The sequence below is a fragment of the Lagenorhynchus albirostris genome, chromosome 3 (genome assembly GCF_949774975.1).
Source record: "Lagenorhynchus albirostris chromosome 3, mLagAlb1.1, whole genome shotgun sequence".
NCBI lineage: Eukaryota > Metazoa > Chordata > Mammalia > Artiodactyla > Delphinidae > Lagenorhynchus > Lagenorhynchus albirostris.
In genome coordinates this window covers 78,158,898-78,301,161 of record NC_083097.1, presented here as the reverse complement: position 1 = coordinate 78,301,161, position 142,264 = coordinate 78,158,898, and the positions used below count along the sequence as shown (strand labels likewise).

At 38.4% G+C, this 142,264-nt stretch overlaps 1 protein-coding gene and 1 long non-coding RNA gene across 2 annotated transcripts; one reads left to right on the top strand and one right to left on the bottom strand.

Annotated features, from left to right (window-relative positions):
- Positions 1–5,440: 5,440 nt before the first annotated feature.
- Positions 5,441–19,135, top strand: LOC132518156 (uncharacterized). Its single transcript, XR_009539870.1, has 3 exons — positions 5,441–5,553; positions 7,310–7,457; positions 19,002–19,135. It is a non-coding gene; the product is annotated as an uncharacterized LOC132518156 (long non-coding RNA).
- A 14,649-nt stretch (positions 19,136–33,784) lies between these two features.
- On the bottom strand, positions 33,785–132,243 carry LNPEP (leucyl and cystinyl aminopeptidase). The gene is made up of 18 exons (XM_060146168.1): positions 132,169–132,243; positions 89,549–90,389; positions 84,920–85,058; positions 83,461–83,592; positions 73,807–73,927; positions 72,964–73,118; positions 71,198–71,311; positions 69,467–69,601; positions 57,650–57,781; positions 55,268–55,428; positions 54,949–55,037; positions 46,262–46,445; positions 44,965–45,118; positions 39,702–39,886; positions 38,046–38,207; positions 36,132–36,272; positions 35,382–35,463; positions 33,785–34,764 (listed from the first exon to the last, which is right to left on the bottom strand). The coding sequence occupies exons 1-18, from the start codon at positions 132,185–132,187 to the stop codon at positions 34,633–34,635; spliced, it is 3,078 nt and encodes a 1,025-aa protein (XP_060002151.1). The 5' UTR covers positions 132,188–132,243; the 3' UTR covers positions 33,785–34,632.
- Positions 132,244–142,264: the final 10,021 nt, after the last annotated feature.

Here is a 142,264-nt window from a genome sequence, read left to right as displayed (position 1 = left end):
GGAAAAGAAAAAGGTGGTATTTTTTTGTAACCCTGCATAGCCAAAACATCCTTTAGACTCAGAGAAAAATGGACTGAAAATGGGTCTTTCGATTACAGTACAACTTTGCACCTAGATTTATTTTGTAAACGGGAAGAAAAATGGGAGGAAATACCTTACGTACAGTCTTTTATCAGAAGAAACCTGTGCAAAGAAGATGGAAAGTTATGGCCCAACAGAATGGGAAGGTGAAGAAACTTGTTCTCCTTGATTTTAATGAAAGGAGATAATGGCACTGATGCACTTTCATTGCCACCACCTGACTCCTCCCACCGCCCCTTGCCCCTTCTTTGACGGTTGAGAGATAGGAATCCTATCTCCCTCTACCAGGAGGGAGTTTGCTTGGGCTTTGTTTTTCAGATTCCACATATAAGTGATAACATAGAGTATTTGTCTTTCTCTGACTTATTTCACTAGGCATAACACTCTGTAGGCTCATCTTGTTGGAAATGGCAGAATTTCCATTCCTTTTTATGGCTGAGTAATATTCCATTGTATGTATATACATCACATCTTTATCCATTCATCTTAAGTTGCTTCCATATCTTGGCTATTGCTGATTTGAACATTGGGGTTGCATGCATCTTCTCGAAGTAGTGTTTTGGCTTTTGGGACATATACCCAGGAGTGGAATTGCTGGGTCATATGGTAGTTCTGTTTTTAGTTTTTTGAGGAACCTCCATACTGTTTTCCACAGTGGCTGCACCAATTATAATCCTGCCAACGGTATACAAGTGTTTACTTCTCTCCACATTTGTTATTTGTAGACTTTCTGATGTTAGCTATTCTGACAGGTGTGAGGTGATATGTCATTGTGGTTTTGATTTGCATTTCTCTGATTAATGATGAATATTTCTTGTGCCTGTTGGCCATCTGTATGTCTTTTTTGGAAAAATGTCTATTCAGGTCTCCTGCCCATTTTTTAATCAGGTTTTTTTTTTGATACTGAGTTGTATGAGCTGTTGGGATATTTTAGATATTAACCTCTTATCAGTCATACCATTTGCAAATATTGTCTACCATTCAATAGGTTGGCCTTTAATTTTGTTGATGGTTTCTTTTGCTGTGCAAAAGCTTTTAAGTTTAATTGGGTTTCTTTTGTGTATTTTTGCTTTAATTTCTTTGCCTTAGGAGACAGATCCAAAAAAATATTGCTGTGATTTATGTCAAACGGTGTTCTGCCTACGTCCTTTTCTAGTTTTATGGTTTCAGGCAGATGCCTCCATTTTTGAACCTGCAGAATCCTGTAGCTTAGGTAGGCCTGCTCAGAACAACCATTACCACACATTCTTCTAATCATCTTTCCTCACACTCCCTGTGCTTCAGACAGCCCTGCTGCTTTATTCTTTTTTACAAAACTTTTTTATTGAGGTATAGTTGATTTACAATGTTTTATTCTTTATCCCATAAATACCCCAGCCTCTTGCCTTCAGGGAGGTGGCTCTGAGACTAGTTCTCCAGTTTCCTGGCTTGGCCGCCTTGTGAATAAACCCTCTTTGCTGCAAACCTTGGTTCTCATGCACTTTGGGCAAAATGAACCTGGTTAAGTAACATGAGGTCATGAATATTTACACCTATGTTTATTGTTTCTTTATTTTTTAATTTTTATTTTTGCGGTACACGGGACTCTCACTGTTGTGACCTCTCCCGTTGCGGAGCACAGGCTCCGGACACGCAGGCTCCGTGGCCATGGCTCACGGGCCCAGCCGCTCTGCGGCATGTGGGATCTTCCCAGACCGGGGCACGAACATGTGTCCCCTGCATCGGCAGTTGGACTCTCAACCACTGCGCCACCAGGGAAGCCCTACACCTATGTTTATTCTAAGAGTTTAATAGTTGTAGCCCTTACATTTGGACCTTCAATATATATATATATATTTTTTTCTTCTGCATTTATTTATTTGTTTATTTTATTTTTGGCTGCATTGGGTCTTCGTTGCTGTGCACGGGCTTTCTCTAATTGTGGCGAGCGGGGGCTACTCTTCGTTGTGGTCCGCAGGCTTCTCATTGCAGTGGCTTCTCTTGTTGCAGAGCATGGGCTCTAGGTGCATGGGCTTCAGTAGTTGCAGCACATGGGCTCAGCAGTTGCGGCATGCGGGCCCTACAGCACACGGGCTTCAGTAGTTGTGGCTCATGGGCTATAGATCGCAGGCTCAGTACTTGTGGTGCACAAGCTTAGCTGCTCTGTGGCATGTGGGATCTTCCCAGACTAGGGCTCAAACCCATGTCCCCTGCATTGGCAGGTGGATTCTTAACCACTGCGCCACCAGGGAAGTCCTGTCACTGATTTTAGAAGTGACTCCAGAGCCGGTTTACAAGTCTGAGTCTTATTACTTTACAATGACTTATTGTCATGGACCCAAAATTACATTACCCAGCAAGTATTACCTGCCTGCAAGTGATTTACTTTTTGTTATCTCTGAGGATATTCAAAAAATAAATAAAACCAGCTACACCACTTACTAAATGCATCCTGCATGCCGGTTACTGGGATAAGCGCTTTACACACACAGTCTGAGGCCATAACTACCTTTCTCAAGATCACACAGCCAATTACTAGACAAGCTGACATTGGAAACCAGGCTTCCCCTTCCCAGCTTTGCTCTGTGGCCTCCAGATACAGTCTCAGTTCAGAAATTTCCAACAGAGGTGCTCCAGATTATTTAAAACATGTAACAGCTGCCATGCCCGTGCCTAGACCAATTAGAAAGGACACTGGTAGTAAATGACAGGTAAGGGGGCCCATGTGCCTTCCGGCTGAAATCAGCTTTGAGTGTAAGTTCAGGGGTACAAGAGGTACAGCTTCAACTGAGATGACAGGGGATGCTACCCTACACCAGATGTGGAACCAAAAGCTGGACCAGAAATTTTCTGCCCCTCCATTTTATAGAACAATGCCTTCAAATGGTTACTATGAGGACATTACACAAACCTTGACACTGTCAAAACTATGCTCAATTAAACTAATAGATATTGCTCCATTTCAAAACATTAGGCCTTAAATATATTTTGATAATTTTTATATATGGTGTGAGTCAGTGGTCAAAATTCATTCTTTTATATATGGTATCCAGTTGATCCAGTACTATGTGCTGAATAGAGACTATCTTTAACCCGTTGAATTGTCTTGGCATCCTTGTCAAATCAACTGACCGTAAATGTATGGGTTTATTTCTAGACTCAATTTTATTCTTGATCTATATGTCTGTCCTTTTGCCTGTACCACGTTGTCTTGACTACTGTATCTTTGTAGTAGGCTTTGAAATTGTACATGTTTGCTCTCCAAATTTGTTCTCCTTTCAAGATTGTTTTTGACCCTTCTGGGTTCCTTGAGCTTCTATGGAATTTTAGGATCAGCTTATCAATTTCAATAAAGAAGCCAGCTGGGATTCTGATAGAACTTGTGTTCAATCTCTAGATCAATTTGGGGAGTACTGCCAAGTTAACAATATTGTTCCAATCTTAATTCTTTCAGTAATGTTTTATAGTTTTCAGTGTAAAAATCTTAAACTTTTTTGGTTAAATTTATTTAATTTTTTGATGCTATTGTATATGGAATTGATGTAATTTCATCTTTGGACTGTTCACTGTGTTTAGAAACAACTGACTTCTGTAAATCTTCAACCTTTTAAATTCACTTACTAGCTCTAATTTCTTTTGATATTTTGTATGTCATCTGCAAATAGAGATAGTTTGACTTCTAATCTGGATGCTTTTCATTATTTTGTATTAATCATTGACCTTTTTAATGTCAAATAGCCCTGGGATACCTTCAAGTACAACACTGCATAGTAGTAGTGAGAGTAGACATCTTTGTTTCCCTGATCTTAGGAGAAAATCTTTTAAGTGTGATATTTATCAGTTTCATAGAAACGCTTTAGCAGGTTAAGGAAGTTCTCCTATATTCTCAGTTTGTTCTGATGAAAGTGTGTTGGTTTTTGTCAAGTGTTTTTTCCACCATCTGATAAGATAATCATGTTTCTATTTTTTTCTGTGATATGTTATTAATATAGGTTAAATTAATTGCAGAATGTTAAACCAACCTTGGAATCCTGGAATAAATCCCACTCGATCATGATTATAATCCTTCATGTATGTTGTTAGATTCAGTTTGCTAATATTTAGTTCAAGATTTTTGCACCTCTATTTATAAAGGATATTGGATGGTAGTTTTCTTTTCTTGTGATAGCTTCTGCCTCTACTATTTTGCTAGGGCCAGAAATTATATCAACAGTAGGTAAGGCGATAAGAGTGATACACAAGAATTAAAGGAACTAAGCAGCCCCACACACTTGATCCACTTAGAAGCCCTGATGCACCTGTTTCTCTCCATCCAATCACCAGTCAATGGCTGGCCTGCATGAAGCAAAGGAGACGCTCCGCTGCCCCCAGGGATGCTTCTTCTCTCTTAAGAAAAGAGGGTCTGTGCAAGTGGACTGTGAGTATGTGTGGAGCATCAGTGAGCTCAGTATTCTAAATCATGAAGCACCTGTCTCAAAAACAGCACCTTGAACAAACACCTGTGGAGACTGAAGCTGCAAAAATCATAAAGGGAAAGTTTGTCAGACTGCATTCTCACAGAAGTCTAGTGCCCAGTATCTCCAAATACCCATCCCACTTACTAGTGTTGTCTGAATACACCTCCTGTGTTTTTCTGCCTGTTTGCAGAACTGGCCTCGTAAGGAATGAAAGGACATTTCCATGGAACAGCTATAGGCTGAGGAGGCTGAGAGGCAGTTCTCTTATGTACACTCAGGTGATGTCACTTGGAACCACATTCCATGGCAAACCAACAGTCAGTACTACAGGCTCATGGGCTCACGCGGGACAGCCATCTGCAACCATTTCCCAATCAGTGACACAAAGGAACACTTGAGGACCAGCACTCTTCTTGCCTCCCCCATGAGAGCCCTTGTCTCACAGATACCAGGGAAGATTCCTTGCCTGCAGAAACCTGGCAGCGCTTTTCCACCTCTGGGATGAGGTGGCCTCCAACCATGCTAATGCCCTGCCTCGTCCTTGGGAGATTCTGGTTGCCCTGGGAAAGCACCACCTTCCAGAACTTCTTCTGGAGTGAGTCCTGCCTAGGACAGCTCAACTTCTTTCTTGGTCGTCAGATTTCTGGGCTGCCTAAATTGGACCACAGCTCTGCCTGGCCACTTTACAGGATGGTATGGGATATCCTTTAGAGCTAGATAACCATTCATTTCAAAATACAGAGGTAAGTACTTCGATTTGGGGCCACTCTACCTGAAACTAGTTTTCTTCGTCTTCCCAGGATTCCTTCAATTTCATCCAAATTTTCCCTAGTCTCTATGTAAATCTGGGTTTCATTCCATGAGAGTTGTATGGACTCTAAACCAACTCGGGACAAACATGTCTACCCAGCTGTTCCTGGTCATGCCTGGTGAGCACTGGACAAGGACAGAAGCCACCAGAGTTCTCCCACTGACCAGCTGGAGCTGCATCCCAAGCACATTCTAAAAGACTACTGCAGACTGCTTCTAACTTGAGGTGAGAGCCTTCGAGAGGTCAAAGATCAGAACTCCTACTCTGAATTATTGAGGCTAGAGGGTAGTAATTAGAATAACCGAGGCGAGTGCCTGTCATCTAGAAGCCAAGCCTGTAGCAGATTTAATCAATCATACTGTGGGACTTCAACTGTGGGTTCTCAACTATCGGGAGCTACAGACCCTCTCTGTTCTGTTGAACTTACATGTAAGTCAAGACTCCTTGCTTTATAAGTCTATCTTCAAACACTCTCCTTATTCTTGCTTAGCTACACTGAGAAACTCCAACAAGAAAGCACCCTTACAACTCACGCTGAGGTGAGCCAAGCTCAGTTATTGCTAATTAGAATTTAGGGGAAACCTGGCGTGAAACTGAAACAGGCAATGAATTTCCCGCCTCTTGTCATTCGCTTGGAACACCCCTAGCAATGAATACCTGTGTGGTTACTCAGCACAGATCAAAGGAGTCTTTGGTTCCCATCCTGTGACACAAAGCATTAAATGTGGGCACTTAAGCAGCATCTGGAGAGAGGCCTCCACTTCTCACGTTGCACTGCACACCCAGATGAGCAGCGGAAGAATTCTGGCTGGGGAATGAGTGTCCCCCAGCCCCGCGCCCCTCAGCCCGGCTGCTGTTACGCTAGTACTGCAGTCACACCCAGCCTCATAGCTGAAAACCTCCCACTGCGACACTCTTCACTTCTGTTCCTCGTGAACCCAAGTGCCCTCAACTATTTACCAGCCACCCCACAGGCAGTGTTTATAAGAGCCAGGTGGCATCCTCCCAGCCGGAGCCAGCTGCTCACACGACACAGTCAAGCCTCATGCACCCACCTAACACGGCAGGCTGGTGCACAATAGATGATTGCAAATATTTATTGAAATGATCGATGAGAAACATTTTAAAAGTATGCCCTGTCTTCCTCTTTCTACTGGCGCGATTTGTGGCTACTTTCTCTCACGCAAAGTCAGGATGTACTCAAATATTATAAGCTAATTTTCATATTAGCCTAGAAAAAAATAGGAAGAAATCAGCTTCCTGTCCAAAGAAGTAGCTAAAGTTTCCTTTTAGGAGAACAACGTGTGCGCTTTCAATTGTTGATCAGCTGCTGGGAGGAAGGGGTGAGACCAGCAGGAGTATGTCAAAATAACACAAGGCCGCAGACCAGCCCTGTAAGTCACGGTGCCAGCTGCTGATGACAGACCATCAGTCTTCCGCTGCTCATCTGGGTGTGCAGTGCAACGCTTGGCCGTGTGCACTGGGTGTAGATGCTGAGGCACAGTGCCAGAGAGGAGAGACATTTCAAGTTCAAGGGGATACCTAGGAGCAAGAGTGAGCAGTCATCAAGGCCTGTGTGTATATGCATACGTGTGCATATGTGCTTTGGATGAGTACGATAAGTGAAAAGCTCCCCCCAGAAATGACAAGGTAGGGAGGGGCTCTGAAGGGAGATAGCAAGGGAGGGTGAAGCTGTCTGTTGTGGCATGTGAGACTAACTTCCCCCTCAGACTCTCCCCTATGGAATCTTGGAAAAGCTGCATTGCTCAGGAATGCTTTGGCTGCAGTAAGTTCTGTGGGAAGTCATCTTGAAGACGTGCTGAGCTCTTGAGTCCAGGTTTGCGCAAGGCAGACAGGGAAGAAAAGGGACAACTGACATCCAGGTTATATCCCCCTAAACAAAGACCAAATGTGTGAAACAGGATTTTCAAACTTTCTTTTAATATTGTCTCTTTTGCCCATGACTATAAACTTCTTGAAGATTCTGTCCTTCTGGCAACGCGAGGAGGTCTGTCGAAATGTAGGAAAGGGGAGCAGCCTGCACCCTCCGTCTAGGAACCTATGGCGCCCAACCCCACCCTGAGGCGAAGACCCACCCCAGGCTGACCTCACACTACTTAAAGAAAATGGTTCATTTTCACCTTCTACCTGTAGTTGGCAAAGCTAATACTTATGTTCCCTCCATCCAGGTCAGCAACCATTTCAGCACTTGGCCTCTCGCTGTGGTTAACCATCCCTCCATTCTCCCTGGTATCTCCTTTGGTGGTGAGAGAAGTTAGTCTGACCCCCTCTCCCCAACGTTGTATCTTCCCCCTGAGAGAGACTGCTGCCATGCAACCACTTCATTGAAACATACAAAAAAGGGCTATTCCTTTGAGATGGTAATGTTTGGATGGTTCACAACATCAAGTTGAAAAGTTAGAATACTAGGATAGCTTAATTTAGCTTCACATTCTAATAATGAAAAGCTTCCTTTCAATAGTAAATTCTAATATGCTTGTGTCCAAGGAGACAGTATCCTGCAGGCAATTGTACATTTGCCTCAAAGGTGACACAAACTGTTTCTAATATAAACACATAAACAAACTTAGCATATAATGTTACATTATGGGGTCTTAGCTAAGGCATAACCTCTGGTGCCATTACTTTGTAAAAAGTAGTTAGACTAGGTCATATGGAAGGTTCCTTCAAGCACTAACAGATCCTAAAAGATTTGGCCAATTTCTCTTTCATGCCATAATTTGTACACAATGTTTTCTAGCTAAAATTGAGACTTGGGCGTGCTTGTTTCCTTTGCATATTTAAGACAAATAAATTGAGAGAAAAGGCAGAAAGGAATGTTAATTGAGCACCTGTGAAGCACCAGGTCTGTTTTTCCATATGCCTGTGCCTCGTGTTATTACTGCAAACTAGATACTATTACCCTCGTTGCAGATTAGTCAACAGTCAGGATTTTATTGCGTACTTATTTATAATTGACCACATTCAGTGACTGTGAATGATATTTCAATTGTGAAACCTATATAACTTTCATGCTTTTTGTTTTTTTATTGAAGTGTGGTTGATTTACAATATTTATTTTTTTACGACTCCACATACAGGTGATAACATTCAGTATTTATCTTTCTCTGACTTATTTCACTAAGCATAATACTCTTCAGGTCCATCAACATTGCTGCAAATGGCAGAACTTCATTCTTTTTCACGGCTGAGTAATACTGCATTTTATATATATATGCAACATCTTTGTCATTTTCCGGTTGATGGATACTTCCATATCTTACAATTGTAAATAATGCTGCAATGAACATTGGGATGCATGTATCTTTTTTTTTTTTTTTTTTAATGCGGTACGCGGGCCCCTCACTGTTGTGGCCCCTCCCATTGCGGGGCACAGGCTCCGGACGCGCAGGCTCAGCGGCCATGGCTCACGGGCCCAGCCGCTCCGCGGCATGTGGGATCTTCCCGGACCGGGGCACGAACCCGCGTCCCCTACATCGGCAGGCGGACTCTCAACCACTGCGCCACCAGGGAAGCCCGCATGTATCTTTTCAAATTAGTGTTTTTCACTATACTGCAGTGGAATTGCTGAATTATATGATACTTCTATTTTTAACTTTTTGAGGAACCTCCATACTATTTCCCATAATGGCTGTACCAATTTACATTCCCACCAACCATGTAGGAAGTTTCCCTTTAAAAAAAAATTTTTTTTTACAGTACATGCTTTGATATATATGTATATATTTATGTAAGAGAATGTCTTTATTCTTAGAAGAGGCATGCTGAAGTCTTTAAGAGTAAAATGGTGTTTTTTTAAAATTGAAATATAGTTTATTTACAATGTTGTATTAGTTTCAGGTGTACAGCAAAGTGATTGTTATATGTACATATATATCTATATTTTTTCAGATTCTTTTCCCTTATAGGTTACTACAAAATATTGAGTATAGATACCTGTGCTATGCAGTAGGTCCTTGTTGCTTATCTATTTATTTATTTATTGGCCATACCACGCAGCATACAGGGTCTTAGCTCCCCAACCAGGGATCGAGCCCAGGCCCTTGGCAGTGAGAGCATGGAGTCCTAACCACTGGACTGCCAGGGAACTCCCAGTTATCTATTTTATGTATAGCAGTGTGTGTATATTAATCCCAAACTCCTAATTTATCCCTCCCCCACCCCACCTTTCCCCTTTAGTAACCATAAGTTTGTTTTCTATGTCTGTGGGTCTATTTATTTCTGTTTTGTATATAAGTTCATGTGTATCTTTTTTTAAGATTCCACATATAAGCGATATCTGATATTTGTCTGGCTTACTTCACTTAGTATGATAATCTCTAGGTCCATCCATGTTGCTACAAATGGCATTATTTCATTCTTTTTTTATGGCTGATTAATATTCCATTGTATATAGGTACCACATCTTTATCCATTCCTCTGTTGATGGACATTTAGGTTGCTTCCATGTCTTGGCTATTGTAAATAGTGCTACAATGAACATTGGGGTGCATGTATCTTTTCGTATGATGATTTTCTCCAGATATATGCCCAGGAGTGGAATTGTTGGATCATGTGGTACTTCTATTTTTAGTTTTTTAAGGAACCTCCATATTGTTCTCCATAGTGGTTGTACCAATTTTCATTCCCACCAACGGTATAGGAGGGTTCCCTTTTCTCCACACCTTCTCTAGCATTTATTATTTATAGACTTTTTGATGATGGCCATTCTGACTTATGTGAGGTGATACATCATTGTAGTTTTGATGGGCATTTCTCTAATGATTAGTACTGTTGAGCATCTTTTCATACGACTTTTGGCCATCTGTATGTCTTGTTTGGAGAAATGTCTATCTAGGTCTTCTGTCCATTTTTTGATTGGGTTGTTTGTTTTTTCGTTTTGAGCTGTATGAGCTGCTTGTATATTTCGGTGATTAATCCCTTGTTAGTTGCATCATTTGCACATATTTTCTCCCATTTTGTAGGTTGTCTTTTTATTTTGTTTATGGTTTCCTTTGTTGTGCAATAGATTTTAAGTTTAATTAGGTCCCATTTGTTTATTTTTGATACTGAGTTATATGAGCTATCCATAAATTCTTGTATCCCTGGGATAAATCCCACTTGATCATGGTGTATGTTTCTTTTTATATATTCCTGTATTTGGTTTGCTAATTTGTTAAGGATTTTTGCATCTGTATTCATCAGAGATGGTGGCTTGTATCTCCTTTTTCTCCTGTAGTGTCTTTTACTGGCTTTGGTATCAGGGTTATGGTGGTCTCATGGAATGAATTTGGGAGTGTTTTGGCCTCTTCAATTTTTGTAATCATTTGCCAAGGATAGGTATTAGCTCTTATTTATATGTTTGGCAGAATTCCCCTGTGAAGCTCTCTGGTCCTGGATATCTGTTTTCTGGCAGTTTTTTTTTTAACTACAAATTCAATTTCACTAGTGAATGCTCTGTTCAGATTGTTTATTTCTTGCTGATTCAGTCGTGACAGGTTGTATGTTTCTAGAAATTTGTCCATTTCTTTCAGGTTGTATGTTTGGTTGGCATATAAGTGTTCATAGTTCTCGTATTTTTTTTTTTTTGATCTGTGTGGTATTGGTTATTTTTCCTTTTTTATTTCTTATTTTGTTCACTTGGATCCTCTCAGTTTTCCTTCTTGATGAGTCTGGCTAAAAGTTTATCAGTTTTGTGTATCTTTTCAAAGAACCTGCTCTTGGATTCATTGATCTTTATATATATATATATATATATATATATATATATATATATATATATATATAAACTTTTTTTCAGATTCTTTTCCCTTATAGGTTATTACAAAATATTGAGTATAGTTCCCTGTACTATACAGTAGGTCCTTGTTGGTTATCTATTTTATATATAGTTTATATTTTATATATATCTATTTTATATAGTAGTGTGTATATGTTAATCCCAAACTCCTAATTTATCCCTACCCAACCCCTTACACTTTGGTAACCACGAGTTTGTTTTCTATGTCTGTGGGTCTATTTCTGTTTTGTATGTAAGTTCATTTGTATCTTTCTTTTAGAATCCACATATAAACGGTATCATCTGATTTGTCTTTCTCTGTCTGGCTTACTTAGTATGATAATCTTTAGGTCAATCCATGTTGCTGCAAATGGCATTATTTCATAGTATCTGGACTTATATTTAGGTCTTTAATCCATTTTGAGTTTATTTTTGTGTATGGTGTGAGGAAATGTTCTAATCTCATTATTTTACATGGAGCTGTCCACTTTTCCCAGCACCACTTACTGAAGAGATTGTCTTTTCTCCATTTTATATTTTTGCCTCCTTTGTCATAGATTAGTTGACCATAGGTGCATGGGTTTATTTTGGGGATTTCTATCCTGTTCCATTGATCTATATTTCTGTTTTGGTGCCAGAACCATACTGTTTTGATGACTGTAGCTCTGTAGTATAGTCTGAAGTCAGGGAGCTTGAATCCTCCAGCTCTGTTTTTCTTTCTCAAGATTTCTTTGGCTATTAAGGATCTTTTGTGTCTCTATACAAATTAAAAAAAATTTTTCTTCTAGTTCTGTGAAAAATGTCATTGCTAACTTGATAGGGATTGCATTGAATCTGTAGATTGCCTTGTAGTATAGTCACTTTGACAATATTGATTCTTCCAATCCAAGAACATGGTGTATCTTTCCATCTGTTTGTGTCATCTTTGGCTTCTTTCATCAGCATCTTACAGTTTTCAGAGAATAGGTCTTTTGTCTCCTTAGGTAGGTTTATTCCTAGGTATTTTGTTCTTTTTGTTGCAGTGGTAAATGGGATTGTTTGCTTAATTTTTCTTTCTGATCTTTTGTTGTTAGTGTATAAAAATGCAACAGATTTCTGTGTATTAATTTTGTAGGCTGCAACTTTACTGAACTCATTGATGAGCTCTAGTAGTGTTCTAGTAGCATCTTTAGGATTTTCTATGTGTAGTATCATGTCATCTGCAGACAGTGACAGTTTTACTCCTCCTTTTATAATTTGAATTCCTTTTATTTCTTCTCTAATTGCCATGGCTAGGACTTCCAAAACTATGTTGAATAAAAGTGGTGAGAGTGGACATCCTTATCTTGTTCTGGATCTTAGAGGAAATGCTTTCAGCTTTTCACCATTGAGTATGATGTTAGTTGTAATTTTGTCACATATGGCCTTTATTATGTTGAGATATGTTCCCTCTATGCCCAGGTTTTGGAGAGTATTTATCATAAATGGATGTTGAATTGTATCAAAAGCTTTTTCTGCATCTCTTGAGATGATCATACGGTTTTTATTATTCACTTTATTAATTTGGTGTATCACACTGATTGATTTGTGGATATTGAAAAATACTTGCATCCCTGAAATAAATCCCAGTTGATCATGGTATATTATCCTTTTAATTATTGTTGGAATTGGTTTGCTAGTATTTTGTTGAGGATTTTTGCATCTATGTGCTCAGTGATATTGGCCTGTAATGTTCTTTTTTTGTGGTATCTTTGTCTGGTTTTTGTATCAGGGTGATTGTGGCCTCATAGAATGAGTTTGGGAATGCTCCTTCCTCTGCAATTTTTTGGAATAGTTTCAGAAGGATAGGTGTTAACACTTCTCTAAAGGTTTGATAGAATTCATCTGTGAAATCATCTGATCCTGGACTTTTGTTTGTTGGAATTTTTTTTTGTGCGGTATGCGGGCCTCTCACTGTTGTGGCCTCTCCCGTTGCGGAGCACAGGCTCCAAATGTGCAGGCTCAGCGGCCATGGCTCACAGGCCCAGCTGCTCCACGGCATGTGGGATATTCCCAGACCGGGGTACGAACCCGTGTCCCCTGCATTGGCAGGCGGACTCTCAACCACTGCGCCACCAGGGAAGCCCTGTTGGGAATTTTAAAATTACTGATTCAATTTCAGTACTGGTAATGGGCCTGTTCTTATTTTCTGTTTCTTCCTGGTTCAGTCCTGGGAGATTGTACCATTCTAAGAATTTGCCCATTTCTTTTAGTTTGTCCATTTTACTGGCATATTGTTGCCTGTAGTAGTCTCTTATGGTCCTTTTGTATGGTGTCTGTTGTAACTTCTCCTTTTTCATTTCTAATTTTATTGATTTGAGCCCTCTCCCTTTTTTTCTTGATTATTGTGGCTAAAGGTTTATCAATTTTGTTTATCTTTTCAAAGAACAAGCTTTTGGTTTCACTGATCTGTTGTTTTCTTTGTCTCCGTTTCATTTATTTCTGCTCTGATCTTTAAGATTTCTTTCCTTCTAGTAACTGGGTTTTGATCTGCTTCCTCTAGTTGCTTTATCTGTAAGTTTAGGTTGTTTATTTGAGATTTTTCTTGTTTCCTGAGTTAAGATTGTATTGCTGTAAACTTCCCTCTTAGAACTGCTTTTGCTGCATCCCATAGATTTTGGATCATTGTGTTTTTGTTTTCATTTGTCTCTAGGTATTTTTTGATTTCCTCGGTAATCCATTGGTTGTTTAGTGACATATTGTTTAGCCTCCACATATTTGTGTTTTTTACAGTTTTTTTCTTGTAGTTGATTTATAATTTCATAGTGTTTTTGTCAGAGAAGATGCATGATATGATTTCAGTTTTCTTAAATTTACCAAGGCTTGCTTTGTGGCCTAGCATGCAATCAATCCTGGAGAATGTTCCATGTGCACTTGAGAAGAGTGTGTATTCTGCTGCTTTAGGATGGAATGTTCTATAAATATCAATTGTGTCCATCTGGTCTAATGTGTCATTTAAGGCCTGTGTTTCCTTACTGATTTTCTGTCTGGATGATCTGTCCATTGATGTAAGTAGGGTGTTAAAGTCCCTTACTATTATTGTGTCACTGTTGATTTTTCCTTTTATGGCTGTTAGCATTTGCCTTATATATTGAGGTGCTCCTATGCTGGGTGCATATATATTTACAATTGCTGTATCTTTTTCTTGGATTGATCCCTTGATCATTATGTAGCGTTCTTCTTTGTCTCTTGTAACAGTCTTTATTTATTTATTTATATTTTTTAACAGTCTTTATTTTAAAGTCTATTTTGTCTGATAAAAGCATTGCTACTCCAGCTTTCTTTTGATTCCCATTTGCATGGAATACCTTTTTCCAACCCCTCACTTTCAGTTTGTATGTGTCTGTAGATCTGAAGGGAATCTGTTGTAAACAGCATACAAACAGGTCATGTTTTTGTATCCATTCAGCCACTCTTTGTCTTTTGATTGAGGCATTTAATCCATTTACATTTAAGGTAATTATCAATATGTATGTTCTTACTGTCATCTTGTTGCTTTGGATTTGTTTTTGTAGATTTTTTTTCTTCCCTTCCTCTTTTGTTCTCTTGTGATTTGATGACTGTCTTTAGTGTTGTGTTTGGATTGCTTTTTCTTTTTTGTATGTATACCTATTGTAGATTTTTGGTTTGCAGTTACTGTGGGATTTTATTTTATTTTTTTTCTTTTCCTTTAATTTTTATTTATTTAAATTTTTTTGGCTGCATTGGGTCTTCACTGCTGTGTGTGGGCTTTCGCTAGCTGCGAGAGCGGGGGCTACTCTGCGGTGCACAGGCTTCTCATTGCAGTGGCTACTCTTGTTGCGGAGCACGGGCTCTAGGTGCATGGGCTTCAGTAGTTGTGGCACATGGGCTCAGTAGTTGTGGTGCACGGGCTTAGTTGCTATGCAGCATGTGGGATCTTCCCAGACCAGGGATCGAACCTGTGTCCCCTACATTAGCAGACGGATTTTTAACCACAGCACCACCAGGGAAGTCCCTACTGTGGGGTTTTGATTTAGCTGTCTCTGTCTCTCTCTGTCTCTCTCTGTCTCTCTCTGTCTCTCTCTGTCTCTCTCTGTCTCTGTCTCTCTCTCTCTCTCTCTCTCTCTCTCTCTCTCTCTATATATATATATATATATACACACACACACACACAAGATTGTTTTAAGTTGCTGGTCTCTTAATTTCCAATGCATTTCCAGTATCCTGCATTTATACTCTCCTCTTCTTGCAATTGCTGGTTTTTTTTTTTTTTCTTTTGCAGTACATGAGCCTCTCACTGTTGTGGCCTCTCCCGTTGTGGAGCACAGGCTCTGGATGCGCAGGCTTAGCGGCCATGGCTCATGGGCCCAGCCACTCCGTGGCATGTGGGATCTTCCCGGACTGGGGCACGAACCTGTGTCCCCTGCATCAGCAGGCAGACTCTCAACCACTGCGCCACCAGGGAAGCCTGATTGCTGGTTTTGATATTATCTTCATGTGTGGATCATTTCCCTACCTTTACTGTGTGTTTGCCTTTACTGGTGAGCTTTTCCATTCATAATTTTCTCGTTTCTAGTTGTGGCCTTTTCTCTTCTGCCTAGAGAAGTTCCTTTAGCTTTTGTTGTAAAGCTGGTATGGTGTTGCTGAATTCTGTTAGCTTTTGCTTGTCTGTAAAGCTTTTGATTTCTCCATCAAATCTGAATGAGAGTGACTTCTCTGGTGGCGTTATGGTTAAGAATCCACCTGCCAATGCAGGGGACACTGGTTCGAGGCCTGGTCCAGGAAGATCCCACCTGCCACTGAGCAACTAAGACCATGCGCCACAACTACTGAGTCTGCGTTCTAGAGCCCACGAGCCACAACTACTGAGCCCGTGTGCCACAACTACTGAAGCCTGTGCACCTAGAGCCTTGCTCTGCAACAGGAGAAGCCACTGCTATGAGAAGCCTGTGCACTGCAATGAAGAGTAGCCCCTGCTTGCCACAACTAGAGAAAGCCCGTGTGCAGCAACGAAGACCCAGCGCAACCAAAAAAAAAAAAACAACAACAAAAAAACCGAATGAGAGCCTTGCTGGGTAGAGAATTCTTGATTGTAGGTTCTTCCCTTTCATCATTTTAAATATATTGTGCCACTCCCTTCTGGCCTGCAGAGTTTCTGCTGAAAAATCAGCTTATAACATTATGGGGGATTCCCTTGTACATTATTTGTTGCTTTTACCTTGTTGCTTTTTAATATTTTCTCTTTGTCTTTAATTTTTGACAATTTGATTAATATGTGTCTTGGTGTGTTCCTCCTTGTGTTTATCCTGTATGGAACTCTCTGCACTTCCTGGACATGAGTGTTTCCTTTCCCATGTTAGGGAAGTTTTTGGCTATTATCTCTTCAAATATTTTCTCAGGCCCTTTCTTTTTCTCTTTTCCTTCTGGGACCCCTATAATGTGAATGTTGGTGCTTTTAATGTCCTAGAGGTTTCTTAAGACTGTCCTCATTTCTTTTCATTCTACTTTCTTTATTCTCTTCCACAGCTGCGGTTGCCACCAGTCTGTCTTCCAGCTCACTTATCTGTTTTTCTGCCTCATTTATTCTGCTATTGACTCTTTCTAGTATATTTTTCATTTCAGTTATTGTATTGTTCATCTCAGTTTGTTTGTTCTTTAAAGCTTCTAGTTCTTTATTAAACATTTTTTGTATCCTCTTGGTCTGTGCCTCCATTCTTTTTGAGATCTTGGATCATCTTTCTTATCATTACTCTGAATTCTTTTTCAGGTAAATTGCCTACCTCCACTTCACTTAGTTCTTCTGGGGTTCTATCTTGTTCCTTCATCTGGAACATGTTTCTGTGCCATTTCATTTTGTCTAACTTTCTGTGTTGTGTCTCCATTCCCCAGGCTGTAGGATTGTAATTCTTCTTGGTTCTGCTGTCTGCCTCCTGGTGGGTGAGGTTGGTCCAGGGGCTTGTGCAGGCTTCCTGGTGGGAGCTACTGGCACCTGCCCACTGGTGGGTGGAGCTGGGTCTTTTCCTTCTGGTGGGCAGGGCTGTGTCAAGGGGTATGTTTATATGTGGCTGTTGGCTCATGATGACTTTAAGCAGCCTGTTTGCTAATGGGTGGGGCTGTGTTCCCACCCTGTTTGTTTTTTGCCTGAAGCATCCCAGCACTGGAGCCAGAAGGCTGTTGGTTGGGACCAGGTCTCATTGCCAAAATGGTGACCTCTGGGACAGCTCATGCCCATCAGTATTCCCTGGGGGGTCTGCCACCAGTGTCTTTTCCCCCACAGTGAGCCACAGCTGACTCCCACTTCCCCAGGAGATGCTCTAAGACCCGCAGGAAGGTCTGGCCCAGGCTCCTATGGAGTCACTGCTTTGGTCTGGGTCCCAGTGTACATGAAACCTTGTGTGCGTCCTCCAAGAGTAGAGTCTCTGTTTCTCCCATTCCTGTGGATCTCCTGCACTCAAGCCCCACTGGCCTCCAAAGCCAAATGCTCTGAGGGCTCCTCCTCCCAATGCCAGACCCCCAGGCTGGGTAGCCTGATGTGGGGCTCAGAACCGTCACTTCTCTGGGAGAACCTCTGTGATGTAATTAATTTCCAGTTTGTGGGTCACCCACTTGGTGGGTATGGGATTTAATTATATCATGAAAGTGCCCCTGCTACTGTCTTGTTGTGACTTTTTCTTTGCCTTTGGATATAGAATATCTTCTTTGGTAGGTTTGACTCTTTTTTCAGTGGTTGTTCAGCAGTTAGTTGTGATTTGGGTGTTTTCATGAGAGGAGGTGAGCTCAAGTCCTTCTACTCCACCATCTTGTCTGGATGATTTCTTTTTAATAAAGCCAGAACACCAGTACCTACAGATGACCAACATCCCCGATTTTCCTTCTTTCCTTCTGCTCTGCCTTTTCTGGCTGAGGCCATGCTTCAGTGGGAAAGACCCGGTCTACATCAGTCTTTGTGTGGGGGCCCATCTGGACTCGGTCACCACTGAGTCAGCAGAGTTTCCAGCTGCAGCTCAGCCTTCCTCATTAATCTTTTCTCTTTTTGGCCTCTGTTTTATTTATTTCCTCTCTCATCTTTATTTCCTTCCTTCTGCTGACTTTGGGCTTTGTTTATTCTTTTGAAGATTAGGTTGATTGAGATTTTTCTTGTTTTCTTGAGGTAGGCCTGTATTGCTAGAAACTTCCCTCTTTAGAACTACTTTTGCTGCATCCTATAAATTTTTGGAAAGTTGTGGTTTTCATTTTCATTTGTCTAGAGGTATTTTCTGCTTTCCTCTTTGATTCTTTCATTGACCCAATGGGTTTCTTATTTTTTTTTTTAGTAGTGTGTTGTTTATTCTCCTAGTGTTTGTGTTTTTCCCATTTTTCTTTCTGTAATTGATTTCTAGTTTTATATCAGCATGCTTTTTCTAATATATAGTACCTCTTAAACAAAAATATATTTGCAAATTTAATGCTTAAATTTATAAAAAAGAGGATTCAACTAAAATTACTTTCCTAACTTCCTAACTGGCAAGTTAAATAACCTTATTCAATTAAAAAAAACCCCAGCTCATTTCCATCTGTAACTGACGATTTTAACATCCATATAACTCAGAAAGCAGCTGGCAGTTTTAACAATAATAGGTGATATTTACTATGTCACTGTGATATTCATAGGTACTGTGCTAAGTACTTTATAGGTATTTTATTTAATGCGAACAAGCCTGAAAAGTAGATAGTATGCCTGTTTTATTAATGGAGAAAGTAGAGGCTAATTAAGTAACAAGTGGGAAATGATTGAACCAAGAATCAGTTCCAGTCCTGATTGATGCCAGTCTATTCTCCATAGCCTTTCAAGTAGTTTAAATTTCTAGAAATCATTACTTTTTGTTATTATTGTAATAATATTCAAATAATTTTGTTCAAATTAAAAATTTCGAAGGCCTGGGAGGCAAAGAAAATGAAGATAAAAACAGCCACTAAACTCAGAAGCCAGCCAATGTGCAGTCTTGCACGAAACATCCAAAGACCAGCTACATTCACATAGAAGAGCAACAGCATCAAAAAACATAGAACAGAAAGGCTTCCAGTTTCCCGTACTTGGCTTGTATACAAATGGCATTGGAATAAGCAACATGTTGACACCACTCAGTAGCCTTTCCTAAGCTGATCTGGGCACTCTTGCCTCCTGGTGTTACCTGCTCATCAATGGTTCTACTTTGGCAGCACCACCAACTTTGGTAACTATTAGTACGTTATTAATTATGTTTTCCCTTTAGAAAAATGAGTGGGAAACAAGAATGAAGGTTGTTCTACGTGTAAGCAAAAGTCCTGATTATAATTCAGCTCAGCCAACAACAGAAATCACTGGGGTCCCCAAAGTACATTTATGTCAACTGGACTTTGGCTGTATGATTGGATGTCCATCCATGATGAAAAATAATAAAAGTGAAGAATAAACATAAAGCTTTGGAAACGGATCACCAGTTGTTGGGTCTAGAGTGTGGGCTGTAATGTGTGTTTTTTTTCTCTGGTAATGACACCCCTGTATACCGTGTGAGTCAAATGTTCACTTCGCACACAGGTTTCAGTAAGTGCTGGATGCATTTGTGTGTGTTGTGGGGAGCGTGTGTGGTAAGAATTGAAGAAGTAAAGCATAAAAGAAAATACGCCAAATCCAACTCTTCTGTGCCATTAATTCTAAAAAGTCTGAAAAATAGAACATGTAGACCAAAAAGTATTGCCTGCATTTCAGGAAACAACGAACTATGTCTACCGTCAAGCCATCAGCCACCACAGCTGCCCCTGCTGGTGCACCCTGAGGGGAATTCAGACTGGAGAAAAACAGGATAGTGGCCCTAGGTATTTTAAGATGCATATCAAAGAAATAATTTCAGTAAGCCCAGAATCCTCCATCTTCCCATTCATAGAAAGGCACTAAAGTCTTTAACTTGAAGATGTCTTTGTGGGTCTGTGTGTGTGATTGGCAGTAATCTTTTAATGTTTGACTACATTTTTTTTTTTCCAGCAAAAACTCCTGTATATCCTGGCCCCTCCCTTACCTGAGGGAATAGTCCCTCAGAGCTATCTGAGAGGCTGCATTCCCAGGCTCCATTCCTCAGTAATGTCCCTGAATAAAATATAGTTCTAAAATTTTAAGTTGTGTGTTCTTGTTTTTGTTTTTTTTTAGTCGACAGTTTTGGCAACCAACAAAAGGACCTAGAGCAGACTTCTCTCCCTCCACTGAACTGTACAAGGAACTGGAGCTTTGGTATCAGCAGAAGCCCCCTTGTTCCTGTCTGCCCCTCCTCTCAAAGTCCAGATGAGTTTGGGTGAGTCTCTTCCTAGGTCTCAGATATCCGTTTATTAGCTGATGATCCTAAGTTTTACTTGGTGGTGTTAAACTCCTCTCTGGAGGAGAAGGTTTTCTCTGAAGCTTACTTGCAAGAAGATGTACCTGGGTTATCCTCAGTTGAAAGACACTGGGAAGATTTTATTATGTACATATAGAACTTATGCTTCCAGTACTTAACTGGTAGTTAAAGAAAATCTTTCCCTAAAGCTGGCCAAACTGGGGTTCTTTTGACATTACAAAATTATTTTTTTGTGTGTGTACACAGCTAGAGAAAATCCAGCTTGATAAAACATCTTTTCAGAATTCTGTCCTTAAAGGAACAAAAGCCCTTCTAGGAGGAACTTACATTTCTCTCCCTGTGTGTTTGAGATGTAAATATTCTACCTGATCTTAGGCATCTCCCCCACAAACCCCCCACTCTGTTTTGAAAGCTTGGTCTCTGTCATCCAGAAGGTACACATGCGGTGTACCTTTGGCAGCCAGTTGAATAGACTGGGATGTTTCGTAGTCTTTTTGTCTAGCTGTGCCAACTCTCAGGGAAATTTGTCATAAGGGGTCCCAGCCCATAAAGGGCCTTTGTCATCTTAACCTCTGTTGTGTCTGCCTATACAGTGATGGCCCCTTACATTCTTAGACTGTTGTGGGGAGTAACCTTTGTAGATATTGTGAAGGCTACATGCTTAGCACTCCCTTGTGGGGACACTTCTTGCATCTTATTGGTTTGAGTTGCTATTTAGATACTACTTGTCAATGCCCAGATGATGGACCATTTAAACTGGAGAAGCTTTTAAATTGGTAAATATTTAGAGAGCTCTCATTTTAAACAGCTGTTTTATTGATACCTATGGGAAAAAAAAAAACAAATTAGAAAGTTTTAAATATATATAAAATGGCTAACCTAGAAACTCCCTGGGTTTAAAATAAACAAAAGTCTGGGAAACCTTATTTGTGGTCTAGGCTTCCCCTCAATGGGTCTTACAGATGCTAATATAACATTAGATTGTTAATTAGGTTGATTAACAGGGAAGTAAGAAGCTAATGGAAAGTCTACAGACTTCTTGCCAACAAAGTGGACATTTTAAAGGGACTTGTTCCAAAAGGATGAAAAAATCTTCAGGTGGTTATTAAGAAATGGGGTAAATAAAACAGATGTTAATAGGATTAAAACAAAGGTTTGATACAATACTACTTAATGTTGGGGACCAATAGGGGGTCCCTTTGTCCCATTTAATCTTGAAGGGCCCCAAACAAGTCTGCTGTATTTACCCCGGTTTAAAAAATACATATATATTCAAAAGGCTGGAAAAAAAATTACACTGAGATACCTGACCAGTAATTGCTTGTGGCAACTAATCAAGTTAAAAGATTAACAAACGGGCCTGAGTCCCTTGGCTCAACTCACTGGAGACCCCAAAGCCTTTATACAAAAATAGATAAAATGGCTGGAGGATAAAAAGGAAAGCTTCTGGGACTCCTTATAAGACCAAGACTTGTTGATAGGGTCCTACTGGAAACTAAAGGTATAAAAGTGGATAGTTTGAGTGAAGTTTATAAAAATTGGTATACTTAAATGGACTTTATATAACACGGTTACATCTTTTTTGCCTAATTATATTGTGGGATAGACATTATGTCTCACTGGGGAATGCTTCCCCTGACTGGTACTTTAAGATGGGGCATATAAATCTGTCCATCAGGCCATGTTAATTAAACATACTAAAGGAAACCAATAGGGTTACCTAAGCCCACAAAATATTAAATGAAAACTGGGGGCTAATATTCAGGGGTTAATAAAAACAATAATAGGTTTGTTTTTTTTTTTTGCTCTGGGTTTAACTTGTACCCTCAGAAAGAGGGTCTTCGTTGAATGCCTTGTGCAAACTTTTGAAGCCCTAATAAACTGAACCCTAAAGTTCTAGAACATAGAACTTTTGATTCTCAGTGTAGTTGGAAATATTCTTACTGATTTAAAAAAAAACACTAAATGTAGTTGGGCAAATCAATTTTTTAATATCATCTATGTGGCAAACCAGTTCTTAGGAGAATTAAAAGCAACTGTCTTGCAATTCTCTACAAATCAGAAGTTTCAGTCCACAGTGACCTGAGACTGAGCCTAATTAGCTCAATCAGGTAGAATCTGAAACCAAAGGGAAAAAAGGGGGAGGGGGAGGAGGTCTTTTTAAACTCAAACCTCTGAAAAGTCTCCCTCACCAAAATCAAATTCACAGATTCCTTAAGGATTTATCATAGACAAACACAAATCTTAAGTCTTTTCCACAAAGAGTAAAGCCTTAGTCATCTGAGCAAATAAACTTATTTCAGTTGTTATAAACTAGTAAGTTTATATTGTAATACCTGATTCATAACCAAGGTTTTAAAGTAAAGCTCTGAGATCTCTAGTTATGTCTGTTTATGTCTGTGCAAATTATACGTATGTCTCTACCTCCAGATAGTATTACCAAAATTAAATTATAAAAGAGCTCTACTTAATTGACTTAAAAGTGCTTGCAAATTAAATATTTCTAAGTATAAAGAAAATTGGCCAGAAAGAATTTCAGGTTCATGTGATCTAGGAAATATTAATATCTGGTATTAAAGCTAGCTTAAGCTTGTTTGTTTAATCAATAGACATGCCTTATTTTTATTGTACCTAGGTTTTCTGAAGGTCAATAAATTCATTATTTCTGTTGCAGAGTTTGTCAGCAAGAATTAACTTGGTATATTATTTTCATAAGTTATAAAATATAAAGGGACATTTTAGGAATAATGTTTTGAGTATGTCTATCTAAAATAGTTTCCCCAGATTTTTGGTAACTTGAAACTTTAGAGTTTTGCTAAGTTAGATGGTAGAATTCACTGAATATCCAGATTCTTTCAAATAAGATAAAATTCTGGGACATTAATTGCTAAACAGGTCTAAGTTTACCTACATTTGTCTTTATAAGAGGAAAACTAACGATGTTTGGTTCTATTAGAGACGTCTTATACCACATTGATGTAATACTCTATGTGAAAGCGTATGTTTCTAGAGGTTATAGAATATGTTCGTAAGTTTGCCAATCAAGAAATACTGGTGTGTTTGTAATTGAAATACTGGTGTGTTCGTAATTGCTTCTTAGTTTTCACTAGAAACTGTTTTTCAGAGTTGAGAATTCTAATTAAAATATGTAAGTAAAGCTACTAGAAATAAGGGAAATATTTTAGTATGTAAGGACAGTAGGATGTGTGTTTTCAGCAAAAGAAGGTATGAGGAATGGAAATGCATTGTGTTAAGGGGAAAGTGATTTTTGTCCTAAAGCTGATTAATTCTAAATGTGAAAGAAAAAAAATAAGGGATAAACAAATTATAGGTAGAAAGTTGTGGAGGGCTTGTGGGAAGGGAGGACTGAGAACAGCTTTGTGCATGATCAGGCTGAGATTGGATTAAATTTAATTAGGTAAATGAAGTTAGTTATTGAAGGTGAGCTGGTGCAGTATTGGAGTTTTCTGTTAAGAGGAAAAAGTTTTCTTGAAATGTTGAGCTACTTTTGATACTAGATGAGTTTCTTTGTCTTCTAAATGATCTGTATGTACCTTAAAAATCTTTCATCACTTTGGTTGAATAAGTATTGTTTCACAGTGACCTATGGTCCTATTTGATAGAGTGCTTTAAAACTTTTTGATATCTCTGACACACTTCCCTAAGTCAAATTCTAACCAAAGTTCTTCTGACCTGTAGCTAGCTTTGGGAGGCTTCAAAGGGCCCCTGAAACATCCCAAAGACAGATACTAAATAGATTTATTTGGTATATTACATGGGAAACATGGTCAAATAAGTGGTGGTACAATTTTCTTATATTGTATGGGTAGATGTCATTAATATAGATGTTCCAAAATCTAAAAATCTGGTATGTCCTGGTATGTTATCAGTCATAATTCTAGTTATCTTAAAATGCTGGATGTCACAGAGATATCCGAGTTTCTTGTCAGCTGCATTGTAATCAGATCTTTAACCATGCCATTTTAAGTCTTCAGTCATTTATAGACAATCATTATTTTACTCAGATGCTTTTATAAAATGAAGATCTTCAAGAAGACTCGTAAGAAGGACTTTTTGACAAACAAGTTTCTGATGACTTTTAGATCATACCACTAGAATGGGTAAGAAATTACAAAACTCTAATGGAAAACCTGGCTTCATCCAGATCAACAGGAATTAATTATATGGGACTGAATGAACAATAAATGACTTATAATTTTGACTTTTCTGAAATACTGGCTTTTTATCTTTGTTTTCCAGAAAGTCTTTCCTCTTGTGCTATGACCTACAACAAGTTGATAGATGTTTTTAATCTTCATACAAAAGGTATACTTTATTTTTTTCTCTCTACTTGATCCCTCCAGAATTTGCCTTCTCCATCTGGCTCCCTTGTAGACTTGATGGCTTATTGTGACCAAATTACATCTAGTTATACTAATCATCATGTTAATCTTTTGTTTCTCAAATTATTTTTGCCTTGCCTCTACCTGCTGTACTATGATTTTATTAATGACACTAGCTGTCCTCCTTACATCCTGTCCACTTGATATAAGACAGTTGTCTCTTGCACTATCGAACATGTAACCAGCCTCTGACAAAACTAATGATGGCTGAACGTCTTGAGTCCATTGATCATGTGTAACTCTACACAGAATAACTAATAGTGAACTGTAGGAATGGGGAGAAGAAGCAAGAGAAAACATTTCCTGGATCATATTTCCTAGTGCTGTAGGAAAATTCGGCATGAAATGCCTCTCAAACCTTGGTTGAATTTATGACCACAAGGAGTTGCTGTGGACAAAAAAGTTGTCTGCCAGGACTTCCCTGGAGGTCCAGTGGTTAAGACTCCACGCTTCCAATGCAGGGGACGTGGGTTTGATCCCTGGTAGGGGAGCTAAGATCCCACATGCTGTGCAGCCAAAAGATTTAAAACAAACAAAAAAAGTTGCCTGCCATTTCAGTAATCAGTGAATTTGGCCCACTGTCAAGCCCTCAGCCACCGCAGCTGCCCCCAGTGGTGTACTCCTAGGGTAATTCGGAATGGAGAAGAACAGGATACTGGCCCTAGGTAAGATACATTTCAAAGGAATAACTTCAATGAGCCCAGACTCTTGCCTCTTCTCATAAATAGAAAGGCACTAAAATCATTAACTTGATGTCTTTTTTTTTTTTTTTTTTGGTGATTAGCAGTAATCTTTTGATATTGAACTACATTTTTTCAGGAAAAACTCCTGTAAATCCTGGCCCCTCCCTTACCTCTTTGTAACAGCTTATCAGTGCTGAGAGGTTGCCTTCCCGGACTATAGTCCTCAGTAATATCTTCAAATAAAACAATTCTCAACTTACAGGTTGAGCACTTTTGTCAGTTAACATCCAAAAAGTCCACTGGAATCAGAATGTTTTTTCTACATTTATAATGGGTTTTAGTTCAATTTTTACTGTACATTATCTGTAAACAAAGTATCAGAATTGAACTAGCAGCTTTTGATCAAAATCTTTAATTCCTAAGAACCTTTCCCCAATATATTATTAATGGTAATATTTTAAAAGGGTATTATTGCTTCAAGGTGTTTTTGTTTGCCCAGAAATAGTGTCTCCCTTACCTAAAACCCTATGTATTTGCCCTACAATGCCCAACTTTAAGTGCTAACAATTAATACATAAGAATACTGGTTCTAGTTCCCACATCTGAGAGCCTAAGACATTCTCAATTCTCCCCCAAGACCACTCACGGGAATCAAACAAGGAAGCTCTTATTTTAGACCTGACCAGAACTGTTAACTCTGGTAATGCCCCTCAAAAAAAGCTGTGCACTCATACTCCACTTATGTGTGAATCAAGGCAAGGGGTATTCCCCGCTGGCATCCAATGTCTTTCACCTTCAAGATAAGAGTTCCTTGTTTTCACTGGCATAACAAGTTACATATCTCATACTGATTTAGGTACTGCACTGTTACTGTGTCAAATGGCTACTCAAGTGATCTGTGTATTTACAAGAACCATTTCATTCTAAAAAATAATTGCCCCGTGTGGAGTACATGTAGCTGAGTGAGTCTCACGCATCCACTGAAAACTTTAATAGCAATGTCTGGAGACAGTTTTGGTTGTCAGAGTGCGAGTAGGGGAGTTGCTATTTGCATTAGAGACCAGGGATGCTGTTAATAATCATACAATGCCCAGGATAGCCCAACATGGCGATAATGAGTTTGAGAACCCTTGAGTTACATGCAGTAAGGATACTGGAGCACTGGTGAGGTAGGAGGCAAGCTATGAAATACAATGAATACGGTTGCTGTCCTGGTAGGGCTGAGATGATAAACCACTTTATATGTAATTTTGTTATCCAAATAGTCTATACAATATTTATATTTAAATACTTTTATTTTCATTTCACAAAAAAAGCAACAGTGTTTGCAGGTACACATGCCTTTCAGTCAGTGCTGGTCATATGCAAAACAAGTTATCAGAAGTATAAAGAAAAATAAGCCTTTCCCTTCACCAGTGACAAAACACAATTTGCATATATAATATTATATATACATACTATTTTCAAAATCTTTCACAAAAGACAAGATTATGATACAAATTTAGAATTCTACCCACAAGCTCAGATTGAAGGAATTGGAGATCTCTATAAGAAGTGTTTAAATACAAAAATGTGATACCTTTTACAAGTTTTGAAGTAATTACTTTTCAAAGCATTTGACAGACTATTCTTCACAGCAATATGGAACACTTGGCTTTAATCAAGATAGCTAGCTAGCTGTAAGATGGTTTGTCTCAATGTGAGTTTGTTGATTAATGCAAATATTCCAATTATGCTGTAATTCTCATTTTATACACATGAGTGTATTACTGTACTGATGCTTTATACAGTTCAAGTTCTGGAGCATTTCATTCAGCTAAGCCCTGACCTTTACTTCCTTTGAACTATTTCAGATTAAGAACTGTTGAGAAATACCGCTAAAGAAAGATGACCATGACTAACTCCAAAAAGGTGCCCCCTTTTCTTTATGATCAAAGTTAAATGTGGCATGAATAAACTTTTATTTTTCCTACAGCAGCAGGTATAAGTAACAGCCAAGTATAAGCAAATTTTTCATCACTAGAACCTGAGAGTTTGATATGGTAAATAACATCTCTTTGCAAACTTTCTAGGAGTCCTATCACTCAGTGTTTCTAAAAATAACAATATGGCAACTCTTCAGCATTATATTCATTATAAATTGCAGAACAAACAAATAGTGCTCAGAAGCTTGGAGGGAGAGGGAAAGGGATGGATGGAATTTACACATGCATTTTCTTAGATACAGACAAATGTGGAGTCATAACATTTACCATGTGGTGGATGAAGAGTCAATGTGAAATAATGATTCAAGAATGCTGAAAGCTAACAGGTCTGGATGTATGAAATGCATGCAAAACCATAAGATAACATCTAACAGTGCAAGCACTGAAGACAAAAAGGAAGAATGAACAGGAATGGTTCAGCTAGTGGAGAAGTGAGGAGAGACAGGTGCAGCCACGCAGAAAAGCTCTGGGTAGGAAAGGGCCAACTCGCCCTACCATGTGTAAGGTGCTGAAGACAGACAGGGTTTGCCACCCAAATTCTTCTCGGATTAGTTTTTGGGGCCCATGTTGTCATTTACTAGAATGATGGCAATAACTCAAAAGATTCATTCCAGAAACCAAAATAATTTCTACTGAGTACACAAGAATATGCTACTGATGGAACTGCAACAAACTGGGTCAGAATCCGGGCCTCATAAAGAAGCTACTCTGGGCTTCCCTGGCGGCACAATGGTTGAGAGTCCGCCTGCCGATGCAGGGGACAGGGGTTCGTTTCCCGGTCCGGGAAGATCCCACATGCCGCGGAGCGGCTGGGCCCGTGAGCCATGGCCACTGAGCCTGCGCGTCCGGAGCCTGTGCTCCGCAACGGGAGAGGCCCAACAGTGAGAGGCCCGCGCACCGCAAAAAAATTTATACAAACACACTTGAAGTATCGTCTTTTTTGACTTTTTGGGATTTCCAAAGTACACGTCCCTTCTCATCATTTCATTCAGTTTGAATCAACCTAAGAAATGCTGGATCTGATTAGCTTTCACAACTCAACCATATCCAAGTGTCTTCTCGCATCTTTTCTGCTGCATGCCTGTTGCCATTAGCTACACCACCACAATGCTACACCTTTAGGTCAGATGGCAGGGATCTGGTGGGACATTTTTAATTAGATACATTCAGAGCCCTGCAAGGGACTAAGTATTAAAGGAAAATAATGGGGGAAGAAAAGCAAATCATATATATGCATGTATATATTTACATCTTTAAAGGCATATATCCGAGGGAATAAAACAAAACCACAAAACAACTACACTAGCTCCAGCTGAAGGAGCAAATATGTGGGAAAGGAAGAAGTAACTTAATCTATGAAACTCAATTTTCATTAGTCCTTACATAGCCATGTAAAGGACTAAATACAAAATAAAATAACAAATGAAAACATTCATATGTATTAAGAACATTCCCCTGCCAAAAATATAAATCTCTATGAAACAAGTAAGCAAACAATGCCCAACTCTTCTACTTGCTGTTACCCACACAGGCAACAAGGGGAAGGGGAGAAGGGGAGGCTGTCATACACTTCTCCTCAATTTGCATCTGGTACCTTGACATCTACCCAAAGGACTAGGTATAAAATCAATAACATGGAAACATTTATACACATTTTTTAAAAGTTCATACCCTGTCCTTTCCCACTAACTACTACTCAACCCAATAATTCCTCCCTCTTAAAAAAAAAAAAAAAAACAAGAAAAACCAAAAAGAACCCCAAATTGTTAAACTATTGCTCATGTTGGCAGTGAGGGAAGGGAGTAGAGGAGATTTATCATACATCTGGACCTCCATGTTTCATTATGTACCTACAGATCCCAGCAAAGGACTGGGTACTAAGTGAAATAACACACAAAATGTAGCAAACATTTGTATAAAAAAAGTGTGTACACACACACACACCCAGACCTCTCCCATCCCTGCCTCTCCAAAAACAGAAGCCAAACATCTATTCTTCTACCATTGCCCACCAGGCAATGAGGGAAGGGGAGCAGGGAGATTTTTCATTGAATCAATCTCAACTTTCATTAAATTCCTAAATAGTTATGCAAAAACCTGGATTCAAAATGAAATAAACACCTAAAGAGGCAGAAACATTTATATACATTAAAATATTTACATATCTTGCCCAACAAGCTCATTCCCCATTAAAAACCTCAAAACAAAGAACAGAAAACCAAATCCTCAAGTACTCATACTACTGTAGGTATACACAGGCTATAGGGGAAGGGGGAAAAGATTTATTACATCTCTGGATCTGGGCCTCTGCATTACATTTGATATTTACAAGTCCAAACAAAACACTAGGTTTGAAGTGAAAGAACAAAAAAATGCAGCAAACATTTATAGACACGAAAACAAAATGCAAACCCAGAAATCCCTCACTACCCTGCCAAAAAAAAAAACAAACAAAAACTCCAAACAACCATGCTACTAGTCATTGCCTAGACAGGTAACAAGGGAAGGGGAGGAGATTTTTTTCATAGAATGAACCTTAATTTTCATCATGTACCTAAGTATCCATGGAAAGGTTTAGGTACAAAAGGAAGTAACAGAAAAAAGGAGCAAAAACCATTTATATACATTTTAAAAAGTACATATCCCTACGCTCCCAGGAGAGGGAGTGATAGAGGTAGAAATAATAATCTACACTACTCTAAAACTATTGCCCACAGAGGCAACAAGGAAAGGGGAAGAGGGGAGATTTTCATACATCCGGACTTCCACATCTCGTTAGGTACCTGCACGTCCAAGCAAGGGACAGGTACAAAATGGAATAACACAAGATAGTAACTAGCACTGTATATATACAATTTTCAAAAGTATATATCTTGCCCTTAGTCCCTTCCCACCCCCCAAAACTTCAAAAAGCCCAAACTACTTTAAAATTATTGCCTACACAGATAAAAAGGGAAAGGGAGAAGACTGCTATCCATCCAGAACTCTGTGGTTCATTAGCAACCTACGGGTCCAAGTGAAGGGCTGGGTACCCAACGAAATACTATAATAAGGAAGTAAAAACATGAATATATATTTAAAAAGGACCCCAATACCCACAAAAGAGCCTCTAAAACTAATCAACTACTAGCCACTGCCCACATGAACAACAAGGGAAGGGGACAAGAGGAGACTGTCAAACATGTGGACCTCCACGTCTCATTAGGTACTTTCATGTCCTATGAGAAGGAGGTAGTATGAAATGAATTAGTTATAATACAAAGTAGTAGATTTATTTATATACATTAAGTACATACCCCACTCTCTCCCACCCCACAAAACAAAAACTACTACTCTAGCTATTGCCCAAGGAGGCAATAAGGAAAAGGGAAAAGAGATTTGTCATACTCTGAACCTCAGTTTTCATTAAGTATATATGCATTCATGCAAAGGAACACATATAAAAATGAAATATTAAAAAGTAGCATAGGGCTTCCCGGGTGGCGCAGTGGTTGAGAGTCTGCCTGCTGATGCTGAGCCCTGGTCCGGGAAGATCCCACATGCCGTGGAGCAGCTAAGCCCATGCGCCACAACTACTGAGCCTGTGCTCTAGAGCCCGTGAGCCACAACTACTGAGCCCTCGTGCCACAACTACTGAGCCTGCATGCTGCAACTACTGAAGCCCTTGCGCCTAGAACCCATGCTCTGCAACAAGAGAAGCCACCGCAATGAGAAGCCCGTGCACTGCAATGAAGAGTAGCCCCCACTCACCGCAGCTAGAGAAAGCCCGCGTGCAGCAACAAAGACCCAACGCAGCCAAAAATAAATAAAATAAATTTTAAAAAAATATAAAAAGTAGCATAACATTTACGTACACTTGAAAGAAGAATATACAACCCTCCCCTCTCCCTGCCCTCAAGAACAGATTAGATCAAAACAACAGAAACTACAACTACTCTGTTAGTATGTCCACACAGGCAATAAGAAGAGGGGAAAATGGGACATTTGTCATAGTTTTGGACCTTCACAGTCCATTAGATATCTACTTATCCATGAGAAGGATGAAGGAAATACAAAATCAAACACCCACAGAATAGCAGCAAACACATTTGTACACATTTTAAAAAGAACATACTCTGCCCTTCTCCCACTATTACCATCTCCTTCCAAAAAGGGAAATCAAGTAATTACTCTGTAGCTGTTGTCCATACAGGAAAAATAGGAAGGGTAGAAGAGATTTTCACAGGACAATATTTTACTTTTCATCAGGACAAACTATATTAAAATGAAAGAATATAAAAACATTTCAAAACACATACGTACATTTAAAAAGTATATACCCCCAAAGAGCCACTCAAAGAAATCAATCCACTATTCTATTAGCTATTGCCCATGCAGGCAATAAGGGAAAGGGAGAAGAGGAGGTTTATCATACTTTTGGACTTCCACTTTTCATTTGGTATTTACTTGCCAATGTGGAGAATGAAGCACAAAATAAAAGAAAGTAAAACCCAGCAAAAAAATAAATATATATATATATTTACATAAGCTTTTTAAAGTACAAATGGGGGTGTGAGGGCAGAAGGAGGAAGAAAGCTCTTTAAAAAGAGAGTTAATTCCAATTCAAAAAAAAAAAAAAAACAAAGGCAAAAGGGAGAAGAAGAGCTACATCATACCTACGAAATTCAGGTCTTGTTTTGCAAACTCGGCCCAGGAACTGCTGTTCCTGCTGATGCCACATCTCCTGAGATGCATACACCTTCCCTGCAGCCCCATGAAATACATGGGGACTATGGGAATGTTCAGCAGTCTGACCGCAGAGTATCATTCCAGGTGCTTTAGAGGGAGTAGACTCTTAAAATCCAACTCAATAACAGGCTATCCGTAATCCAACAAACTCATCACTTAACTTTCATTTCTTTCTTTCCAATATTCAGAAAGGATTCTGTTCTGTACCCAGTAAGACTGACGCGGCTCAATATCCTCTATATACCCAGAACTCTTCTGACAGCTCTTTGTTCCTACAGTGGCTAAAGTACAGTAAAATGAAAACACGAAAGGCAAAGGACATTAGCATTAAGTAGAACCAGTGACAGTACGAAAGTTCATGAACACCAAAACAATGGCAAACAACACAATTTCACTTAAAGAGATTTATATAAAACAAGATGGAGGAAGGCACAAACTTACGGTGGCAGCTGACACTACTTCAGTTTAATTATGTCTAATCACTTGGTATTAACAAGTGATTAGATATAAACAAACTGGACTCCTTAGATTTCTACTTTCATAGCCTTTCAGACCTCCAAAGCATACACTGTTTTCTTCTACAATAAGAAGGCACATCATAATAGTAATCTAGTATGATGTGTCTTTTTACTAATTCAAGTAGACCATCTCTCTGCAATGAATATAACACTTGTCAAACAGTACTTAATTGTGTCCTGGATCTATGTGCTCATGTAAGACAGAATCCTATTCTGCTGTGCTTCAATCTATTTGAGTTCTCAGAAATACAGTGGTGAAATAAAATTCTGGGGGAAAAAAACTTCAAAAGCTCCAATAATACTTATTATACTACATGTTCTACCTATTATTTAACCTTATATTCCTGACTTAGAGTTAGTTTTTGGAAGCCCCATATAGATGGGATAGCATAACATTAAAAAGGATGGAATTCCATGGGAAAATCTTAGGTGAAAAATGGGTAAATATCCTCTTTATATATGTAGATGTTTTCAAGCAAAATATAAAGTACAAGAATTATTACGAAGAAAGCTTTTCTCCTAAGAATCAAAGAAACACAACAATCTAGGTATAAGTCTGCATAGCTCAAAAAATTCAAGTACGGTATTCCTCCTTTAGAAGGAGTAAGACTGCCATACAGTTTTGGATGCTTTCCTCTCTCTCTTTCTTCTTTCCTTCCATGGCGATTCCTTATAATCTGTTAGTTTGGCCATTACAAAAGAAAACTTTGATTTTTCAACTCAAGAAAAGTACTGGTTCTGACAGTAGAAAAAATTCAAAGCCCACCATATTAAACCTAAATCAAGCTACTCCTACCCACATTCTCTTTATTCCTTTAAGGTACTGTGGTGAACTTTAAATAAAAATGTTCAATTTCTCAAAGGCCCTATTTTAAAATATGCTTCTAATATGCAACTCTATCATATAAAATGAAAATCCACCCAACGGGTATGATTCAGAGAAAGTGTCTATGATTATGCCAAAAAGCAACTTAAACAAATTGTATTCTTAGTAATAAAGTCAGGATAAGAGACATCAGTATTAAAAAAATGCTTGCCATAAATGTAGAAATACTTATTTATAACATAAGGTGTATCTATGGCAGGGAGTGATAAAGGTATACAGAGGTTTGGAGAATACTGGAATTCATAAGTAAAATAATTGTAATTAACGTTAACTCGGTTTGAAATATTTTCCTGAAAGATGAAAAAGGAAGTGTTAAATATTTGGAAAATTTAATCTTTTGGCCTTGTTATTTAGCTTTACAATACAGCAAAAAATTAAAAATTCTGTAGCACCTGGCTATTCTTCAGAAAAAAAATATAATAGTTATAAACTTCTTCCAGAAAATAAAGGATTATTCAAAACCGCCAGTCAAAGTAGATCTGCACACTTGAGGTCAGTTCTGTATAGTTGCATGCTTCGTCGACTTCATTACCATACTTTTTGAAGCTAACTTTGAACCACATTCAAATAACATCTCTCAACAAGAAGCAACAAGTGGCTAATAAACCAGCAGCCTGCAAAGATGGTGGCTCCTATGGTAGCTCTTTCCTTATTTCACGGTGTCAGCACTTTCCAGATACTGAGAGATAGAACAGAATTCCAAAACAGATATTTTTTCTCCATTTGAATATCTTCAAAGTAGAAAATTACCCATTGTTTTTGTAGATGGTTGGCATGTAGGTGAATATAATTTGGTAATAAATAACTACACACTGCCCAAAGACATTTTAGAAAAGACAGATGAAAAATACAGATGGGCCCTGAGCAAACTATAACTCCTAAGAGTGCAAACAACTCAGCAGCGATCCTGGTTTCACCTTGGCTTTTGCAAAAGCAGCAGAGCCCAAGTTAACAAGCTGTCTGAATGGGTGACCGAATGAGGTGCAGGTATGCATGCTACAGGTAAAACGTCAGCGTTTTAAGGTTCTTTTCTACCCACTGGATGTTCAGCTGAATGACTTCCAAAGCCTCCTGGACACAACGAAGTCGAAAGGTTGCCTCTGACTGATTTTCAAAGAATGCCTGGACCTGTAAGTTGCACACAGAAGTATTTCAAAACAAGAAAAGGATGGTATTTCTCAGGTAACTCTGAATATCCTTTTCAAATAAGCTTTAAGTTAGTGATGGCCGTGCTGATGTCTTAAGAGAAGTAGAGATGAGAAATATTATATTTTAATATTTGAGGTATTTACATCGAGTTCCTGATCAAGTATGGTGAAATCTGAAGTAATTTTAAAAATGAATTCCCCGTACTCCCACAAGGATGAGTAACAGTAAATAACAGTAAATAAGGTAGGGTCTAAAGTTAGGCCTGGTGCCCAATTTTACCCTTGGAATGGAATTCTTCAAAAACAATTTAATCACCACTTACAAAGAAACTTGGCATATGTTGATTTTAACTCAAAAAACTCATTTGTATTAGGGAGACAAAGGAATATTGTTGAGAATGGAATCAGGATTTTTCCTCATTGCTGTATATCTATCTACCCTTTAGAAATAATCCAGATGCAGAATCATTAGCATTGATGAAGGCAGACAGAGAGAAGGGACAGGATTTGGCATGAGAAGCCACCATCTGACTTAAACTGAGCAGCCTGAGGGCAAAGGGATACCCAACCTCCCCAGTAGCATTTTATACAACCAACCTCAGATAAATGTGCCTTTGTTGAAAACAGGTGAGTTGATCCAGCAACAATACTTTGTATGGTATAGGACCCCAGATGGAACCTGAAGCAACACAAACATAAGGGTGAAAAGCAAAAAAATGAGTCAGTTGCTGGTAAGCAAAGTTCCTGAGTGCAAAGGAAATGCTTAATGTAAGCTATACATGCCCAAGGCAGAGAGGAGTCCTGCCCCTGGGAACGGCAGCTCAGTACATCAGGAGTCATCCCATACACACCTCTGCCAGTGGGAGGAAAGAGTGGGCAGAAGGAGTTCCAGAGAAATTCTTGGCCCATTTTCTCCTCAAAAATCACATCAGACACCCAGAAGGTGTCATTATTGATTTAAAGGAAAAAATGAGCTACATGTGCTATTGAGCTGGGTGTGAGCTCCTAACCAATCCTCTGGTAGTGAGGAGGTATTTTCAACACATGTAACTAAACAGCTATTCTGAAAGAGTCCGTGGCCAGGCCAAGCTAAGTGAGCCAGCAGGGAGCAAGGTTGGGCTTGATTAGCACCAGTGGAACTTCTATGGAACACCACTGTTACATGACTCCTGCCATGGAATTACGGAATTATGTTTACGGATTTCTGGGTGTTTAGTTAAACTAGAACTGAAGCATTTTTCCTCTCACAGCAACACGTAACTCTTGTGAACCAGTACAACCCTGGGAACTGTTTTCAAATGCAGAGCCCGCGAACACTAAAAATTAGGGATTCTTCGAGAAACTTACTTCTGTACAAGCTTACTCCAGTTCTCTTTGACAAAATCCCACGCCAGTAAGTGTCCAGGAAAATGCCGGCCCACTGTTCTAATGATAAACGACAGCTTTTGTGTTCGGATGGCATCTCCATCGAGGCTACTTTTCATTAACCTGAAGAGCAAAGCAGATTTAGCTTCCAAAATTATTCATGATGAAGTGATGACTGAATTTAAATTAATACTGGTCTCCTAATTAAAGCTCTGTGGCAATGCAAGGGATATAAGTTTGGGGTTAGTCTAAGATTCATTAATAGAGTGAAAACTTGTCATTTTTTTTAAATGGAGGAAAAACTCACCAATGAGATAAGCAGTTTAATGTACTGTCACATAGTAATAAATAGCTCTTGATGTAATAAGGACATTTAGGAAATAAATTCTAGTAGAATTTATTATAATTCTGAAGACTAGTATTTTTTTCTGTTAAAAAACTATTTGATTTGAATAGGGAGGTATCTTATTACTCTTAAAAAACTGGGCTGTCATATGAAAATGAAGATACATTTCAGAATACACTCAATAAATTTACTGATACTTCATGTGTACTAGATAATGTTCTAAATTATTGAATAACAGTGCTTGAAATAGGTCATTACTACCTATCCACATTTTACAGTTTAAGAAGCTGAGGTTATGTAATTGCCCCAGTTACACAGCTAATAAATATTAAAGCTGGGCATTTGAATGTAAGCATTTACTATGTGATAATATCTGCTTATAGTCAGAAAACACATACACCTAAAAGAATGCAGCAGTATTTTTAATAGGGAAAAAAAACCAAATGCTCATTGAGATGTGATGGATTAATAAACTATGATAGAGCCATGTTATGGAATAATACACAGCTATAAAAAAATGAAGTAGGCTTTATGGTAGATCTCAAAGACTGATCATTCACTAAAAAGAACATCACAAAACACTGGGTATAGTATAAACCTATAAATACTCAGACCAGGACTGACACTGTTAACAGAGGAGAGGATAAAAACAGAAGTAAAGGATCAAACAAGAGATACTTTCACGTTTTACACCATTTTCTTAGGTACTGTTTACATACTTTCTTGTGGAAATTTATCAGTTATTAATAGTCTAAAACAAAATTATTACTAATTTAAAAACAAAAACCTTTTCTCTATTTGTTTGGGTCAGAGGCTGGCTACTACTTTAAAGAAAATGACCATTTACAGTGTATCCTTTGGAAAGTGGATCTGGGCAGGTGCTGAAGACATCTCTGGGACATTATGATTTATATGAGCAAAATTATACAAGAGAAGCAACGAGACCCAAGTGCCTCCCTCCACCCCTTCCTGGCACTGACTTTCTTTCGAGATACTTCCTATTTCTCTAGGCTACTCAGAGCTCCTCTCCCCTGCCACTGACTGTTCTTCCTGTCGGGAGGCCCTACTCACTGCCCTTCTTTCCCCATGTGAAGCTTCCATTTTCAGGTCTTCATCAGCTGAGTACTTAAAAAGGAAAAGCCTGACAAACTCGCATGAAGGTGTAACCTATCAGCTTTTACATGGCACCTTTTTCTGAAGTGTCTGCATTTTCAAAATGACAGCTGCGACAGAACAATGCCTTGACCAAAAAGAACGAAGCACTAACTGTGGAATTAAAGACAACACGCCAAGGGGATGAAGACGTTTTTAAGGAGAAAGCAGGGCTGTGACTCTTGGCATCTCCAGTCTCTTCTGGGCAAAGCACTGCCTCCTATGGGTACAGGTCCGATCCCTGAGACAAAGCCCTGCACATGCAGGCTCCTCACCGTACTGTCCAAGTCAGGTCCGGCCTGTGAGCAAAGGGAGGAAAAGGGGGATCCCCACCGGAGGAGCATGGTGCTTTTATGCTTTTGGTTTCTATAGATCATATTCCTTTGGTGGTTTCATACCAGTAAAGTTTCCGTACATCCTCTGAGCTGGCAAGAGCTTCAAGTATTTTATTCTTCTCTGCTTCGGAGCCTACAGAGGCATATTTGCTTAAGAGGAATGACCAGCCTCTCTCAGTTTTCGCTCCAACCTTGAACACAGTCGTCATGACATCAGTGGGTAGGCTGTAAGAGAGGTGGTCAAATATGAGAAGAACAAGAAAAAAAAACCACCTGAATACAAAGGCAAGGAATTGACTAGTGGTAGTGTTCTGGGGTACAGAGCAGGTAATAATAACAGTCTTTACTGTACAATTAATTGTCAAGAAAATGATTAATTCAGTGGCTGCTACTTTCTTAGTGGTGTGACTAAAAGAATATCAATTCAATTTAATATAATAATTATTCACTGTGTACCCACAAAGAACCAGGCAAGCAACTGGCTGGACACTGTGGAGGGGAAGAAGAAGGAGACACAGTCTCTGCCCTCAGGAACTCACAGGCTATCACCAAGTACAGAACAGTAAATATATACATCATAATACAGTGTGGTAAGTCCCATGGTCGAAATACAGCAGCAAATGTAGCAGGAGGGGTGAGAAGAGGGGTCGAAGCACAGTTTGCTGCCTTATTAAGATCTCAGAGCTGAAGAGGGCTTCAACGGGTTACCCAAATACCCCACCTGATGCTTGAATCTTTTCCCATAATGCCCAGTAAGGAACCTGGAGAGAACCAATCATCATCAAAAACATTTCTACTAACTGCTAACTCCACCTGCTGTGTTTTACTCCTAAAAGAGATTTGTTTGACGCCTCGCACCCATTAGGAGAGCTGCCATCAAGAACCCAGAGAATAAATATCTGTGAGGATGTGGAGAAACTGGAACCCTTGTGCACTGTTGGTAGGAATGTAAAACAGCGCAGTCCCTATGGAACACATTATGGGGGTTCTTATAAAATTAAAAATGAAACTACCATATGATTCAGCAATACCACTTCTAGGTATATACAATATATGAAAGAACTGAACAAAGAGGTATTTGTACACCTATGTTCATAGAGCATTATTCACAACAGCCAGAAGGTGGAAGCAACCCAAATGTCTATCAATGGATGAATGGATGAACAAAATGTGGTACATACATACAATGGATTATTCAGCCTTAAAAAGAAAGGAAATTCTGACATATGCTATAACATGGATGAGTCTTAAGGACATTATGTTAAGTGAAATAAACCAGTCACAAAAAGACACATACTGTATGATTTCACTTATATGAGGTATTTAGAGCAGTAAAACTCCTAAAACAGACAGTAGAATGGTGGCTGTCAAGGGCCAGAGTTGGGGAAAAATGGGGAACTGCCGTTTGGGTAAAGAGTTTCAGTTTTGCAAGATGAAATAATTCTGGAGATCTATTGCACAACAGTGTGAATATACTTACACTACTGAACCGTACACTTAAAAATTGTTAAGATATTAAACTTTATGTTATATGTACTTTACCACACACACACACACACACACACAAACAGTCGTGCTTGAGAATCAGGTACATAGAGTTCACCTACATCAGCACTGTTGTATAACATTTATGACCCAGGACGCAGAGGTCCTGGTTTCAGTATACGATGTAGGGCACAGAAGAGAAAGCGAGGTCATTTGAGTGGACGCGCACATCACCTCTGAGTTCCATTGGATGCCACCCAGTCGTTAAACAGCTTCATGGCGGCAGTGCTGCAGTTCTCCAGGCTGTGGGTGCAAGCAAAGTCTAGCAAGGCTGATCGCAGTTCCCGAACAGATGGGCTGCCCTCATCAGTCCACGTCTGCTGTTGGATTTGCCTTTGAAGCAATTTAAATACCTTGGTCTAGGGAGACAGAATGGATTGTAACAGAGCGATCATAATTAGGACAACCAGAAAAATCAGGACAACTAGGTCTCTTTTTTCCCAACACTCAACCAAAGAGAAAAAAAAGGGGGACACAGGCATTACTCACTAAATATCAACAGACATATGAAGTCCACATACAGCTGGGATAGAACCCTTCAATAACTAAGGCCATAAATAAGGTTGCTATAGCCAAGGTGGACTTAATGACATAAGACAGAGAGAATTAATGACTTCCATGCAGTAGGGAACCTTTCTTCTGTGTATACTCAGCTAGAAGTTATTTTCCTGCCAAAAAGTATCACCTATCACCACTGCTGGAAGGAAGCTGGAACTTCCTGACCTCGTGACTTCAGAATCCATAAATCCATTCAGCAGTGAGAGAAAAATATACTTCTTTACTGATGGGTAGACGCTTAAATGTTTCTGAATCCAGTGTTAAAGGAATATTTAAAATATCATCTAGTTTGATGCTATAACAAATTAATCTAATCAAATTAGCAAGAAAATGAGGCCTGCAGGGAAGAATAGTTGTTTATAGTTATTTTTCTCCTTCCCCAACTTTTTATTTAAAAAAATTTCAAACCTACAGGAAAGCCGCAAGAATAGTAAAATTAATACCCATATGGTAGATTCACTGTTTTCTTTTTTAACATTCTTACATTTGTGTATAGCAACACATACACACATATTTTTCTGGTTTTAGCTCAACTATATGAAAGTAAGTTATAGATATCATGATATTTCATTTATAAATACTTCAGCATGCAATTCCCCTATGTAACCATAATACCTTATCACACTTAAGAAAATTAACAGTTATTCAATGGAATCATCTACTATTAAGTCCATTGTTATAATTACTTCTGAATGAGATATCATTCTTAAATATATTCTTGTGGTATTAAGAAGCCAACAGATATCTTATTTCTTTTTCATCTCTTCTCAGAACAAAAGTGTGGAAGCTGTTCATAGTATGTGGAACTATTTCCATATTCCAAGTTGTGGTGCAGGGGGGAGGAGTGAGGACACAGGGGATTTAAAAAAATCACCATATAAAATATGCATTTATGAATGTCACTAAAAGGAACAAAAATTCTAATATAAAAATGCTGATAGGTATTTTTTTAGAAAACCTTCATGGCTACAAATAAGGAGACTCAAAACGAAAACAATTTAGAGGCATCCCAGCCCACAGGGTTCTCGGCACAGGAGGGTCTCCTCCCACTGGTACTCTAACACCATCACTGCCATGTCTCATCTCAAGTAGTCAAGTGCCACAGATAACCACATACAACACCTCTTAACACCCCCAAATTAGTTCAGGCTCCTCACAGAGCATAATATTCTTCTAGAGTGCCTCTGCCAATAGTTAAAAGGAATCCTAGTTGGAGAGTTTTAAACTGCTGAGGCCATTTTCTCACCAGACCTTCTCTGAATAAGTCTCTTGTGGATCTGACTATGAGAATGGAAAAAAGAATCTGTACAAGAAGACGGACTCAAACTCCCTTTTGTTTGTTTGCTTCAAAAGCAATGAAATAGAGAACAGACACCTTGTGGAACGTGTGAGTAACAAAGCCTGCCAGTCATTGGGAAGATGTGAAGTGGAAAAATACTTGCCATGCTGACTGATAGTGCAAGGAACATAAAAGCAATGCAGGAGATCCTGCTGGGTACACATGACTGCACTGGTACATGCTGTCTTCCACTGTCCTGACTTTCTCAATGGCTTCATGATAGCATTATGATGCAGAAAAGAAATGTAAAAGCTACTCATAACTGTCAAAAAGAAACAAAGGAAGAATGAGAGAGAGAGAGAGACAGAGAGAGAAAAAAGTTCCATACTTACAATACCATTAAAAAAAATTCAGTGGAGAAAAATGGCAATGATCCTTAAGAGTTTACTAAAACAAAGAAGCCAGTGGGGAAAAACAGAACTTTAAAGTACTGGAAGTATGGGAAACCTGACACTTGAAGATGCTAAATTCCTGAGCAGTTACTCCATTGGAATTACGGGGTATAACTTTACTACTTATACCCTGTACCAAAGAGTCAAGAGGAAGTCCCCAAACAGTTGATTTTAAATATATCTCAGGGGAATTCCCTGGCGGTCCAGTGGTTAGGACTTGGCGTTTTCACTGCCACGGCGGCCCTGGTTCAATTCCTGGTCGGGGAACTAATGTCCTGCAAGCTGGATCATTTTTATCATTTGAAAAAAATATTTCAAATGATAACATAAAAGAGTAAAAGATTGTATTTAAAAAAAGAATAATTCTGTTTTTAGAAAATTTGGATTATAAAATCTTTTTGTAAGTGATTCAGGTTATATTTTTAATATTAATAAATCACAGCAAGTGCTTCAAATTATCTTTCCTTTTTAGAAATAAAATTAAACCTGTTTTTCCCTGGTTCTGCATTAATTTTTTGAAATTTAACTTCATTAAACAATAGAATTCAATCCTCTGATTTCATAAAGTGAAGACGGTAGGGAGAGGGAATAAAATTCATGAATGATATAAGCTATGTACATGCAATAATATGCAACAACAATAACACAAAATGGTTTTAAAAATAAAATACAGGGCAAGATGCTGACACTTATGTTATATATTACGTTTTGATTTACTGCTTTAATTTTACACTGATGTTCCCAGGGAGTTCTTTCTTGGGTCAACTGAGCTTCTTAAAAGTGAAGTGTCAGCTTTTATTGCAAAAGGATTATCCCACCAAGCCCTCATATGTAAAAGAATGACAGAGTTATAAGTGATGAAACGGGAATATGACTGAGATCAGATTTTAGCATCAGATGTGAACAATTTGACACAACTCAAATGTGCTTCCAGACTCTACCCACCACACACCACAGCAGACATCACAAAATGTGATATATGGGTAATATATGTTATGTGGGTCTGTGCAGCCTAAATAACACAGTGACCAATAAATGTACACAATGCTCTGGTGACACTGACTTAAAAAATTAATTAGACATCAGTCTTAATTACAAATACTATTTGAAGATTGGATCTAAGGTCTCAGAAAGGTCTGCCATTCTAATCTCATCTATGGTCTGTCAGATTTCATATTTTAAGAATTTTAATGCTACTAGAATGCCCTAAGATTAGAATAAGAATTTTAAAGATACAGTTTCTCCCTCTTGAATTAAAGCTAACATGACTTTTAACTAACAATCAATGCACGAAGACCTCCAGCAGTAAGGGTCTTACAAACACATACTAAGCCTCCTGCCCTTGCCCTCTAACCACTAATCCCATGGACTGGGGTTATGTATATTCTGCTATGTTCTGAATAAACACATACCTGCCCAGGAAACTGGAAATCATCATTTGGGATGAAGATGCAGAGTTAGCTGGGTGTCACAGTAGGAAAATATTCAAAAGATCTAACTCCTTGAACTGAGTTCAGCATCTGTGTTCTCAGCACAGGGACAGCCTGAGTATCAAGTGCTTCCTGACACCAGGCCCTCAACAGAGTTAATGGAGAGAGGCAGGCAGAAGAGTGGCTTCTGCCATCATGAACTTTAACGAGCCTTCAAACTAGTTTGATTTAAAATATCAGTTTAAAAAAGGGGAAAAAAAGATAGCAAGAAACGGCTTTGATTTTTCCAATAAAAGGGTATCCTCTGAAAGAAGACATTGCTAAAACAAAATACAGCCATATAACACAAAGAGCAGGGTCTGGAATGAAAGTAATCTGGGTTTGAATCTCAGCTTTATCATTTACTAGGTAAGTGACTCTGGGGAATTTATTTAGTTTCTCATCTATGTAACGGGGGTAGAAATATCTATTTGGCATTGTGTGAGGATTAAATGAGGTAATCTGCATTAAGCACTAAGCAGGGTGTGCAGAATATAATAAGCACCAAAATGTACTTGTTTCTGGTATGTTTCACTCACTTATTCATTCAACATTTATTGAGTGTAACTATGGGCCAGGTCACATTGCAGGTGCTGGTTTTTATTAAGGCTGGTAGTTGAAAGCCTTATGAAATAGAAGAATGATAAAAATCTTAGTAATTAGAAGATGCCTCAGAAATCACCTAACTGAAGCATCTCACTTAGGGGTAGGGATGGGGGGGTGGCTCCTTTGGGGTCAGATCAGAAACTTGTAGGAAAGGTGCTTTTCAAACTCCATAGGCCCCCTGTCCTGTGCTCCCTCCCCGCACTGAGACTCTCGCACGTGATGAGAGAAGTCATCACAGGGGTTGTGCGGCGTAACAGAAAGAGCAGCAGAAAAGAGGATTAAAAAAAAAAAAAGCAATCCAACACCTTCTTTTTAACAGTGAGGACACCAAAATCTTAAAAGACTTAATCTAATTCCTGGCCCATCACCTTCTTCTTTTTCCTGAAAGCTACCTTTTGCCTGGTCCTTGGAAAACCTGACTAGTTTATAAAGCAAACCTTGTTGTCAGAATGTGATTCAGAGAATTAGATAAGACAAAGAATTCATCACTCCTTCCCAAACTTTTAAAGACACTGTCAACAATTTAGTACTGAAAGTGTCTAAAATAACAACTGTTAAGATCAGGCAGTTGGTTTTAAAAAAGGTAAAACAGTCTCCAATACCAAGGCTCCTTTAGTGCTTTGCAGAGAAACTTATGTTCACCAGCATCACCATCCATAAGACAGTTATCAGTGAGGACTCCCAAAACAGAATGTTCTCAGTACAAACATAACTGTCATTTTATAATGACCACTAGGAAATGAATGGGGAGCACTACTTTGCAAAAGGGCCTATTTCAAGCATTTATTATATAAAAATAAACCAAGATTTGAATAGAGACGTTTTCTTTTCATGTGGCCCCATTTTGTCAGAAGTCTATTATTTTGATATTCAGACAAGATCATGTCATGCTAACCCTTTATCAACTCATCAGGGTAAGAAATGACATTTTGATTCAAAGTAAAGATTTCACAACTAAGTGAAGAAAATGGAATTCAACTGTTTGCTTTTTCAGTCTATTAGTGCTGAACAGAACATGCATAACACCAGGAAAGGCAAGCAACAAAGAGAACTTGGCAAAAAGGCAGATTTACCACCAGTTTTGAGGCCAGATCCATGTGCCCCAGTTCTTCAAGGTTATAGATGAGTTCTGTCTGGAACAGGGCTTCAGTGATGGGTGCAGTATAGGTCTCATTTCTAAGATAATCAATCAAATCAAAAGCTCTCTGAAGAGGCACCTTGCCTAGGCTAAAGGGTAAAAGAACAAAAAAGTAAATATGCCAAGACAGGCAGCTGAACTGTAAGTATGCTGAGAGACAAATGGCTAGATAGCGGGTGGGGGGATCCTGAAGACCTAAATTTTAAGCTTTGGGTGGTATTCTGTAAAATTAGACTAAATATTATCTTTGATTAGTGCGTGTGTGTGACTTAAGGTTAAAGACACATCGCAGGAGAAATAAACAATAGCTCAGCTTTTGTTATATAAGTCACCTGTAAATTACTACTGATTCAGGAAAAGTATTATAATATTTTAGGTGAGAAAAGATGAAGAGTGCTAATTTTATTTATGTATTAATTACTTTTATTTATCAGGTGAGAGCAGGTGGCAGAAAGAGGATTTGAATCAGAAAGAACTTTTTTATTTGTTATTTGTATGGGAATTTGTCAAACTTGCTAAGGCAAGGTCTGCTGTGAATTTATGGTGAGCACATTTAAAAAATTAACCACTTTACAGAAATCAAAACAATGGTGGCTGAGATGATGTAAGGTCACTTCATAAAATATGAACCAAAATAGGACGGTCAAGAGCAGTCAGAAGGAACACATTTGAATATTCCTTGTGTGTCTGACCCATTAACAACCTGAACTAGTAATCTTGCTATTCAGAGGATATTCATACATGGGGTCACTGCCATTGCAGTGACTGGCTGGAGAGGTAAGTCATTGCAGTGACTTGTGGGATGGCTGGGGAGCTAAGTGGTGCTCCAGCTCTCAGAGGTGTCCCTCAAACTAGTGAGGGAGCACCAAGCTTTATGCTGAAACCACCTGTGGCTTGACAAGAATTCTCTCATGAAATAAAGCAAACGCGGAACTTCTACATCAATTTATTCAGCAAATATGTGTCCTGCTTGTTGGTATCTACAGTCTTGAAATATTCTTTAAATCTTATTATACAACTGTTCAATATGTTTGTAGCTGATGTTTCTAGATAGACTATAAAGCCCCTGAAGGCAAGGAATATGTCTTATATCTTCCCAATCCTCCAAAATGAATTATACCTAACAGGCAATACATGCTAGTTCTTTTGAATTGCTTTTCTATAATGTCCTTTTCCTCGAGAATACTTATTTAAAAACAAACAAAATAAGACCCAAGACAAGCATACTCTACCCTGCAAGTTCAAAGATGTTGTTGATGAGGCTGGCTCGATCTTTGTCACTCAGGACAAAAGGATTTATTTTCAACTGTTTGATCAGTGCTTCCCAGTTGTTGTCTGCATAATGTACAATATAATAGCCAGTCATGTCCGTATTGACCTTGATCCACTTCACTTCTTCTGTGAGATTGATGACAACTAATACAGACCAAAAAATGAGAGAGAGAGAAGGTAATAGGGAAAGAAAAATATTAAACAGATACCTTGTTTGTTTCAAAGTTAATATGGTATTATTATGTAATATTCCACTAAGAAACTAAACGTCTGCCTCCCAGGGCAGTTATTTTCATGTTAACAAAGATCACCACTCATTCACTTAACAATTATTTATTTAATGGTAAACAAGGTAGACATGTGCCTTCTCTCATAGATCTTACAATCTAATGTAACCAGGTGAATAGAATATCATATAAATGTTGTCTATGGAAAAAGAAAACATGGCATTCTGTAGAAGCACAGAGTAGAAATGCTTCACCTCCTAGGGAAGGTTAGGAGAAATTTCTTGAAAGAAATGACATCAAAGTTGAGACTTCAGGATATATAGGTGTTGTTAGCCAAGTAAGAGGGACTCTGAGTGTTCAAGGCCCAGAGCGAAAGTGTACACGGAGTCCATGCACTGAACCGGCTCCCAAGTTCACTGTGGCTAGAGGAGAGAGGCAGGGAGAGGGGCAGTGTGTGCAGGGTGAGGCACAGGGGAAGACAGTGAGAGAACTACAGAAAATGTGTTCCATCTCAGCCTTTGTTTATGTTAGCAAAGGAAGGACAAACAAAGCCATTTAAAAAGTCACATAATTCGGGCTTCCCTGGTGGCGCAGTGGTTGAGAGTCCGCCTGCCGATGCAGGGGACACGGGTCTGTGCCCCGGTCCGGGAGGATCCCACATGCTGGGGAGCGGCTGGGCCCGTGAGCCATGGCCGCTGAGCCTGTGCATCCGGAGCCTGTGCTCCGCAACAGGAGAGGCCACAACAGTGAGAGGCCTGCATACCACACACACACACAAAAAATTCCATTGTATATATGTGCCACATCTTCTTTATCCATTCATCTGATGATGGGCACTTAGGTTGTTTCCATCTCCGGGCTATTGTAAATAGAGCTGCAATGAACATTTTGGTACATGACTCTTTTTAAATTTTGGTTTTCTCAGGGTATATGCCCAGTAGTGGGATTGCTGGGTCATATGGTAGTTCTATTTGTAGTTTTTTAAGGAACCTCCATACTGTTCTCCATAGTGGCTGAACCAATTCACATTCCCACCAGCAGTGCAAGAGTGTTCCCTTTTCTCAGCCATAAAAAGAAACGAAATTGAGCTATTTGTAATGAGGTGGATAGACCTAGAGTCTGTCATACAGAGTGAAGTAAGTCAGAAAGAGAAAGACAAATACCGTATGCTAACACATATATATGGAATTTAAGAAAAATAAATGTCATGAAGAACCTAGGGGTAAGACAGGAATAAAGACACACACCTACTGGAGAACGGACTTGAGGATATGGGGAGGGGGAAGGGTGAGCTGTGACAGGGCGAGAGAGAGTCATGGACATATATACACTAACAAACGTAAGGTAGATAGCTAGTAGGAAGCAGCCGCATGGCACAGGGATATCGGCTCGGTGCTTTGTGACCGCCTGGAGGGGTGGGATAGGGAGGGTGGGAGGGAGGGAGACGCAAGAGGGAAGAGATATGGGAACATATGTATATGTATAACTGATTCACTTTGTTATAAAGCAGAAACACACCATTGTAAAGCAATTATACCCCAATAAAGATGTTAAAAAAAAAAGTCACATAATTCAAAGACAGCAAAATAAACATTAGGGAAGGACTAAGGTCTCATTAAGTACAGATAAGAAATTACTGAGTTAAAATAATAGAAAATTGATAATGCATTTTTTGGCCCCTACCATTAAATATAAATGCTGAGAGAATTGTCAGAAATTTATATGGAATGATTTCAATTAACGTACAATTAACAAGAAACTAAAAATATGTGACTATAAAAAATATTACTACAAAAGCTGGACTACAAAATATATATAGGAATTCTCAAAACGTTTAAAATTACCAATCAAGAAATGTCCTTCAAAGTTGGCAGTGAGGACGTGAATTTAAAACAATAGTTAAGGGTATGCTTCTAAGGATCTTAAGGTTTAATATTTATTAGACTATAAACCCCATGAGCTTTAGTTTGTGCACTGCTAATCCCTCAGCACTAGAACAATATTCCTAGCAAGTACTCAAAAAATACTCAGTGAATTAACGAATGAACAAAACAATTATGTCATGGTAAGCTGTTTCAAACAAATCTAAATAAAGTTTGTAGATGTTTATGATGTAAGTTTTCTTCCCCATTTTAAAGTAGAGAATACAATTTTTTAAATTATAGGAGAAAGAGTAGAGATAAGAAAAATAATCAAAACTCAGACGATAAAAGCATTACGGGGCATATTTCCTGCCAAGATTTTTCCTATAAACATTTTAACTGAATTAATATTTAATACACTGGATCTATATACATTTATTTTATACTGCGTTTTCACCTATCAGATTTCACCTCCTGCCATTTTCCCACTGTCTTCATATGCAGTATTCAAGTATCTTCAGAATATTTTATTTCAAGACCTACCACAGCTTAACCAATCTCCTATTTGGAAATATTAAGGCTGTTTTAAAATATTTACTATCACAATAATTATATATAAAGGTTTTTACACATAAAATGCTTTGGAAACACATTTAAACCCTTTAGTACCTGAAGTCTTAGGGTTGATCAACTTCAAAAGCATGAATTATTTAAATTTATCAGATTTTCTTAATGCCTTAGTTACTCTAATTCTACTGAAACTGTAAAAGATTTTTAAGATGGAAAGACTTACATTCTGATCATGTCTTAACATGACATATCAGATAATCAGTCTTTTTCATTAAAAACAACTCCATACTAATTTGTTTTATTGCTGCTATAGCAACAGATGGGAAAGATTAATTACATTAATAGGGTTTATTCCTTTTCTAGAGCAGATTGCAGTTCTAAGGTTTATTTGTGATGGCAACAGTAGCTGCTTCAAGTTGGAGATATTTTTAACAAAACTATGACTAATGAAATTAACTTTATCATTAGCTAACGCAAAAATATCAACACTCTCCAGGTCACCAAACACAATTTCCTACAGAGCTTTTATGAAGAAAGGACCTTGGGAAGAAGAACTAAAGAGCTTCAAATCTCCCTTTCCCAACAAAGGAGGCAAGGAATGATAAGTATGGCAATTTTCCTATTGGATAGATACAGGAAAATATTGAAATACAGAGTATCTTCGCTGATAAGCAACTTGCCATGTTGTAAACCTAGCCAAGTCCAGATGGTAGGTTGGAGGAACACAGCTGGGAGTGTGCTTGAAATTATTACTGTCATTTTGATGACAGAATATAAAGCAGTGCAGCGACAGCATAGAGAGGAAATTTATCATTTAAAGAATCAACATATTAGTCTCTTTCAGGTCTTCTGAGTGATCCAGAATGGAGGACCTTAAAACCACAGGTATCAAAAAATAATAGCTTTGCACACAAGGGAGGTAACTACATCCTGCAGCTCAAATGTGGATGAGGCTATCCTCATATGTTTTTAATTTATTATAATCATTAACAGATTAACAGTTCAATTTTCACAGTCCACTGAGTAGTAAAACAAGAGTGAGCAACTCCAATGTTAAATGGCAGAAGCCCAGATTAAGTAATCTAATAGGGATTTTAAAAAAACATTTGTCAATGAGTTATGAAAATCAACTACTGTTTTATAAAGAAACATTAAAGCACAGAAACAAAAAATATGTTTTCACTATAAAGCTGCAAAATTTCCTGTGTAGCTTGCTCCAGAGGGCTAGCGTGATACATGCAGCTGAACTGCATGCATCCCCTCCTGTTCAAAAGCATTCCGTTCTCCAATACTCCTTTCTTCCCCTTTATTTTATTAGGGGGAAAAGGCAAGAGCAGAGAATGGCACATGATAAATATCCAATCCTAACTACAAGCCCTTCCTCCTTCCTCTTGTTTTCAACTGCCTTTCATTTCAATGCCACGTCCTTTAGTTTCAGAGAAATATTTCTGGCACAGTGATATCCTTTTAGAAACATGAATGTTCCAAGTTAGAGTTAATATAAAAATTTCCTATAGTGAAAGAGATTAGGTTTGAATAAAATGTGGAAGACAGAGAGAGAGGAAAGAGGAGGGGGCACAGGAAGGAAGAGAAGGGAGAGGGAGACATTTTAGTGTAATTTCCTCAATAGGTAGTTTAGAAAAATGGTCCCATTCAGCATTGGTCCCAAAAGCATTGACCACATATAACTTCTATATTTGATTGAACTAATGGACTAACCCAGCAACCCTGACATTAGAATGCACGAAAATATACTATAGATTTAACAAACCACCAAGATAACACATTGTACTAAAGTCATATGGCATAAAATAAGCCTCTGTAGTCACTGTCTGTGCTATATTTCTTTTGAGAAAAGAAAAAATTAAAATTCAATTAAACCAAAATTCGTTCTCACAGGAGCATCAGGAACCAAGAAGACCCAACTGTCCTCAAACACTTTTTGTGAGGACAGACATTTTCAGTGTGGACTTTCAAAACCTGAACTGCCGGGAATTAAAATTGCAGCAGCAAGGTAAATAACACAGTTGAGAAGAGGAATTAGCAGACACTGCTTTCAGCACATATTGGCCCAGTTCCACCTCTAGATTAAACCAATCATATTATAGTGCATTTCATATATTTCCCTTTACTAAGAATATTTTCAAATGAAGAGAAACAGAAGGTATCATTTCATCAAGGTTGGAATGCTTTTCCTAGAAATTTTTACAGTGAGATTTGAAATTGAGTCACGTTGTTATAGACTAAATTTATTTATTCAATAAATTTTTGTGTACCTATAGGGTGCTAAGGTTGCAAAAGTGATTGGTGTAACCAAGATCTCCACCCTCAATGGGGGATACATCTAATGTGGGATAAATATAAACAAAACAGTACTTATAGTATATAAAAAGTAGAGAATATCATTAAAACACATAAGTAGGGCATCTAACCTGTCTTGGGGTGAGGGAGGGCTCCTTAGAGTAAGCAATGGATGAGTTGAGATCTGAAGAGTGCATAGGAGTAAAACCAAGGAATCAGGAGGCAGGAGTGTTCTTCCAGAAGAGAAAACAGCATATGTAAAGGCCCAGAGACAAGAGGCAGTGCGGCATGTTTGAGTTGCTGAAACAACTTTTGTGCAGTGGAAGCAGAGAGTGCCAGGTAAGGACTTAGAAGGAAATGGCAAATAGCAGGAAAATATGAGCAAGACTTTGGGGTGTGAATCTCAGAAAGAGTTTAAGAAACTGGCATATGAACTAAGCTAAAAAGTAGAGGGCTAATAAAAGTGGATTTTTTATTGTCCAATTATTTCTAATACCACCAAAAACTTATATACCATTGGGAGGTTTGCAAAATTTCCTTATTGGTCCCTTTTGAAAATAGGGAGATGGGTAAAGCAATCTACAGATAGAATGCAATCCCTATCAAATTACCAATGACATTTTTTACAGAACTAGAACAAAAAAATCTTAAAATTTGTATGGAGACACAAAAGATCCCGAATAGCCAAAGCAACCTTGAGGGAAAAAAACGGAGCTGGAGGAATCAGACTCCCTGACTTCAGACTATACTACAAAGCTACAGTAATCAAGACAATATGGTACTGGCATAAAAAGAGAAATACAGATCAATGGAACAGGATAGAAAGCTCAGAGGTAAACCCACGCACCTATGGTCAACTAATCTATGACAAAGGAGGCAAGGATATACAATGGAGAAAAGACAGTCTCTTCAAAAAGTGGTGCTGGGAAAACTGGACTGCTACGTGTAAAAAAATGAAATTAGAACACTCCCTAACACTATACACAAAAATAAACTGAAAATGGATTAAAGACCTAAATGTAAGACCGGACACTATAAAATTCTTAGAGGAAAACACCCTTTTTTTTTTTTTTTTTTTGCGGTACGTGGGCCTCTCACTGTTGTGGCCTCTCCCATTGCAGAGCACAGGCTCCGGACGCTCAGGCTCAGTGGCCATGGCTCACGGGCCTAGCCACTCTGTGGCATGTGGGATCTTCCCGGACCGGGGCATGAACCTGTGTCCCCTGCATGGGTAGGTGGACTCTCAACCACTGCGCCACCAGGGAAGCCTGGAAGAACACTCTTTGACATAAATCACAGCAAAATTTTTTTGACCCAGCTCTTAGAGTAATGGAAATAAAAACAAAAATAAACAAATGGGACCTAAGGAAACTTAAAAACTTTTGCAAAGTAAAGGAAACTATAAATAAGGTGAAAAGATAAGCGGGAGAAAATATCTGCAAATGAATCAATAGATAAAGGATTAATCTCCAAAATATATAAACAGTTCATGCAGCTCAATATTAAAAAAACAAACAACCCAATCAAAAAATGGGCAGAAGATCTAAACAGATATTTCTCCAAAGAAGACAGACAGATGGGCAAGAAGCACATGAAAAGCTGCTCAACATCACTAATTATTAGAGAAATGTAAATCAAAAGTACGGTGAGGTATCACCTCACACTAGTTAGAATGGGCATCATCAGAAAATCTACAAATGACAAATGCTGGAGATGGTGTGGACAAAAGGGAACCCTCTTGCACTGTTGGTGGGAATGTAAATTGATACAGCCACTATGGAGAACAGTATAGAGGTTCCTTAAAAAACTAAAAATAGAACTACCATACAACACAGCAATCCCACTACTGGGCATATACCTTGAGAAAACCATAATTCAAAAAGAGTCATGTACCAAAATGTTCATTGCAGCTCTATTTACAATAGCCAGGAGATGGAAACAACCTAAGTGTCCATCATCGGATGAATGGATAAAGAAGATGTGGCACATATATACAATGGAATATTAGTCAGCCATAAAAAGAAATGAAATTGAGCTATTTGTAATGAGGTGGATAGACCTAGAGTCTGTCATACAGAGAGAAGTAAGTCAGAAAGAGAAACACAAATACCATATGCTAACACATATATATGGAATTTAAGAAAAAAAAATGTAATGAAGAACCTAGGGGTAAGACAGGAATAAAGACACAGACCTACTAAAGAATGGACTTGAGGATATGGGGAGGGGGAAGGGTAAGCTGTGACAAAGCAAGAGAGAGGCATGGACATATATACACTACCAAACGTAAGGTAGATAGCTAGTGGGAAGCAGCCGCATAGCACAGGGAGATCAGCTCGGTGCTCTGTGACCGCCTGGAGGGGTGGGATAGGGAGGATGGGAGTGAGGGAGACGCAAGAGGGAGGAGATATGGGAACATATGTATATGTATAACTGATTCACTTTGTTATAAAGCAGAAACTAACACACCACTGTAAAGCAATTATACTCCAATAAAGATGTAAAAAAAAAAAGGTAAGATATAAAAATCACATGTATACAATATCATCCAAGTAAAAAATTATTTTAAAAAAATGACTAGAAAGAAATAATCATGAGAGTAGTTACAATAGGGTAATAAGATTTGTTCTCCATCTTCTGGATTTTATGTAATGTGCATATGTTATGCTTAAAAATTATTTTTTTTCAATAGTAACATTAATAATGATAACTAACACTTATATAGCACATAACATGTGCCAGGCATTATTCTAGGTGCTTCATATAAATGAGCTCAATTAATCCTCACATAACACTATAACGCAAGTATAATTACTCTCTCCATTCTATAGCTCAGGGAAAGAGGCTCAGAGAGATCACATAACTCACCTAAAATCATACAACTGAACCAGGCAATGTGGCTCCAAAGTCAGACTGTTACTAAGCTACACTCCCCTCTCAAAGATATAGGATTGAACAACAGATCCAATTCAAACAAGAAATTTTCCCTTTCCATAAATCTAAAGTATCACTAATGGTTCCTGCAGAACCCAAGAGCCTCATGTTTTCAGGATGTAAATTAAGAGGATATGTGGTGTAGCATTCAGTGGTATTTAACAGATGGTTAGAAACTACATTTCAATTTCTTTTTATAGACTCCTTGTGGGTCAGCATATACAATCTTTACATTTTATTATCCCCCCACAATCATAATTTCTTGCCCTATCTTCTCATTATCAAAAAATGTATACTGTGTCTACAGGACATTTTGTAATAATTATTTACTACAAATCTGTCTCATGAATCGTTTGTCATGCATAAGAATCATCTAGGGTGCTTATTAAAATGCAGTCGCCTCAGCCCACCCCTAGAGAGTAGACAGCAACTGATCTACTACTTCTAACAAAATATTTATCTAGGATACAAAAACAGAGTATTCGCTATTTTCTACCACAACTGCTAGCATATTCAGTGCAATTTTTTATACCTTATTTCACATGACTAAGAAAGACCAGTTTTATGCAGGATACATAGAATCAATCTCACCTTAGTCACATTTTGTACAGGTGTCTCATAGAACCAGCTCAGAGAGCTGTGTACATTGGAAAGTGTAATGGAAAGTGCAATCTCCTTTCCGCTGCTTGGTCAATTTTTAGAAAATATGCTGTTTCTAATTTCATTTCAGAAAAGTGTTAAATATAGCCAAACCTGATTTCTTGTCCAGTAATGATACTGATCGATACTTTGAATAATTTCCTTCATCAGTGACATAGGATAGTGGAATATGCCACAGAGAGCTGTAAAAAGAAAATACTGGAAGATTATCACTCTTTCCAATATTTCAGTCAGTTACACATAATTTGTTGGGTATTTTTTTTTTTTTGGCAGGAAGGTGACATTTTTCAAGCTATTCCCGGAAAGGGATAATCTTGTTAGGTTTCTTAAGAACTTATGATTACAAAACATTCAAAAAAACTTTAACCTGAGGGTGCAAAAGAGATAGCGGGGAGAGAGAGAGGGCACTCACCTTGCATCTGAAGGCTGAATTTCAGGCTTCATATTTAAAGAAAATCTTTCTTGTTGCACCAGAAGTTCCTTTCCTTTTCTTTGAACAGTCACTAAAGGAAATCCTTTCTGCAGGGTCCAGGTTTTCATCATTTTCCTTACGTCTAGTGTTTTGTTTGAGACCTATAGAAAAAAAAAATATTTTTGCTTAAACAGTCTAAAAATTTTATAGTACCTTTCCCTCTTTCCCTACCACATTCTATGGAGACTACATTTAATGGTAATATAAAAAAGAAGCACAAATGCTGAGTTGAATTTACATTTTTACTCTAGGTAATTGAGCAAGTACTGAAAGGAAAGTAAACTGGAATACAGCTAAGTGATAACTAAAGAGAGTGAGAGAGGAACTACGTTGAAAAAGCAGCACATATGCTATCAACCAACTGAGTGTTCATTAAAATCCCTAAGAAGATATAAGCACTCCTTCAGGTCACAATACTAACATTTAGAAGGTATGGATAATGATATGCAGTCTAGAATCAGAAGCACTGCTACTCACTCCTGTGAATCAGCTAGGTCCAGATTTCTCGGTCCAGATTTCTCTTTATTCCCCAGACCCTCTGCTTTCACAAATGTTAAAGTTCATCTTTTAAAGAGCTCATCCTGTGGGAGTGCCTGGGAGCAGCAGCAGAGGAGTGAGATACAAACAGGTCGGCTGCCTGGACTTTAGGTCTCTCTAGAGAACAGCAGTGAATGTTTTTCATGGTCACATACCCCTTTTTCCTATAAAATACATGAATTTATCTACAAGATCTAGAATCCAGTGTCAGAGGTTCACAGACCCTCTAAAGCTCCCTGTCCCTAAGACATCTGGTATCAATGATTAAGAAGCAATTTTTGAACTACCTCTTTGAAGCAGGTGAGCTAAATTTACGATTCAAATTATTTTTCTAGATTACCTATGGATTTGCAAGCAACTCAAATCATCAAGTGCTTAAAATGTTTTGTAGTATCACGCCACTATGGCAGGCCTTACACCTCAGTCGACATACGCCTATTTATTTAAAGCCAAAAAGGATGGAGAAAATCTTCCCAAATGCTTTGTGAGATTAACCTTATGTTTCTCATGGCTCTGACCTATTTATTTCTGGACAAGAGGTTGGGAAGAAAATAAGCTTGCCCCAGAGCAAGGCCCTTTTGGGTCTCTGAAACAGAACTGAAATGAAAAGTCCAGTGCATAATATGATGTGGATGCTGAAGAACCTGAGGATAATGTTAAGGGGCTAGATCTGGATAGGAAAACACTGTGATGCAAAAGTTGAAGTCAGTGAGGAAGGCAGAAATATATTCTAAACATCAGGAGATAATACAATGAGTATAAAGTAAATAATGTGGCTTTCATTTGAAATGCTACTACCTGATAAGAGGAAAAACAATGATTTAGAAGCAACTCTTAGGTAATAAGGACTGATCGTTCTTCTCAAAAAGAACTAAGACAGTAGGGAAGATATATCTTCTGGGAAAAGGGTTAACAATTAGAAGATACCAAATTTCAGAGAAGGCAAGGGAGCAGAGAGAGCACGTGGAAAAGATCCAGAGCAGGGGTTCTTAACCCAGGATCCATAAAACGTTGAATCTGTGTGTGATATTTTGCCTATCTGTGGTTTATTGGGGGAATATGTCCAGAACTTTCATCAAATTTTCAAATATGTCTGTGATCTTCCAAAACGTTAAAAACCATTGATCTAGATCAGGGTAACAAATTCAAATGCTTATAAGGGCTACGCCATCAGCGTATGTGCACGATGCAGGCTGGGTTCACACACTGTTATGAAGCATAACTTGTAACCGATTACACTGCTTGTTAGAATTCTAGGCACAACAAAATCCAAGCAGCAAAATGATCCAAGGGCAGTATGGAGCCATGGCAGCCAGACTATGATACATCATCTAAGTTAGAGGAACACGGCCACAAAAGATAGGAGGATTCATAAGGCAGAGTATAGAGCAAAAAATCATGAATGTAAGGTAGAAAGACTGCAAAAACATAAGGAAAGGAAAAGAGATTTTTGAAAAAAAAATCAAATAATGAAAACATAATAATATACACTAATTCAGAAAAGAGAACTTTCTTACAAAGTAGTAATGGAGATTAAGATATAGACTAAACATGCTTACACAAGGCCTCATGCAATTTTTTCAACAATTAAGACCAGGACTTCCATTTCATGACTTTTAATTCTGTGCTCTTATTCATAAATATTTATATACTAAGCTCCATTCCCCTCTCTCTTAAATAACTATCCTTGGTACCATAGCTTATTTACATACTTGATAAAAACATAAATATAAGAACTCCTCTCTTCTTAGTTTAAGAGCTAAATAAAATATCCAGGTCACTTACCTCATTAAAACTATCCCACAGATCATCACTGTGAATGGATGCATAGCTATGATTATGTAGGTAAAGAACAATAGCATGTTGAAATACATCTTCACTAAGGTAAGTTTTCAGCATCAACAACAGAGAAGCTCCCTATTCAAAAAAAAAAAAGCAAAAAGGGGAAGAAAATAATAGAATACAATAGGTTCATAGAGGTAAGAATCTAAGATTCAAAATACAATCACTGTAAGCAAATACTTTCATAACCCAGTGATAATACACTGTTATTTAGTCTCACATAACCAGTTGTGTACTATGTTGAAATTGTCTTAAAAATTATTTTAAGAGGTTTGAAAAAGAATTAATGGGGTAAATTCCTATTTGCACTAATTCTTCTATGAGCCATTTTGTGTGGTCTCTCAGTCACTCGCTGTTTCAGTGTTAGTGTTAAAAAGTTAAGTGTTTTGGGCTTCTCTGGTGGCGCAGTGGTTAAGAACCCACCTGCCAATGCAGGGGACATGGGTACGAGCCCTGGTCTGGGAAGATCCCACATACCGCGGAGCAACTAAGCCTGGGCACCACAACTACTGAGCCTGCGCTCTAGAGCCTGCGAGCCACAACTACTGAGCCTGCGTGGCACACCTACTGAAGCCCGTGTGCCTAGAGCCCGTTCTCCGCAATGAGAAGCCACCATGATGAGAGCCCGTGCACTGAAATGAAGAGTAGCCCCCGCTCACCGCAACTACAGAAAGCCCGTGCGCAGCAATGAAGACCCAATGAAGCCAAAGATGAATAAAATAAATAAATAAATTTAAAAGAAAAAGTTAAGTGTTTTTATATACATATATGTTTTTAAATTGAGGTATAGTTGCTTTATAATGTTGTGTTAGTTTCTGCTGTACAATGAAGTGAATCAGCTATATGTATACATATATCTCCTCTCTCTTGGACCTCCCTCCCACCGCCCCATCCCACCCATATAGATCACCACAGAGCACCGAGATGAATGGATAAAGAAAATGTGGTACATATATAAAATTGAATATTACTCAGCCTTAAAAAGGAACAAAATTGGGTCATTTGTAGAGACATGAATGGACCTAGAGTCTGCCATACAGAGTGAAGTAAGTCAGAAAGAGAAAAACAAATATTGTATATTAACGCATATATGTGGACTCTGGAAAAATGGTACAGATGAACCTATCTGTAGGACAAGTATAAATATATTTTTAATTTAAAAAATGCCAAATTTTCTGTGGCATTCCCCACCCCTATCTCCAATGCTTAAAGCACACTGCTGGAGACAATAAAGTAGCTGAACTCTCAAAGGTCTCTTTGCTAGGGAGTACATTAATTTCAAATTTTAGTATGTCATGATGCTGAAGTTGTTTTCAAGATCTCTCTTCTTCCTGCAGACTCACTTCATATATGTTTGGAATATATGAATGTACATACAGGGTAGTAAGCATACACCAAAAATTCAGAGTCAGACATGCAACTGCTAAAGGGCACACTATACTCACTGATGCACGTCATCTTCTCCAGTCTTAAAATAACCGCCTCCTCTGTGAAGCCTTCCCCGATTTGAGACACAAATCGTATTTCTCCATATTCAAAAGCAATTTATACCATACTTCCTGCATCTGCTATAGATATATTTTTATTTCCTCTTCTAGACTGTAAGTTAATTTAGGGAAAAACTGAAAAGCTCAATTCCTATGACTAAAATAATGCCTGGCACAGAGGAGGCACTCAAATACTTTTTGAATGAATTTCACTTCTGATAAAAATGTAGCAATGTTAAATCATCAAGATTATCAGATATACATAACTGAACTTAATATCTACTACTTAATACCTATTACTCTCTTATTTCTGTAACACACTTCAGTGCTACTATAAATTTAAATGCTCTTTTTTGTTGTTGTTGTTTTTAATCTTTATTGCAGTATAAATGCTTTACAGTGTTGTGTTAGTTTCTGCTGTATAACAAAGTGAATCAGCTATACGTATACATATATCCCCATATCCCCTCCCTCTTGCGTCTCCCCCCCGCCCCAATCCCACCCCTCTAGGTGGTCACAAAGCACCGAGCTGATCTCCCTGTGCTAAGCAGCTGCTTCCCACTAGCTATCTATTTTACATTTGGTAGTGTATATATGTCAATGCTACTCTCTCACATCGTCCCAGCTTACCCTTTCTGCTCCGCATGTCCTCAAGTCCATTCTCTACATCTGTGCCTTTATTCCTGTCCTGCCCCAGGTTCCTCAGAACCATTTTTTTTTCTCTAAGATTCCATATATATGTGTTAGCATATGGTATTTGTTTTTCTCTTTCTGACTTACTTCACTCTGTATGACAGACTCTAGGTCAATCCACCTCACTACAAATAACTCAATTTTGTTTCTTTTTATGGCTGACTAATATTCCATTGTATATATGTGCCACATCTTCTTTATCCATTCATCTGTCAATGGACACTTAGGCTGCTTCCATATCCTGGCTACTGTAAATAGCACTGCAAAGAACACTGTGGTACATGACTCCTTTTGAATTATGGTTTTCTCAGGGTATATGCCCAGTAATGGGATTGCTGGGTCATATGGTAGTTCTATTTTTATTTTTTTAAGGAACCTCCATACTGTTCTCCATAGTGGCTGTATCAATTTACATTCCCACCAACAGTAAAAGAGGGTTCCCTTTTCTCCACACCCTCTCCAGCATATACTGTTTGTAGATTTTTGGATGATGGCCATTCTTACCGGTGTGAGTGATACCTCATTGTAGTTTTGATTTGCATTTCTCTAATGATTAGTGATGTTGAGCATCCTTTCATGTGTTTGTTTGTAATCTGTATATCTTCTTTGGAGAAATGTCTATTTAGGTCTTCTGCCCATTTTTGGATTGGGTTGTTTCTTTTTTTGATATTGAGCTGCACGAGCTGCTTGTATATTTTGGAGATTAATTCTTTGTCAGTTGCTTCATTTGCAAATATTTTCTCCCATTCTAAGGGTTGTCTTTTGGTCTTGTTTATGGTTTCCTTTGCTGTGCAAAAGCTTTGACGTTTCATTAGGTCCCATTTGTTTATTTTTATTTCCATTTCTCTAGGAGGTGGGTCAAAAAGGATCTTGAAGTGATTTATGTCATAGAGTGTTCTGCCTATGTTTTCCTCTAAGAGTTTTATAGTATCTGGCCTTTCATTTAGGTCTTTAATCCAGTTTGAGTTTACTTTTTATAGGTGTTAGGGAGTGTTCTAATTTTATTCTTTTACATGTAGCTGTCTAGGTTTCCCAGCACCACTTATTGAGGAGGCTGTCTTTTCTCCATTGTATATTCTTGACTCCTTTATCAAAGATAAGGTGACCATATGTGCGTGGGTTTATCTCTGGGCTTTCTATCCTGTTCCATTGATCTATATTTCTATTTTTGTGCCAGTACCATACTGTCTTGATTACTGTAGCTTTGTAGTATTGTCTGAAGTCAGGGAGCCTGATTCCTCCAGCTCCGTTCTTTGTTCTCAAGTTGCTTTGGCTATTTGGGGTCTTCTGTGTTTCCATACAAATTGTGAAACTGTTTGCTCTAGTTCTGTGAAAAATGCCATTGGTAATTTGATAGGGATTGCACTGAATCTGTAGATTGCTTTGGGTAGTATAGTCATTTTCACAATGTTGATTCTTCCAATCCAAGAACATGGTATATCTCTTCATCTGTTTGTATCATCTTTAATTTCTTTCATCAGTGTCTTATAGTTTTCTGCATACAGGTCTTTTGTCTCCTTAGGTTGGTTTATTCCTAGGTATTTTATTTTTTGGTTGCAATGGTAAATGGGAGTGTTTCCTTAATTTCTCTTTCAGATACTTCATCATTAGTGTATAGGAATGCAAGAGATTTCTGTGCATTAATTTTGCATCCTGCTACTTTACCAAATTCATTGATTAGCTCTAGTAGTTTTCTGGTAGCATCTTTAGGATTCTCTATGTATAGTATCATGTCATCTGCAAACAGTGACAGCTTTACTTCTTCTTTTCTGTTTTGTATTCCTTTTATTTCTTTTTCTTCTCTGATTGCTGTGGCTAAAACTTGCAAAACTATGTTGAATAATAGTGGTGAAGTGGGCAACCTTGTCTTGTTCCTGATTTTAGTGGAAATGGTTTCAGTTTTTCACCATTGAGAACAATGTTGGCTGTGGGTCTGTCATATATGGCCTTTATTATGTTGCGGTAAGTTCCCTCTATGACTACTTCTAGAGGGGTTTTATCATAAATGTGTGTTGAATACTGTCAAAAGCTTTTTCTGCATCTATTGAGATGATCATATGGTTTCTCCTTCAGTTTGTTAATATGGTTTATCACATTGATTGATTTGCGTATACTGAAGAAACCTTGCATTCCTGGGATAAACCCCACCTGATCATGGTGTATGATCCTTTTAATGTGCTGTTGGATTCTGTTTGCCAGTATTTTCTTGAGGATTTTTGCATCTATGTTCGTCAGTGATATTGGCCTGTAGTTTTCTTTCTTTGTGACATCTTTGTCTGGTTTTGGTATCAGGGTGATGGTGGTCTCGTAGAATGAGGTTGGGAGTGTTCCTCCCTCTGCTCTATTTTGGAACAGTTTGAGAAGGATAGGTGTTAGCTCTTCTCTAAATGTTTGACAGAATTCGCCTGTGAGGCCTTTCGTTTGTTGGAAGATTTTTAATCACACTTTGAATTTCAGTGCTTGTGATTGGTCTGTTTATATTTTCCATTTCTTCCTGGTTCAGTCTCGGAAGGTTGTGCTTTTCTAAGAATTTGTCCATTTCTTTCAGGTTGTCCATTTTATTGCGATAGAGTTGCTTGTAGCAAACTCTCATGATCCTTTGTATTTCTGCAGTGTCAGCTGTTACTTCCCCTTTTCCATTTCTAATTCTGTTGATTTCAGTCTTCTCCCTTTTTTTCTTGATGAGTCTGGCTAATGGTTTATCAATTTTGTTTATCTTCTCAGAGAACCAGCTTTTAGTTTTATTGATCTTTGCAATTGTTTTCATTTCTTTTTCATGTATTTCTGATCTGATCTTTATGATTTCTTTCCTTCTGCTAACTTTGGGTTTTCTTTGTTCTTCTTTCTCTAATTGCTTTAGGTGTAAGGTTAGGTTGTTTACTTGAGATTTTTCTTGTTTCTTGAGGTAGGATTGTATTGCTATAAACTTCCCTCTTAGAATTGCTTGTGCTGCATCCCATAGGTTTTGGGTTGTTGTGTTTTGATTGTCATTTTTTCCAGGTATTTTTTGATTTCCTCTTTGATTCCTTCAGTGATCTCTTGGTTTTTTAGTAGTGTATTGTTTAGCCTCCATGTGTTTGTATTTTTTTACAGCTTTTTTCCTGTAATAGATATCTAGTCTCATAGTGTTGTGGTTGGAAAAGATACTTGATACGATTTCAATTTTCTTAAATTTACCAAGGCTTGATTTGTGACCCAAGATATGATCTATCCTGGAGAATGTTCCATGAGAACTTGAGAAGAAAGTGTCTTCTGTTGTTTTTGGATGGAATGTCCTATAAATATCAATTAAGTCCATCTTGTTTAATGAGTCATTTAAAGCTTGTTTCCTTATTTATTTTCATTTTGGATGATTTGTCCATTGGTGCAAGCAGGGTGTTAAAGTCCCCTACTATGATTGTGTTACTGTCGATTTCCCCTTTTACGGCTGTTAGCATTTGCCTTATGTATTGAGGTGCTCCTATGTTGGGTGCATAAATATTTACAATTGTTACATTTTCTTCTTGGATTGATCCCTTGATCACTACGTAGTGTCCTTCTTTGTCTCTTGTAATAGTCTTTATTTTAAAGTCTATTTTGTCTGATATGAGAATGGCTACTCCAGCTTTCGATTTCCATTTGCATGGAGTATCTTTTTCCATCCCCTCCCTTTCAGTCTGTATGTGTCCCTAGGTCTGAAGTGGGTCTCTTGTAGACAGCATATATACGGGTCTTGTTTTTGTATCCATTCAGCCAGTCTATGTCTTTTGGTGGGAGCATTTAATCCATTTACATTTAAGGTAATTATCGATATGTATGTCCCTATTCCCATTTCCTTAATTGTTTTGGGTTTGTTTTTGTAGGTCTTTTCCTTCTGTTTTGTTTCCTGCCTAGAGAAGTTCCTTTAGCATTTGGTGTAAAGCTGGTTTGGTGGTGCTGAATTCTCTTAACTTTTGCTTGTCTGTAAAGGTTTTAATTTCTCTGTCGAATCTGAAGGAGATCCTTGCTGGGTAATATTTGTTGTAGGTTTTTCCCTTTCATCACTTTAAATATGTCCTGCCACTCCCTTCTGGCTTGCAGAGTTTCTGCTGAAAGGTCAGCTGTTAACCTTATGGGCATTCCCTTGTATGTAATTTGTTGCTTTTCCCTTGCTGCTTTTAATATTTTTTCTTTGTATTTAGTGTTTGATAGATTGAGTAATATGTTTCTCGGCGTGTTTCTCCTTGGATTTATCCTGTATGGGACTCTGCCCTTCCTGGACTTGATTATTTCCTTTCTCATGTTAGGGAAGTTTTCAACTATAATCTCTTTAAATATTTTCTCAGACTCTTTCTTTTTCTGTTCTTCTTCCAGGACCCCTATAAGTCAAATGTTAGTGCATTTACTGTTGTCCCAGAGGTCTCTGAGACTGTCCTCAATTCTTTTCATTCTTTTTTCTTTATTCTGCTCTGTGGTAGTTATTTACCCTATTTTATCTTCCAGGTCACTTATCCGGTATTCTGCCTCAATTATTCTGCTCTTGATTCCTTCTAGAGAATTTTTAATTTTATTTATTTTGTTGTTCATCATCGTTTGTTTTCTCTTTCATTCTTCTAGGTCCTTGTTAAACATTTCTTGTATTTTCTCCATTCTATTTCCAAGATTTTGGCTCATCTTTAACTATCATTACTCTGAATTCTTTTTCAGGTAGACTGCCTATTTCCTCTTCATTTGTTAGGTCTGGTGGGTTTTTACCTTGCTCCTTCATCTGCTGCATATTTCTCTGTGTTCTCATTTTGTTTAACTTACTGTGTTTGGGGTCTCCTTTTTGTAGGCTGCAGGTTTGTAGCTCCTGTTGTTTTTAGTGTCTGCCCCCAGTGGGTGAGGTTGGTTCAGTGGCTTGTGTAAGGTTCCTCGTGGTGGGGACTGGTGCCTGTGTTCTGGTGGGTGGGGCTGGATCTTGTCTTTCTGGTGGGCAGGGTCGTGTCCGGTGGTGTGTTTTGGGGTGTTGTGAACTTAGTATGATTTTAGGCAGCCTTTCTGCTAATGGGTGGGGTTGTGTTCCTGCCTTGCTAGTTGTTTGGCATGGGGTGTCCAGCACTGGAGTCCGCTGACAGTTGGGTGGGGCTGGGTCTTAGCGTTGAGACAGAGATCTCTGGGAGAACTCTCACCTATTGATATTACATGGGGCTGGGAAGTCTCTGGTGGTCCAATGTCCTGAACTCCCTTCTCCCACCTCAGAAGCTCAGGCCTGACACCACACCAGAGCACCAAGACCCTGTCAGCCCCACGGCATGTGAGGACACAGAAAGAAGACAGCTGTCTACAATCCAGGAAGAGAGCTCTCACTAAGAACCAAATTGGCCAGCACCTTGATTTTGGACTTTCAGCCTCCAGAACTCCAGAGGTTCTCCTCTGGAGGTGCTGTCTCTCCCTTTCTGGGCATGTCCTCTAAATGCTCATTCTTGTTCTCAATAGAACCCGTTCTCTCCTGCATCATTAACTTTCCCTCTCTACTGTAACATTCCATTAACAAAAACTATGTATCAGTCCTCAGTTTAAACAAATAAGATCCCCTTCCTTTCCTTAACCCTGTGCCTCCTCCAATTATCACCCTATTTCTTGTTCCTCCTTTGAAGTAAACTCCTCAAAAGAGTTGTCTGCATTTGCCACCTCCATTTGCTCTGTTTCCATTTTCTCTTGAGCCATCTTCTGACCATCACGCCACTGAAAGTGGTTTTATCAAGGTCACTGGTGAATCTCATGGTGTCAAACCAATGTCAATTCTCAGGCTCACCTTTATCAACCTACTAGTTGCATTTGATATGAGTGATCACCCACTCCTCCTTGAAAGTCTTTCTGCACTTGGCCTTGGCATACCACTCTTGATTCCTCCCCTAACTAACCATCCCTTTCTGTCTCTTTTGTAGGATCCTCCTTGTTTTCTCAAGGACTAAATTTTGGTGCCCCTGGCATTTAATCTTCAGACTTCTTTTCTTCTCTAAATTTCTTCCTAGATGATCTTCTCAATGCTAGGGGTTTTAAATGACCTGCAAATTTATATATCTAACCAGACTTCCCCTCAATTCCAGACTCATATCCAACTACACGCCTATTATCTCCACTTACGCACCTCAAACTTACTCAAAAATTGAACTTTTTTTTCTTCTTGCCCCAAATATACTCTTCCAATAATCTTCTCATTTCAGCAAATAACAACTCCATTTTTCCAACTGTGCAGGCAAAAATCTTAAAGTCGTCCTTGACTCCTCTCTTAATTCCACATCTAATCCATTAGTAAATTCTACTGGATTAACGTTTACCATATATTCTAAAACCAACCATTGCTCATTACTTTCAGTACTATCACCCTTGTCCACGCCACCAATATCTTGCCACTGGTCTATTACAACAACCTCCTAACTAGTCATCTTGATTCCATATGATGTTGAAGGCTGATTTTTTTAAAAAAAATCATACTATGGTACTTCCCTCATCAAATGGCTTTTCATTCCACTTTGCAAAAAATCAAGGTCCTTACTACGTCCAATAAGATGATCTACAATGATGTGGCCCCTTATAATCCTTCTCACTTCATCTACTACTTTCCCCTGTGTTTATTCCACTCCAGACACGTTGGCTCCTTGCTGGTGCTTGAACCTGCCAACCAATCTTCATCTCAAGCTGTGTGGGTTCCCAAGACAAGTCCCAGGTATGATGACGTGTTAGGAGGACTCACAGGACTCAGTAGTCATATTCACCACTATGATTTATTACAGTGAAAGGACATGAAGCTAAATCAGCTAAGGGAAAAAGTTCATGGGATGAACAAGTACAAGCTTCCAGGAGTCCTCTGCAGTGGAGTAAGATAGGATGCACTTAATTCTCCCAGGAACAAGTTGTGACAACATGTATAAAATGTTGTCTATCAGGGAAGTTCATCAGAGACTCAGTACCTGGGATTTTTATTGGGGGCTAGTCATGGAAGTGTCCTCTGCCTAGCAAGTACCAAAACTCCAGACTCCCAGAAGGAAAACAGATGTTTAGCATAAACCACATTGTCTGTACAAACAGTGTGGGCACAGTGAGTCATTCTTATCAGGGAATGGTGGAAACTCTCCCCAAATCCAAGTTGCCAGATACCAGCCAAGAGCCAGCCTTACAATTATGCCTTTCTAATGATAGCAGTCTCAGGCCTACTACGTTAACTCATTTCTGCACACAAGCCCTATGCACTGGTTATTTCCTCTGCCTGGAACATTTTTCCCCCAGAAGTCCACATGCCTTGTTCCCTCACATCCTCCAGATGGTATTCAAATATCACCTTATCAGTGGTCTTCCCCAACCATCTTATATAAAACAGCATTTCCTTTGTCTTTCTCATTTCCCTTACCACGCTTTATTTTCATGTTAGCACTAATCACCAAACAAAATATCTATTTATTTATTCATTTGTATTGTGTCTGTGTCTATCTCTGACACCTGAAATAGAAGCTCCATGGTAAAAGTGACATAGGCCGCCTTATTTCCTGATGTATCCCCAGCACCTAGGACAATGTTAGGTAGATGGTTGGTACTTGTACGATTTGCTAAATGACTGAATTCTCACAAGGCAACCCGCATCAGAATTAGGCTTGCAGATCATGAAGATCAAATAGAACATGTCTGTCAAACACATTTCCCTAGTGACACTTACTACTTCTTGCACACAATAATGGTAAATTACCCAGTGTCCTATTTTTCTCTGTTATGTGGGATATTTGCCAGATTCCCAATTCTGAAATAAGTAGTTCCCATGCTGACAGGGATAAGATATGCTGTGGAGACAACATGCTCAGAAGACACTGAATTCTGGGTTTGGAAGGTGGGGGTCAGAGGAAGAAAGAGCTCTGTAGCAAGAGATCCTGAAATAACTGTTCTATATAAGAAAAGAATTGCAAGTCGTAAGATTTTTTTTATTGGCAGGTCCAGTATGGGATTTAAAAATCACAACACATAGCAGTAGCTCTAATTGGAATACATTTAATATAGCTAATTGAACTCCTGATTTCCTCATTTATTAACAGTACTACCATTCTCCCTGCCAGTCAGGCTTGAACCTGGAACACATTTCTGCCTCCTTTTTTTTTTTTTTTGCGGTACGCGGGCCTCTCACCATTGCGGCCTCTCCCGCCGTGGAGCACAGGCTCCGGACGCGCAGGCCCAGCGGCCATGGCTCACGGGCCCAGCCACTCCGCGGCACGTGGGGTCCTCTCAGACTGGGGCACGAACCCGCGGCCCCTGCATCGGAAGGCGGACTCCCAACCACTGCGCCACCAGGGAAGCCCTCTGCCTCCTTCTTTACCTGCTTTACCCCGTCGCTAAGTCCTTTAAGTACTTCCCTACACTCAGGGTTTTTTCACACCCATCATTTCCCTTCTACTCTCACTACCACTTCTAATTTTAAACTTTTACCATTTCATGCTTGTACTTCAGCAGCAATTTCCTGATTTTAGGTCTCTCTCCACTTAAATCTACTTTATAAACTGAAACAAATTAATTTTCCTAAACAGTCACTTGATCAAGCCATTCCTCTGTTGAAAAAGCTTCCCACTGATTACAGAAAAAGTCCAGATTCCTGATGGCATTCAGGATCTTCTACAACTGAGCTCCAACCTACCTTTCTTATCTTTCCCCTACTCTACATGTGGCTTCCACTGCAAACATTTGATACCTAAACAAAATTTCCCTGCCCATTAGTATTCCTGACTTTTTCTTTGCAGACCTCATCATCCCACTCTTGCCCTATTCTACTGTTCCCATTCCTCTTTACCTATATTCTTCCTATTATTTAATTCATCTCAATTTCCATTTTCCTCCAAAAAATTTCTCTCCATAATCCCAGGCAAAAATACTCTGTACCATTCAATTAGCACGTACTACCTCTTACTGCTTCACAAGTACTTACCACCTAAACTTTGAGTTTCTTGATGACATGAACTCATATGTTCTGTATATCTTCCTCTCTGTCCAGGACAAGAATTCAATTTATTGATCTTAATCTGATAGCCAGACTAAGGAGGTCAACAAGCTATAACATTCAGCCCTCCCTCCCTACACAAATGTGAGTGGCACTGATATCCCTATCCTGTTCTCTTACAATGATCCTAATCAGGTTTCTCTGTTTCTGTTTTTGCTTCACCCCCAAACCTGGAGTCTATGTTTCTAATTCTACAACAAATCTTCAATTCTTAAAAATCTCCTTTTACTTACTTGTTTTGGCAATTCTGACTTTGGAACACACCTCAATCCTGAATAACACAGCCAAGGGCTTAGAACCTTCCCTGGACATATTCTACCTGCAAATCTGGACAGTGATCCTACTTCAAAAAATACATTACTATAAGTTCTGGTTAACTACCCAAAATACTAGGTAGAGAACTTAAAACAAGAGACAGAGAAAGAAAGAAAAACCCATATAAAGTTAAGACCAAGATTTACATAGAAGCAAACATCTTAAAGTTTAACAGGGTACCTGAAAATAACACCTATTTAATCTTTAAAATAATCTAAATCAAGCAGCTTGCTCACATATGAAATTAATTTGTAACCTACTCCAGGTACTTTTTGTGTATAGCAATACCTTAAAATAGGAAAGAGAATCAAACATTTCTTCAATCTGTTCTGAAGACTGAACAGATAATGATGATATTGGATGAGATGAATTCAAGGAATCTTTCTTCAGGGTTTTAAATCGAGCATCTAAGAAATCTTCATACTAGCAAAAAATGAAACATTAAGAAACCATGTATTAAAGACAGAGGCAAGTATAGTAATTATTTATATGAATTAGACTAATTACTGTTTAAGGTCATTATAAAAAATTAACTAGCTTCACTAAACGTCAGAAATAAGCTTTTGAAAATGTAGGAAGAATGTGACATTTATGCATATTCCTTAAATTTGAAAGTAGAATTATAACCTCCTGGCCCCATGGAAAACAGTGTTTCCTAAACAACAGTATAAGCTGAGAATTTATTACTAAAACAACCAAATGCTAAATTCAGATATTCAAAATGAATATTTAAAAATGGCTAACGTATATTTGTAAAATAAAATCTGAAATAAAAAAAATAGGAACTGTTCCTTAAGCTGATTTCTCATACATAATCCAGCTTTTCTGTTACGATAATATACATTTCCCTTAACTAAGGTTCATTCGAAGTAACATATAACTCTTAAACAGCAAGAAGTCTGAGAGCTCAGTAGATGAGCTCCTCTAGAATGTATATTAGAAGTTTTTTTAACATTCTGGGCACCACCAAGTGGTGAAACTGTGTATCTCTTTGCTTAATTAAGTAGCATACACAGATTTAGAATACCTTGCTTATTAATATTCTAGCTTAAAATGAGTTCATTTTACCACCTGAAATTTTTGAACAGGCCCTACATAAAAATTTCAAATTGAAAGGTCTAACAGTATTCTCTTTTTTTTTTGATTTTTAATGGAGTATAGTTGATTTACAATGCTGTATTAGTTTCAGGTGTATAGTAAAGTGAATCAGTTACACATATACATATATCCACTCTTTTTTTTTTTTTTTAATTCTTTTCCCACATAGGCCATTACAGAGAGTATTCCTTTTTTGAAGCAATCTTGGATCATACATTCAGGAAGTTTAATAGAAAGTCACAGAACTTTAGAGTTGAAAGGGGTCTTTATACTTTTCCACCTACTGCTTGAATTATTTGGCAATATCTGTCATATATGACCTAGTGTGTCAAAATATCTCTAATGATAAGAAACATCTCCAGAGAGTCTAAGAACATAGTAACAATATTATTATGCTCCCTGTAACAAAATGGTGTTCCATGTCTTTGTAAATATGGTTTGTACCTAAAAAGAGCAAATTATTTGTCTGTATCAACTTATGTATCACTGTTGTAAGAAAGATCACAGTGATAACAGAGAGACAGCATTGCTACAAAATGTCTTAATTTTTTTCTCTTTAATAACATAGGATAAAAAGTTTTGTTTTGCAGAAAGAGGCTTTTCAACTCTATCTAAATTCCTTCAAGCAGAAGGGCCACATCTATTAAAATAAAATGTAGGAAAGCAATTTAAAATGTTCATCTTAATGACAAAGTGTAAAATAATTTCACAAAATTTCAGCTTTCTGAAATACATCAGTAAATAAAAGCACAATTTTCACTGTCAAATCTCAAGTATAGAGATCAATAACAAGGGTCAATTTTATCATATCTTTCTAGAAACATTTTCATTACTCCAAATGAATGGAAAATACATGTTGAATATGATTTGGCTATTTTTCCCTCTGGCATTCATAGTAGGCCTCACAAATAGTGTACTTACACTGGAGAGCTCTCCGAATATTTTTTCCAAAGAGAAATACTCCATGAAAGTAGCAAAACCTTCATTTAGCCATACATCGTTCCACCACTGCATTGTTACCAGATTACCAAACCACTGTGGGAAAAAACAAACGACTAACTAACTTTACACTCTCAAGAATTTTCTAATAATTGAATTGTCAGATTAATCACCTATAACCAGATTACAATTACTGAAAAATATACTTATTACAGTTAACACAAACTATATTCAAATTAAAGACTTGCAAATAAATGATATTTGTAATATAAATTTACTTTAAAAGTAGAATTGCATAAATTGTATAAATTCACTTTAAAAGTAAAATAAAAAATTTAACATTTTACCTTAAATGAAACAGGCAAGAAAGACAATTAGCATATTTATCAATGTAACACACGTTATATACTAGGTAAACAAAAAGGAGTCACCTCATTAAAAGTAAGATTTCCTAGATAATGAAATTCTACTTTCTAATGTCTAGTTAGTAATATTATTTTCCATTGTATTTACAATCATCATGACAACTAAAAAATAAATTTCTATGTGAGGGATATTCCTATAGTCAGAGAGCCTGGACTGCAGGTTTCTCCTCAGTCACCCAAGTTGAGGGCAGTATTTATATAATTCAAAACAGAATTCAAATAACATTCTGTAAGAAATTTGGCATGCATACAAATAAATGAAATCAGAAAGAACTTTAAATGGCTTTTTCCATGAGGTGGTAAGAAGAAGGAAAAAAAACGATACGAGACTCCCTTAAAAAAAATGCATCTCAAAATCCCTGAAATAAAGAGTGGTAAATAAAGAGTGAAATAAAGGGTGTGCAATTTAGTCAGTGTGGCCAAGGGCTTGTCTCGAGCCATCAGCAAAATGACAGGGTTACTAGGTACTGAAACAAAACAACTTTGAGAATTACAAAAGCATATTTTTCAAAGATATTATCTTAAAACCTGTTTCAGAGGAAGATGACTTGTAAGTCCTAAAGAAGAAGTAAATGAGAAACACTCCCCCAGGCGTGATGGCCAGACCCAGAAATAACAGACCTAGAGCAGATCCCCCAAAAAACAACTTGTCTACATGCCTAAAACTGTAACAGTAAATAAGCATACGCTTCATATGCCAGCATGTCATGAAGCCCTCACGAGGGCTGCAGGGTGGGCTACAGACTGTGTCTGAGGTAGGCTGTCCACTGCCAGAGCATGTCCCACTCTTCCTCCACATGCTCCCACCATCACAACACCCCCATACCATACCCTACCCTGATGAACACCTCATCGAGGGCACAAGAGAGACAAGGTGTTGGGGAAGAAAGAGGGAGGTTCATGTATTCATATAATTTTCTTTCTTTTTCTCTATGTCATACAGAGTACCTTCCCTCTCCCGAATTAACTAAGAACCCAGTTTTAGCAGGAGACAAAACAATAAATCTAGTCCTGACAACTACAGTCCAAGAGTTGTAAGAAGAAGAGTACAACTCAGGGAAAAGGTTTCTTCCCCACCAAGTTATGAAAAGTAAGAGAGAAAATGGATGTGAAAATGCTTTATAAACTGTAAAACCCTATACAAAACATTATATAGCATTTTTATCCGAAAATTAAGTTTGTTTGAAAAGCATCATATTATTATGAAAGAAGGCAATGCTATAATAAAAAGCTGAATTATTATTAGCATCTAAATGTATTCTAAAGCTCTAGGATATGAAACAGACCACAGGTGTGAGATATAACAGCCTTGGCTGCTGATACCTGATGGGCCAGCTCATGAGCGATGATTTTAGTAACCAGCTTTTTATCCACCACTGAAGAAGTATTATTATCATACAGAAGTGTCTCTTCTCGGAAGGTGAGCAAACCCCAATTTTCCATTGCTCCTGCTTCAAAGTCAGGAATAGCCACCAAATCTGGACATAACAAGAAAGAGGTTATCGACTTTACCCCATCTAAGGCACTCCCTAATTAAATCAAAATATTTTACCCATTGGTCTATCACTGAATCAGAAGGCAGTGAATTCATTTATACTCCTAAGGAAATGAACCTTCCTAGCCCTGTATGCTCATCACCTACCTGTCAGTTGAGGAAGACCTGACCTACCCCCTGTAGAGTCACTGTTGCTCTGTCCCTGAGCAAGAGAAGATACCTAATTCCTTCACAATGAAGAAGTTCCCAGAGCAAGGAGGACAAGAGGCAGGGCCAACGTTCTTCTAGCTAAAACCAGCTCCATGTTGAACAGCACTGAAATGCTCTTGCTTTCCTGAGCTCTCATTACTCCTATTATTATTTGAATTAGGAATTTCTTAGAAAATTAGAACTAGTCAAACTCCAGACTAAGCCCTAAGCAAATCCCCACTTACACAGCACCTCTGAAATAGTCCCATAAACTTCTAAGTGTTTTAAGCTCCACTTTCAGATACATCCATGGAATCTAAATAATCTTAACAAATACAAACAATTTTGAAGGCAAACAGTTAACAGTGTTTCTTGGTTTTCCTTTAAAATAACTTCGGCAAAAGTTCTTCCGAAAAAAACATTTGCAACATAAATCTAGGTTATAATGATAATGAAAATCAGAGGCACTGTTTGATTCTTACCCAGTTTCTTTAGTGGGTATTGAATTTCAAAGTAGTTTTGATAAAACTCAAGAAGCTTCACAGTTGTTTCCAAGGCATGGTGAACTTGACCAATCTTTTCTGGGACAGCATATATAGAAACCTAAAAGGTAACAGGTATGATGTAAAGACAGGTACAATTAAAATGGCATGATATTCAGGTGAACACTGTCAAGATTAGCATACCTGAGAACTACATAAAGATATATGAGATTTTTCAGGACAGCAACTCTCGCTTGTAGTTCTTTTAACCCCTATAGGATTTAGCAAGTCATTTCCATACATACAACAATGTTAAAAAAAAAAGCAATCAGTAAGTTTAAAGTTAACATGATATCCAAAATAAACTATTTTATATCATATAGCAATTTATAAGCATCTGCCTGTTTAATTTTATGATACTCTTCTCTTCCTCTCCATTACCTACAATGGCCCTTCCCTGTCTATGAGCTATCAAACTGTGAATTATTTGAAGGCCAAAACTAAGTTTTCATCTTTTCAGCACCTATCACAGTGCCTGGCATCGAGCAGGCATTCAATACAGAGAAGTCACAGCTTACAAGGGCGTTAGTTCTAATATAAACACCTAATACAGAAATGTTGACATTACCCTGGGGAAACCTATTAGAGACCAACACATTCTCTTTCAGCAAGTATGGCACAGCCAGTTTTTCTTGGAAGCCTTGGAACTGCTTCCTTTTTTTTTTTTCCTGCAGTTGTTGGCTCGTTTTTAAGGAACATGTTGTATCAAAAACAACCATACCCAGCAGAGTGAAACACTCAGTGAGTGGCACACGGTAACTAAAACCAGGTAAGCGGATACTGGGATGCATGCCCACACTGCCCAATCACTTCAGGGAGCATGCTCCAGGGAAGATGCAGTTGCCCACATTACTTAAATTGTTATTCTTTCTCTCTTTTTCTGATTAAGTGCATAAGTTAAACACATATGATGTAACTAACTAGACATGTCTTATCAGTAAGTATCAAAGGCAAAATTTAAGCAGTTACATTAAAAGCAACAGGTTTTAAAAAGCAATATTTATTGTTTTTCAATTGACTGAAAGAAAAAATCCCTCTGTACTCAACTTGGGAAAGTAGGATATGGACAAGACACAGCAGAAGATAAAAACCTCAAAATAAAGATCCCAACAGGTGGGAAATAGAGACCTATTGAATAATTCACCATTTGAAAAAATACATTGGTGAACTCTAACCCCAAATTATTTTTGGTCTTTCATTAAAGCACTGAAAAACAGTCAACAATTTCTCAGAGGTCATAATTTCAGCTTTAATTGTCTTTATGTGGGGCCTTAGTCTATAGAACATATGCGTTAATCACAAAAACATGGAGGTAACATGGCATTAAAAATTAAATATAAAGAAAAAAATTTAAGTAAACAAACAACAAAATTAAATGCACAAGCTCTGTAATGAGACTGCCAGGTTCAAATCTCTGCTAGTTGTGTGAACTTAGTTAGCCTCAATCTCCTTATCTATAAAATGGTGATAAAAGTAGCTCCTATCCTCACAGGGTTGCTGTCAGGATTAAACGAACTAATATGTATAGAACTTAGAATAGTGCCTGACACAAAAGAAGTGTTCAATAAATAGTAGTTATTATCATTACTACAAATAGAATCCCATCAGAAATGGGGTAAAATATGTATGAGGAGAGCATTTGTGGCAACAGTGACAGGAACAATGAAGTGTTAGGAGTTCAGTTAGCCCATATACAATATGTTACTTTCTAAAGTAACTATGGAAGAAATTTAATATCACATCATGTGGCCAAGTGTACTTCACCAGCCCAGCATTCGAACATCTGCAGCCCTTGGTACAGGACTGTGACCACAGCTTATTGAATTCAGTCACCACCTGCCAAAGGACCATGCACACTTCCTGCATCATTCCCCCTGTGAAAGTGTTAGCACACAAGCACACACAACAAAGTCTGACATATTCTTCCTAAATCTAACTACCATTATAAATGACTGTACCAAGATCACTTGGAATTTGAGACCAGTCTTTATTATTTCTGCCTGCTCTTTCCACACATACATATTTTATGTTCCAGTCAATGTAACCATCTAGAAGATGCTGTCCTAACAGAAACACCACCCATATACTCCAGGTTCCTCCTCAAACATCCTTCTCCCAAACACACATTTGGCCACTCCCATCACTATGTGTGAAAGCATCTTTCATTAGATGAAAAGTAAAGGGAGAAAAAAGAAGTTCACATGGAACTGAAATCTGACCAAAGGATCCACTGAGTCCCATTTCTGGAATACAATGACTAGGAAGAAAGGTAGTTTGGCATTTTCTCTTTCCTTCTACTTCTCTTCCTTTAAAATATGTGCTGTGATTTCTCACTAGAGATGAATTGTCAGGTCATTACATTATTATCATGCTTGTTTTAAGAGCAACAGAAGCAGTAAGAAATAAACAAAGAAAGCAATCTAGTTCAACAAAGAAGTTTTGACCAGCACCCTGCACTTGGTAAGAGCACTCTAAACACTGTTAAATGCAAGTCAACTGGTGCTCAGGCCTTACAACTTAAAATTTTTCCTACAACATCTCTTGCTAAGACTGAGAGATTTATAAAAGACACAAAAAAGTCTCCTAGTCAGCTCTCAGAGAAAAGAGTTAAGACTGAGGAACAGCAGGTTTGTTAGGTTTAACTTACTCTGCTCCTTAATTTAATAAGAAGCAAAAACTAGATAAAAGCAAAACCAAAACCAAACCTCATCCCCCCCAAAGAACAACAATACAGCCTGCAAGATTTATGAAGACAGAAAATATTGGAATCTTCCAATACTAAGTTTCCTGAAAAACACCAGCTTTCCTAAACAGACAGCTGAACATACAAAAAGCATAAATTCCTTAAAAAAATAAAAACAACCCAAACACAAAAAAACCTCACCAGAATGAAGTCTATCCAGAATAATTGATTACATGGGACTTGAGACCTTAGGAGAATGATATAAATTACGTATAATGTCCCTAGTTGTTGGAAGGATACTTGAGGAAATGTTGTTTGTGGAGCTAAGTCATGTTCCTGACTAAATAAGAATAAATTAAAATTATAACTTCACATGGATAATAGTGTTGAAGGTTCTGTTTGGATGTTAAACAGACATGATGTCCACATCTGACTAACCACCAATGGATTCTGATTCTATAAATTAGACCTGTCTATGGTAAAAACGAAATCAGGTAATGGCAACAACAAAATAAAAACCTCAAGACAAACTGATAAAGTGTATTTCAAAACTAGCCTAGAATTTTCTAGGTAATTCTGGCATTCCTGAAGGCAGAGAGAGGTTTAAGGAACATTGAATAATGGACAGAAATGATAAAACAAATGTTCTCTCTTTCTTTAGGTCTTTGACAACATAGTAATCTTTATCACTGAACAGGCCACGTTTAATAATCCACAGTCAACTTTGACATTTTCAGTTGTTTACTATGACTGACATTAATAAGTAAAGCCCTACTGCCTTATTCCTGAATCTTGTGAAATAGGCCTAATGTCAAATATTACAAAATAGAACATATCCTAGAGATTACATTTTAGTGGAACAAAAATCCTTTATTAGACTCTATGTCTGAATTTCTGATCACCATACCTACAGAAATCACGTCATTTGTTGTAAGAAGCAGTACATTGTGGTAGACAGTGAATTCTGACTATCATTTACTGGCTATGTAATCTAGGTCAATTACTTAACCTCTCTGGTACACTGTTTCTTCATTAGCAATATGAGGCTAATGCCTTCCTCTCATTTGGTTTATAAAACAAAAAGATGTTTATAAATGAGAGCTCAAGACAACTGCCTGCACAGAGTATAACTCCACACATGCTAGAGTCTCCCCCATTTCCTAATAAAAAGAGAAAGTTAATAAAACAGTTGTTTATTTGTAATTTTTTCAAAACACATTTACTACTGGGTAGCATTAAAAATGTAAAGGTTATTTATATTTATATTTATATATACAAGGGAGTTTACATACATACAAGGGAGTTTCTCTGTGTGTGTATTACTATCTGCCAGGTACCGAAGATTTTACAGGAATTTAAAAAACTTAATCCTTGAGAGAGCAGGCTGATATAGACAATATAGTATTAGAGTTGTGGAAGGTGAGGTTTAGAGAATTACAGAGCAGTCTGCCCAAGGGCACATAGGTAGAAAGCTGTATAGGAGAGAGCTGAACCGAGGTAGATGCCAGAGTCCATGTTTAACCATGTTGCTTCCTAATACATGTAAATAAAAAGCAAAAAAAGTCACTTGAAACTCCTCTCTCTCTTTCAATCTCTCTCTCTTTCCAGTTGACCCTTGAACAATGACGGGGTTGGGGCAACAACCCTTGGAACAGTTGAAAATCTGAGTATAACTTATAGTCAGTCTTCTGCATCTAAGGATTCAAACTATGGATCGTGTAGTACTGCAGTATTTACTATTGAAAAAAATGTGCAATAAGTGGACTTGCGCAGTTCAAACTCGTGTTCTTCAAGGGTCAACTGTTGTGGACAAAAAATATATATATATATGTTATACATATATGTTATATATATGTTATATGTTTTATATATATGTTATATATAAGATATATATATATATATAATATATGAGGTATATATCTGAGCAGTGAATAATTCAGCCTGACTAGATGAAAGAATTCCATTGGAGCAACTAGAAATATAACCAAATTTATGAGGGCCTTGAATATCACAGAATTACGAGTTTGAATGTAATCCTACAAGCAGTAAGAAGCCAGCATAGCTGTTGAAAGAAAGAGAGAGAGAGGGAGGGAGGGGGAGAGAAAGAGAGGGAAAATAAAAAGCCAAGACTACATACATTTTGAGATACAATAAAAAGTGCTGGGGATTTTATATCAAAGAGTGTGATAAGAACTACAACAGAGATGTAACTAAAGTGCTATGAAATATCAGAGAGGGAATGATTAATCCCAGCTGGGGAAAGAACGAAAAGTTTCAAGGAGAGGGTGGTACTCAGCTGGCTCTTGAAGAAGCAACCTGACTTAAGATTGAACCTTTTAGGTTTTATCAAGGCTGCAACATCTGCATCAAGGGCTAAATTTGGGGTGCAAAACTTGAAGAGAGATTAATTGAATTTTTTTCAGAATTAAACCAGTCTTAAAATCCTTTCGAAAGGACGCCGAAAAACTCTTTGGTTTAGACTTGCCCAAAACTCTTTTAAACCCAAAGGTGAGTAAATGATATTGAGCACTTACTCAATGTAGTCCACATTACCCTTGAACACGAACAGGTCTCCATCCTTTGAGCATGAAGTCATATGGCAGTGTTATTGCTGATGAAGAGCCAGATAATCCTTACCTCACCCCTTCTCTCTAAGAGTTAATGGAGTAGACATGATAATCTTTTCTAACAGAAGGAGTATGCCCCTCTTAATTAGCAAATAATAAGATCCAAATACAATGTGATTAAAATAAAGTTCTTTGGTCTGGAAAGGAAGCCCAAATCCAAGTGAATGTGTTCAAAGGGTAGAAAACATACCCTGGTGGGGATCAAAAATATGAAAAAAAATAAATTAAAGAATTCCATCATATTTCTATCATGAAAAATAATCATTTTTAGCTTTAAAAGACCCTTTTCTCCTATGTTGTTAGTATGTGAAGATATTAGCTTTTTAATATTAGCTTTTTAAGGTCTTTACAGTGAAATTAAGGCATAAAATCCAGTCAAACAATCATTTACAGAAGATTCAAACGACAAAGAAAAGCAGAGGAGCCTAATTAGAACAAAGGGTCAATCTTGACAAATTACAGACATAGCAGACATTTAAACAATCTTCTCTCTTTAAGATGAAGAAAATTCAATCAGGACTTGCTTTTTCAAAAGGTGCATTCAAATGACTTTTACAACTTGGAGTTTTTCTTCTAACTAAATTTTTATGCTATCTTTTAAGTCTGCACTTAATGTTCTAGATTTGCTGCTGTCCAATAAAATTTTCTGCATTGATGGAAATATTCAATATCTTTGATATCCAATAAGGTAGCCACTAGCCACAAGAATGCTAGAAATGTGGCTACTGAGACTAAGGAAGTGAATTTTAAATTTAATTAATTTTTGCAGCTTTAATGATATAATTAACATATATTATGTAAATTTAAGGTATACAACATGTTCATTAGATACACTTATATATTGTGTAGCACAAGTTAACACTTCCATCACTTCACATAACTACCATTTCTTTTGCATGGTGAGAACATCTAAGCAACTTTCTTTGCAACTTTCAAATATATAATACAGTGTTAACTATAATCACCATGCTGTACATTAGCTCCCCAGAACTTATTTATAACTGGAAGTTTGGACCCTTTGACCAACATCTCCCCATCTCCCCCACCCCTCAGGCCCTGGCAACCACGAGTCCACTGTTTCCATGAGTTCAGTTTTAGATTCCACACATAAGTGAGGTCATATAGTCTTTGTCTGTCTGACTTATTTCACTTAGCATAATGCCCTCAAGGTCCATATATGTTGTCCCAAATGGCAAGATTTCCTTCTTTCTTTCTCATGGCTGAATAACACTCCATTGTGTGTGTGTGTGTATATATATATACATACATACACAGACGACATCTTCTTTATCCATTCATCCGCACTTAAGTTATTATTATGAATAATAATATTATTATTGTTAGTAATGCTGCAACAAACATGGAAGTGCAGACCTCTTTAAGATCCTGATTTGATATATATCCTGTGGATATATACCCAGAAGTGGGATTTCTGGATCATATGATGGTACTATTTTTAATTTTTTAAGGAACCCTCATATTGTTTTCCACAGTGGCTACACCAATTTACATTCCCACTAATAGCGCACAAAGGTTCCCTTTTCTCCACATTCTCACCAACACTTGTTACTTATGTCTTTTTGATGGCAGTCATTCTAACAGGTGTGAGGTGGTATCTCACTGAGGTTTTGATTTGCATTTTCCTTCTGATTAGTGATATTGAGGACCTTTTGATGTATCTGTTGGTCATCTGCATGTCTTCTTTGGAAAAATGTCTATTCAGTTCCTCTGCCCTTTTTTAACCAGATTGTTTGGTTTTTTGCCACTGAGTTGTATGAGTTCCTTATATATTTTGAATATTAATCTCTTATCAGATATTTGATATGTTCTTCCATTCCACAGGTTACCTTTTAATTTTGTTGACTGTTTCTTTTGCAGTGCAGAAATTTTTAGTTTGAGGTTCTCCTACTTGTTGATTTTGGCTTTTGTTGCATGTGCTTTGGTGTCATGTACAAAAAATTGTTGCCAAGACCCATGTCAAAGAGCTTTTTCTCTATGTTTTCTTCTAGGAGTTTTATACTTTCAAATCCTACATTTAAGTCTTTAATCCATTTCCAGTTAATTTTTGTGAGTGGTGAAAGATAAGGGTCCAATTTCATTCTTCTGCATGTGATGATCCAGTTTTCCCAGCACCATTTATTGAAGAGACTACCCTTTCCCCACTGAGTATTCTTGGCTCCCTTGTCATATATTAGTTGACCATTTTTGCAGAGTTTATTTTTGGGGTCTTGATTCTTTTCTATTGGTCTGTGTCTACTTTTATGCCAGTACCATACTCTTTGATTACTATGCATATGATTTTGATTACTTTATCTCTGTAGTATAGTTTGAAATCAAGGAAGTGTGATACCTCCAACTTTGTTCTTTTTTCTCAAGATTGCTCTAGCTATTCGAGGTCTCTGCGGTTCCATACAAATTTTAGGATTATTTTTTTCTATTTCTGTGAAAAATGACATTAGAATTCTGTTGCATTGAATCTATAGATTTTTTTTTTTTTTAACGCTTGGTAGAATTCACCAGAGAAACTGATCTGATCCTGGGCTTTTCTTTGTTGGGATGTTTTTGATTATTAATTCAATCTTTCTTTATATTACTGATCTGTTCAGATTTTTTTATGTCTTCATGATTTAGTCTTGGTAGATTGTATGTTCCTAGGAGTTTATACATTTCTTCTAGGTTATCCAATTTCTTGGCCTATAGTTATTCACAGTAGGCTCTTATGATCCTTTGTACTTCTGTGGTATCAGCTGTAATGTCTCCTTTCATTTCTGATTTTGAGTCTTCTTTTTTCACTAGTCTAGCTAAAGGTTTGTCAATTTCATTTACCTTTCTAAAAATCCAGCTCTTCGTTTTGTTGATCTTTTCTACTCTCTTTCTGGTGTCTATTTCATTTATCTGCTCTGATCTTTGCTTATTTCCTTCCTTCTGCTAACTTCGGACTCAGTTTGTTATTCTTCTTCTAGTTCCTTGAGGTGTAAAGTTAGGTTGTTTATTTGAGATCTTTCTTTTTTCTTAATGTAGGCATTTATCACTCTAAAGTTCCCTCCTAGAACTGCTTTTGATACATCCCATAGAATGCATATACCACATTATACTATTAGAACATTCTGAATTTTACTATATAAATACTTTTTCCAGTGTGTTGTACATTTTCATGTTTTCATGTTACTAGCTAGTGTCCTTTCAATTCGGCTGGAAGCACTCCTTTCAGCAATTCATGTAAGGCAGGTCTAGGGGTAAGGGGCTCTCTCAGCTTTTTTTTCTTGTATGGAAAAGTCTTTCTCACTCCTTCATTTCTGAGGATAACTTTGCTGGATAAAGTATTTTTGGTTGGCAGTTTTTTCCTTTCAGCACTCTGAATATATCATTTGCTTCTCTCTTGTGTTCTAAAGCTTCTTCTCAGAAATCCACTGATAGATTTATGGTAGTTCCCTTATAAGTTATGAGCTTCTTTTCTTTTGCTGCTTTTAAGATTCTCTTTGACTTCTGACCATTTTATTATAACGTGTCTTGGAGAAGACCTCTTTAAGCTGAGTGTGTTTGGTAACCTATGAGCTTCATGAACTTGGATATCCAAATTTCTCCCCAGATTTGCTAAGTTCTCAGCAATTATTTTTTTAAGTAAGCTTTCTGCCCCCTGTTCCCTATGTTCTCCTTCTGAAACTCCAATAATTCACAAATTGTTTCTTCTGGTGGTGTCCCACAAATCATGTAGGCTTTCGTCACTTCTTTTTCATCCTTTTTTCCTTTGTTCTTCCCTGACCAGATAATATAAAATTTCCTGTCTTCTAACTCGCAAATTCTTTTTCTTGCTCGATCCATTCTGCTGCTGATGGTCTGTATTGCATTTTTCATTTCATTCACTGTATTTTTCAGACCCAGAATTTCTGTTTGGTTCTTTTTTTTTTTTTAATGATTTCTATGCCTCCGTTAAACATCTCATTTTGTTCATGTACTGTTTCTTGATTTAATTAAATTGTCTTTCTGTGTTTTCATATAATACAGCACAGTTCTAGAGGCTTTCTTATACATATATTGTCTTACTGAAATTCTCTGATAAAGTAAAATTTAAAGGAACTTAAAAATTATTGATTTTTTTGGTATTCAAATAATAACAGTAAATAACAACTAAGTAAAAAGTAACACTGCTGGTATAAAATGTCAGAGTTGTGAACCAAAAGATTGTTTTCCTTCATAAAGCAGTTACCAGATATCATGAAAGGATTCCTCTCAACCTCCTGTGAATACAGGTTTTCAAGACAATTACCACAACAACATACATACCAGGGTTCCATTTATGTCCTGACTCAGATTCTTCAACTCCCCCACAACGAAAGCAACCAGGTAAGTGCTCATCTTCACACTCTCAGAAAACTCATCCTGAACAAGTCCATCTTCCATAATGACTGATGACTTCTACAAGCAATGGGGAAAATGAAAGTTCTGTAACTATGAGAATAAATGACAGTGACATATAAACTGGGAAACTGAAGACTCAAATAGGAAATAAGTAATGAAGATGCTGGCATATTTTAATCTCTCAGCACAAGTTTCCAAACAACACGGCCCTCAGTCTCAGTCTGTTCTACCATCCTTCATCATGAGGACATACTGAGTACAGTAAAAATCCTTAAGAAGTTTCTAGTCTCAAACAATTGCTTTAAATAAATGTAAGTTAGAAACAGTAAGTAGCAGTGGCTCTGTTTCTCCCCTTTAAAACACCATCAAAACCAAAAATCCTTCCTTATGACCTAGGAGTACTCCATTCTACTGCTACAAATACATTCACACAAGAATGAGCTACAGCTGGTTAATCCCACCAAATGATCTGAAATGGCTTCGTAAAGGACCGTGTTGATGACCACAAGAAGGCTTAGTGGGATTAAAGGTGATAAGTCACTAGAAAAGTCTGCAGTACACACAAGATGAGGGAAGGCGGGTAACCTTCCAGGATTTTCCAACCATGAATTTAAAATATATTTTGGGTTACGAGGCAAGTAAGCATTTGACCTCTCTTAGAGAAAGATTAAGGTGAAGAGTACAGCTAAGAGTAGAGCTGCTGAAGTGACGTCCTTCTTGAAGGACAGACCATGTCCTCTCCTTGACTCAAGGGCTGACTCATAGTCTGTGAGATGTGGCTGCTCCTCCTCGCCAGTCACATGGCTTCTGAGAGGTTCCTATCAGCTGCACACAGCTCTCAGGTGTAACAAAAGGACCCCCCCCCACCAAGTTCTGTTCAGCATAAAAACAGTTCTGCCTGATTTCACCCCCACTACTTCCATGCAGAGCCCACAGCCAAGAAAGATGTCCATGTTCTTGTTGTTCAACCTCCATGTTACCTTCTCGATTTCTCAGTAACCAGTAAAACACCAAGGTCAATCATGATTCAACACTACCAAATATCACTGTTTAGAATAGCAAATTCACCACGTCTTTGAAAATATCACTGTGCTCGTTAGTAGCAGTTCACAGTATTAATTTTTGCAGAACAATAGTACAATAGCACAGACTTCACATTTCCTGCCCATGCCTTACACATCCAGTCTTTCTCTTTCCTCAAGTGCTTCTCAGGCTGACTTTCCAATTGATTCCAATACATATTTTACTTTTATTTACGCATTTTAAGAAAGAATAAGAATGTATATGATTTTAATCATTCTCAACAGTATGGCAAAGAAGAATTCAAGTATTCAAAACAAAGAGACCCACTCAAAGATTTTACATTCAAGGAATACAACAGTACCTTAGGCATATTTGATAAAGCAGTGTATTGCTCATCTCTTATGATCCTGATGATAAATGTGGCTTTAAATGCTGGTTCATCAAAACAAGGAAAAGCAGATCTTGCTGCCAAGGGTTCAAACTGAGTTGCTGCAAAGTACCTAAAACAAATGCAAATCCATCCAATAGTTATTGAGTACCTACTATTCAAGGCACCTTGCCAAGTTCTAGGGATACTAAGATAAATATCATACAAGCCCAGACATTAAAGGATTCTCAATCAACTGGGAGAGGCAGAGGTGATACAGTAGAAAGTTATCAGGCTGCGAATCACATCCTAATAGTGCGAACAAAGCAGTGGAAACAAAGGGTAGGAAAAAAAATCTGCCTAGCGGTAGAAACACTGTAAGGAAACTGGTGACAAAATATGAAGAGGGCCTTTAAAAATGAGGAATATTTGAAAAGGTAGAGAAAGGAAGACAGTGCAGCCTAGAAAGAGTAGGAAGCACAAGGAAGGACTGAGCAGTGCATATTCAGGGACTGGGGGTGGGTGTCCAACGTGGCTGGAGATGAAGCCACAAAGATAGGCTACAGCTGGCCACTAAGGTCTTAAAAAGGTTTCTGATGAAAGATCACTATAAAAGATTGTCATCCATTGCCATTATTCTCTGTACAGACGATGGCTTCATAACACTAAACCTCAAACTCACAACCTGCACTTTCATGAGGACTGAAAAAACTAGGTGTCCTATAGTATGCTGGTGTTCTTTACTCTCTTCAAAAACGAATCAAAAATTTTCCTCCTCTCCTACAGCAACAACACTTGAGAATTTAACTATAAGTCCTCAATTAAAGGTTGGGAGAAAAGCATAAGAAGAGGAGAAATGCAGATTTTTAGTTAAGCAGAGGAATGAAATAGATCTGCATTTGGGAAATCATACAAACATGGTCATAAGGAATGAGGAAAAGTGTGGCCCTGGTGTGCACATATCAGCTACCAGTCAATATGGTACATAGATAACCACCACTGTGGACATGATTGCCTCGCTTGCTTAGGACTTAGTCCACCTAGAGGGGTGGGGTAGGGAGGGTGGGAGGGAGACGCAAGAGGGAGGGGATATGGGGATGTATGTATACGTATAGCTGATTCACTTTGTTATACAGCAGCAACTAACACAACAATGCAAAGCAATTATACTCCAATAAAGATGTTAAAAAAAAAAAAAGGCAAGTAGAAAAGAGTGTAAGATTTAGAGTCAGAAGACCCAAACTCTGCAACTTACCAGCCATATGACTTCAGCAAATCAGTGATCTACATCTCATTTCCTTATTTGTTAAACTAGGGTCAAGGTAGGATCCCCTACCAAACATTTAGGGTTTTTGCTAGAATCGAATAAGACTATTCATAGTAACAACCACTTGTATGCCATAAATTCCTACACAGATGTCTATTATAAATGCTGGATAGTCATAACCCTTCCTTCACACTTAGAATTACTGTGCTTCTGTCCTAGTAAGGATTTGCCCAAATAACTGTTTGTTAGGGTAAACTGCAAGAACGACAGCAATCAACATATGTGAAACAATTTAAAAATATGTTTCGAACATTCCATTTCTTCACCCACCTCCCAAATTCTTACCCAGTTAACTGAAGATTTTGGAGGAGGGCCACAGGGGACCAAGGTATAAAGTTTGATGACATCCTTACTATTCATATGAGAGTCTACTTGGACCATCATTTTGGATAAAAACTGGATTACAATGTTCTAAGACAAATAAGATCTTAAATTATTATTAAAAGAGATGCAATAAGAACTATCTTACATAGAAGCCCCTTTGAAAAGGCTGCTGCTTGATGATACTTATAAGCTATTCTATCTAAGCTGAATACCTGAAAGCTTGTTCTTTCATTAGTGACTGCATTTGCCTTCAGAAATACTAGTTGCAGTTTGAGCACCACCTCCAGGAGCACTGAAGACAGTTATGAATTAGCTGAGGGTCAGTAAGAGAATTCTAAGCACTGGTGATAACAATGGGTAAAGAGGTGAAAACTAAGGAAGCTGGTGCACCACAGTGGTTAAGAATGTGGTCTTTGTAGTTAAAATGACTTTGGGTTTGAGTTCCCCTCTGCTACTTGCTAGCCATAAGATGCTGAATGAATTACTTCATGTGGCTCTGCTTCCTCATCTGTAAAGTGAATAAAATATAATTTCCACCTCTTAGTGAGTTTGACAAGATAAAAGACTAAACATATAAAACGCTTGCAACAGTTTCTAGCACTTCAGTTCTCAAGTAAATATGGGCTGCCATTACTACTGGAACTCAGGAAAGTGCACATGAAGTTCATTAAGGCAGGTGAGGGTTGTGAGAGAAAAAAAAAAAAAAAGGCCCAGATCTTAAAAGAAATTGAACTAAATCTTGTTAAAAATGAGGAACTGCTGAAGGATCATAAACCAAAGACCAACATGGTCAGATCTGTACTTCTAGAAATAGTCTGGCAGCAGTGTGGAAGATGGGGGAAAGAGGAGGGGGAAAGCTGTAGTAAGATTAGAGGTCAGGGGTTCAGTTAAGAAGATGACTCAAGAGTTCGAGAAAAAGACACTGAGAGATTGAAGAACAAAGAAATAAAACACATCTCCAGCCTAAATTCCTTTGCTAGTTTTTTAGTATCAGTTTGTTATCTAGAACCTTAAATCTATGGTCAACAACTTCTAGATTTAACTGCAAGGTTACTGACCATCTCCACTTCTTAGATGACACAGGTAAAGTTCCTTTACCACAAGCAGTGTCAGTACATTTGACATTTACACTTACTTTGATTTTCCAATCAATAGGAAATATATCCCTTAAATACTTTATCTACTTGTTTTGAATTACAGTTTTCAGGCCTCTTGAAAGGTATAAATACTTTATTACTTTATCTACTTGTTTTGAATTAGTTTTCAGACCTCTTGAAAGGTATAAATAATCTTCTAAACTTCTATCTTGCATCAAGATATACAATCATGTGGGGTATCCATTTTATGGAACCAGGTAGGTTAATGGATGTATATATTTTTTGTAATAGCAGAGTTTCACAAATTTTAAAGTACTATTTAAAAAAAAATACTCTATTTCATAATTTTAAGAATGTCTTCCCATAGTATGAGTGTGTTTCGTGTTTGGTAATTGCAATCATTGTTGCTTTTGTTGTGGTCATCCATTTACAATGTTTGGTGTCAGTTTATTTATCTCCCGTAAAAATAAAATACAGTGTGTATGTGTGAGAAAAAAAAAAAAAAAGAATGTCTTCCATTTTTCTAGCATTTTCCACAACTCAATCCAGCCCACAGCAAAAGGGTCAACAAGTAACCCTGTCCAAAACCACCTCACTCTGCCACACAACATTGACTCTTCCCATTATATACAGGCAGGCCCAAGAGGATCCGAGGGCAATAATCTGATTGGAAGAGATGACTAGGGTATTTGTCGTAAAGGTCTGATTGCATACTAAGAACACTGTTTTTATGTATATCCTATAATTCCTAGAGATGATGGAGATTATAGAAGGAGAAGTAAAGCCTAGAAGCCCCAAGCTACCCCTGCAATTATCAGTTTGCTTTTCATGTCAGATCTCATGGCAAGAGCCAGCATGCCATTTATTTTAAAAGTATTACGTTAAGGGGAAAGAGAAAAATTACTTATCTGAATAGGACTATAGATCTTGCTTTGTCTCTTTCTCTAGTTAAGAAGGATCAAAAAACTTAAGACAGATTTAAAATATTCATTTCTATTTTTCTCAGTATACCAACATACATTAGCCAAATGGATCTCAACGGTAATTCACACACCGGTTTGCAAAGGAACATGAGAGAATGCTCCAATGCACTAAGCAGATCTGACAAGGACTTTGCACACGTAAGAGAAGTGACATTACTGCTACTTAAGAATAGTCTGTATGCAACTGTGCACTGCATCTTTCCAGAAATTCAAACTACATCTATGAATACTAAGATTAAAGAACAAAATATATGGTTTAAATGGGGAGCTGAATAATTTTATGTTTTAAGTCGCTTTTTTAAAATGAATCTCTCCAAGATTTCTTTTTTTTTTACTTTTCCATCAGAAATCCAAAATAGAATGGCATTAAAAAAACAAAAACCAGCAAAGATTAAGGATACTAAAAATTACATATATAAGTATACAACACTTCTTCATGCTTTCTTTCTCCATCTCAGTAAGCACCTCCTAAAAGTTCCACACAATAGGAAACTAAGACTGAAAGAATAACCTGTGTTCTTCTATATCTGGTTCACATGGAGACCTTGAAGGTGATAGAAAACTACATTCATCTTATAAGATACGAAAAGCTCAAGATAACTTAAGTGTTTGTGATAGAGAATGTAACTGATATAATCCTTGTCCATTTCCTCCCATCAGCATGCCCCCAGCCCCACCGTGACATATCATATATATGATATATACTCAAGGCTTTGACTAAGAGAGAAAGAGTATACTCTTCCAAATCACCATTCTACTATTTTTCACCTAACCCTCTTAAATTAAAAAAAAAAAAAAATTGCAGTTAATGTCTCTAGTGTGGGCAACGGGATCCATATTGCAGAAGTCATCAGAGAGCAAAGCAGCAGAATCATTTAAGAGGGCTACATACTTTTTCTCATTACTTTCATCTGTGTAGGAGATGCCATAAAACCCATAGTAAGAACTAGATATATTTGCCGAATACTCTATCTTCAAGGTATAATTGTGCCCTTCAAGAAGGGCCTCGGGGGCAACAATGGCGATTTGTTCATGAAATGGATATTCCAGGACATCGACTTGTTTTTCTTGGCTTGAAACTGCTGACATAAAGGTCACTCTTGAAATATTATGGCCTGTGCTGTGAAGAACTATGTTCCATGTGGCCTGAAGAGCCTGAAGTGAAATCGTCACAGAGCCCCTGAATGTCATCGAGGTTAGGTTTGGGTGTAGGTTAAGTTCATAGCGTACTGGCATAATGGCAGTGGGAAGCCTGATTTGTGCCCATGGAAACAACTTCCCATTAGTTGCAATTGGCTGAATTAATCCCATTGATTGGTTTTTTTTGTGGCAGCCTTCTTTAGTAAAGGTACATCTGGGCAGTAGATAAATCACCATGATTACAGAAACAGCAACCACAATGACAAAAGCACAAACCACCATGGTCCTCGCAGACGGTACTGAACAAGTCCCATCTGAGCTCTGCCTGTAGCCGGCTGCACTGTTTCGAAGGCCCGAGCTCCTGTTCATGAAGGACATGCCCAGCAGCTTTGCGGACGACTCATAATCCTCTTCGTCCTCATCCATCTCATGCTCACCAAGACCCCGCACCAGCAGTCGTGAACCCCGGGGCTCATATTCCACCTCATCAGGCTCTAGAGGATGTAAACAAGGTTCTTTGGCTAAATCCACCACATCTGGTTCTTCCTCAAACATGCTGTTTTCAATCATATTCCTGGGGAGCTGAAGCCGATCTAAAAAAACCAAAACATAAGGACCAGGCACAGAGTTAGAAAAAAAAAAAAGCTCATAATACCACGTTTAATCTAAGGATTTGTTTTTAATCACTAAGACTTATTTCCATCTCAGAGGTGCTGAATTAAATGTTTATAATATTCTTGTGTCATCCATTAAAAACTCAAGCATAGATAAGAGCATATCACAGTCTTAAAATAAGAAAGCTAAACAAACAGGCTAGTAAAAAGGCAGCTGAGATTAAATACTGATTTCCTTAATACACTCCTGCCCAACAACCTGGGCCCTTGTCCTGAGCTTTAGAGGGCCCTGCTTTTGCCTGCCTCTAGCTGTGCACGTCCCCAACAGGGTGAGGAGTCAGTAAGATCAAAGAATGCCCATCCATAGTCCATGTCCCTCTTCTGCAGTCTAGGTACCAGAATCCCCAGAATTCCTGCCTAAAAGGCTCAAACCTGCTTCTACGGCCTTTGTGGGTCTCCTCTCTGAGTCCCATTCTCCCTAGGGAGGACCACAGCTGGAATGCCCATTCATAGCTTGAATGATGGGTAAGCAACAGGCTGGATTACTTATTTCCCTTTGGAAGAGGGATGTTTCTGTTCCACAGCAAACTGCAAGGGTCAAATTATATAGGAAATTTCCATAATCAAGAAATAATTTTTAGGACTTCCCTGGTGGCACAGTGGTTAAGAATCCACCTGCCAATGTAGGGGACATGGGTTCGAGCCCTGGTTTGGGAAGATCCCACATGCCGCGGAGCGACCAAGCCCGTGCGCCACAACTACTGAGCCTGTGTTCTAGAGCCCGCGAGCCACAACTTCTGAGCCCGTGTGCCACAACTACTTCAGCCCGCGCGCCTAGAGCCTGTGCTCCGCAACAGGACAAGCCACTGCAATGAGAAGCCCGGGCACCGCAACAAAGAGTAGCCCCCGCTTGCCGCAACAGAAGAAAGCCTACACACAGCAACAAAAGACCCAATGTAGCCAAAAATAAATAAATAAATTTATAAAAAAAAAAAGAAATAATTTTTAAAAAGACAAAAGAACTATAAAAATCAGATAAAACTACAATCCAACTTGTCTTTTCATGCTTCCAGAGCATTTAGAAGTACAAGAGATTCCCCTCTGTAACAACCACATAATACACCATAAGTGTAAGTGGATCCTGGGGTGGGGTAGTGGTGGGAACTTTTAAAACCACACAAAAAAGCTGCACTCTCCAACTTGCCAAGAATCACTAAGAAAAAAAAAAAGACTCAAAAAGTAGAGGAGTAAATAATAGCATACAGATCAATAATTCCTAGGGCTAGATTGAAAGTTCAACAAGTGAAACCCTCATTAACCTTTCCCTACAAGGTACTTTATACAGATCATTTCTAATCCTCACAATAATTCTATAAAATGGCAAGTATTATACTATTTCAGACACAAGAAAACAAACAAGCCAAAAACAGAAGAAATAGGAGTTAATTTACCTCCACAAAGTCACATTTAGTCACAAAACTGATACTAGAACTCAGGTCTAAAACTCTGAACCCAAATTTTAGATTCTTTCCATTATTATATTGCATCTCCCTACTCAACTATCTCAAAGGATGAGAGTTTGTACCTATTTATTTCTTTTGTATTTGGCAATGAAGTTGCTTAGAGTATTATTTCACCATCAGCAAGGCAAAACTTACATAAAATTCCTTAATATCTAGCTTGACATAAATGCCATGTGTTTAGTGCTACTCAATAAGTACTAACTAGAGAGTGGCAACTAATAATACATGAAACCAAGTACCAATAAACATCAGGATAAAATTTAGTGTCTTACTACTACAAGTGTGGTCTGCGAACCTAAGCATCTACATCACACAGCAACTATTTAGAAGAGCAGACTCTCAAGTCCCTTCCCTTAATCTGAATTTTAACAAATCCTCAGGAGATTTATGTGCACATAAGTTTGAGAAGCACTGGTCTAAGCCTTCTCCATGGTCAGATCCCGGGCAGCATTGGACTTTGCATCCTTGCGTGTGCTCTGGCCATCCCAACTGCTCGCTCATCTGAGACAAGACAGGCTGCTCTTCTATGCCATGCTCCACTTCTGTTTTCCTGTCTGTTCCCTTTGCCTGCAATGTCATCATTTCTCCCACCCCAGTCTACCTAGTGAACACTTGTTATCCCATAACTCATCTTAACTTGCTACAGTGTAAATTTAAAAAGTTATTTTCTTTTTGTTTCTTCCTTTCTCTTCATTGCCTTTCAAAAATACATTTTCTTTTCACTTCATCTCACTCCTTTTAGCTTTGGGGAGCATAGAGACTCCAATGAGGTTGCCTTTTCCTACCTCCTCTCCATCCCCAAATTTATAAAAGCTATGCTGCTTTAAAAGTTTTCTTTGAATAAAACTTTTTTTTTTTTTGCGGTACGCGGGCCTCTCACTGTTGTGGACTCTCCCATTGCGGAGCACAGGCTCCGGACGCACAGGCTCAGCGGCCATGGCTCACGGGCCCAGCCGCTCCGCGGCACGTGGGATCTTCCCGGACCGGGGCACGAACCCGTGTCCCCTGCATCGGCAGGTGGACTCTCACCCACTGCGCCACCAGGGAAGCCCTGAATAAAACTTTTAATCACTTTCCAGGTGTGTGGGTTCAGCAATCTGCCGTCTACCCATCTCCTGTGACTTGTCTAGAAATGTAAGAAGGGTGACAGTTATAACATTCTGCTTTGGGAATTTGATCTCCTAAACTTCCTATAGTGCTCCAACTTCTTGTGACATAATTTTGTTTTGTTTTGAAAGTTAATTGTGTTTGAGACTGATTCATTTCATTAACAGAGCAAATACTGCTGTAATTGAACTCAAAAAATTTCTTAAATTATTAATGAACTCTCAGTGGTTAGAAATTTTCTGTGGTAGTTTTAAGTACCTGGTACAGTAATGCAGATTAGGTTACTTAATTTGCTTTTTCACTTTACAATGTCTAAAAGGCCTTTCTGACGTTTTTACCTCATACGGGAAGATTATGTTCTCTTAGGTATTTGCCCATGCGTTCTGTTCTTTATCAGACCTGATGCCTGAAGTAGACAACTATGGGGTCTGAGAGGTTTCATTTAATAAATTTCTAAACTAACTGTAGATACAATCTCAGCTTAATATTTACAGCATTCCCATACCTGAATTCCACCCGCTTAGAACTTGGCTTTTCTGTCTTTGATTTCTCAGCCATGCCCTGTTTAAAGCCAAGGGGTATTCTGCAGTCTGACCATTTTAGCATCTCCTGTCTGCACTTCATTAACTTCCAAATCTTTTGACCAGGGCTTAGTCAGATGCCTGGCAACACCCAGATAACTTACTTTAATTATTTATCACCCAATCAGGTTAATACCTATGTAGAATTTGAATCTTTCATAAATGGAACACATCAACCCATCTGCTGTATTTTTACTGCATATTAGAAGCAAACTTTTGTATGTGTGTACAATCGTATCAAGTTAAATACATCAAACCAAGGGAAAACACCTTTATTACAGGTAGCCTGTGAAGACTGTACTTCAAGTCTATTCAAGAAATCTTGCTTTGGATTCCTAAGTGAGTACACTTTGATCTCAGCCTTAAAATTTTAATGTAACACATGACTACCCCTTGTTCTAAAGGGATTTATTTGTATTGAAATAGGGGATCCTAAAGAGACAGGAAATTTTCTAAAACCTCTTAATTCCACATATACAAGCTACCTATAAGCCCAAAACAAAGGACGTCCTAGTTGAAATATTTCGGTTTTAAATAACGTAGGCCCATGTGGTTATAATCTAAGAAAACTGAAGATATTTCTTTTCATCAGATACCGTGAACGGGTGCTCCTCGGTGTTGTCTGTGGACCAGTGCCAATCCACAAACTGTTTGTTACCCGTCTGCTACAGGATACACACAGAAAATTGGTATTTAAAAACTTTTATAGCTAATTGACGGTAATGTTATGTCTATCGAATTTAGTAATTTTAAAAATGGAGCTTATATTTTACATGTGTTTTTTCATTTCAGTTTTCCAATGATTCATTTTTTTATATGCTACAAAATTTCTGCAACAAAAAAACAAGGAACCTTGATTCTTCAGCTCAGATAACATGAGAAGCAATGGGCTAGATTGTCACTATTACGGCAATCCAGGTGGATATAAAGTTAACAACTATTACAGTAGCAGTGGAAGTGAAAAGGAGGGAATGAGTACAAGTTATGTTAAAGAGTGAGAATACACAGGAACTGATGCTCTGTTGGGCTGGACAGGCCTGTAGGATGGAGACAGAGGGAAGTCTATTCAATTCCCTATGATATTCTGGAAGGAGGAATGCCACTCACTGAGATGAGAATACAGGTTTCATATTCTCCCTCTTGGTTTTGTGTGTGTGTGTGTGGTGGTGGGGGACTGAGAATGGAGTTGTGAGATGGCATTTGGTATGGGACATGACATATTTATCTGTCAGAGAGCCAGATGGAGATGTTTGATGACTAGCATACTTTAGAGTTAAAAGCCTAACTTTAGACAGAGGTTCAAATCCTGGCTCTTCCACTGACTGCCTGATCTCAAACTGGTTAACAAACATCCCTTAGCTTCAATTTCCTCACCTATACGTATGGAAAACAATACTATTTTGTAGGACTGTTATAAGGATTACGTTATGTGGGCCTGGACTCAAAAGAGGCATCTGGGTGGAAAATTCTGATTTCAGAATCAGCTGTGTATACGTGATAATTATAATCATGCAGATAGATGAGACTACTGAAAGGGAAGTAAGTCAGAGAACATCACCATTTAAGAGGGGCAGCAAAGGAGAAGAAGAATGTACCAGAGGCAGGAAAATCAGGACAGTAGAAAGCAAAGGAAGAGTTTCATGAAGAAGGAAGTGGTTGGTGTTAAATGTCTTAGAAAGGTCAAGTACAGGGGACTTCCCTGGTGGTCCAGTGGGGTTAAGACTCCACACTTCCGGTGCAGGGGGCACGGGTTCGATCCCTGGTTGGGGAACTAAGGTCTTGCATGCCATGGGGTGTGGCCAAAAAAAAAAGAAAGAAAGAAAGAAAGAAAGAAAGGTCAAGTACAATGAAGCTGAGAGAGGCCACTAGATTTGGCAACCAGAGAATCAGTGACTTTTATGAGGCACTTTCAGTGGAGCAGTGAGAGCAGAAGCCTGACTGCGGTGGCCCAAAGAAAGAATGGGAAGTTAACAAGGCAAGGCAAGTGCTACAGAAAATTCTTCCACGGTACACAGCTGTGTACCATGAGAAAACATAGGGTCAAACTAAAAGAAAATACGGCATAGGGAAGTGTTAAATACTTTTGTTTTTGTGTCTAAGATGGAAATAAGGTGTATCTTTGTGAGGATGGAAAAGCAAAGAACAACAAAATGTGAAGGTGGGGCAGACAAGAGGAAATGCTGGAGGAACATTCCAGAGGGCTAGGAAGACATCAAGAACTCCAGTAGAGAGACTTAACTTCAATGGGAGCTTGGCACTCTCCTCCTCCAGGCCTGGAGGACAGAGGGTGGAGTTTAGGGAAGAAGTGTGGATACACAGGAGCACGCAAAGCTGAGGGTGTGAACAGCAGAGAGCCTCCATGTTCTCTGTGACAGAGGTGGCAAGGCCATCTGCCCAGAGCCAAGGCAGTTGTGGAGAAGGCATAGGAGGCTTGAGGAGAAAAATAAAAAACAGATGCTATGGGAGAGGACCAGGCAGGGGTGACCCAGGGACAAAGCATGCCTGCAAGTTCAGTAAGCCCACCGGAATTTGTCATACCTCCAGTCTCTATAAATGTCTTTAGAGTGCTTACCAGCCCAGGACTAAAAGAAGAGAAAGCGTATTATATGTAGTAATTTACCATAATTAAAAATTTTTTTAAAATGAAAATTTAAAAAGAGAGAGAAAGCAGATGGTTAATCCAGGGTTCAACATGTAGGGAGGACATGATGAGAAGCTAAAGGGAAAATACACAGAGGGTGGTGGCAAGAGAGTAAGTGCTTAAATGAGGGGTTCAGTTTAGAAAAGGGGACAAAAAGTAAAGCTATGGCAAACAACATAGTGAACGATTTGAATAAAAGGAGCAAACTTCCCACAGACATTAGTCCCTTTAAACTGCTATCACATTTTCTGAGAAAATGAAATGAAATGGGATGTGTTTTCAAATCAACAAACCAAAACAACTTTAAAGAATAAGCCTAATCTAAATAAGGCTTCTTGGGCAGATACAAGAATTGGTATATTCAATTAGGTATACTATAGCAACTTGCTATATTCAAACTAGGCCCTAACAATAAAGGATTACTCTTCTTCTGAGGCCCTTAAGACATATTTGAATACAACTAAAAGCTCTATGTGTGAGACAGCATTTATATCTTCTAGACCATTTCCAAATGGAAACTTCATTAAATTTCTAAAGGGATGGCTAATTATCAAATAAAGTAACTATTTCTCTAATGAGCAATCCTTTTCCATCAAAAAGAGGCTTTATTTTAAAGAAGTTTAAACTGAAAAAGAAAAGAAAAAGACTAGAATTTATAACAAAAAAGTGATTTTTCTATACAAGTCTTATCTGGCAAAACATTACCCAACCCCCAGACCACAATCAAAGTAAACCTCTTCCTATTAACCACAATGCCCACTTTAATAAGTTACAAGTTTAGATATATCATTTTCTCACCAGAATCTGAAGGGCAGTCATTAACACTGAGTAAGTTTGGAAGAAGTTTTAAGTACTGTAGTTCCTTTCTCTGACACATCCTATTTGCTTACACCTCAAAGTATAAGCAGTGTCATAAAATACAAACACAGAAAGTCCTGCATACATTCTTACTTTTGCCACTAATAACAGTGCATTTTCACAAACCTCATTTAATTTTCCAGTTGACAGGCCCAAGGTCATAGCCCAGGATGCAGGATCCAAGTAAAGTCCCTCTCTCTTCCATTCCCCTCACCCCCCTTGTCTCCCTTGTGAAGAGAGAAGAGAAATGAATGGACAATTGGGGGTGGGAGGTGGGAAGATCAGAGAGACATGATTCAGTTCATGAGCACCATAAGCTCACTTTTACCTATTTGGCTCTAAGAGAGACTAAGATTTATTTTTCCCTTTCAAGTTACCCTAAAGTTCACTTCAATACATATAAAAATGCTGTGGGAGACTTCCACTTCCAATATGACAGAGTAATTGGTACCAGACATTCCCTCCTCTCATAAACAACTATTAAACTGGATAAAATGATGCAACTATTTTCAGGTACCCACCAACAGACAGAGCAAGAATGTGACCTCTGAGAGAAGGAAAGTGTGAGCCCACATTTCCTTCGTTCTCTGCCTTGGGACATATTCCTAACTGTAGTACAGTGAGCTGGAGTCCAAGCAGAGCAGGGCTGGGAGGCAGAGACAGGGCACTGCAGAGGAGGGAGCTGTACAGAGGGGGGACCACAGAAGTTTGTATAAGGGTTTCCTGAGAGTCCTTAACCAATGCAGGACACATAATTACATAAGGCTTACAAAAGAGTGGCTGTATTAAGGTTAATATGGAATAGAAATACGAGAGGTCAAGCAGCTTAAGGGAAACACTGGCAGTCTAACCCAGTCCGAACAAAGAGAACTCATTAACACTCTGAGCGTGAGACACTGGAAAGGCTTCGCTTTAGGAGTAAAGACACACCCAGAGTAAGGCCTACTCTAGATCCACATTAACAAAGTCTAAAACCAAGCCCTAATAAAAATCCACAGTGGACACAGAACATGGATGATGAGTCTTGCTAGGTTACAGGAGCCTGAGAAGAAACCTTGAGCTTTCCACAGATCTGCCATAGCAAAATATAAAGCCAAGCCTATACAAGATGATCAGCCAGGAACTAAACTGCCTACTGAAACAAAAATCAACACTCTACAGAGGAATTTCTTAAAAATACAGTATCTAAAGTAGGTAAAGACTTTAAAGCAGCTATTATAAACATGTCTCAAAAAGTAAAGGAAAATGTGTTTATAAACAATGACAGAGGAGAATATATGAACAGATGGGAATCTCAGCAGAAAAATCAAAACTAGGAAAAAGAACCAAATGGGAGAAGAAAATGGAACTTCTAGGACTGAAAGGTTCAATAACTAAGATGAACAAGTCATTGAAGAGACTTAATACTGGATTGGACATAGCAGAAGAAAGAGTCTATGAACTTGACAGATCACTATCAATTACCAATTTGAGGAATAAAGAGAAAAAAAAGAGTCGAAGAAAAATGAACACAGCATCAGAGATTTGTGGGACAATATCAGATGGTCTAACACATATGTAATAGGAGCCCCAGAAGAAGACCATGAGAATAAAGTAGACAAAATATCTGAAGAAATAATAGTTAAAATTTTATTGTTTGATGAAAACACTATTTACTAGATCCCAAACTTAAAATCTGATCAAACTCCAAGACAATAAATACAAAGAAAATCATATCTAGCTTCATCATGGTTAAACTACTGAAAATTAAAGATAAAGAGAAAATCTTTAAAGGAGCCCCAAAACAATATGTTACATACAGGAGAAAAATAATTCAAAGAATGCTAACTACTCATCACAACAATGGAGACCAGAAGATGATAGAACAACATTTTTAAGGGGCTAGAAGAAAAAAAATTGTCCATTCAGAATACTATATCTAGTGAAAAATCCTTCAAAAACAAGATAAACGTACTTTCAAATAAAATGAAAGCTGACAAAGTTCTTCTCAAGCAGATGTGCACTACAAGAAATTATAAAAAAGGTTCTTCAAGCTGGAGGGAAATGATACCATATGGAAACTCAGATCTTCAGGAAGAAAAGAAAGATACCAAAAAATGATGAATAAGTTATTAAAAAATAAAAGTTTATATTTTTTATTCTTCTTAAATTTCTTTTAAAGACTATGTTTTAAAACTATCTGCATAAAACAAGAATAACATGTGAGCAGTTTTGAACATATATAGAAATAAAAGGTATGATAACAAGAGCATGAAAAATGGAGACGGTGAATAAGAATTAAATTATATTTGTGAATTGAGAAGGAGAAATGGACGTGTCAACTGAGGAGTAGGAGCTGTGAAGCAGGAAGTGAGAAAGGTCAGGTGTAAAATGTGAAGTGGTACAATTCTGACTATAAAAAGACTTTAAAAAGTTAAGGTTGCATATTATTAGCCCTAGAATAATCAATGAAAAAGTAGTTTAATACATGCATAGGTATGAAACCAATAGTGTAAATAAAAGGAAATATTAAAAAAATACTCAACCCAAAAAGAAGGTATTAGAAGAGAAAGAAACAAAAACAAAAGGGACAAATGAAAACAATGGTAAAATGGTAGACTTAAACCCAACCACATAAATAATTTCATGAACTGTAAGTGGATTAAACATTCCAACTAAAGGGCAGAGACTGTCTCCCAGAGATCTCCATCTCAATTCTAAGACAAAGCTCCATTCAACAACCAGCAAGCTACAGTGCAGGACACCCTATGCCAAACAACTAGCAAGACAGGAACACAACCCCACCCACTAGCAGAGAGGCTGCCTAAAATCATAATAAGGTTGCAGACACCCCAAAACACACCACAGGTTGCAGTCCTACCCACCAGAACGACAAGATCTAGGCCCATGCACCAGAACACAGGCACTAGTCCCCTCCACCAGGAAGCCTACACAAGCCACGGAACCAACCTTAGCCACTGGGGGCAGACACCAAAAACAATGGGAACTATGAACCTGCAGTCTGTGAAAAGGAGACCCCAAACACAGTAACTTAAGCAAAATGAGACAGAGAAACACAGCAGATGAAGGAGGAAGGTAAAAACCCACCAGACCAAACAAATGAAGAAGAAATGGCAGTCTACCTGAAAAAGAATTCAAAGTAATGATAGTAAAGATGATCTAAAATCTTGGAAATAGAATGGAGAAAATACAAGAAACGTTTAACAAGGACCTAGAAGAACTAAAGAGCAAACAAACAATGATGAGCAACACAATAAATGAAAAAAAAAATTCTCTATACGGAATCAAGGGCAGAATAACTGAGACAGAAGAATGGATAAGTGACCTGGAAGAGAAAAGAGTGGAAATTACTACTGCAGAGCAGAATAAAGAAAAAAGAATGAAAAGAATTGAGGACAGTCTTAGAGACCTCTGGAACAACATTCAACGCACCAACATTCTAATTATAGGGGTCCCAGAAGAAGAAGAGAAAAAGAAAGGGACTGAGAAAATACTTGAAGAGATAATAGTTGAAAACTTCCTTAATATGGGAAAGGAAATAGTTAATCAAGTCCCGGAAGCGCAGAGAGCCCCATACAAGATAAATTCAAGGAGAAACAGGCCAAGACACATATTAATCAAACTATCAAAAATTAAATACAAAGAAAAAATACTAAAAGTAGCAAGGGAAAAACAACAAATAACATACAATCCCCATAAGGTTAACAGCTGGTCTTTCAGCAGAAACTCTGCAAGCCAGAAGGGAGTGGCAGGACATATTTAAAGTGATGAAAAGGAAAAACCTACAACCAAGATTACTCTACCCAGCAAGGATCTCATTTGGATTCGATGGAGAAATTAAAACATTTACAGACAAGGAAAAGTTAAGAGAATTCAGCACCACCAAACCAGATTTACAACAAATGCTAAAGGAACTTCTCTAGGTGGGAAACACAAGAGAAAGAAAAGACCTACAATAACAAACCCAAAACAACTTAAAAAATGGTAATAGGAACATACATATTGATAATTACCTTAAATGGAAATGCATTAAATGCTCCCACCAAAAGACACAGACTGGCTGAATGGATACAAAAACAAGACCCATACATATGCTGTCTACAAAGAGACCCACTTCAGACCTAGAGACACATACAGACTGAAAGTGAGGGGATGGAAAAACATATTCCATGCAAATGGAAATCAAAAGAAAGCTGGAGTAGCCATTCTCATATCAGACAAAACAGACTTTAAAATAAAGACTATTACAAGAGACAAAGAAGGACACTACATAGTGATCAAGGGATCGATCCAAGAAGAAGATATAACAATTGTAAATACTTATGCACCCAGCATAGGAGCACCTCAATATATAAGGCAAATGCTAACAGCCATAAAAGGGGAAATCGACAGTAACACAATCATAGTAGGGGACTTTAACACCCTGCTTGCACCAATGGACTGATCATCCAAAATGAAAATAAATAAGGAAACACAAGCTTTAAATGATACATTAAACAAGATGGACTTAACTGATAAGGGCATTTCATCCAAAAACAACAGAATACACTTTCTTCTCAAGTTCTCATGGAACATTCTCCAGGATAGTTCATATCTTGGGTCACAAATCAAGTCTTGGTAAATTTAAGAAAATTGAAATTGTATGAAGTATCTTTTCCGACCACAATGCTGTGAGACTAGATATCAATTACAGGAAAAAACCTGTAAAAAATACAAACACACAGAGGCTAAACAATATACTACTTAAAACCAAGAGATCACTGAAGAAAGCAAAGAGGAAAGCAAAAAATACCTAGAAACAAATGACAATGAAAACACTACGACCCAAAACCTATGGGATGCGGCACAAGCAATTCTAAGAGGGAAGTTTATAGCAATACAATCCTACCTCAAGAAAAAACAAACATCTCAAATAAACAACCTAACCTTGCATCTAAAGCAATTAGAGAAAGAAAAACAAAAAAACCCCAAAGTTAGCAGAAGGAAAGAAATCATAAAGATCAGATCAGAAATAAATGAAAAAGAAATGAAGGAAACAATAGCAAAGATCAATAAAACTAAAAGCTGGTTCTTTGAGAAGATAAACAAAATTGACAAATCATTAGCCAGACTCATCAAGAGATACGGGACAAGACTCAAATCAATAGAATGAGAAATCAAAAAGAAGAAGTAACAACTGACACTGCAGAAATACAAAGGATCATGAGAGATTACTACAAGCAAGTATATCCCAATAAAATGGACAACTGGGAAGAAATGGGACAAATTCTTAGAAAAGCACAATCTTCTGAGACTCAACCAGGAAGAAACAGAAAACATAAACAGACCAATCACAAGCACTGAAATTGAGACTGTGATTAAAAATCTCCGAACAAACAAAAGCCCACGACCAGATGGCTTCACAAGTGAATTCTATCAAACATTTAGAGAAGAGCAAACATCTATCCTTCTCAAACTCTTCCAAAATAGAGCAGAGGGAGGAACACTCCCAAACTCATTCTACGAGGCCACCATCACTCTGATACCAAAACCAGACAAAGATGTCACAAAGAAAGAAAACTACAGGCCAATATCACTGATGAACATAGATGAAAAAATCCTCAACAAAATACTAGCAAAAAGAACCCAACAGCATATTAAAAGGATCGTACACCATGATCAAGTGGGGTTTATCCCAGGAATGCAAGGATTCTTCAATAAACACAAATCAATCAATGTGATACACCATATTAACAAATTGAAGAAAAAAACCATACGTCATCTCAATAGATGCAGAAAAAGCTTTTGACAAAATTCAACACTCATTTATGATAAAAACCCTCCAGAAAGCAGGCATAGAGGGAACTTTCCTCAACATAATAAAGGCCATATATGACAAACCCACAGCCAACATCGTCCTCAATGGTGAAAAACTGAAACCATTTCCACTTGGATCAGGAACAAGACAAGGTTGCCCACTCTCACCATTATTATTCAACACTGTTTTGGAAGTTTTAGCTACAGCAATCAGAGAAGAAAAATAAATACAAGGAATCCAAATCGGAAAAGAAGAAGTAAAGCTGTCACTGTTTGCAGATGACATGATACTATGCACAGAGAATCCTAAAGATGTTACCAGAAAACTACTAGAGCTAATCAATGAATTTGGTAGAGTTGCAGGATACAAAATTAATGGCCAGAAATCTCTTGCATTCCTAAATACTGATGATGAAAAATCTGAAAGAGAAATTAAGGAAACACTCCCATTTACCACTGCAACAAAAAGAATAAAATACCTAGGAATAAACCTACCTAGGGAGACAAAAGACCTCTACGCAGAAAACTATGAGACACTGGTGAAAGAAATTAAAGATGATACCAACAGATGGAGAGATATACCATGTTCTTGGATTGGAAGAATCAACATTGTGAAAATGACTATACTACCCAAAGCAATCTACAGATTCAGTGCAATCCCTATCAAACTACCAATGGTATTTTTCACAGAACTAGAACAAAAAATTTCACAATTTGTATGGAAACACAGAAGACCCAGAAAAGCCAAAGCAATCTTGAGGAAAAAAAATGGAGGTAGAGGAATCAGGCTCCCGGACTTCAGACTATACCACATAGCTACACTAATCAAGACAGTATGTTACTGGCACAAAAACAGAAATATAGATCAATGGAACAGGACAGAAAGCCCAGAGGTAAACCCATGCACATATGGTCACCTTATTTTTGATAAAGGAGGCAAGAATATTCAATGGAGAAACGACAGCCTCTTCAATAAGTGGTGCTGGATAAACTGGACAGCTACATGTAAAAGAATGAAATTAGAACACTCCCTAACACCATACACAAAAATAAACTCAAAATGGATTAAACACCTAAATGTAAGGCCAGGCACTATAAAACTCTTAGAGGAAAATATAGGCAGAACACTCTATGACATAAATCACAGCAAGATCCTTTCTGACCCACTTCCTAGAGGAATGGAAATAAAGACAAAAATAAACAAATGGGACCTAATGAAACTTAAAAGCTTTTGCACAGCAAGGGAAACCATAAACAAGACCAAAAGACAGCCCTCAGAATGGGAGAAAATACTTGCAAATGAAGCAACTGACAAAGGATTAGTCTCCAAAATATACAAGCAGCTCATGCAGCTCAATATCAGAAAAACAAACAACCCAATCCAAAAATGGGCAGAAGACCTAAACAGACATTTCTCCAAAGAAGACATACAGATTGCCAACAAACACATCAAAGTATGTTCAACAACACTAATCATTAGAGAAATGCAAATCAAAACTACAATGAGGTATCACTTCACACCGGTCGGAATGGCCATCATCTAAAAATCTAGAACAATAAATGCTGGAGAGGTTGTAGAGAAAAGGGAACCCTCTTGCACTGTTGGTGGGAATGTAAATTGGTACAGCCACTGTGGAGAACAGTATGGAGCTTCCTTAAAAAATAATATATAGAACTACCATATGACCCAGCAATCCCACTACTGGGCATATACCCTGAGAAGACTATAATTCAGAAAGAGTCATGTGCCACAATGTTCACTGCAGCTCTACTTAAAATAGCCAGCACATGGAAGCAACCTAAGTGTCCATAGACAGATGAATGGATAAAGAAGATGTGGCACCTATATACAATGGAATATTAGCCATAAAAAGAAATGAAATTGAGCTTTCTGCAGTGAGGTGGATGGACCTAGAGCCTGTCATACAGAGTGAAGTAAATCAGAAAGAGAAAAACAAATACCGTATGCTAACACATATATATGGAACCTAAAAAAAAAAATATATATATATATATATATATATATATATATATATATTTCTGAAGAACCTAGGGGCAGGAGAGCAATAAAGACTCAGACGTAGATAATAGACTTGAGGACATGGGGAGGGGGAAGGGTAAGCTGGGACGAAGTGAGAGAGTGGCATGGACATATATACACTGCCAAATATAAAATAGATAGCTAGTGGGAAGCAGCCGCATAGCACAGGGAGATCAGCTGGGTGCTTTGTGACCACCTAGAGGGGTGGGATAGTGAGGGTGGGAGGGAGACGCAAGAGGGAGGGGATATTGAGATATATGTATATGTATAGTTGATTCACTTTGTTATACAGCAGAAACTAACACACCATTGTAAAGCAATTATACTCCAATAAAGATGTTGAAAAAAAAAAAGAAAAAGAAAAAGGCTTAAAATCAATGATCTAAGTTTCCACCCTAAGAAGTTAGAAAAGAATAGCAAATTAAACGTACGTAAGAAGGAGAAATAATAAAGGGCAGAAATCAATGAAATAGAAAACAGAGAAACAATAGAAAATTAAACAAAACATGCTGGTGGAGGGCAAGAAATCAGTGTTATTGGCTCTAATTCATATTCTCCCAGAAACTTGCCTAAAAATCCACATATATCAAGTCCTGGTGGATCTCTAAGATGAATTTCTACTACTCCTCAAAAGTCTAGTTGCATTACAGAGACAGATCAGAACTAGCTCCTAAGCTAGAGGCAGAGAGCCCAACAGTCTTACATCTCTGTCCCTCTTTCAAGAAGACCTGGCAAACACAAAACCATTTAGCCAGTGATAATGCTAGCTATACCCAAATTTAGAAAAAACATATGTTCTACCCTTCCTCTTAAATAAAAAACTGGGGAATTTTTTTTCTTTGAGGGGGGGCACAGTGGTAAATCCTAGTATTTAAAATGGATTAGAGAGCTGCTATTTAAAGGAAACCTCTTATGATCTCTTCAAAAGTATTCTTAAGCAAAAAACTATACTTAACTATTTCTGTATTTAGATTTTTGTACATTTTTTCTTAAAAAGGGAAATCCCTTTTTATTTTAAGTTTCCATTTAAAATTTTAATTGAGTGCTTCTCAATAGGAAAATGCAAAAGAAAAAAAAAACTGGCCTCATTTTTAAGCATTTGATTTAAAGTACTCACTTCATTTAGGGTAATCACAACTCTGGGTCTCATTATGCCGAAATATAACCATCCTGCAGTAGTTCAGGTTACAGTTATGTGAAAGGAATCTTCATAGCTAGCACCTTTGTTCTGAATCTCAGTGACCTAATGGTCAAACCTATATATAAACTAAGTCGGTCCTTGGCTCTAAGCCATGCTTCCTCAAATCCTGAAAGGACACACAGCCACCACGCACAGTGCCTGCTCTGCCTCTGACCCATATGTGAGACCATCACATGTTGCAAACATCTCAGTTTCTCTCAAACACGCATGGCTGGTGTGGCCACTTCATCTCTGTACCCGTATCCCAACCTCTCCACTCTCCTCAGCCCAAAGGTCTCTCTTTTCTCCCTCTTTAATATATTAGTCCAATGTAATCTTTTCAAATCCCTAGTTTCTTTTAGCTTTTTAAAATCAATTCAACAAATGTCCTACTCTGACCTGTTCCACTACCCTCCCTAAAATAGTAAAAAACTAAGATGGGGCTTCCCTGGTGGCGCAGTGGTTGACAGTCCGCCTGCCGATACAGGGGACACGGGTTTGTGCCCTGGTCAGGGAAGATCCCACATGCCGCGGAGCAGCTGGGCCCGTGAGCCATGGCCACTGAGCCTGTGCGTCTGGAGCCTGTGCTCTGCAACGGGAGAGGCCACAGCAGTGAGAGGCCCGCGTACTGCAAAAAAAAAACCTAAGATGCCTAACTGTTCTCTTAGGGTGAAAAGGTTAGAAGGACTGCAATAATAAAATGCTTAAATGAGTCCTGAAAAAATTAACCCAGTGAGACTTCCACAGATGATATTCTTTCCCCCCACAACGGTAACTCCATGGACAATCTAGGAAAAGCAGCTTGATTTATAGTAAACCTGACATTATCTGGTCATCTCTCTAAAGTAATCCTGCCAACTTGGAAGATTATCCAGGGCAGGCTTGCTTCTTGGTAGCCATTGTCCATAACGTTTTATTTATTATTAGACTGTGTAGTGTTAATTATGCTGGCTGCTCTGCCAATGTTCTACAGAGACTACAGCAAGAGATCAAAACAATCATTCCCTAGTTATGAGTCATTGCAGCCTCTCCACACTACACACCACTGGCAGCCTCTCAAACCTGGAAAATGGAAGTTGTGTACACTACATGCTTATACAGCCTCTCACATTTAGGATGAAATACTAAGTTCCAAAACCTGTTCCATATACTTTCTAAAATACATTTTAATCCTGGTAAATTTTTGCTTAGCAAAGAATTACAGGTTGAGGAAGAGAGGTTTAGAAAATTTTCAAGGTCTGGTTTATCCTATAGGGAGGAGAATTTCTGCATAAGTGAACTATAATTTTAAATTTTGCTTCACACTTAGATAATTGCTCCAGGGAGGGGCTCTTATCGCATTCATCTTTGTATGCCTGTGCCTAGTAGGGAAGAAGGCTGCAATAAATGTTGAAATCAAAGCAGCAATACCCAACACATTAAAATGAAGTATTAATTAAAGAAAATTACATCCATGTCCGTTCATAAACTCTTTGAGAGCTAAACCCAGGTTTACTGAAGCTTGGAATAAGACAGGATTAATATGCTAGCTATGAGGTTAAGGAAGTCCTTCTCTAACACCTATTATGAGGCTAGGTTTAGTAGTACTTCAGTGATTATGAGCTCTGAGTCACTGCACTTCATTTTTACTGGACATTGATTCTACAGACTACATTTCCTCTTCACTCCTCAAAGCCAGCATATAATTTAAATCAATTATGGTTTAAGGAGGCATAAAGTATAGTGAAGAGAAGCTGGGGGGTTCTAGCTCTGGCTCCACCACTTAGTGTGTGTTGGAACCTCACTCTCCTCCTTGTTAAAATTGGAATAACAACTTACCTGTCTGCTTTATCATAAGGGTCAAATAAGGTAAGTGGGTCATAACACTATGCAAATTATTTAGTGTTACGTTAATAGTTTATTGCTAACATATTACATAATTAGGGTAGGAATTTCAAAATCATAAGCAAATAAATGTATCTTCTACTTTTCAGCCAAGCACACTAGTATTTCTCTTTAAGAGCCATCAGTAAAATTTCCCCCCTCACATCTTTTATTATAAAATATGATGCTTAAATGTCACTCTCGGCACATATCAGTAAATAAATTCATAAAATAAGAAGAGTCTGGAAACCTCATTTTGTCTTCTATACCATAAATATCAAATGACAGCATAAGCAACAACTCTGACCTCTTGATGTCTTTTACGCTCAGCAACAGCAATGTCCATAGAGGACGTCAGCCAGTGTGGAACAGGATAACTTCAGATAATTGTATCTGATTCTCAGAGATTTTAATACACAGGTCTTACATTTTAAGTCATCTGACTCCTAAGACATTTGTCAAATGGTTCCCTTGATTGTAAAGACACTACAATTCTGCCCAAAATATCCCTAGGGATTAAACGTATCTAAAGGCCACACTCATTTGCTATAATTGCACTTACACAATAAAACTCAGATATCCAATGACAGCTACAATTTGTAAGAAGGCAATTTAAACTTATATAATGCTCAACATTTTCTGGCTGAAATAACCTAAAAGGCAGCATTACACAGACACTGATTTTACTTTACCAAACTAAAACATTCAGTCGATAAATTTTCTACCATTTTCAAATTCTACACTGCATTATATTTACTGAGTCTAATCACAGCTGCTATTTTTCTGTGCAGTTTTGTGGTCCTTTGAGCAAAAATCAACATTTCATTGCTAGAGGGAAGGAGTAAAGAAGATGAACTACTTGCTAGTTTAATGTTGCAGCTATGAAGTACATTATTTTAAATATCAAGGAGAACATTTAAGATGAAAAGGTGTTTCGCCAGAGAATGCCAATGACCGAGGAGAGTATCAAACAGAAACAAGAGCCATAGCACATAAAGAATCCCACCGTGAAATGCTTCAGATATAGAATTTAATGTAAAGGATCAACAAGAGGAACAAATAAACACCTGAAGTTTAGTACAACCTTAACTGTAAAACAAGAATTAAAAAATGAGGAAGGAGTCATTTCCTTCAGTAAAGGAAGGACATTTTCTACCTCAACAAACAAGGTATATGTTCTTTTAACCTATGCCCACTTAACAAAACTCCGAATTAAGCAATGTTCCCCATTCCCTCTGTGCAACATTTTCTGATGCCAAGTGCCCACTGAATGTCTCCAACTAAAGGGCTACTCTCTAGAAGATTCAAGCACTTATTCCCCCACCAAAGCAGACACCACGAATTAGTGTCTGCTCGCAAGTCAGTTTATGCTAGTTAACAGTATAATTACAGTTATGCAATAATTATTGCATTAAATGAAAAAAATACAAAAAGAAAATTGTTCCTATGAAAACTGAGCTATGCACCAGAAAGACCCTACAAAGGCGAGTCCCCAAAATTAACACTGCTGCCAAATTAAGTATTAGCAAGAAAAACAAAAGAGATTGGGCGAGAGGGTGTCCTCGAAAAATGTTTACCCCAAGCTCCAAAGTTCTCAAACCACTTGAAAAAAAAGAAAAAAGAAAAAAAAGGACCTGGAAATGACAGATGTATCATGGGTAGCACATACATATGGAAGAAGATGGAAGTAGAACTCTAATCAGTGGACCCACATGCAAAATAAAAGCTTTAGCCAATAAAATGTTATTAGGAACTACTAAGTTTACACATTTTGACTTGAAATGCTAAAGGAATGTAGTTTTCTTTATGTTTCCATTTTTAACAAGCTTTTAAAAATTATTTATTATGTTTGAGATCATGTTAAAGGGACGCTGATATAAGTCTAAGGCTCACACCTAGGAGTTCATCCTGACAGTCAAGAGCACACATCCGTTTCCCCAAACACAAACTATAATGTATGCATTTACTTGTGAACGTCTAAAGAACAATTTTACTATAACACTTAAGAACCTAGCTCTGCAATGTTATACTCATTAGTGAGTTGAAACTAGGTAATTTTAAAAATCATGTCTCATCAATACACGTCAAAAGCCTAAAATACGTTCTTTGAACAAGTAACTCCATGACGAATTTCTCCTAAGAGTAACTGCACAGACACATGTATAAGAGTGCTTACAGTAGTTTTGTTAACATAGCAATAAAAAAGGAAAAAACCTATATGTGTAACATCAGGGGATAGGTGTATTCACACCCAATAAAGTATTATGCATACATAAAAATTATTTACATCTATTTTACACCTTTGAACACCTTTGAAAAGGTGTTCAAAATATAGTATTAAGAGGCAGGTTATAGAATTTTAAATGAACATTCATCTTGCTGGATACACCGTAAATAAAAATGTTAGTGGTTATTTCCGAAAGGTGGAGTTATAGGTATTTTGAGTGTTTTTATTATTTATATTTTCTACTTTTCATATGTAGAAAACAGGAAACGTCTTCCAACATGTACAGGTCATGTTTTAATCTGTCAATTTAATTTATTAAATTAATGAAAAATTGTTAACATTGTTGAGGTGTCTTAGAAATGGCCCTAGATAGTGAAATCAACAAACCTGGATACCAGGATAGAATTTGTTATTAATCTCTCATGAGACATCCTATTAGAACTTGGAGTCTGTATCTCCAACCCTTAAATCTGTACTGGCCTTGTAACTTGCTTTAAGCAATGGAATGCAGCAGAAGCAACACTGTAAAATTTCCAATCCTAGGTTTTAAGAGGCCTTGTAGCTTTCACTATTTCTCTTTTGCTGACCTGGGAGCCCCGTGAGAAGAAATCTGAGCTAGCCTCCTTGTGGGCGAGGAACCACATGGAAAAACAAGCCCAGCCAACAGACAGTGCTAACTGCCAGATATGGGAGTGAATCTTCCAGCTCCAAATTAAGCTCCAGATGATGGCTTCTACAAGTGACCTCAGGCAAGAACAGTGGAAGAAACATCCGCTGAGCCCAGCACGAATTGCTGACATACAAAATCATGAGCAAATAAATGGTTGCTGTTTTAAGCCATTAAGTTCTGTGATCTATTATGCAGCAAAAGATGACTAATTTTCCCATCCACATAGTAAACTATTCATGTTTTGGAGGTACTATTCTTATAGACTAATTTATCCTCCTAAAACAAAATTAAGATTATACTGTACATACTAGTTCTATGATTCTCTGGCATCTTTGAAATGGAACATATGCAGGGCCTCATGGTTATTTTAGATTCCAACTCAGACACATAAGGAGAGAATGGAACACTGGGAATTCAGAACACTTCACATTCTTTATACAAAAATCCTGTGTGCAGCTGTGGGCTTTTCTCCCAAAGCCCAAGGGCCTTGATGTACTTGACTTCATAGTTTCTCACTCCCTCATCAGTGGATGTGAGGCTGCTCTGCCTGGTGTCCCAGAAACAGGACCAGGTTAGACACTGAAAAAAGTAAAACCAAGTTCATAATCACCACCCACCATTCTAACACCACCACCAATAATGACGATGATAAAACTCAACATTCACTGAGAGGTTTAGCACATGCTAGCAATGAGCTGAACACAGCGTAGTAGTTAAGAATGTCTCTGGATCCACACTGCTCTGCCATTTCCTGTGTAACCTTGAGCAAGTTACTTCATCTTTCCAAGCTCAGTTTGCTTATTTGTAAAATGGAGATAATAACAGTATCTATCTGAGTTGTGAGAAGTAAATGAGATACGTGTAAAACATTTAGAACAGAGCCTAGCATACAGTAAGTGCTCAATAATTATTAGTTTTCTGTACTATGTAATCAACATTTTACATGTGTCACCTCATTTAATTTAATCCCCACAACGTTCTATGGATGAAGAAGTGTCAGGGAGGTGAAGGACTTGCTAGGAAGTGGCACTGAGTTCCAAACTCACATTTTTCTGAACTGCAGTAGCCAAACCCTAAACCATGTGACATAACTTAAAGTAGCCGAGGAGTGTCAAACCAGACTCCTTGTGCCAGGGACATGTTCCATGTCTTCACAGCCTCTGGAGTTGGGCAAGGGTGATCACAGAGCCACCTCTAGATCAGAGCTGAAGAGCTGAGGTTCAGGATGGCCTCAGAGATTAACACAACAATGTGTCAGACAATGGCACTGTGGTTTCCACAATTCTCTGAGCCAGCACTTAGTAGGTACTCAAAGAGTGCTGTTTGATTTAGTCCAACTGCATTCACTGTATTACTATTCCATTATGGGCAGTACGTTAAACTCCCTCCCTCCCCCGGCTCATTACGATTATGAAATTATCCAAATATAAAACAATGCGTGCTAATTTTACTGAAACTTTATTGTTTGCTATTTCAGAAGAACAGAAGCTTTTTTAGAGACCCTCTAAACCCAATAAACTTTTGTCCAAAGTCATTCAACTGATTAGCAAAAATGACTGGAACCAAGGAGATTTCTTTTTTTAATTTTTAAACTTTAACTTTTCTATAGGAAGAAGGAAGTGAAACAGTAAGTGAGTTTAACCCACAGAACTGTTCAGCTAAGTTTAGTTCGACCCAAATTTCAGCTGGGTGATTTTGAAAATAACCACTTTCTCAGACTTAAAGGAAATGGTTAAGCAACCTCAGAGAAGTCATGTGTTCTTGCACTGTGGGAGACATTTTTCTTTTAAAAACTGAGTCCTTTTTAGGTAATACAACATCTCAACATTGTCCAAGCACACATCAGCTAAAATAACAGGTCTGCAAGATGCTACAAGTTATTACACTAATCTAGATATCCTTCTTTCCTTTAAAAAGAACAAAGAGAATAATTTTTTAATCAGTTTTTACAATTTACAATAAAATGAATTCTTAAGACTTTAAGACCAAACCAGAAGAATAAAAGTCATTGAAAGGAAAAGACAAGCTGACAGTTCAAGACTGAGCAGCATGGTTTCATCCGGATCTCAGACAAAACAGAGATCAGATATGTATTGAAAAATTATATTTTTAGAGAAATTTCTCATGTCATCCTTGTAGTTGATTTTTTGAGAAAATGTATCTGTGTGTGTCTCCTTTTTTCCCTGTAGTACTAGTTGAATCCTGGTACAGTAAAACATGATCACTGAGATGAGAGAATCTGTATAATTACTAATATAGGCATTTTCTGGCTAAGTGATGAAACTTTACTAATTTTTAAACTTTGTTTTTGGATGCAAATATTTCTAACACATTTTACTACTTTCCCACCTTCTTACAAAGATTAGAGGTAACATATGGTCATCATTGGGAAACAATAACTGCACTGAAGCTTGTTGGGACATAGAACTCAGTGTGCTGGATGATAAGAGTACCAATATAGGAAGTGACACCCCTGTACCTCATAATTTGGCCAACTTGCTTAAAAATGCATTTCAATTAATAACAAAGCTTACAACAAATCATACTGCATAGGATTTTTTAAAAGTTATAATTTAGATTTATTCATTGAACCAAGTTTTGCTGCAGCTGTTAACTCCAGCTATTTTTCAGGGGATTAGAAGCTCAACTGAAGGTCAATTTTAATTATGATTCTCATAGCAGACAGTAAACATTTCCTAAAGAAAAACAGAAATCATTCAGTTTGAAGAACAGAGAGAGAATGATTGAGAAAAAATAAGCAGTGCCTCAAATACCGTTAGGAAATATCAAAAGAACTAAAAACACATATGTAATTGGAGTCCCAGAATTACAGGAAAAAAAATAAAATACTTGGGCAAAAATATTATCCAAAGAAACAATGGCCCAAAACTTTGTAAATATGGTGAAAGACACGAATTTACAGATTCAAGAAGTTCAATGAACATCAAAAAAAACTAAGTCCAAAGAAAACCAAGCCAAGACACAATCGAACTCCTAAGAATCAAAAGTAAAGAAAAACTTGAAAAAAAATAAAGCTGTCACTGTTTGCAGATGACATGATACTATACATAGAGAATCCTAAAGATGCTACAAGAAAACTACTAGAGCTAATCAATGAATTTGGTAAAGTAGCAGGATACAAAATTAATGCACAGAAATCTCTGGCATTCCTATACACAAATGATGAAAATCTGAAAGCGAAATCAGGAAAACACTCCCATTTACCATTGCAACAAAAAGAATAAAATATCTAGGAATAAACCTACCTAAGGAGACAAAAGACCTGTATGCAGAAAATTATAAGACACTGATGAAAGAAATTAAAGATGATACAAATAGAAGGAGAGATATACCATGTTCTTGGATTGGAAGAATCAACATTGTGAAAATGACTCTACTACTCAAAGCAATCTACAGATTCAATGCAATCCCTATCAACCTACCACTGGCATTTTTCACAGAACTAGAACAAAAAATTTCACAATTTGTATGGAAACACAAAAGACCCCGAATAGCCAAAGCAATCTTGAGAACAAAAAACGGAGCTGGAGGAATCAGGCTCCCTGACTTCAGACTATACTACAAATCTACAGTAATCAAGACAGTATGGTACTGGCACAAAAACAGAAAGATAGATCAATGGAACAGGACAGAAAGCCCAGAGATAAACCCACGCACATATGGTCACCTTATCTTTGATAAAGGTGGCAGGAATGTACAGTGGAGAAAGGACAGCCTCTTCAATAAGTGGTGCTGGGAAAACTGGACAGGTACATGTAAAAGTATGAGATTAGAACACTCCCTAACACCATACACAAAAATAAGCTCAAAATGGATTAAAGACCTAAATGTAAGGCCAGAAACTATCAAACTCTTAGAGGAAAACATAGGCAGAACATTCTATGACATAAATCACAGCAAGATCCTTTTTGACCCACCTCCTAGAGAAATGGAGATAAAAACAAAAATAAACAAATGGGACCTAATGAAAGTTCAAAGCTTTTGCACAGCAATGAAAACCATAAACAAGACCAAAAGACAACCCTCAGAATGGGAGAAAATATTTGCAAATGAAGCAACTGACAAAGGATTAATCTCCAAAATTTACAAGCAGCTCAGTGCAGCTCAATACCAAAAAAACAAACAACCCAATCCAAAAATGGGCAGAAGACCTAAATAGACATTTCTCCAAGAAGATATACAGACTGCCAACAAACACATGAAAGAATGCTCAACATCATTAATCATTAGAGAAATGCAAATCAAAACTACAATGAGATATCATCTCACACCAGTCAGAATGGCCATCATCAAAAAATCTAGAAACAATAAATGCTGGAGAGGGTGCGGAGAAAAGGGAACACTCTTGCACTGCTGGTGGGAATGTGAATTGGTACAGCCACTATGGAGAACAGTATGGCGGCTCCTTAAAAAACGACAAATAGAACTACCAATCCCACTACTGGGCATATACCCTGAGAAAACCATAATTCAAAAAGAGTCATGTACCAAAATGTTCATTGCAGCTCTATTTACAATAGCCAGGAGATGGAAACAACCTAAGTGTCCATCATCGGATGAATGGATAAAGAAGATGTGGCACATATATGCAATGGAATATTACTCAGCCATAAAAAGAAACGAAATTGAGCTATTTGTAATGAGGTGGATAGACCTAGAGTCTGTCATACAGAGTGAAGTAAGTCAGAAGGAGAAAAACAAATACCGTATGCTAACACATATATATGGAATTTAAGAAAAAAAAAAGTTGTGAAGAACCTAGGGGTAAGACAGGAATAAAGACACAGACCTACTAGAGAATGGACTTGAGGATATGGGGATGGGGAAGGGTAAGCTGTGACAAAGTGAGAGAGTGGCATGGACATATATACACTACCAAACGTAAAATAGAAAGCTAGTGGGAAGCAGCCGCATAGCACAGGGAGATCAGCTCGGTGCTTTGTGACCACCTAGAGGGGTGGGATAGGGAGGGTGGGAGGAAGGGAGATGCAAGAGGGAAGAGATATGGGAACATATGTATATGTATAACTGATTCACTTTGTTATAAAGCAGAAACTAACACACCATTGTAAAGCAATTATACTCCAATAAAGATGTAAAAAAAAAAAAGCAAAGGAAAACTTGAAACCAGCCAGGAAAAGAAAAGTGACATATTCCATATAGGATAACAATAATTCAAATACCATGGATTTCTTAACAAAAAACTATGGAGACCAGAAAATGATAGAGTCTTTAGTGTTTTTATATTTATGGAACTATTATATATGTTTGTACAATACATATGATACATATATATTACACAAATATATTTATATCTTTGCATAAACTAGTATCCAGAATACACAAAGAACTCTTACAACTCAAAATAGTGGGCAGAAGATTTGAACAGCCACTTCACAAAAGAAAATGAACTAATGGCCAAAAAAACACATGAAAACATGCTTAACATCAGTAGTCATCAGGGAAATGCCAACTAAAACCAAAGATACCATTACACACCCATTTGGACTGGCTAAAATTAAAAAGACTAATCATACCAAATTTTGGCAGGGATGTGAAGGATAAGCATTATCATACACTGCTGATGGAAACGTGAAGTGGTAAAACCATTTTGGAAAACAGTTGGCAGTTTCTTAAAAAGTTGAAACATACAGCTACTAGATGTCCCAACCAATCATATCCTAGGTATTTACCCAAGAGAAACAAAAACAAATGTCTACACAAAGACTGGTACTTGAATGATCAAAGGAGATTTATAATAACCCAAAACTGGAAACAAATGTCCATTAAGAGGTGAATGGATGAACAAATTATGATCTATCCATATAATGGAATACTACTCAGCAATAAAAAAAAGCAAAACAAAAAAGGGGGGAACTACTGATATTATTTGGATGAGTCTCAAAATAAAATAATTATGCTGAGTGAAAGAAGTCAGGCCAAAAACAATAGTGTATGATTCCATTTATGTAAAATCTATATAATTCCATTTACGTAAAATTCCAGAAAATGTAAGCTAATCTATAGTGAGAGAAAACAGATCAGTGGTTGCCTAGGAATGGGGAAAGAGGGAGGGATTTTATTTTCTTTGACTTTAAAAAATGTAACACCAAGAATCAGGAATATCCACCATTTCGGTACTCTGATTTTAATTATACAAAGACCAATCCGAGAGGCTTATTCATTTGAACAATTACTGCACATTCACATGCCACACTCCAGGCCTTTGTTCCACAATTATTTTTTGTCCACTAACCCAAAGGAACCATAAAAGGTCTTCTGTTAAAAAATATTCCTGACACTATAAACACGAACACAGTGAAGGGGTAATTCTCTATAATGTTAGTAAGTATACAAATATTTCAAGGTACTTTAAATAGATGGGTTAGGATGGGTGGGTATATCATATACTTTTACAGAAGTTTTACAGAAGTTTTAAGTTCAGTTGGCTTAACATACATGCACATGCCAGGATGTCCATGTCTGCATTTCATCACAGTTCACCATACGTCTTATTTGGGGGGTAGAGAAAGAGAAGATAGTTTTTTCCCCAATTTTATTGAGAAATAATTGACATACATCACTGTGTAAATTTAAGGTATACAGTATGATGGTTTGATTTACACATATTGTGAAATGATTACCACAATAGGTTTATTTAACATCCATCACCTCATATAGATATAATAAAAAAAAAATTTCTCCTCATGATGAGAACTCTGAGGATCTACTGTCTTAACAACTTTCCTATATATCACAAAGCAGTCTTAACTACAGTCATCATGTTGCACATTATATCCCTAGTACTTATTTACCTTATAACTGTAAGTTTGTACCTTTTGTCCACTTTCCTCCAACTTCCCCTCCCCCTACCCTGCACCTCTGGTAACCACAAATCTGATTTCTTTTCCTATGAGTTTGATGTGTGTTTGTGTGTGGGTTTTTTTTTTTTCTTGGATTCCATATATAAGTGAGATCATACAGTATATGTCTTTCCCTGACTTATTTCACTTAGCCTCTAAGTCCATTCATGTTGTTGCAAATTGTAGGATTTCCTCTTTTTATGGCTGAATAATATTCCACTGCATGTGTGTATATATACACACACATATATGTACACACACACACACACACACACACACAACTTCTTTATCCATTCATCCATAGATGAACATTTAGGTTGTTTCCATGTCTTGGCTACAGAAAATAATGCTGCTATGAACATGGGGGGCACAGATATTTTTTGAAGGGGAAGATAGTTTAAGTAGATCAATCCTAGTCATTCATGGTCCCAAAGAACCCACAGAAAAAAAGAGAGTTGATTCTAGCTCTCTTAAAGGTCTAAATCATTCTATGGTGGGACAGGCATGGGACAAAGGATTTTCTATCATTCTGGACTCAGTAGATCAGGACAAGTAGAGAAAAATAATTAAACTTAACCTTGTAGGACTTTAATTCATCAAAATTAAGATAAGTCTAAGAAATCACCAAAGGACTGAGAAGTTAAATGATATTTCCACATTATGTGTATGTTGGAAGGAGAGGGTTTTGGGAAAGAGGGGCAGCTTGTTGAAAACCCAAGTGCCCATCAACAGACAACTGGTTTAAGAAGATGTGGTGGATATATATATATATGGGTATATATATTACTCAGTCATAAAAAAGAATGAAATATTGCCACCTGTAGCAACATGAATGGATCTAAAGAAAATCATACTAGTGAAGTAAGTCAGACAAAGGCAAGTATTATATAATATCACTTACATGTGGAATCTAAAAAATAATACTAATGAATCTATTTACAAAACAGAAACAGGCTCACAGACATAGGAAACAAGTTTATGGTCACCAAAAGGGAAAAGGGGGTAGGGGGAGAGGGATAAATTAGGAATATGAGATTAACAGATATACACTACTATACATAAAATAGATTAATTACAAGGATTTACTGTATAGCACAGGGAACTATATTCAGTACCTTGTAATAACCTATAATGGAAAATAATCTGAAATATATATATATAAAACAAATTGAATCACTTTGCTGCACACCTGAAACTAACACAATATTGTAAATCAACTATACTTCAATAAATGGATAGGTCTGATAGGAACTAATAAATGTAAAATTATTGATCCAAATGGAACATCATGGCTTGGCAACCACCAAAAAATAACAATAAAGTTGTTTGGTTTTTTTTTTAATAATAAAAAAGAAGAAAACCCTTCAGGTATAAACAGAAAATAGATAAAAATCAATTATTTTTTAAAGCTAATTAAAAAATTTTAAATAATTCTGTGTCCTCCCTAGTTTAGAACCATCCAGGGATGAAATAAATGACTGTAGAATACTCAAATAACAAAGGCATCTGATGTGTGGTTTGTCAGATATGCCTGGCTAGAACATTTCCTTCTCCTGTGACCTAGGTCTGTCTTAAGAAACTTGCTGCCCAATTCCAACAGCCCCACTTTCTACCTGCTGCGGATTCCTAAGGTATTCCACCCTAGTCTCTATAAAAGACAGGTTTAACGTTTTGAGTAACAGTTCTCAAGATGTGGTATGGGTACCCCTGGGAATTTCTGATACTCTTTCAGTCGGTCTTCAAGGTCAAAACTATTTGCATAATCAGATGTTATGTGCTGTTTTCATGCCCATTCTCTCATGAGTGTACAGTGGAGTTTTCCATAGGCTACATGATGCTTTATATAACAGACTGAACACAGAAGCAAATGTGAAAATCCAGTTGTCTTCTGTTACGCCAGACATTAAAAACAATTGTAACAATATAAAATAATGTCTCTCACTAATATTTTTGTTTTGGAAATAGTTATTTTATTTAAAATGTTATTTATGTTAACATGTAAAAGGCTTTTTATTATTATTATGAAATATGTTAATAAACATTTAAAAAAATCTCTCAGTGTTCTAAGTATCCAGATATGGTAAGTATCTAGAGACATAACCCACACAAACAAAAGCTCTTAGGGGTCCACAATAATTTTTAAGAGTATATAAAAGGGGTCCTGAGACGAAAAAGTTTGAGAAGCGTTAACTGTGCCTTCAAAGATAAAGAAAAAAATTCCCAAACTCTCCAGAGATCTTGATTCAAGCATGGACGTCTCAGTATATTGTTAGAAAATGTATATAGAGTAAACACATAAAGTAAGGAAAGTAAATATAGAAGGTCTGAATCACTCTATAGTAGGGCCGGAAGGGACAAGGGATTTTGGATCATCCTGGATTCCTGGGTCCAGAAAAAACTACTTGAATTTAACCATATATGCTCCTTTGAGCATCCTCAGGCAGGAACGTGGACTTCAATAATTTGTCCCTATGAAAAATCACAACCTTCTTTACCTTCAGGTAAACAAAATTGTCCAAAACGAAGGCTGCCTGTTATGGACTGAATTGTTCCTCCCCCGCCCCCAGCTTCATATATTGAAGCACTAATCCCCATTGTGACTGTTTTGGGAGACAGGGCCTTTAAGGAAGTGATTAAGGTGAAATGAGGTCATAAGAGCAGGCTGACAGAACTGGTGTTCTGAGCAGAGGAAGAGACACCAGGGGCTCTCTATACACACAGAAGAAAGGCCATGTGAGGACACAGCAAGAAGGCAGCCATCTGCAAGCCAGGAAGAGGACTTTCACCAGAAGCCAACCATGCCGGCATCTTAATCTTGAACTCCTAACCTTCACACTGTAGGAAAACTTTTGTTAAGCTACCCAGTCTGTGGTACCCTGCCTATACTCTGTTTCCATGTAAGCACTCCATAAATATACTGAGTAAGAGGGGGAAAAGGAGAGTTTTTAAATGGGAAGGAGATGTTGAATAAATGTCTTTACAGTTCACACACCATTATTTATGTTACGTGGCCACTAAGCAGATGTTTAAGTGTTGTTCTTCTCAAAATGTCACCTATTTTTTACCTTTGATTAATATCAGGACAGAAACATCCACATTTTTTCCTACTGGTTAGTGTCAGGTCTAAAATTCATGCTTTCATATTTCAGTTCATACTATAATTAACTCATACCATTAGTTATTCTATTTTGTCAAGAGAGCCCTGCCTGTCAATGGCTTTACCTACCTGACAGCCATGACACAGCTTCACCTCCTTTACTATTTCCGTAAGGCCAGCTGAATGCTTATGCATAACCAATTCATGCCTCTTACCAATTGTGGGATATTAGGAAATTCCTTTCTAAAAGTCAAATCTAATTGGCTTGGGAATTGTTTTTGTGGCTCTCTAATGAAGGGCAAAATAGCCCAATGGCAGGTCAGCCAGAAGGCCCTACAGCACTGCAGGAAAAGAAATTGATTTAACTGTACCACTTTGGTCTCAAATGCACAGTAGCTCTCTAGCTATGAAAAAGGCACATAAGATGAAAGGACAAGGGAGGAAAATGTTGGGTCATTCTTTAATTTTGATTTTGAAAATGCTTCAGAGCAAGAGACACCCTCTCTCTAAGCATCATCTTCCCTCCCCTCAAACACAGGGACCATGTCTTATTTAGCACTATCTTGCCGGTACAAAGCACAGGGTCTGAAACACAGCAAGTGCTCAAAATGCATTTCAATGGAAACGGAAGCTGAATGAACATTGATAAGAATATTCAAAAAAAGCGCCTTGAAATTACTCTATTTGTTATAGAGATATTTATAGAAAAAGGAAGAGCACTGAAATTCAACTTTACTTGCAAAAAATAAAAGAAAAAAACCTCCAAATTAAAAGAGCACAGACAAAACAAAATTGCTATTTAAATGTTTTAGAGTTGTTTGATGTAATATTAGTCTTAGATAACATTTACTGAATATCCAATGTGTATGAAACACTGTATTATATGCCAACTCTAGTAGCAACCAAATACAAGAGAACTGTGTTTTTAATCTGTTAAATGTAACTGACAGTCCCTGGCTGAACAAGCATGCATGTTCTTTACACAGAATTCGAAATGTGGTTTTAACCACTGAGAACATGAATCCTAAACTAGTGGTACCTCTGCTTTCATAACATACTTTATCCTTCTTTGAGCATTCCTGGGAATAAATGTGGACTCCAGTAACTTATTCCTGTGGGAAAACACTATCTTCTTAACCCTGAGGTATCCCAGGGGCAATTATAGCCCAAGATGAGGAATACCTCTACTCGTTCCCATGCAATCCATCCATATAGCCACCAAACACTTGAAGGATTATTTCTTACATCCTTTACCTTGATGTTTGATCAAAATCACTACCTTGTATGTTTCAGAAGTTCAAAATGTTATCTTTGTGAGGAAAACAAACAAAATCCAGATCCAGAGCCTCCTGGCAGGGTGGAAGTAAGGAGGTAAACTGCCATAATTCATAAGAGAGTCTTAGAGCCAAAAGCTGCTGCCAAGTTACATTTATTCAGCAAAAATAATAATAAAATAAGGGTGTCACTGTCACTAGCAGAAATACAAATTCACTAGTAAAACTAGCTTCTTAGTAAGCTTCCTGTGAGGAAACATAACAAAATAGGTATGAATTTAAATACACATTATATTATAGACATGTTTGTTTGCATTCGTGACGCTATTTGTAGGCCTTGTTACCAGTAAACGAAGTATGTTTATTCTATATCCTCATGTTAACACTACCCCTTCTGGTCTTTAATTCATCACCATTTCAACCCCACCTAACAGACAAAATATATATAATACCTAAGACTGAAATAATTTCTACTTGTACAAATAATGAGATGTTGCATATTACATTTGCTTGAAGGAACAGGAAAAACACACCTAAGCCAGAATTAAATTGGATGTAGAAATGAGTAGTTCCTCTAGTTTGGCAACACTTCCCTAAAGTGTTACAAATGCATAATAATGGTTAATAAATATAAAATGGAAAGAATCCTCCCTTATACTAGCCTCAAGCCTTTAGTAAACAAGATACAAGAAATACCATTTCAAAATCTCACCATGGCTGGAATATGTCAAACTATCATGTACCTTAAACTTCAGTGAATATCAGAAAAAATTTTGAGTTTCTGTGCATATTTTAGTTTTTTAACTAAAGATATTAAAACATCTCGGTAATATCCTTAAAGAAGAATCACAGAGCTAGTGAGTGAGGAGTTAGGATTTGAATGCAGCAGTCTGACCTGCCCTTCACTATTATGCTACACTATGCAGTAGTCTTATGAAATGAGGTAGATTCATGGACAGATCTCCAAAATGAAGAAATAAAAGTACTGATTGACATATATACACTAATATGTATAAAATAGATAACAGATAAGAACCTGCTATATAAAAAATTAAATTAAAAAAAAAAGAAATAAAAGTACAAAACCAAATGTACCCAAGGAGAATGGTGTGGGATGGGACCTGTCCTTCTCAAAGTCTGATAGTCTTTGAAGAGAGTATACTGATTTGTGCATCCGTATACCTTTAAAAAAAATTAATTCTACTGGAATATAAGCTCCTCAAGGGCAGAGACCATTCTTCATTCATATTGTACTTCAGCTTTAAGAATAAAGCTTGGACTAAGTTAGCATACAGTGAAGGTATTTATTTGAGGGAGTATCTTTTAAAAAAGAGTTAAGTGGGGATGTGTCAAAGACAAATTAAAAAAAAAATCTGTTAACTGAGCTAGTTTAAAATGGTATGCAAGAAAATTTGTATTAAAACATTCACAGTATGCTTCTTCTCTGACCCCCACTCCTGACTCCCCAATGCAGAAGAATGCAGCAAGGAGACATGGAAAACTAATTTTGGTCTGTTATACTTTTAATCTTGGTGATAAAAATAAGAGGTGAAGAAAAATTATTAGCATGATGTAAACAGGAAGAAATTCAAAATGAAAAAAAAGGGAAAACAACAACAACAAAAAGAAAATAATTAAGTAGATTTGAACCCCAGCACTACCTGGTTTCAGTGAAAAAGAATTAAGCCCAAAGCACTCATCTACAAAATTTTTTGTACTATATATTTCTGCATTTATTTTCTCTGGTTGTTATCCACAGTGGAATTAATACAGAACAAAGAGAAAATATAAAATTTACAATAATGTACAAGGTTCTAACAATAACCATTTAATTCTACTGAATAGCACTCAAAAACAGTGTCAATTCCACAGAGGAAATAATCTAGTTAAACAATTCTGGCTAGAAGACACCAAAAAGCATCAAGTTAACAGTGCAACAGTGCAATAGTACATGGACTAAAAATAGACCAGTTCAGAATACTGAGAGCATTTAGTTCCTTTATCCTTATATTTATTATTATGACAATGATCAGAATTCACATAAAGATATGCCATTTTAGTCACTTAAAAGTTAGCTAATATCCTTGTGGGGAAAATAAAATTATTTTAGCTTAATTTTCAATTTTCTTTTCCTTTTCTAGGCTAATTATTTTATCCTAATGTTTATATTTATATCAAATATGTCCTCCAGTCAAACTTATAATCTTTATCTTACAAAATATTTCTAAAAATTTTTCCTCATAACATAGGTCCCACAGTCCTTGACAATCCTCAGGGCACCTCTTAGAAAGATTTAGCTATAAAAAGTAGTTGAAAATGTCATTGATGACTAAATATTTATGCTCATTAATCTCTCGGGCAAAGCTACATACCTTTGTAAAATCTAAAGCTAAAAAGTTTATCTTTAATTCCATCAACTACCTGGATATTGTTTCAAAAAAATCTTAACTGCAACCGCAAAAAAAAAAAAAAAAAAAAAAAAATTTTCTGGGGCTTCCCTGGTGGCGCAGTGGTTGAGTCTGCCTGCCAATGCAGGGGACACGGGTTCGTGCCGCGGTCCAGGAGGATCCCACATGCCGTGGAGCGGCTGGGCCCGTGAGCCATGGCCGCTGAGCCTGCGCGTCCGGAGCCTGTGCTCCGCAACGGGAGAGGCAACAACAGTGAGAAGCCCGGGTACCGCAAAAAAAAAAAAAAAAAAAAATCTTAACTGCATAATTCCTTAGTTAACATGAAAAACGGCATTCAGCATAATAAATTATGAGTTTTATTATGAGTGTTTATTATGAGTGATTTAACAGAGAGTGCATATCACTGCATGAGATCTGCAGAAGTTTCTAAGAACTCTTCAATATACAGAATGCTTATGAGTTAGATAATACTTCAGTTGGTGAATAAATTTGCTAAACTTGATCTCAGATGGATTTGAACAAATAATTATTTTATTAATAATTCTGAAATATTTCTCCATCAGAATGATAAAACACAAAGTAAATGATAGTACCAAATCTATAGCAAATACTGTCCATATACAACTTACTGAGAGTCAGTTTGATTATCATGAACCTATTTTTTTTAAAATAGTGATTATCCATAAGTCTGGGATTGTAACCACATTTTTTTTACCAATAGCTATTGTCACTTGATTATTTGCCAAGAAAAGCTTCTATGTATGAATTCTTCAAGTCTTTATCTCAAAAGCATTTCCCAAATTGGCAATTAATTACAACAGAACTATGTACCCAACTGCAATGAACAACTGCACTCTAGGCTAGCCACACTTTAGTGAACGTGAGTTTATTTCTATCCAACTCAGCACACTATCATTTTTATCTAATCTCCAAGCCGGACTAGACCCTCCTTCCTACATTGCATTATTTTTCTGTGTGCTTCCTCCAAATGGAAAATTACTAAGCATCTCGGTAGCTTGTATGGATGCAGATGGAAGTGAGGCTGCTGTTTTAAACAGCAATGCATTTCTTATTCCCACAAACACCCAACACTCTACCCTCAGTTTGAGCTGTTTTCCTAATCTAGGTGTCCAATCTAGATACTGAAAGGACAATGTCAGTGCCCCAAAAGGTTTAGGGACTAAACATTTAGTTTAAAGAGCGGAGAAACTACTGCTAAAAGTATAAGGGGAAACCAGCCCAAACTTACAGGCACGATCTTAATATATCTAGGACATGCTAGTTCCTCCCACCAAGCCCCAAGGGGCTTACTTAGCCATTGAGGCCCTTTTGACAATTATGGGACAAGAAGAAACTAGACAAATATTATACTACTTCTGTCTTCAAATCACACTACTAACACCAACTTAAAGAAAGATCTTTTAAACATTTAGCCCTCCTTAATCACTCCCACTAAACTCCATTTTTCCTCTAAACAAAACTCTGGAATGGTGTAATGTTATTGAGGTGATGAATATTCTAACAACTGTTTTAAATCTTATAAAATAACAATTTCAGCTGTGACCCAAAGCCTCCTTAACCACTGGAAAGTTCCTCTATGACACCAAATGACACCTGAGGCAGTTGTCTGGGAAACACTACCACACAGTCCTGGTCATCATTTGCTGTGAGATCCAGGAAGGAAAGGAGCACATCCAACCCACAGAGGTACCAGTTCTCTCAATGCACTTCCCATTCTCCTGTTCTCTCAGCTTATGAAGCTCTCCCTGTAGAACATCAGAAAACCTCCTTAAACACCCTTCTTCCCAGATCTCTGGCTTGGCCTCCCCCAATAGCACCAGAGGTCTGGAGAAGACTCTGGACCATCCAATCCCCCAATCTATAGAAGTCCAGATAATTGGCTGGAGTTTTGTTTTGTTGACTTCATTCTTTAACTAAGTGGGAGGAATTCCCAGGAGGACCTTCATTAAGGAAAAGAGCTTCAACGGGTCTTCTACATTTGAACTTGATTCTCCACTGTTTTTTCAAACGCCCTTGGAAGCCTAAATTTTCTTTATTTGGAAAATGAACTGATTTCTAGTTTACATGCAAGGCTGGAATTTTTAAAAAACTGGTTCACTGTTCAACCATAAGCATCAGTAGAAAGGTGAAACAAAACCAGGCAATAAAGAACAGTGACTGCCACCACGATGGTCCCACAAGGTCAACAGCTCAACAGTACTCTGTATTTTTTTTTTTCTTGAAATCTGAAACATTCAGGAAAGTGAACAGTACTAACTTACAAGTAACTATGACTTTTCTGACTAGGAAAGAGAAGCACACAGTATGATTAAACTCATGGCAAATGTTTTCTATCTCCTTCTAGGGCCTCCAAATGCCAGTCTTAACTCATTCATCCCCTCACCCCTCCATTCCTTTTGTCCAACCAGACCCACCTACTTCCCCTTTCCAACCCTGACTCTTATCTTTCAACCTCACACAACAGTGTCCTACTCTCCAAAAGAGACTCATTTCCAAGCCAAAGACTTGCAAGGCTCAATGTATGACCATTTTGAAAATCTCTGCCTATCAGCTTCCTCCTTACCTTAAATCTCTACATAGCTCTCACCTTCATCACTAATTCTCTTAAGTCCCAGTTTTCCCCAAAGATCTTTGGATTCAGAGTCCTACAGGCACTCCCAGGATAATCACAAATGGGTTACAACAATGAGTCAGGTTACAGGGGAATCCTGACCGCTCTTTCATAGACACAGGGACTCTTACTGTCACACTTACTGCACAGAAACACCAGGGCAATGAGCAGCCTTCTCTACAAAGACCACTGGATAAAAAAGGAGCTGTACCTACCACCAAGGGCTCCAAAATTTCCCTCATTCCCATTTCTAGTTTCCAGTGAACACTCTTAAAAGGTACATACCTAGGAATTCAAATTAAAAAAAAAACAACAAAAACCTGTTTCTCAGCTTGCTCCAATGATATTAGGGAAAAGTGTAGTGGTATTAGCTCCAACTCCAACCTCCTACAGTTTTTAAGACATGTGGTAGCTAATTAACAGAACATGGCTGCACTGTCCTCCTCACCTCAAGGGCCAAGAACCACAGGCCTGATTTAGCTCCATCCCAACTTCTGGGGTAACTCCGGCTAAACTCCTCTATATCTCAATCTCCTAACATTTTCACAGAGAGAGTCAAAACGAGGCTGTTTTCTAACAGGAGTGTTACACTTAATCAGTAGAAATGTAAACTTATTGTTGACAGATGTTATATGAACAGGTTATAAAGACAATCCTGTACATTTATTTCATAATTAGAAATCTTCTATATTTTCTTCTTCTGTATTCTATTATTTTTATATTCTTCTATATTCTATTATTTTCATATTAGCATGAAAATAAAACTAGATTATTCCATTTCATTTCTCTTATTGAGGTTAGCATTAACTGATAGCAGGTTTGTGGGGCTTTTTGTAACTGTGCCTAGCAGAAAATCTACTTGTAAACAGGTATTTCAAAAATGGTATCTGAATTACTGAGGAGAAAATCAACCCTTGCTTATTTTCTATATGATAATTTCCTTATAACCAATCTTTATGGTTCTATCTCTTTCAAGCTGAGTTCTCAAGAATCATTTACAGATAAATGATAATCACTGGTTTTAACTGTTTCTAAAATATGCTGTCTATTTATCTTGTCTCAAGATACTTTTTTGGGGAAGTTGTTATGTAAAGTGAAGAACTTTTCCACCTCTGCTTTCCAGTTAAAAACTGGATTGGTTTCTAGTTACAGCCTCAACCTTATGCTATTAAATGATGTTAACATTCAAATCCAGTACACTCCTATTTCCCTTAACTGAAATAAATATTTAAGACGAAGGATAAAAGCAGAATTTAACTTATATCCCATCATATAGAGGAACTATTATCTTCCATTTTTAAGGTTTTTTTCTCAATGTGGTAAGTTATCACAGAACAAAAGAAAACTGTATATGAACAGAATGTGGTAAGCTCACATTTTTGACAGTTGCTAAAAAAATTTAAAACAAATAAATACCTATAGGATAAATGTTATTTGTAAGATTAAAAAGGTGAAATCACAATTTTATACTGCCTTACAATCCATGAATATCTAATTAGTTGTCCAGACTTCCCATTTTGGAAGTTGGGAAATACTTGCACTTGGATGCCAATCTGAAAACAAAAAAAAATAGTTTTATAAGACAGGAAAGTCCCCCTTGTTTGATTATGCACCAGGCTGTAGTACTAAAGTGATTACTGGGGGCTTTGGGGGAAAAAAACTGTTTAAATTATGTTTTCAGTGCTGGAGCTTCAAAATGTCATCCTTTTCCACCCTCTGAAGATTTACTTTGGGCCATACCACAAACTAGAAAGCATTTAAAGATACACACACACATATACACATAAATATATACATATGGAATTTGCTTATCTAGTAAACTTCTCAAAAGCTCCCTTCTGGTGAATACTTCTAGTATGCTCAAAATGAAGTGCAGATTCCTAGACCCAACCTCAGACCTCCTCAATCAGACTCTGAGGGTGAGCTCTGTATTTCCATTCCTTAACATAAATTTAAATTATTCTAAAATACCCCAACCCTGCATGCAAATGAGAACAAATAAAACTAGGCGGTCATCAAATAATTACTTGCCCTAATCTAGTACATCTATCAAAAGACCTCTAGAGTTGCTATCTATTTTTTGTTTGGTTTTTGGTAATATATCAATCACTGCTCCCTAACAGTTTCACTTCTACCTGCCTAACAGAACATAATAGTTACTACCAAACCAATCTTGAGTACTAGTCCAGCACATTTCTCTCCCCATAAAAAAAGCACCAAAGATCCAAAGCCAGACTGGATATCTAGTCTTCAGCATAATAGTCACGAGTCCCCACCAAGGGCAAGACCAAAAATATCTCCTGAGCCAAATGGAAATTCTTGGCAATAAGGTGCCTCCTAGTAAGCCCTTTCTGGAGATGTGCATATTAAATGGATTACAGCAGTGTGTTACCTCGACAGGTTAACATAGGACAGTCATCAAATAAATCCATTATCAGCAGGCAGAGAGCAGGGTCCAAGAAAAATGAGCCATACCTGAAGCAACTTTTGACAGAAAACACGGAAAGTAGAAAAAGCCTTACTGGAACAGATGAGTACTGAAAACCAAATTAGCAAAACAAACTGAATTTGCCTCCTTTACAAATTTACCTTTTCAGGCGGTGAAATCATTGACAAGATTTTAACTGAAAGATACGTGGGTCCCAAATTACTGAAACTTTTTTGTTAAGCTCTCACACCTCTCTCCATATACAGGGATATATGAGAAAATGTAAGTGGTAACTATTTTATTGAAAGAGAATAAATGTGTAACAAAAGCCCACACCAAACTTGATAAACCCTGCAATAATAAATTCTATGGGTAATGGAATACTCTGCACCAGAACACCCAGACCTATGGGAGAATTAGATGTACCTATTCTTTGTACTCAAAAGGATTAAGTACAAAGATAAACATACTTTACACTATACCCTGTCCTGTTTGAAGACACTAGAAAATTCCACAGTTATTCTTCAAAAGTTCTGAAATAAATAATGAGTCCACCTTAAACGTGAAAAGCGCCTCAAATTGCTAGGACCTAATTTCTTGTTGACTTTAGTTGTTGTAGTTTCTATTCTCCTTGTTAAAGGACGCTAGATAATGAGTGATTAATACATTAACTAAAATGATGCATTGCTAAACTGTCTCCAGCACAGACTCTCAAAAATCTGGAAGATAGACAGGAAAGGATTAGAAATCCAATTTCCTACATGAAAGTTGAAGCATTGCTTCTTTTTTGTTCTCCTCTCTGGGGCTTTTCCACTGCCCTCCCAAATGTGACAATTTGCAAATATTCACATCTAGAGGAGCATATGCAAAAACTATTCTAAGACGGGAGAAAACACCCCAATTTTAAGACTTGAGAATGTACTTTAATTCTGTAGGCACAGGTTCACCAAATCAGCTAGCAAAAATCTTGACCAACTGGGTGACTCAGCCTTGCTGTGAGGTTTTTTTTTTTTAATTTATTGGAAACTTCTCCTTTAAAACCCCACAAACATGGAATCTCCAAGCTTTATACCTAGAACAAAGAAAAAGCCTTGGAATACTCATTGGAAGGGATTTAAGGATTTGTATTAAACATATTCTATACCAAAGTACTAGATGGTCTCTAAGCTTCCTTTCAGCTCAAATCTTCCTTATTTTTCTTAGTAACTTTACCAGACTATCCTTAGAGCCTTAGTAATTACAAATAGAACCTGAATGAGAAAGAAAATTCAGAATTAAAGTTGTCATCATTAAGCCTAATTAAATAGGCAGGAAGATGGCAGTAGAATAAAGCATTCTGAATTAGGGACAGGGAGAATTACGAGTAGTTCGCAGTCCCATGAATGAAACACCGCATACAACAAAGTCTGGCTAGGGTTTAGGACATACTGGACAACGTTTCTGTCTCCTGGGTGGCAAAAGACCCACCCAAACAGGGATAGATTTTGTCTTCCATTAACGCGACAAACTACTGATATCTATCCTAAGTAACCAACCACCCGCAGGAAAACACATGTCAACTAGAAAGATGACTCTCATTTTAGTGTGAATTCTCCCTTACTGGCAGTTTTCCTACTTTCTATCCCAAAAGGGAATCCATATACTCAACGCCGCAAACTGTAAGACATCTCACCCCAACACTGTGACTCTGGCACTTCTGGTCCAAACAAAAGCCATCGTTTTAAGTAGGGTGGGATTTGTTCGCTCCATTCAGTAAAGGGCTGTGGCTGTTAGCAGAACATCCTGCAGGCTCCTGCTTTGACACTTGCCTCAAGTCACACTGTGCAATCACCGTGACGGACCCTTGATATTTAATGAGTCTTCGACTGAAAAACTGACATTCTCGGCAGCCAGGGAAACGAGGCTTGAACGCCCTGCGGAGTGCGTCCGAAACAGACGGGAGGGTGGCAATGCCGGCAGGAACCTCCTCGGCACTCAGCAGGGGTGATCAAGTCTTTCCACAAGTTTCTCTTCCTTCCACAAAATTAACCTGCCAAGCCCCCACCCCGTCCTATTAGGAAAAGTCACACCAGCAACTCGCTGAAGGACGGGGGGGACAGCTCCCAGCGCGCCACAGAAGTTGGGTTTGGTCGTGGTTTAACCCTTCCTGCCCCAGAGCCATGTCCGACACCCCCTTCACCCGGGGCAAACCCAGGCTGCCAACTTTCCCGCTGCCCCCTCCTCTGCGCACAGCAGCCCAAACTTTGCTGTTCGTCCACCTGGGCGCGCCGCGGAGCTTGGGGTCTGGCCGCACCCGACACCGCCCCCACCCGGGGCAGGCGGTGGCGCTGACCTTCACGCCAGCCCCCTGCCAGCGACCGCTGCCGCCCGCCCCCTCCCCCGAGCCTCGAACTGCCTCCCGCGGTCCCCTTCCACCGCCCCCAAACGCTCGCGGGAAAACCGCGGCGGGGGCGACTGCAGCTCGACCTCGCGTGTCACGACTGCCCACGACCCTCTGGGCCCCAGAGAGCACCGGTCCCGGCCCTGGCTCCTCTGGCCGCCCACTCACCATCCGTGAAGGGATCCATTTTCCCCCCGCCGCGGCTCCTTTCAGCCGGAGAGCCCAAGCTTCCTACTCCAAGAGCTGAAGCGGCCCTGCCGACTGAGCATGCCCAGCGCGGCGCCGAGGGCTGCCGGGGAGGTGCCGCGAGGGGCGGCGCCGCTCCGCCCACTCTGAGATCCGCCGCTCCGGGTTTTCGCTACAGCTGCAGAAAGAGCGAGGGAAACTAGATGAAAAAGCACCACACAGGCCTTGGCTGACTCCTGGGAGAGGAGCGGGAGGAGCGGGTTAGATCTGGGGGCGGGTCCATGGGCGTGGCCGGAGCAAGCCTCGCCCCTGGCAGAAAGGCCGGTGGCTCTGTCTCGTCCAGTGCTCAGAACAGCGGTCAGTCATCAAGCAAATGTGATGGCCAGTTGCGTCCGGCCGGGCCGGGCCCTAGACGCCAGGAACCCGGCACCGAGCCGGTAAAACACGGTCATTGCCCCGTGGAGCAGACATTCCAGAGACAGACAATAAACTAACACAAGACACACGAGGCTGAAATAAATGCCCCGTTGAGCATTAAATTAGGGTGATGTGATGGAGAACGAGTGGGTCGCTAATTCGGATGTCTTGGTGAGGAGAAGCCTGGCTGGGAGGTGCCACTGTAGCCGAGATCTGAAGGCAGAGTAGGAGGCTGCGGGCAAAGGTCGCTCCCCTGACAGCGAAGCTTCGCTTTCCCTGGGGAGTCCGACTCCGGGAAGCTCACTCCGCCAAGGCTCGAGGGAGCACACACTGTGGTTCGTGTCTGTAGGGCTGTGCGCTCACTGCACAGTGGTCCCAAGCGTTCGGTGGCCTGGAGACTGAAGGGAGGCGGGGACCCCAGCGGAGCAGAGAGCACCCGGGGTCCTGTCCTCGGGCTAGCGGTTCGGGGCGCGGCCTCTACGTGCAGGCGGATCACAAAATCCGGCACTGGATCCGCCGGGGCCGCGGGCGCCGCAGGATGTGGGCAGAAGGCAGCCCAGCCGAGCCTTAAATCAACACCTGCGGCTCCCCGGGGTGCAGCCGCTGCGGCCCGCGGCCAGGCCAGGCAGAGCTAGGCCGGAGAAGCGGAAACTCTCTTGGTCGCCCCCGCCGCACAGCACTCGCGCTCTAGCCTCCAGACCCCAGCCCCAATTGTTTACAGTGGCAAACCCAGGCAGGCACAGCGAACCTTCGGGATGAAATAACCAGGGGCCCCGTGAGTCCCGGGAGGCTCGGCGGGGCGCTGCTTCTTCATCCCTTGCTCAGCGTGCGCATCGCCGCCACGCTGCGGAGTTCGCAGCCCTCCCAGAGTGCTGCCACCGCCAACTGTCCCTCTTCCCTCCTCCCCTAGCACAACCCTGGCCCCAGCAGCAACTTGGCTCCCGCGATGCCTCACTGCGCCTGCCAACTGTCACACGCTCCTCCGAGGCTGTCAACGGCAGAGCGTCGGGTGCAAACACGTGGAGGCGAGCGCAAACTGCCCGGGCAAACAGGGATGCCCGCGGTGCTGTTTGACCCGCGTGGGAATTAGAAATTAGGTTGCAAAGAAGTAAAATCGAAGTGCAATATTGTATTTTGCAATGTTGTATTTTTAAGTGTCGATTGTATTAAATCACCCACTTCCGCTTTAAAACCTCCAGTGGATACCGATCACTTAGAATAAAAGCGAAACTGTTAACTCTGGGACCTTATCTCCTACACGTGCTCACGATACTTTGTCTACAGAGGCCTTCTGGCTGTTAGTCACCAAGTTACATCCAATCATTCCTGTTGCATGTTCCTCGTGCAAGAACTGTTCCTTCTGCCTGGTACCTTACCTGGCAGTTCCTTCTTGTCTGTAAGGTCTCAACTCAAATGTCATCTCTGCAGAGAGCTCTTCCCTGACCACACAATCAAAAATAGGTCCACACATGGTCTACTCTAAAAAGACTGAGCCCTGCTTTAATACCTTCACAACAGTCATCGTTGTCTAAAATAATGTTTTTGTTTGTTCTTTCATTATTATCAATCTCCCTCTCAAGAATGCAAGCTCCACGAAGCCAGGGTCATCACCTTCATAAAGGGCTGTATCCTAATCCCTAGATAAGTATGCAATAAATAATTTGTGAATGGATGCAATGGTATTTTAAGTTCTAGTTGACGTGCAACGTTGAAAACCCTTCCAGAGAACATTTCTGCATTGAGTGGTGTGTTTGTGATCAGTACAGAGAAGGTGTCTATATCATATGATACCTCAAAGCTGCTCTCTTCCCATTGTGTTAAAGATAATCAGAGCCTTTAGGCTGCCTCCTCAATGCCCCCCTCCCAACTTCAGAACCAAAAATAGGAAGTGAACCACAGGGGCTGGTACATAAGTGTTCAAATATTATATAGTATATGCAGTGCTGGATTTTGTTAAAAGGACCCCACACATTGTATTGCTTAGATAAGAGGCTCTTACCTATATTTTAGGTCATGTCATGTTCCTTTGGAGTTATTTTTGCAATCAAAGCACTTAGTATCAGAAAAATTTAAAACTCCACAGCTTGTTAAATCCCCTCACCTCACCTCACCTGTAAGCTATAGTCTATCATGCTTTTAAGTGTGAAACACGTTACCTTGTGTTTGGTCTTAAATACTTCAGTTCTACAGAGACTTGTAAAAAGGCTTCACCATTGCACTAGCATATATAGGTGGATCATCATGTCTTTTGAGATTTCTATGGCATAGAGACAAATAACTTCTTTATCCTCCCTTTGCCCACCTCTTGCCTCCCATCCCTCCTGTTCCTACACACACACACACACACACACACACACACACACACACACACACACACATACATTAAGGACCATTTAAAGGCTTGTGGGTTGGTACCGGGGGTAAAAAGAGGAAAGAAAATCAAAATGTTTCAGAATCCTACCTACCCTCAAAAGAGTGAAAGTGAATTTTGTTTTGTTTGATTCTGGGTTTTTATTTTTTGGATACCATTTTACATTTCACTTCATAAAGCCTTTTTGAGGGAACACAATTTCACGAATTCACTACTGAAACCTATTATGTTTCAGTCTTTAACCTCCTCCTACCCTCCCACACAGAACTTCCTTTTTATTTAAGGGCATAATACTTTAAATTATTATGAAATAACTATATACTATCAGAGGAGATAGTGTGACATTATCTACTATATTCATTTACTATTTTCAGAATCTTTGATGTCTACCATTTACCATTTGAAAACCAAAAATTTGGAGGACTAATTATCATATATAATAAATAGCATGAAAGGAAGATATGAGCTCCTTGAATAACGAACAGCATTTATTTATAAAGGAGCAACAAACGTGCTAATCAGTGAAAACAGGAACTTTTTTTTCATCAGAATAAAGCACTTCCTATCCTATGGATCAGCTAACCCAGACTTCATTTAACAGAGAAGGGAATAGAAGTCTAAGAGGTTAGAAGATTTACTCACAGTCCAGTGGCAGACAAACTAGAACCCAGGCGGTCTGTGTTCTAAACCAGAGCTCTGGAGTTTCCTGTTTCTTCCCTATTCCCACAGGGAAATTAAGGTCAATGACAATAATCCATGGGAGGGATATGAAATAGAGAAATATAGCTAACTTCAGGCTACTGGACTGCTATTTCATCGTTCAATTGATATTCCAATATAATTTACTGAGTTCCATGTCACATTTAGGTGTAGCATTATTAAATATGCTTTCTAATTATTTTGAAATAAATAATTAAAAATACATGATTCAGTGTACACGTTTGAAAATGATATTTGTTCAACACTCTTGAATAAATGGTGGATGCAGCTCGCTGCCAGGACACAGATGACCACCATGGGGTTTCCAGCCACTTCAAGGACTGGAGGGGTCAGTATCTCATCACTCCTGTAATATTTGCAGCACACATGCTCTGCATCAATTACGATGCTTGAAATTGTATCAAATTAAGAAATGCTTAGAGCACAGAGGAAAGCAGAATAATTCTCCAACAGAGTTCTGGTATAGCTTAGACTTTAGCAAAAAGATTCAGCCAAATGAAGTGAAAGGTTATCAGGAAGGAGCAGTTTTATACTAGCTCAGATGCTTTGGACTACAAAACCAAAATGCTGAATTAAACCAGTTGGAACAATATGCAAATTTACCATCTCACATAACAAGTGCAGAGGTAAGGCTGTCCCCAGTCAGAGCTCCCCAACCTCATAAAAATCCAGCTTCTCCCTCTGTGTTCTCTCTGAGCAGTTTTCTGAGAGTCTGAGGACCGTGTAGTCAACAAGGTGGCTGTGTCAGGGAAGAAGAAAGAACCTTTTCTTTGATGTCTCTTTCTTAAGAGCAAGGAAACTTTTCTCAGAAACACCCTACTAGAACTCTTCTTAGGTTTCACTGGCCAAAACTGTAAGCCAGTCCCTGGAAATGAAAATGGGGTTCCTGTGATTGGTGTCTTAGACAAAGCAGAGTCAAGGATCACTTCCCTTATTTCATCTGGGGGAACAAGGGAGCACTTGGACAAAATCATTTTTATTATTCAAAAAGGAAAAGGGGGGCTTCCCTGGTGGTTGAGAGTCCATCTGCCGATGCAGGGGACACAGGTTCGTGCCCTGGTCTGGGAAGATCCCACATGCCGCAGAGCGCCTAGGCCCGTGAGCCGTGGCTGCTGAGCCTGCGCGTCCGGAGCCTGTGCTCCGCAACGGGAGAGGCCACAACAGTGAGAGGCCCTCATACCACAAAAAAAAAAAAAAAAAAAAAAAAAAAAGAAAAGAAAAGGGGTTAAGCAACCAAAATGTTAGGTAGGTCCACTTAATGTTATGAATACTGATATATTTTAATAATATTTTGATAATTTTTTCAAAACCCTAAGACTCTTGTACAGGAAATGTAAAGACAGAGCCCAATTCAATGTAATTTTTCATATGATTGATCAATATAACTAGGATTACAAACCTAGAAATGATATATTATTCAATCTTTAATTTTGAACTGAAAGTAACTACCAAAATGGAAAAATATCTTAGGCATTTGTATTAGTTTGCTAGGGTTGCTATAAAAAAATACCATAATCTGAGTGACTTAAAAAATAGAAAGCTGTTGTCTCATAGTTCTGGAAGTTGGAAGCCCAAGATCAAGGTGTCAGTGGGGCCATGTTCCCTCTGAAGGCACCAGGGAAAGATATGTTCCAGGCAGGCCTCTCCTCTAGTTTCTGGTAGTTCCTTGACTTGTGACAGCGTAACTCCAGTCTTCACAAGGCATTCTTCCTCTGTGCATGTCTGTGTCCATATTTCCCCTTTTAATAAGGATACTAGTCAGATTGAAGCAGGGATCCATCCTGCTCCAATATGACCTCATCTTAACTAATTACATTTCCAACCATATTTCCAAATAACATCACATTCTGAGGTACTGGGGGTTATGATTTCAACATATGAATTTTGAGGGGACACAATTCAGCTCATCATAACAGCATGTATATAATGGAAATAAAGAAGACAAAGTTGAAGAAAAATTTGGTTTCCAAGGACAGCATCAAGAAGTGAAAAGACAACCCAAAGAATGGGAGAAAATATTTGCAAATCATATACCTCACGAGGGACTTGTATCTAGAATATATAAACAACTCTTACGACTCAGTAATAAACGACAAATAATCCAGGGCTTCCCTGGTGGCGCAGTGGTTGAGAGTCCGCCTGTCAATGCAGGGGACACGGGATCGTGCCCCGGTCCGGGAAGATCCCACATGCCGCGGAGCGTCTGGACCCGTGAGCCATGGCCGCTGAGCCTGCGCGTCCGGAGCCTGTGCTCCATAACGGGAGAGGCCACAACAGTGAGAGGCCCGCATACCGCAAAAAAAAAAAAAAAAAAAAAAAAAAAAAAGACAAATAATCCAATTAAAAATGGGCAAAAGATCTGAATAAACATTTCTCCAAAGAAGATATACAAGTGGCCAATAAACACATGAAAAGATATTCAATATTACTAGCCATGAAACAAATGCAAATCAAAACCACAGTTAAGATAGCACTTCATGGTCTGGCTAGGCATAGGTATAGTATGGCTAGAATCAAAGAGCCAGATAATAATAAATGTTGACAAAGATGTAGAGAAATTGGAACCTTCACACACTGCTGGTGGAGATGAAGCAGCTGTGTTGAAAAATAGTCTGGCATTTCCTCCAAAGATTAAACATAGAGTTGCCATATGATCCAGCAATTTCACTTCTTCACCCAAAAGAATTGAAAATTTATGTTCACACAAAAACTGGTACATGAATGGTCATAGGAGAGTTATTCAAAATAGCCAAAAAGTATAAACAATCCAAATGTTCAACAAAGAAGTCAGTTACAGAAGATCATATATTGTATTATTGTATTATTCGATGTTTTCGAAATGTCCAGACTAGGCAAATCTATAGAAACAGAAAGTAGATTAGTGGTTGCCTAAGAATGAAGGGAGGGAGGAATGGGAAGTGATTGCTAATGGGTACAGATTCCTTGTGGGGAGGTGAAAATGTTCTAAAATTGACCATGTTGATAGGTGCACAGCTTTGTAAATATACTAAAAACCATTGTCTCTGACTGGGGCAAGTTGCTTAACCTCCCTGGGTTTCCTTTTCTCCTTTGCAAACTAAGGACAGCTACCTCCCTCTTAAGATTATTGTGAGGATAAGATGAACTAACACACCAAAAATGCTTTCAGCAGAGACTGGCACAAAATAAGCACTAAAGAGGTATTTGCTATTACTGTTAAATGTGACTTGTAAACCTTTAATTCCATGTAGATTGCATGCAAAAAAAGATTAGACACACAAAGTATAATGAGAGAGCAAACAAATTTGTATAATGCTGACTTATTTTAACCTGATAATTTAAAATAATGGGGTCCTGAGGAAACCAAGTTTTTGGTATCGAGTTTATATCTGTCCTGCATCAGAAGGAGCCTCGCTAGGCCAGCAAATGGCAGAGATGGTGGGCCCTGCTCCAGCTGTGAAAACCAACCACAGACCCTCTTTAATAAAAGTCAGAGGATATAAAAACTATTTTTAGAAATGATCTCTAGCTGGAATTTTTGATTGACTTATTCTTTCTAGGGAGATGTTTACACTCCTGAAGATACTGATTCAGTTTTCATTTTCCTTTATTTCTTACAGCTATGCTGAAATAGAGTGTGGTTAAGGTTCATTCCTATAAAATGTGTCCTTCAGATTTTTGTTTGTTTTTGAGCATGAGAAGGTCCTGTAATGTTTATGCAGAAAATTACACTTGACTGTAATTCTTGACTGACTCTAGGCTGGCTCAGATGCTTTCTTCCTCCCTCTGGCTGATAGCTGCCAGCACAGGCTGTCAGTCAGTCAGCAACAGTTGTGGAGTGCCCATGGTGCCCAGAGACCAAAGAGAACTGAAAACAAAACAGGAGCTAAAGTTTTGCTTTTAAGGCTTTACAATACACAGGGCCAGTTAAGACCAGCACACAGAATATATACATAATGCATAATACATGACACTGAGCTATACAATCATGGTCTAGCAGGACCATCTGATGCAAAATTGCCAAGTAGGCTTGTCTCTGAGTTCTCCGATGTCCCATTTTCTATTTTCCTTCCTCACTTCAAGGTGCTGCTTCACACAGTCAATACATATTTATCAAATGCCATCTGTATATAATACCCATAAATAAGAGATACTGCCCTACAGAGCTTCCTACGCAACCAGTCCTTTCTGGGGTATTGCCTTCATTCCAGAATCCACTCCCCCAGTCCTCTCTTCCAGCTTCAGGGTCTTCTCTCCTTAAGGTCCTTTTGTCAGCTAGCTATAAAGAAATATTAATTTAAAAAAATAAAGTCGGTCTTCCCTGGTGGCGCAGTGGTTGGGAGTCCGCCTGCCGATGCAGGGGACACGGGTTCGTGCCCCTGTCTGGGAAGATCCCACATGCCGCGGAGCGGCTGGGCCCGTTGCCCATGGCCGCTGAACCTGCGCGTCCGGAGCCTATGCTCCGCAACGGGAGAGGCCACGACAGTGAGAGGTCCGCGTACTGCAAAAAAAAAAAAAAAAAGTCGCACTAAAGCATGAGTTAAAGCTTAATATTTTAACTTTTATTAACCCAAAGGAATGAATCTGTAATGGTGGAATTACAGAAGAAAAGGCTGCTGGATAAAGGGAGATGTATTTTGGAAAAAAAAATCCATGAATTTCCTTTTTTAGGCAGCACTTTTTAGATTTGGCTTTGCAAGGCCAACACTGCAGGTGTTATTTCTTTCTGGATTCTCAGTGAGACCTGGTAGCCCACAGTTGGTATACTCCCTTGGACTTCAATTCTAAACACCTAGGCTTCCCAAAGAAATAGTTAACTGAAAGTAGGAGAATAATAAGCTTTTCCTACCTGGTAATGGCATTTCTACAATATAGAACATTATTATTATTATTATTTTTTTTGCGGTACGCGGGCCTCTCACTGTTGTGGCCTCTCCCGTTGCGGAGCACAGGCTCCGGATGCGCAGGCTCAGCGGCCATGGCTCACAGGCCCAGCCGCTCTGCGGCATGTGGGATCTTCCCAGACCGGGGCACGAACCCGTGTCCCCTGCATCGGCAGGCGGACTCCCAACCACTGCGCCACCAGGGAAGCCCAGAACATTATTTTTATAAATTTATTTATTTTATTTATTTATTTTTGGCTGTGTTGGGTCTTCATTGCAGTGTGAGGGCTTCTCATTGTGGTGGCTTCTCTTGTTGCAGAGCCTGAGCTCTAGGCGCACGGGTTTCAGTAGTTGTGGCTCATGAGCTCTAGAGCGCAGGCTCAGTAGTTGTGGTGCACAGGCTTAGTTGCTCCGTTGCATGTGGGATCTTCCCGGACCAGGGCTCGAACCCGTGTCCCCTGCATTGGCAGGCAGATTCCTAACCACTGCACCACCAGGGAAGCCCAGAACATTATTTTTAAAACAGTGCTTTGATCAGTAGTGTCAAAACTATTATCTATAAATAAGGCACAACTTAGAATTAAAAAATACAAAACTGTAAATGCTACCCAGCCTCTCTCATTAACCAACAACTTATTGTTTCTTTTTTATTTTTCATTTTATTTATTTATTTTTGACTGCATTGGGTCTTCGTTGCTGCACGCAGGCTTTCTCTAGTTGCGGGGAGTGGGGTCTACTCTTGGGCGTGTTGCACGGGCTTCTCATTGCGGTGGCTTCTCTTGTTGCAGAGCATGGGCTCTAGGCGTGTGGGCTTCAGTAGTTGTGGCTCGTGGGCTCTAGAGCACCGGCTCAGTAGCTGTGGTGCACAGGCTTAGTTGCTCCGTGGCATGTGGGATCTTTCCGGACCAGGGCTCGAACCTGTGTCCCCTGAAGTGGCAGGAGGATTCTTAGCCACTGTGCCACCAAGGAAGTCCTATTCATTGTTTCTTAAGTGACCTAATTCAGCCCCCCCGAGTGTGAGTTAAATTAACTCACTCAGGACATACGGTCTGACTCCTATGGATTCTGTCTGGATCACATAGGTTGTGCATACTTATTTCAGACCAGATCTTTTCTTTAATCCTTATCAGCTGACATATCTCTACCTATTTACCCCCTCACCAGCTAAAATACTCTGTTCGTCCTTCTAAGATTTCTGCTATTACTCTTTGACCCTACATCTGGAGGTATGAATAGAAAGAAAATAAGGGCTTCCCTGGTGGTGCAGTGGTTAAGAATCCACCTACCAATGCAGGGGACACGGGTTTGAGCCCTGGTCCAGGAAGATTCCACGTGCTGCGGAGCAACTAAGCCCATGCCCACAACTACTGAGCCTGCGCTCTAGAGCTCGCGAGCTACAACTACTGAGCCCACGTGCCACAACTACTGAAGCCCACGCACCTAGAGCCCGAGCTCCGCAGCAAGAGAAACCACTGCAATGAGAAACCCGCGCACCGCAAAGAAGAGTAGCCCCCGCTTGGGGCCACTACAGAAAGCCCACGCTCAGTAACGAAGACCCAATGCGGCCAAAATATAAATAAATAAACAAATAAATAAAATTAAAAAAAAATAAAAGCAAGAAAATAAAATTACCTATCAGCAGCCTTATACCATGGAGACAACTGTTTCTCTTTTAGAAAAAGTTCCCCCATCCCCTTCCCCACCTCTT

Coding starts and splice junctions, on each gene's coding strand:
- LNPEP (XM_060146168.1), bottom strand. Junction 83,593..84,919: donor CTTTATCAAATATGCCTAAG/GTACTGTTGTAT, acceptor CATTGCTTGTAG/AAGTCATCAGTCATTATGGA. Junction 46,446..54,948: donor ATTACTGGACAAGAAATCAG/GTTTGGCTATAT, acceptor GGTCTGTATTAG/TTGTCATCAATCTCACAGAA.